The following is a 121,783-nucleotide window of genomic DNA, read 5'->3' as shown; positions in this document are numbered from 1 at the left end:
ATAATAAATCCGTTTACCACATTGGATATTTAAGCAACACTGCCTTCTAATCATAAAAATTTGTTTCCATTTATTTATTTTCTAGTGTCGAAAACGGCATGGTGAGATTCGTGCCTTCTTGTCTCGGTCAGACCAATGATGTCGTACTTGATCATTCGCGCTTGTACCATCAGGTCCTCGATGGATGCATCTGATGCTAGCGTATGTGCATTGAAAGTACAGACGATCATTTTTGTCTTCCTTCGTTGTGGCAGCCTTGAGATTTTGTCGGCCTCTCCTTTCTCATCCTTCTCAGTGCTGCCATGTCGGTGAAGCCTTCAGGGGCAGGTGAATGAGACCAGTTGTAGTTACTGGTTTTGGCATATCGAATACACAACAGATAGCTTGCCAGGCTCTTCCGGGCGGGTGGAATACTCTCGGTAGCTTGCCAGTCTTTCCGATAGGGATAGAGGCTTTTGGGGCGACCTCTAATTACCCTTGTAGGTGTTACCATATTTGAGCCCTATCAAATATGGTACGACAATTCTGGAAGATGGGTATTTAGTGTCTTATGATGTGTTGCGCGGCCGCTTTGCGGCCGCGCAGGTCCAGAAAGCATCCTGGAGTGTGGCGACGGCTGGGTAGTGGAGGTAGTGGAGGTAGGCACGAATCTCACCATGCCGTTTTCGACACTGGAGAAGAATTGTTCCTCGGAACATGCGATAAAAGAGGTGTTGGAGGCGTCGGTGTCCTTGTCAACACAAACTTGTCAAAGAGCATTGATTCATTCAAATGCCTAACAACCCGAATCGGACGTTTACATTTGAGTAGATGTGGCTCACTGCTTGCAGTTTCTATCTTCATTGTCTATGCACCAACATCCAATTATGATGAAGGAGAAATTGAGAAGTTCTACATGGAGCTGGAGAAGTTCTATAAAGAAGACCACACCTTCTACAAGATCATTGTGGGTGATTTTAATGCCAAGATAGGACCGAGAAGATCAGCTGAAGAACTTCACATCGGGACCCATGGCCTAGAATGGAACGAACAGGGTGAGAGACTGTCTGAGTTCATCATGTCGACCAAGACCATTCATGGTAACTCACAGTTCCAGAAGGCAGAATCTAAACGATGGACATGGGAGTCTCCCGGTGGACGATTCCACAACGAAATAGACCACATCATATTCAATCGATGGTTTTGCCTGACTGATGTCGCTGTTGTCCCAAAATTTCGAACGGGATCGGACCACCGTCTCCTTCGTGCAAAATTCTACTTCACAGAGCGGGGAGAAAGGGCTGCAAAGTTCAAAAAGAGAACTCCCAGAACAATCACCAACTGGGAACTCTTTGGCACTATTGCGGCAACATGGGAAGATGCCATTGTTGACAACATTGACGAGGAATACGATCGACTGGTTCAGCACCTCCATGAATGTGCGAGGAACGCCAAGAGAGAGATAGCCACAAAAAATCGCCTATCTTCGAAAACTCTTGAGCTAATTCGCCAGCGTGGTTTGGCGCATGCCGCAGACAACCACAAGCTAACGTCCGAGCTCGCAAAGCAGTGCAGAGATGTGATCAAGGAAGACCTCAAAGAGAGAAGAGCAGAAGTACTGGTAGATGCGGCAGAAGCCGGGAAAAGTATTCGTAACGCCCGCCTGTCCTTCGCCAACTACAAGACCAAGATGACTGCCCTCCGACGGCCTGATGGATCCATCACATCCTCCAGAACGGCAATGGAGAAGATTATCCATGACTTCTACTCAAATCTCTTCGATAGCCATGTCCACTTGCCGACATACCAAATTCCACAGGATGGATATGTTGTTCCCAACGTTCTCCCTTCCGAAATCCGACACGCCATTTCGTCGGTAAAGAAACAAACAGCACCCGGCCCAGACAAGGTCAGACCTGAACACCTGAAGAACCTGCCATCAGTACTCATCAATACACTGGCTCGGCTCTTCACTCGCTACCTGTCTGAATGCAAGTTCTGTCCCAGTGGAAAACCAGCAGGACTGTTCTACTGTACAAGAAGGGAGACATCCATGACATTGGCAACTATTGCCCGATCTGCCTATTGTCTGTCATCTACAAGTTGTTCACTCGAGTCATCCTAAATAGGATTGGCAGAACACTAGATGAAGGACAACCATGCGAGCAAGCCGGGTTCCGCAAAGGATTCAGCACCATCGACCATATCCACACGATAACCAAGCTCATTGAGGTTTCTCGGGAGTTCAAGATGCCGCCCTGTTTAACGTTCATTGATTTAAAGAAGGCCTTTGATTCTGTTGAGATGGAAGCGGTCATTGAAGCCCTAGCCAATCAGGGCATTCAAGCCCAATACATCAGGCTCCTCCGTGAGCTGTATTGCGGATTCACTACCAGGATCTCACCATTCTACAAAGAAGTGATCGTTGATGTCAAGAGAGGGGTGCGGCAGGGTGATACCATTTCACCGAAACTCTTCAGTGCCACCCTCGAGAACATCATGCGACGACTGAAATGGGAAGGAATGGGAGTGAAGATAGATGGTCGGCAACTACACCACCTCCGCTTTGCTGATGACATTGTTTTAAAACACCAAACATCAGCCAAGCGGCACAAATGCTGGCCAACTTTGACCGTGAGTGTGGAAAGGTAGGACTACAGCTGAATCTTACGAAGACAATGCTCATGAGAAACAGCCTCGTTCCTGACACCCCATTCGCTCTCAACGGAACGACCATCTCCGAATGCAACAGCTATGTGTACCTAGGTCGAGAAGTCAACATGACAAATGACCTGGCACCCGAGCTGCGCAGGAGGAAGAGAGCGGCTTGGAACGCCTTCAAGAACGTCGAAGAAATAGCTAAGAGGACGAAGAACCTCCGGCTCCGGGCACATCTCTTTGATTCCACTGTTCTTCCTGCATTAACATATGCCTCACAGACCTGGGCCCTACACAAACAGGATGAGAACGCTATTCAGGTCTCCCAAAGAAGAATAGAAAGAGCTATGCTTGGAATATCACGTTTCACTCAAATGAGAGAAAGAATCCGGAGTTCTGACATCCGTGGACGATCAAGAATCAGGGACACTGTCTCGTTTGCCAAGGTGTCAAAAATCAGATGGGCTGGTCACGTAATGAGATTTAAAGATGACCGCTGGACTAGAGCTGTTACTGACTGGATTCCACTGGATGTCAAAAGACCGCGTGGCCACCCACCTACCAGATGGTCAGACTTCTTCGTCAAGATCATGAACGATCGGTTTGAGGCTCTTCATGTTCCCGGAGCAAACAGATGCCATTGGGCTACACTAGCACGCGACAGGGACTAATGGAGACGTTACTGGCGCCCGCTCGAGCAAATCGATGACTAACGGGAAGTTAAGTGATTAAGTGATTTATTTTCTAAAATTTCCTTTAGGGATACTTCTTGTCTTTTTCATACAAGACTTTAACCTGCGGGGCTGGAGCGATAGCACAGCAGGTAGGGCATTTGCCTTGCTCGCGACTGACCTGGGTTCAATTCCTAGCATCCCACATGGTCCTCCGAGCACCTCTAGGGGTAATTCCTGAATGCAAAGCCAGGAGTAACCCCTGAGCATCGCTGGGTGTAACTCAAAAAAAGAAAGAAAGGAAAAAAAAAAAAGACGACTTTAACCTGCTTGGTTAAGTAAATTCCTAACAATTTTTTTATGCTAATGAAAATAGGATTGCTTTTTGTAATTTAATTTTCAGATTGTTATTTGTCCAGGCATAGAAAATGCAGTTGAAATTTTGATGTTTCTTTGTTTGTTTTTGGGCCACACGCGGCAGTGCTCAGGGCTTACTCCTGGCTCTGTACTCAGGGATCACTCCTGGCAGGCTCAGGGACCATATGTAGATCAAAAGCATCTGAGCCTGCCAGACCAAACGTGGCACACATAGTGCCACTGGGGATTGAAACGACAGGATCTGGCTCATAAGGGATCCCTATTGTTCATTTAAGCATGGAAGCCCCCTACCCCACCTCCCCAGATCAGGAATAATGCAAGGATGCTTGCTCCTACCACTTCTATTCACCCAACAAGAAAATATAAATATTTAAAAAGACATTCACAAGGAAGAAGTATAATTGACCCCCATCTTCCAGTTTCTAGCGTTTCTTCTGATAAATCTACCATTCATTGTATTAGGATCTTTTTTTTTTTCCTGGTGAGGATTTGCTTCTTCTTGATTCTCGAGGCTCTGTCTTTGCTTGGGTTTTTGAAAACTTGATTGTGTGGTCTTGCTGTGGGTGCCTGAAGTCATCCTATTTATTCATTTTGTTTATGTATTTTTTGGGTTTTTTCGGGGGTGGGTTGGGGAACCGCACGCAATGATACTTAGGAGTTACTCCTGGCTATGCACTCAGGAATGACTTCGGTGGTGCTCAGGGGACCTAATGGGTGCCAGGGATTGAACTCTGACCATGTGCAAGGAAAATGCCCTGCCCACTGTATATCTTTCTGGCACCTGAATTCATCTTATTTAAAGTTTTATGAACTTCTTCGATGTTTATATTCATGTGCTTCATCTAATTTGGGGAGATTTTAGCTTTTGTTTCTTCAAATACCTGCCCTTCCCTCTCCTCCTGTTTGCCTGTCTCTATCTGGTTCTGGTACTCCCCCAAAGCTTATGCTGGCCTGCTTGAGTCTCAGTGTCTGTCTTATGCTCTGCTGCTCTTTGTATTCTTTATTCTCAGGTCTTTTTCTTAGGTTTAGGCTAGAACATCAACCTGCAACTTGTAGAGACTTCTCACACTGTGAGACTTCTCAGTCTTAATAATGAACCCTTTGATTCTATTTATCTTATTTGTGTTTTACTTGTCTTTGGATAACCTGGTAAAACAGATAGTTATAAGGATCTAAGGATTAAGAATCTAAATATGGGTCTGCAGAGATAGTAAAACAGGCAGGGCACTTGCCTGGCATGCCACTGATCCAGGTTCTAGTCCCAGCACCCATTTGGTTCTTCAAGCCCTGCCTAAAAAGAATTCTTGAGCACAGAACCAGGAGTTAAACCCCAAGCATCACCAGGTATGGCCCCCAAAACAAAACAAAACAAGAATCTAAAATGGGTTTTGAGTGGGATCAAGTCAGAGATTGAGAATCAATTTCCTTTCTTTTTTTTTCTTACGTTTATTTATTGAATCACTGTGGGAAAAGTTACAAAGCTTTCAGGTTTAAGTCTCGGTCATACAATGATCAAACACCTTTCCCTTCACCAGTACTCATTTTTCACCACCAAGAACCCCAATATACCCCCCTCCTACCCCTCCCAATGCCTGTGAGGCAGATGATTTCTACTTAACTTTTCTCTACATTGATTACATTCATTATTTTGACTAAAGATGCACCATTATTGTTTAGAATTTCCCCACCAACAATCAGAATTGCTGAAAAGGCATTGTGAAATATTTTGTTTTCTATAGCTGGTTATGAGATTCATATAATGATTTTGGATTTCTGCAAAGAGCCAGATAATTATGAGATTGGTTTCTGTACATCTGGTGTTATGGCTGTGCGGGAGAGCCGCTTTTGGGGGGCAACTCGTGACCTTGGTAGGGTGCCAGCCGGTACCGCCCCCCTTCCCATGAGACTGCAGTTGCCCCATCACCGTCACCTCTGGCTCATACCTGGCTTTCCTATAAGCTCTGAGGCCACCTTGCTGCTGGTGGGGAAAAAGGCGGAAGGGAGCAACACCCTTTCCCTCCCAGGGAGGCATGGCGCCATAGTTTAATGCATGGTCCATTCACTTTTCTACCGCAAGCTGCCGGGCTCTGGATTAAGTCCTTTTGTCTCTGGAGCCCTGGCTGTGCCGGAGAGCCCCTTGTGCGGGGGAACTTGTGACCTCAGTAGGGCGTGAAGGACAAGCCGGTACTGCCCCCCCTTCCCATGAGACTGCAGTTGCCCCGTCACCGCTGGCTCATACCTGGCTTTCCTATAAGCTCTGAGGTGGTAGCCACCTTGTATGCGGTCCAGATGCATTTCTGCCAAAAGCCGCTGGATTTTGAGATTTGTTTCTGAGTCTCTGGGATCATGGCCATTAATCAGCTTGATCAGGAGCCAGAGGAACCATTTGTAGGTAGCAACTCGGGGTCTCGTTGGGACGGGGAGGAAAGGGCCAGTTCCACCCTCATCTGGTGAGACACCGCGTGCCTTGTCACTGCAGGCCCAAACCTGACTGTCCAGTGGCCTCTGGAGAATGGCAGTCACCGGGCAGCCAGGGGGAACAGGCCAAGGCACGAAACCTATTCCCACCTGATGTGGTCCAGTGCCAATAACCTACTGCAGGAACAGGACGCATTTCTGCCAAAAGACTTTGGGTTCCGAGATTCGTTTCTGAGTCTCTGGGACCATGGCTGTTAAGCAGTTCAATCAGGAACCAGAGAGGCCATGCTTCCAATTATATAGCTGAGCCAGAGGTGGTTTGTGGGTGTGTCTCCCACATACCTAACTTTTGGTAAACTTTGCCCCAAGTTTTTGAGGTCTGGCCAAAGATACAGCAGCAATTTTGGGGTATCTGAAAGTCTGATGGTGCCATCAGGCTGCTGATTCACTCACCTCACAGATACAGATTGACTTGCTACGGCACCACACCCCTTCAATTTCCTTTCTGACAGAGGATCTCTCATTCCTCATGGCTTTTAGGGAGACGATGAGGGGGAGAAATATCCTCACTTTGTCTGAGGCTATAGTTCCACTTGAGCATATTTCTCTGGGTGCACAGAGACAGCTCCTTATCTCACACCTCTGGAGTTCAGGATCTTCCATAAAGTAATGAAGAAAATGTTTGGGGTAGGGGGCCAGGATGAGTTCAGAGTATTCATCCTTTGGAGCAGGGCAAAATTGGTCCCTGCTCTCAAGCGACACCCCACCCAATTATTAATATCTATAAATGGGGGGTTTTGTTTGGGGATCACAGCTGGAATGCTTGGGAGGTTCTCCTAGTTCAGGGCTTGGATGTTCCTCCCAATGGTGCCAGTATCAGGTATGGAACCCAGGCCTACTGCATGCAAAGTTTGTGCTCCTCCAGTCCACTGAACTATCTGTATGGTAAATGGGATCTGTTTATCACTACAGACATATCAACCACCAGTTCCTCTGGCAGTGCTCGGAGGATCATATGGGGTGCTAAGGATGGAACCCAGGTCGGCTGTGTGCAAGATAAGTGTCCTATTCACTTTACTATGACTCCAGCCCCTGTTGAACAAACATCTGTGTGAACATCTTGAGTGCATATACTGAGGTAAAATTAGAAAATCATGACAGACGTGGCTCTAGGATAATTTCAGGTTGTCTTAGGCTTGCAAATGAGGTGTCTAAGGGCACCACCACTCAGTGAGAGAATCCTACTGGTACTTGGTCTACAATTCATTCTTTCTAAAAGTGCAACCCCTATTCTTGATGATTCTTATCAGAATCAGCAGATAAGATTTTTTTTAAAAGATTCTTTATTTAAACAGATATTTGTTGTTTGTGCTTATTTTTCAAGGCTGGGAAGTCAAACCCAGGACCTCACATGAGAGGCAAGTGGTCTGCCTTTGAGCCATATCCCAAGCCCCACAAGATGGTACTTTGGGAAGTGAGTTCTCCAGTTTTCTTTTTCATTAGCTCCTGAATAAGCATTTTCTTGTCAATTCTTGTGAACATGACCTGCAGGAAATAAACTTCCGGAAGTTGAGTTCTTTAACAGAGTTTGAAAAATCAAGCCAGAAGGGTTGTGTATCTCTGATTACTTATCCTTGCTGATTCCCTGCAGCTGGAGCTGTTGGCATGGAAACATGCCAGGACTTATATGGTCATGTAACAGGGAGTGATAACAATTGTCAGATGTGTGCAGCACCTGTCTTTCAAAAAAATTTTTGGGTCACACCTATCAGTGCTCAGGGCTCCTGATTATATGCTCAGGGATCACTTCTGGTGTGTTGGGGGCCTCTAGGGTCCTGGGATCCAACCCAAGTTAGTCCTGGGGGAGACAAGCACCTTGCCTGCTTGACTCTCTCCAGCCCCGTCCAGCTGTTTTTGGTTGACTGACTGCCTGGAGCAAACATTGGGGATAGCCTGCAGAGACCGATTTGTCTTGGGAGGGGAGTTCGTCTTTCCTTCCCTTCATCACACAAGTTGCTCTCAGGCCTACTTGGATGGAAAAACTATTGTTTTTGGTTTGGATTGAGTCCATGGGCTCAGTGAATAGCTAAGAAAGACTTTTTTTCTCCTCATTTGAGTTGTTTTTGCTAGTTGGGACCTTTGGGGCTGTTGAGAAACCTCTAAGTAAACTGATAAGGCTTTTACCTTGCCTCTGCATTTGAGGGAACTCTTTTTGTGTATCTTGTTTGTTTTGTGTTTTAGATTTGGTTTTGTTATTGCCTTTGTGTTTGGGATTTGGTTTTGCTCTTTTGTTTTACAGGGAATAAATCTCAATACCCTCTAAAGCCTCCTAGACCTGTCCTAGCAGTGGAACTACCCTTAGTTACAGGCCCAGGAGCTAAAAAGAAGATAATTTTCTATTGTAATGCAGTTTGGTCTATGTTTGTCCTAGAATTTGGAGAGAGATGGACACTAAATGTGTCTTTAAATTATTATACTACCTTACCTGAACGCAGCGCCTTAGACCGCTCGGCCATCCGGCCACTCTCTTTTAGGGCTGGAGCGATAGCACAGCGGTAGGGCGTTTGCCTTGCATGCAGCCAACATGGCCAACCCGGAGTTCGATTCCTCCGCCCCTCTCGGAGAGCCCGGCAAGCTACCGAGAGTATCTCGCCTGCACCGCAGAGCCTGGCAAGCTCCCCATGACATATTCGATATACCAAACACAGTAACAACAAAGTCTCCAATGGAGACGTTACTGGGCCCGCTCGAGCAAATCGAAGATCAACGGGAAGGCCTTTACTTACTTTACTACCTTACCATTTATCACTGGAGGGATAGCACAGTGGGTAGAGCGTTGGCTGACCAGGGTTCGATTCCTCCATCCATCTCAGAGAGCCTGGCAAGCTACTGAGAGTATCCCGCCCACACAGCAGAGCCTGGCAAGCTCCCTGTGGCATATTCGATATGCCAAAAACAGTAACAACAAGTCTCACAATGGAGATGTTACTGGTGCCTGCTCGGGAAAATTGATGAACAACGGGAGGACAGTGCTACAGTGTTACCTTACCATTTAGAATAGTTTTGTCAAAGATCTGATAAATGGAGTGAACCATAATAAGGCCTTACATCTATGCTATTTCATAACATTATAAATCCTGCTTACTGGGGCAGAGAGGAAGAAAGGGGACACCTGTTCCCTGATATCAAAACCCAAGAAGAAAAAGATGTAGAGAAGGGCCAGAGAGATAAGACAGTAGGTGAGGGCTTGCCTTGCATGTGGCTGATCTGAGTGATTCCTGACCACAAAGCCAGGAGAAAGCCCTGAACACCACTAGGTGTGATCCAATGGGGGGCAGAGGGACCAGGGAGAAAGAAAGAGAAAGAAAGAAAATGAAGGAAAGAAGGAAGGAAGAAAGAAAAAAGAGAAAGAAAGAAAGAAAGAAAGAAAGAAAGAAAGAAAGAAAGAAAGAAAGAAAGGGAGAGAAAGAGGAGGGAGGAAGAAATGAAGAAAGAAAGAGGGAAGAAAAGAAGAAAGAGGGAAGAAAAGAAGAAAATTATCTCAAAGAAGAAAACTAGGAGAATTGTAGGTCTTCATTTTTTCTATTCTTTCCTTGTGTACTTATCTGATCTTCATGAAAATATTTTTCTTAAGTTTTATCCAGAGTCTCCTGCCCCCGCGCCTGGCTGTCCTCGCCGGGGCCCCTTAGAGGGGAGTGGGTCAAGTTTTCCTCCCTGCCCTGACCAGGGCTCCGGCAGCCAAAGACCTCCAGGACCAGCCACCACCATGCTGAGACCACTCTCCGCACACATGAAGGTACTGGGAGAGGGACAAAGTTACGCGGGTTCTGGGGCCGAGATCTCCAAGCCTACTTGGATTTGGGCCGAGCATCCTCCACCCAGATGACCTGGTAAAAATATTAAATTCAACTTCCAAAAATGAAGTGTGATGCTTACATTCATGGAAGATCTTTAGTGGTAGTATTTGTTTTGCTCTATGTATATATATATATATATAGATAGATAGATAGATAGATAGATTGATTGATAGATAGATACAGATAGGTAGATAGAGATATATAACTATCAGTTCATCTGAGAATTTAGATAAATAAGCAGATAAATAGTAGTCCTCTTTCTCTTATTTTCCCCATCCCCACCTCTTTTCCCCTCATAACATTTTAGGAAACTCATTTACTTCTTAAAATTTCATTCATTAAAAATTTTTCCTGGGGCTGGAAGGAAGGCTGAGCACCAAGGAAAGATGGTGCCCACCAAGAGGAAGCGATGTGGGGGTGTCGCGGTTCAGGAGAAGAAGAAGGAGGAGGAGGAGTTACAGAAGAAGAGGAAGAAAAAGAAGAGGAGGAGGAGGAGTAGAAGTGGAGGAGGAGCAGGAGGAGGAGGAGGAGGAGGAGGAGGAGGAGCCCGTTTGCAAGGGCAAATGGAAAAATAAGAAATGTATTCTCATCTTTTCTTCCAGAGGAATAAATTTCAGAATAAGACATTTAATGTAAGACTTAAGGATGTTGATGCCTCATTCAAAAGCAGACACTAAAATGGATCACAAAAATAAATTGTGGGGCTGGAGTGATAGCACAGCGGATAGGGTGTTTGCCTTGCACGCGTCTGACCCGGGTTCGATTCCCAGCATCCCATATGGTCCCCTGAGCACTGCCAGGAGTGATTCCTGAGTGCAAAGCCAGGAGTAACCCCTGAGCTTTGCCAGGTGTGACCCCCCCCAAAAAAAAGCAAAAGATAAATTGTTTGTGAAATGAAAAACTGCAATAAATGTATATATTTTGAAGCTAAGAAGAAACAAGATCTCTATATGTGGCTTTCAAATTCACCTCATGGATCATCTGCTAAATTCCTTGTTCAAAATATTCGTACTCTAGCTGAACTAAAGATGACTGGAAACTGTTTGAAAGGTTCCCATCCCCTTCTGTCTTTTGACCCTGCTTTTGATGAATTACCACAGTATGCTTTGTTAAAAGAACTCTTAATTCAGATCTTCAGTATATCACAGTATCACCACAGAAGTCAGCCATTTGTGGACCACGTGTTTACTTTCACCATTTTGGATAATAGGATATGGTTTCGGAATTTCAGATCATAGAAGAGGATGCTGCTCTTGAAGAAATAGGACCTTGTTTCATCTTAAACCTCATAAAGATTTTCCAGGGAGGTTTTAGAGAACCAACCTGGAACCAACTTTGTATGAAAATCCTCACTACCAGTCACCAAATATGCATCGGCGTATCATAAGTTCCAACACAACTGCAAAATACAAAGAGAGATAGCAAGTGAAAGATGTGCAGAAAATGAGAAAGAAAGAACCAAAGACGGTTCATCCACATGATCCCACTGAGGATGTTTTCAGCTGAGGAAAAAACAATAGAAATCCAGTGGGTAAAACCAGAGCCCAAAGTGGCTTTGAAAGCAAGAAAAGAATTTACAAAAGGCAAAGAAAACTGCAAAAGAAGATGAACAGTGGAAATACAATATGAATCAGTGGATAACTCATTTGTTTTCGGTTATGTTATATTTATTTTGTATTCAATGTGTAAATACTTTATCTAGGATAACCACATCACACTGAATTATTATGATTACCACACTTTACTATTTTTAAGAATAATACATCGAGGTTTTTTTCATCCACACATCCAAAGAAAAAACTGTCATAAAACGTGTGTTGATTTTGCAGTAAGATGAGATACCCATTAAAATGAGTTACCCATAACTACAATTTAGTGTGACATTTCAAAAAAATTAACTTGTGGCTTTCTGATGTCTATGTTTTTCTAAATAAAATACTAGCCAAAAAAAAGATTTTTTTCCCCTCATCATTTCCCTTCCATTCTAGCTAAAATACTTCATCTTTATGTTTTGTTTTGCTTTGGGGCTACACCTGGTGGTGCTTACTCCAGGTGGGCTTGGGGAGATCATATGGGGTTTCTTGTAGGTCATGTGCAAGGTACACACCCTACCCATTGTACTATCACTCTGGCCCCACATTGAGAGTTTTTTATGTTTGTTTGTTTTGTTTTTTCAATTGTGCCGGATGTTAGATCTTGCTGAAAGCTTTTCCTGCATCAATTGATATGATTGTATAATTTTTTCTTTTGTTGATATGGCAAATTACATTAACTGATATATGCATATTGAACATTCTTTTGTGGAGGATTAATGTTCATCAAGAATATGGCCTGATTTTTACTTTCAGTATTACCCATCTGCTTTTGAAATTAGGGCAATACTGACCTTTTAGAAACTATTAGGAAGGATTCCTGTTTAAAATGTTGAAAGAACTTGAGGTAATAAGTCTTCATTGAAGGCTTGGTAGAACTCAGGAGTGAACCCTTTTGTTCTTGGTGAGATTTTTTTTTTTGGGAGGGGGCGGAATACTAGGTGAAGTTCAGGGTTTACTCCTGGCTCTGAACTCAAGAATTACTCCCGGTAGTGCTCAGGAGAAAGTTAATCTAAAAGCCATACAGAGTGGCGGGGATCGAAACCAGTATGGCCACATGCAAGGCAAACATCCTACCCACTGTGCTATCACTCTGGTCCCCATATTCTTGGTGAGTTTTTTTTTAAACTATTTTTTAATTGTTTAACAATAAGATACATAGTTACAAGGTTGTTCATGATTGGGTTTCAGTCATACAATGTTTCAACACTTGTACCTTCACCAGTGTACATTTCTAACCACCAATGTCCCCAGTTTCCCTCCCCTTCTTCCTCTCCCCACCCCCTCCCATAGTGAGATTTTAAGTGACTTTCAGTATCCTTACTCATAGTCTGTTCAGATTTCCTACATCCTCCTGACTCAGTCTTAGAGGTTATGTGACTCTAGAAAATCTCTATTTCTTCGAAGTTCTCCAGTTTAGGGACAGGAGAACTTAGTTGCTCATGATTTGGTGATTTGGTCCCTATCAGATAAACATCTACCACCACATTTTAGTCTTTATCTTTGGGTTCCCCAAGCAAAGGATCAGTGCTTACTATTTCTACCAAGTTTTGTCTGCAAATTACTGGATAGCCTTGATTACCCTGTGATGAATGTTGAGGAAGTGCTCCCCCTGCCTCTCCCCCATGATGGAAATAAAATATCTGGAATAAAGCCACCAGTCCTAAGTCTGACCCACCTTGTGGATACTGAAAGCAAGACCTAATAAAACCTTCTCCAGCAACAGACCCTGAGGAGATAGACCCCTCCCTAGGGAAAGAGCCTGAAGGAAATTACTGGAGAACCCTCAATTTCTTCCTTTAATCCAATTAACCCTCAGCTAGCCCAGACCAGAGAAGGCTGGACCCACCCTTTGAGAGTAGATCTAGCAGGACTAGATCATTTTCATTTTTTTCATTTCATCATCCTGTTATTCATCGATTGCCTCGAGCAGGCCCCAGTAACGTCTCTTTCATCCTAGCCCTGAGATTATATTCAAGGCTCTTTAGGAGAATGAGACCCATCATTGTTACTGGTATTTGGCATATTTGGTACGCCACGGGGAGTTTGCCAGACTCTGCCCTGTGGGCAGGCTACATTCAATAGCCTGCAAGTTTGTCCAGGACTAGATCAAGAAAAGGAATTTCAAAGCCGCACCCGGTTCTACCCACTTAGCAACATCCCTAGCAAGGGACTCTTATGTAGGTAGAAGCCCCACATGGGGGCTGGTTGGAGAAACCCTATAAAAGCAAAGGAAGGACGCTCATATGCTGCCCAAGCCCATGTGCTGCTTGCTCCCATGTGGTTAAACACATGTGGTACCTAAGCACATGTGTCGCCCACATCTCCCCTCTTGAGATGTGTACTTTCATGTCTAATGCTGGGATGGGGAGGAGGGAGGCCTCTCTCCGCCCTTTGAGAAGAGAGGGTTCTCCCTTGAGCACGTTTCTCTCCACTCTCTCTCACTTTCTCTTCCTCTTCCCCTTCAAAACCTCCAGATAAATCTGTTTCACTTCACTGCTTGTCTACTCATGAAATTCTTTTCTGCGAAGCGAGACAAGAATCCTGAAAACCCTGGGTAAGTCCTGGGAGTGGTTCCTCCTTTCTTGCAAAGAGCAAATCCTTGCTCCAGCCTGAATCCGTGGCTCTCCAAGAAATCGGGTGGTGGGGATCAACTCCCGTGCCTGGAAGACCAAGTGGACTTAGGTGTAGCCTAAAGGGCCACCTGGTGAGATTGGCGAGGGGGGGAGGGAGCTCAGGCTCGAGCTGAGCAGGGGCTCATCATGGACTTTACCAATCTTGGTCTTCCCAGGAGCACCCGGGTGGCAGAAGTGGATTGGGTGGATTGGATTGGGAGAAGGTGACCCTCTTTCTCTCCTCCCTGACTCACGTGAGCCACCTGTGGAGTCCACTGACATCACCTGGACCACGGATAACCCACCCAGCTTCATGTACACAGCTTGGAAAATCCCGAAGCTGCTCATGAACTCTTCCCTTGGCCTCTCAAATGTACATTTTTCAAGGTTATCTAAGAGGAGCTGCAGTCCGCGGTCAGGACTCATGAGACGTCAGTGAGCATAGGACTGGAGATTTCATCTGGACAGTTGACCGCAGTTCTTTCGAGTCAGCCACAAGAAATCCATTCATTTGTTCCAAGAAGAAAACAGGATCATTTCTCGTTAGAGTCAAATGCAGTATGAACTTTTTTTCTCATTTTTTATAATTTTATTTATTGAATCACTGTGAGGGCAGTTACAAAGCTTTTGGGTCTAAGTCTCGGTCATACAATGAAACACCCGTACCTTCACCAGTGCCCATTCTCCACCACCAAAATCCCCAGTATACCCCAATCCCACACCCTCCCCCTACCTGTGGGGCAGATGATTTCCACATTACTCTCTCTCTACTTTGATCACATTCAATATTTTGACACCAGACCCACCATTATTATTTGAGATTTTACCCCAACCCTCAGATCTGCTGAAAAGGCAACAGTAGACAACTTGTGTTCTATTGCTGGTTATGAATAACATATGATGATGCGTGGCTGCAGTAGGGCCATGTGATTTTGAAATTCTGAAATTTTAACACATAAATCTGGAGGGATTTCTGCCAAAAGCCACTGGGTTTTGAGATTTTCTCCTGAGTCTCTGGAGTCATGGCCGTTGAGCAGCTTGATCAGGAGTCAGAGAGGCCGTTCGTGGGCAATAACTTAGGATCTCATTGGGGTGGGGAGACCAAGACTGGCTCCACCCCCATCCTGTGAGGCCCAACAAGTTTCGTCACTGCGGGCCCAGACCTGACTGTCCAATGGCCTCTGGAGGATGATGGCCATCGAGCCGCCAGGGGGAAGTAGGAGGAGGGATAACACCTTCTCCCCCCTGGGGTGGCCTGGCGACAGGCTACCATCACCTACTGCGGGGTCTGGACGCATTTCTGCCAAAATCTGCTGGGCTCCGAGATTTGCTCCTGAGTCTCTGGGATCATGGCCGTTAAGCAGCTTGATCAGGAGCCAGAAAGGCCGTTTGTGGGCAATGAGTTGGGGTCTCGTTGGGGTGGGGATGAGGACAGGCCTGGCTCCACCCCCATCCCATGAGGAACAAAATGTCTCATCACTGTGGGCCCAGCCTAACTGTCCAATGGCCTCTGGAGGATGACGGCCACCGAGCCGCCAGGGGGATGCAGGCGGAGGGACAACACCCTTTCCCCCCTGGGGTGGCCCAGTGACAGTAACCTACTGTGTGATCTGGACACATTTCTGCCAAAAGCCACTGGGTTCTGAGATTTGTTTCTGAGTCTGTGGGATCATGGCCGTTGAGCAGCTTGATCAGGAGCCAGAGAGGCCATTCATGGGCAATGACTTGGGGTCTTGTTGGGGTGGGCAGGACAGGACCGGCTCCACCCCCATCCCATGAGGCCCTGTGTGTCTTGTCACTGGGGGCCCAAACCTGACTGTCCAGTGGCCTCTGAAGGATGGCGGCCACTGGGCCACGGGGGGGAACAGGCCAAGGCATGAAACCTATTCCCACCTGGGTTGGCCCAGCACCCGTAACCTACTGCAGGGATCGAACTCATTTCTGCCAAAAGCTGCTGGGTTTCGAGATTTGTTCCTGAGTCTCTGGGATCATGGCCATTAAGCAGTTCAATCAGGAACCAGAGAGGTCTTGCCTCCAATTATATAGCTGAGCCGGAGGTGGTTTGTGGGTGTGTTTCCCACATACCTAACTTTTGGCTGTTTACTTTCTTGGTAAACTTTGCCCCAAGTTTTTGGGGTCTGGCCAAAGGCACAGCAGCAATTTTGGGGTATCTGGAAGTCTGAAGGTGCCATCAGGCTGCTGATGCACTCGCTCACAGGTACAGACTGACCTACTGGCAGCACCACACCCACAAGTATGAACTTTTTAAAATGCAAAGTCTATGGACCCAGAAAGTTGATAAACTGCATTGTTACCCATCCTCCTGGGTTATCCTATTAAAGTTGCAATAAAAAAAATTGTTTTGGGGCCGCAATTGGCAGTGCTCAGGGACCACTTCTGGTGGGGGTGAGGGGACCATATGGGTTGCCAGGGATTGAACCTGGGTCAGCCATGTGTAAGGCAAGTGCCCTGCCTTCTGTACTATCTCTCTGATCCCCAAGGTACAATATTTTAAAACTTAGATACTTTTTCTTACAAAAGGTGCTGCCCTCCCTCAAGGAAAGCCAGCAGCTACCACAGACCAGTGAAGGTAGGTTTAGAAAGTGAAGGGATTAGGATTACAAACAGAAAGAACCAACTCAAAGTAGATTAAGACCTTGGTGTAACATGAGACAGGAATTGTAACAGGAGCACAGAGGCCTGGTTTAAATCAGGTATCTAGGAAATGTCTCCATACCTCATGGAATGCTTGGAGCATTTACCTTAGTCTTGAAACTATAATAACTTTAGTTTCTGGACTGGGAAATAATTCCTTAGTGCCAGGTATGTTATATAGTTATATTCTTTTTTTTTTTTTTTAGTGAAACACCATGAGGTATATTTGTAGACTTACAAACTTTCGTGCTTGGGTTTCAGTTATACAATGATTCAGTACCCATCCCTCTACCAGTGCCCATTCTCTACCACCAATGATCCTAGTAACCCTCCCACCCCCACCCCCCCATCCCTTCCACCTTACCCCACCTCTGTGGCAGGACATTTCCTTTTGCGCTCTCTCTCTCTCTCTCTCTCTCTCTCTCTCTCTCTCTCCTTTTGGGTGTTGTGGTTTGCAATAGAGTATTGAGTGGCCATCATGTTCGGTCTATAGTCTACTTTCAGCACGCATCTTGCATCCCGAGCAAGTCCTCTTATATAGTTATATTCTTTTAAAAAATTTTTTTTAACAAAACCCAGCAATGCTCAGGGCTTACTCCTGGCTCTGTGCTCAGGGATCACTCCTGGGCAGGGTCAGGGAAGCATACGGAGTGCTGAGACCAAACCTAGGTGGGCTGCATGCAAAGCAAATGCACTTACCTACTGTACTATCCCTCGGCCCCCATACAGTCACATTCTTAAGATGTGAGTACCACTTTCAAGTTCAAAAACACCTCCCTGCCTGGGGGATGTTTATCTGAGACTCTGGTTATAAGACCGGTTGTGCTAGGGGTTACTCTTGACTCTGCAGTCAGAGATCATTGGTTGCGTTCAGGGGACCATCTGTGGGTGCCGGGGATCATCTGGGGTTCTGGGGATAGAACCCAGATTGGGCTATGCACAAGGCAAGTGCTCTACCTGCTGTACATCTCTCCAGCCCCCAGGGGGTTGTTTTTGACTTGCAGAGAATGTAAGCTGGTATCTGAGGTAAAATCAAAGACTTTAGGTAAAAAAAAAAAAAAGTGTGTGGGTATTGAGCCAGAGTGAGAAGGTCAAAGGGGAACTACTAACAGCATTTCAAAGCACTCCTCTGAATGGAGCTCTCTATTTGCTCCCTGGGAAGTTAGTCCAAAGCTGCCAAGTCTTTTGATGCATCTGAGCTTACCTTCGCATCAACACAGAAACAGAGATCACTGTTATTAGCTTGTAAGGTTATACAAGTTACATTTCTTATCTAACTGCTGATCCCTGACCCAGACCTGTTACCAATATTTTTGACTTGGTTCTATTACAAACTTTCCTGAAAAATGGGTCCTTCCAGATAGTTCATTCTACTCTATCATTCAAAGTGACAGGGAGGGGCTGGAGTGATAGCACAGTGGGTAGGGTGTTTGCCTTGCATGCGGTCAATCCGGGTTCGATTCCCAGTATCCCATATGACCCCCTGAGCACTGCCAGGAGTAATTCCTGAGTGTAGAACCAGGAGTAACCCCTAAGTATCGGCGGCTGTGACCCAAAAAGCAAAACAACAACAACAACAACAAAAAACAAAACAAAATGACAGGGGAAAAAAAAACCCAATTTAACCAATTATTTGGTTTAATAGATAACTAACCATGCCTTCCTTGATGATGCTGTTTGCTATTTTTTTAAGGGTAAGGCTATCAACTAGTATGATCAGTTTTGTTATTCTGTGAAGTACAGGACAAAAATATATTATCTAGGGGTTGGAGCAATAGCACAGCAGGTAGCACATTTGCCTTGCACGCGGCCGACCCAGGTTCGATTCCCAGCATCCCATATGGTCCCCTGAGCACCGCCATGGGTAATTCCTGAGTGCAGAGCCAGGAGTAAACCCTGTGCATTGCCGGGTGTGACCCAAAAACCCGAATATATATATATATATTTTTTCCTATAAAGATACTTGTATAAATCAGAAACAATATTCCATCAAGACTGATATGTGGGAAGAAACAGAAACAGCTCATGGAATTCTGACGGGAATATCTTCTGGTTTGGGAGTGGTAGTGAGGGTACTGCTGGGGACCAGAAACCAGAATGCTGGAGACCTCCCACCTCCACCCCTCCCAGATGGAGTGCCCCCTTGGGCAAATTTCCTAGAATAATTTCCCCTGAAGGAAGTGCTTTACATCTGTTTATGTTCAACCAAATCCATGCTTACGTTTGTTCAACCAAACCCATGTTAATCCCTGTCCCCCCTCTCTTACTGAGCATGATTTCTCTTTTCCCATATAAGCTCTGTCTGATTTCAATAAAAATGTTGCCAGCCATCAGCCTGTGACCCATTCTTCCATCCATCAGCTGGGGCAATGTAGATCGGAATTCACCTCCTAAATCACCAAACTGATTCCCAGAAGAAGGTGGTTGCTCAGATCTGAATCCTGACCTAGATCTTGATGCACTTGTAGAAGAACTGATCAAACAGCGAGATGTTCAGACAAGGGCAAAGTAGTGGGTCAGAAAGTACCCGGGTCAGAGGACATAGTGGAGGCATCAGAGGAGAATCAGCCCAGCATAGCCTGGGAGGCTTTTTAAAAGTTATTGATTGAGATTCTGTGATTTACAGTACTGTTAATGATGGTTTCTTACACACATAATTCCAACACTGCACACGGAGAACCATATTTATCTCTCTTAGGAACCCCCTCTCTGCCCCTCCTTCCAACACATACACAAAGGGCCACTTGGGTAGAGGTTAGGTAAGACATTGTGGGTTTTGTTTATTTGGAGGTCACAACCGGTTATACTCAAGGCTTATTCCAGGCTCTCCGCTCAGGGACCAACTCCTTGTAGGGCTCCAGGGTTGGGGTGACAGGAATTGAACCCAAGAAAAGCACCCCATAGGCTCTGGCCCCCAGACCTACTACTGTTTTAACAGAACATAACCTGGTGAGCGAGTTGGGGAGTGAGGGATTCCGGTGGGGTCTAGGTGTGGAGAGCATGGAGCACACGGGCCCGGGAAGTGAGTGACTGCAGTGGAAGGTGCATGTTTAACTGATTGTGTCCATGAGACCTTTTATACTCAAACTGGGGCAAACACACCAGGGATTGCCTCGTGGAAACTAAGTCAGATTACACCAAACCTTACATGGCTAACAATTTAAAAAGAAAAAAAATTGCATCTACTTGAACTTGATACCTGTGTAACAGAAAATACTAAGAGAGCACTAGTTTCTAACTAGAGGGAGATAAAACATTCTTTACTATGAGAGAGACCATAGAGAGAGCAAAGAACTAAGAAAGTAGAGGGTGTTAGAGATGGTTTCCAGAGGAATGGGGGCTCCGTAGAATAAAGAGAGCTCACAGAGCCAGAGCGAAAGAACCGCGGGGAGGGTGGTTGCCTTACCCGCGGCCGAGCTGGGTTTGATCCCTGGCATCCCATATGGTCCTCCAAGCCCTGCCAGGAGTGATTCCCCAGTGCAGAACCAGGAGTAACCCCTAAACATTGCTGGGTGTGCTTCCCCCACAAACAAAAAAAGAAGAAAGAAAGCTCAAGAAGGAAGAGCAAATGCCTCAGAAAATACAATGAGCTCATAGATGACCCTTACAGCAATGCCTTCATAAACAGGGGAGGTTTACTTTATTTATTTTAAGACAGTTTTAATATATGGTTTTATTATTTTATTTATTTATTTGTTTATTTTTGGGTCACACCCGGCGATGCACAGGGGTTACTCCTGGCTCTGCACTCAGGAATTACTCCTGGCCGTGCTCAGGGGACCATATGAGAAGTTGGGAATTGAACCCTGGTTGGCCGCCTGCAAGGCAAACACCTTACCTGCTGTGCTATCGGTCCGTTCCCTATTATTATTATTTTTTAAGTTAGGCATTGTGTTGGGACTGAGAGACACTATGGTGGGTCGGGCATTTGCTTTGCATGTGGAGCAGTAGTATCCCGTATGGACCACCCCACAGCCCTGCCAGGTGGATCATGATCCCTTGAGCACTAACGGGTGTAGCCCCGAAACCAAACCAAACCAAAAGGAAAGTGACACACTGTATTTACCATTGTGTTAATGTTAATGTTTCAGGAACACCCCACACTTACCCTCCGAGTACTGGCTTTCCTCACCATTCCCTCTCCTACTGGAGGTTCAGTCCTGGAGGCAGACTCTCAGGTCCTGTTCCTACTAGCCATTCGTCATTTCCTTGTGTTTCTTTCTTCTTTCCCTTCTTTTCTTTCTTTCTTTTTTTTTTTTTTTTTTTTTTTTTTGCTCTTTGGGTCATACCCGGTGATGCATAGGGGTTACTCCTAGCTCATGTACTCAGGAATTACTCCTGGCAGTGCTCAGGGAGCTATATGGGATTCTGGGAATCGAACCCCTTGCTGCGTGCAAGGCAAACACCCTACCTGCTGTGCTATTGCTCCAGGCTCCCTTGTGTTTCTTTATGTTCCACATAGGAATGAGATCAATGATTCAAAGTCATTCCCTGCAGTTCCACTTAAGTTGCAGCAAAAATGCGGAATTTGAATTTCTTTTTTTCTCAGAGCCAAGTAGTATTCCATTGTGTATAAACACCGTAATTTCTTTATTCACTTATTGAACAGGAGATTTTTTTTTATTAGTGAAACACCATGAGGTACAGTTATAGACTTACAAATTTTTGTGCTTGGGTTTCAATTATACAATGATCAAGTACCCAACCCTCCACCAGCGCCCATCCTCCACCACCACGGGTCCCAGCATCCCTCCCAGCCCCCAGCCCCCTCATCCCACCCTGCCTCTGTGGCAGGGCATTCCCCCTTGTTCTCTCTCTCTTCTTTTGGGTCCTGTGTTTTGCAAGAGAGGCATTGAGTGGCAATCATGTTTGGCCTATAGTCTACTTTCAGCATGCTTCTCCCACCCTGGGAGGATCCTCACAATATCCTTTATTTGGTGATTTTAAAGGCACAAGCAAAGACCAGGTGGGGGCTGGAGTGATAGCAAAGCAGATAGAGCGCTTGCTTTCCATGCAGCCGATCTGGGTTTGGTGGTCCCCTGAGTAATTCATAAGTGTAGAGCCAGGAATAAGTCCTGAGCATTGCCAAGTGTGGTCCAAGAACAAAAACAAAAACAAAAACAAAAAAAGCAAAAAAGCAATGACCAGCTGTAGAAGGTACAAAGACTATGGATAAAAGTTAACTTACTAGAACAATACATGAGCTTTAGACATTTTTCAGAGATTTTCAAGATATAACAGTTCTGTGACTGTTTTGGAACTAGAGAAAGTTTCTTAGAGATGAGAAAAAAATGTATTCACTTCTACTGTGACTGATATATTACGTGTTAGTCAAATTTCAAGTTTTAGCAGTGTTGAAAATCTTGTCCCTGTAATAAGGCTATACTGCCCCCGTGTGGCTATAGGCACCCAAGCACTTAATTTTAAAGCAAAAAAACAAACCTGTAATAAATACCGGTTGACGGATACGTTAGACTTGGAGAACCATGGTTTTCGTCACAAGAATACTCTTAGCGTAGGGGCTAGCCATGGGTCTCACCAGTAGAGGTCCTGCTTTGCTTGTGTAAGATCCTGCATTCTATCCCTAGCACTACAGGGGGGAAAATTCAAAAGGAAAAGAAAATCACAAGTCAGAAAGATAGATAGTTCTGAGTTTAGCACATTCTTTGCAGGTAGGTCTAGGTTCGATCCCTGGCACTACATGGCCCCATGAACATGAAGAACTGTTGGAAGCAGAGCTAGGAATGGCCACTGAACACCACTGGGTATGACTCCCAAACAAACAAAAAAATCAAATAAACAAATAGGCACGACCTTGTTCCAATAAAATTATTTTCAAAACTGGAGACAAGTGCAATTTTTGTTTGCAGCCCTGGTTTCTTGGTCTTTGCCCTAAGTCCGTGTTGTTTAATATTAAGAATTAACATTTTAACATTGCTTATTATTTTTGGGGTATGGTGTGCCTCCCCGCCTCCCCCTTCCCCCCTCCACATACACCTGGTGGTGCTCGGGATTTACTCCTGGCTCTGCGTTCAGAGATCACTCCTGGCTGGGCTGGGGAACCATATGATGTGCTGGGAATTGAACCAAACTTCACTGTGCATGCAAGGCAAACATCCCACTACTCTGCTCTCTCTAGCCTCATACATTTTAAGAAATGGGGCTCCATCTAGCGGTGCTAAGGTTTGGGGGGTCCAGAGCCTCTGCCAGTAAGTGATGCATGGCTCTGCAGTGCTGGGGACCAGTAGGCCCACACTCAAGGAGCTGGGGTGTGTACCAAACCACAAGCTCAGAATGCCCTCTATCACTTGAGTTATCCCTCATGACCATCTTTTAATTAATTAATTAATTAATTAATCAAGTTGAGTCTCTGCTTCAGACCGAGGAAACATTTTGGCATGAGAAGGTCACTGGTAATTGATACCATTCCACAAGAAACAATATTATAGTTCACCCAAGGTAGGGTATTACGGATGCAAACCAATCCCCTTCTGTTTGTTAAGTGCAGTAATATAATAGCTAATGATTACTGAGTACCTGTTATGTACCAGACACCGAGCTCAGAGCTTTGCTATCTCTTTGAATCTTTCCAAGAACTCCTGGAGTTGCATGCAATTAACCCTATTTTATAGGTAAAGAACTGTAATTTTTGGCAAGATTAGATAATTTACTTGAGGTTAAAAGAGATCAGAACAGGTCACCCCCAAATAGTCCATTTGGATAAACACAGATTATTTTCAATTGAGACAGTTGGGGGGGAAGTCTTCTCAGAGTTTCCCTTATATGACATAAAAACTACAAAATCTGGCAAGGTGCCTACCATGAATTTTTGTCCAGGAAGATCTACTCCTAAGACAAGGTGACAACTTGATTTCTGTATCTCAGAAACACTGAGTGGCTCTATGAAGATGGAAACATCACTCTTGGAAATATCCCAAGGCCAAAAAGAGCACAAACTTCCTTATCTCCTGAAAACCCATCTATTTATGCCCAACATTTGTTTTCCTCTGCCTTTCTTTCCCCCGGGTAATATATTTAGATAGTATATAACCCCCAAACTCTAAACACCTGTTTGAATTATACATCCATCACTGAGATCTCTTGCATTCATACATGTTATACATGTAAATAAGAGATAATCCTTCTCCCAATCTACCTTTAGTCAGTTTAATTTGCAGGGATTCGGGGATTAAAATGGAAGTTAGAGAAAATTATTTTTTTCCTCATAAATAAGTCCATGTTACTCTTAAGAAGGAGAACAGGGCTCAACGCCAAGCATATATTCACTACCCATGCTCACCATTACTAAGCTACTGTTATTATTTGTGGAGGAGCCCTCAAGTAATTCTCAGGGGCTCAAAGCCACTCCTGGTGACAGCTGGCTTGCCAGCCAGATGGGTCACTGCTGTTTCACCCAGTGGTGATGCTCAGGGACTTCCAGGGCTACACTCAGAAGTTCTCGGGGATCATGTATGCAGTGTCAGGAATCAAACTAAGGGCATCATATATGCAAGGAATATGATCCATACCTTAGATTTATCCACTGTCCCGAACCACCCCATCATGTTTTAATTTTTTTTTCTGATTTTCTGAAAAGAATTTCCTTTTGAAAGTAACTATTTTACCACATTTTAAACCAGGTGTCTAAAAATATCAAACAAACGAAACACTGTCCTCCTGTTGTTCATGGATTTGCTCGAGCAGGCCCAGTAACGTCTCCATTTTGAGACTTGTTGTTACTGTGTTTGGCATATTGAATACGTCACGGGGTAGCTTGCCAGGTTTTGCCGTGTGGGTGAGATACTCTTGGTAGCTTGCTGGGCTCTCCGAGAGGGGCGGAGGAATCGAACCCAGTTCAGCTGGGCTGGCTGCGCACAAGGCAAACGCCCTACTGCTGTGCTATGGCTCCAGCCCATCTAAAAATATCATAGCACTTTAAATCTAGATTATTACACCTTTTCTTTTCTTTCTTTCACGTTCTTTTTTATTTTTTTATTTTATAAAGTAGTTCAAGGCATTTTTCATACATTAAGATACAAGGCATTTTTCATACATTAAAATAGCGATAGCACAGCGGGTAGGGCGTCTGCCTTGCACGCAGCCAACATGGCCGACCCGAGTTCGATTCCTCCGCCCCTCTCGGAGAGCCCGGCAAGCTACCGAGAGTATTCGATATGCCAGACACAGTAACAACAAAGTCTCCAATGGAGATGTTACTGGGCCCCCTCGAGCAAATTGATGATCAACGGGAGGGCCTTTACTTTACTTACTTACTTAGTTCACAATATTTGATTAAATTTAATATTCAAACACCAATCTTACCATCATTATACCATCCCACCACCAAATTTGGAATGTTTCCATCTCAAGCCCCAATCCCTGTCTTAAAGCACAACCGAAATAATATATTTTGAATTTTCTGTTATGAGGAACCACTGAGAATGCTTATAAAATGTATTCATATAGGAAACAGTGTGAAGATTGTTCTATTTTGGCAGGGGCCATTAAGGCATTCTTTAGGTTATCACTAACATGTTGTTAAAGAATGAGTGACGTGAACTTTCGTGTATACATACATGAAAATATGTATATATGCATATATATAGATTTCCCTCTATGATTTGTTGCCTCTACCTGGGTTCGATTCCTCTGCCCCTCTCAGAGAGCCTGGCAAGCTACCAAGAGTATCTCACCTGCACAACAAAGCCTGGCAAGCTCCCCATGATGTATTCGATATGCCAAAAACAGTAACAACAAGTCTCACAATTTGTTGTGAGATGATACTGGTGCCCGCTCAAGCAAATTGATGAACAACGGGAGGACAGAGTACAGATTTGTTGCCTACTATCTGAACCCCATCAGATGTGGTGTGGTACTTATGGAGAATGGGTAGGGAGTGTCTTAGTTGTGTTACGCGGCCGAGAATGTGGCCAAGCGGTCCAGGAATATGTTCACTCATGCATGAGGCTTGGCCCCGGTGTGTGGGAGCAGCCTTGAGTGTGGTGGCAGTTGGGTTCTAGAGATTTTCTGCTGCAGGGGCTGGGTCCTTTGGGGCAGGGAGAGTCTCACCCGCACTCCTCTGGGGCGCCCCGAGTGAAACAGCCTGATGCAGAGTCCAGTGGCATGTCTATGGCAGGCTTCGTGTTATGCTCCCTTCCGGGAGAAAGAGCGGTGTGATCTGGACAGTGGCCAATGGTGAGATTATCTGGCACCAGCAGGAGGAGGTGCCTTATGGGCGTGACCTCTGGGTCATTGGAGATTGGGGGAACCGGGCAGAGGATCTCCACTCCCAGTCTCCTTGAGCCCAGAGTCCAAGGTCGCAAAGTTCCGCATTACCTGAGTTTTGAATACGCCTTTTTTAAAGGCACTGACTCTTATTTTCTCTCCCCCCATCCCTTCCTTTGTGTGTGTGTGTGTGTGTGTGTATGGGGGGGGGTGTCCTTGGGTCACACCCAGCAGTGCTCAGGGATCACTGCTGTTGATGCTCTGGGGTCTATACGAAGTGCTGAAAATTGAACCCAGGTTGACTATGTGTAAGACAAGCACCCTCCCCGCTGTGCTATCTCTTCTCCCTGTTCCCCATGTTCCCTGATGATGACATTGCACTGATGACAGAGACTGCAAACATGGCTGGCTTTGTTTTGTTGGTTTTTGCTTTTTTCCTGCTGTGGTGCTTGGAGGTGGTGCTTGGCTTGACCATGGTGTTCACTGAGGTTGGCACTCCTTCAGCTGTGGTGTTTGCACACATGCACTCCAAAGCTCACATACTTAGTTGAGGAAGAAATTGTGGTTGTGGTGCTCACTAAGGGTCACTGTGGGGCCACAAAAATGCTCACCCAGGTCTACACTTTTGTGCACACTTTTATTTTCAGTTTTTTTTTTGGAGGGGGGATCACATTCAGCGATGCTCAGGGGTCCCTTCTGGCTCTGCACTCAGGAATGACAACTGGCAGTGCTTGGAGAACCATTTGGATACCAGGGATTGAACCTGGGTCAGGCGGGTGCAAGGCAAGCACCTTACTTGCTGTACTCTCTCTCCAGCCGCTCTCTGCGCATTTTTAGTTGCAGTGATCAATGGGCCGTGAAATCCCATCCCATCCCCTGGCGCCGTGAAATCCCATCAACGGCCAAGACTCAGAGACTATAAAATCCAGCTCCCGGATGAGAACAGTGCAGTCTTCTGCCCCCGCCCCTGGCTGTTCCTCGCCGAGGCCCCTTGAAGGGGAGCGGGTTGAGCTTTCCTCCCCGCCCCGACCAGGGCTCCGGCAGCCAAAGACCTCCAGGACCAGCCACCACCATGCTGAGACCACTCTCCGCACACATGAAGGTACTGGCAGAGGGACAAAGCCACGCGGGTTCCGGGGCCGAGATCTCCCAGCCTACTCGGATTGGAGTCGAGCATCCTCCACCCAGATCCTCCAAATTCCAGTAGGCGGGGGTCACACCCACCACCTGGCCCCCTGGCGCTGTGAAATCCCATCAACGGCCAAGACTCAGAGACTATAAAATCCAGCTCCCGGAAACGCGCGGCCGCATTCCTGGCCGCGTGACATCTTATCAGGACATCTTTTTATGACATCTTATTATCTCATTCCTACTTTGGACAAACTTGCAGGCTATTGAATGTAGCCTGCCCACAGGGCAGAGTCTGGCAAACTCCCCGTGGCGTACCAAATATGCCAAATACCAGTAACAATGATGGGTCTCATTCTCCTAAAGAGCCTTGAATATAATCTCAGGGCTAGGATGAAAGAGACATTACTGGGGCCTGCTCGAGGCAATCGACGAATAACAGGATGATGAAATGAAATGAAATGATCACTGGGAGGTGCACCCCTTTTTGTAGTGACTGTGGGACTACAGAGAATACCTACAAAGTTGGCCATAAATCAGCTTTACAAACATAATTGAGAGGTGAGTGACAGGGGAGGGGAGGAGACGAGGTAGAGGAAGAAAGGGGGGGGAGAGAGAGAGAGAAAGAGAACAGTGCCTGCGATAGAGACAGGTGGGGAGGGGAGGCAGGAGGGGAACTGGTGGTGGGAAATATACATTGATGTAGAGACGGGTGTTGGAGCATTATATGACTGAAACCCAATTATGAACAACTTTGGAAGAGTGTGTGTCACTGTGATTCAATTAAAAAAAACCCTACGATTTAAAAGTTTTTTTATTTCATAAAGTCACTGTTCCCACCACCATATTTTGAATGTTTCCAACCCAAACCCCTATCCCTGCCCCAAAGCAGAACCGAAATAATATATTTTGTATTGTTATGAAAAACCACTGAAAATGCTACAAAAAAGGTATCCTTAGAGGAAAGAATGTGGAAGTTGTTGTATTTTACCCAGGGGCTATTAAGCCCTTTTATAAGAGATCATTAACATGTTGTTAAAGGTTGAACCTTATGTGCTTTATATATATATCTGTAAAAATCATAGAGAGCACTGTAGCACTGTCCTCCCGTTGTTCATTGATTTGCTCGAGTGGGCCCAGTAACGTCTCCATTGTGAGACTTGTTACAGTGTTTGGCATATCGAGTACGTCACGGGTAGCTTGCCAGGCTTTGCTGTGCGGTTGAGATACTCTCGGTAGCTTGCTGGGCTCTCTGAGAAGGGCGGAGGAATCGAACTCTGGTCGGCCGGGTTGGCCGCGTGCAAACACTCTACCCACTGTGCTATTGCTCCAGCCCAGTTGGACGGTTAGCTCAGATGGTTAGAGCGTGGTGCTAATCATAGAGAGAAATATATATATATTCTAACATATATAATATATACACATATATCTCAGAGAGCCCGGCAAGCTAACGAGAATATCCCATCCACACTGGCAGAGCCTGGCAAGCTCCTCATGGCATATTCTACATGCCAAAACCAGTAACTATAGCAGCTTTCATTCCCCTTGACATTGAAAGAGCCTCCAATCATTGGGAAAGAGGAGTAAGGAGAGGCTGCTAAAATCTCAGGGCTGGGACGAATAGAGACGTTACTGATGCCCACTCGAGTAAATCAACGAACAACGGGATGACAGTGATACAGTGACATCTGTAAAAAAAAATGTATATTTCCCTCTAAGATTGGTTGCCTCCTACTTTGAGCCTTATCAATTGTGGTGAAGTAGTATTGGAGTATGAAAAATCCTATGATTTTTAACTATCACCAGTACCACAATAATAGTAGCAGCATTAATTGAGAGAATGTTATCAAATGATATATACTTTTTTTTGCTTTGTGGGTCACACTTGGTGTTCTCCGGGCTGCTGGGAATTGAGCCCGGGTTGGCCGCATGCAAAGGCAAATGCGCTACCCCTGTGCTATCACTCAAGCCCATATAGAAGTAACTTCTTTTTTTTTTTTTAATGAAGGAAAACATTTTCTAGTTTTTTTAGTTGCAACAATGTGTATATATATATACACACAATTGCAGTAATATTAGACTATGCATAAATATATATTAAAAAGTATATAAGCTAATCTATTATCCTAGCAACTGGTTAGAATATCAATTAATGTTTTGCTACATAATTTCCAAATTTAGAAGTAACTTCTAATGTGTAGACTTGTTTCAATAATCTTACAAAGTAGGTGTTACTATCTCTATAGAAAAGAAAAACAGAACCAAAACCCTTTAATCAGATTAAAACCCTTTAAAACTGATATTGAAAACCTGTTTCAATGTCATTAAGTTAGTGGCAGAGACACTTAAGAAATACATCTATGGGTCACACTTGGCAGTCCTTGGAGTCTGTGGCTACTCTTGTAGCTGAAGGGTGGGAGTTGGGAAGATGTAGTTCTGGGTCTTTTTTTGTTTTTTTGTTTTTTTTTTTGCTTTTTTGGTCACACCCGGCAATGCACAGGGGTTACTCCTGACTCTACACTTAAGAATTACTCCTGGAGGTGCTTGGGGGACCATATGGAATGCTGGGAATCAAACCCTGGTCAGCTATGTGCAAGGCAAATGCCCTACGTGCTGTGCTATTGCTCCAGCCCCCAGTTCTGGGTCTCGGCAATGCACACACATTGCACACATGTGCTCTACTGCTTGAGTTATTTCAACACTCAGACACACTTTCTTTTTTTTTTTCCCTTTATTTTATTTTATTTTTTTAAGTTGTAGATTTACAATTTTTTGTGCTTTGGTTTCAATTATACAATGATCAGATACCCATCCCTCCACCAGTGCCCATTTTCCACCACCATGGATAATATCCCTCCCACCCCCATCCCCCCATCCCCCCTGTCTCTGTGGCAGGGCAATCCCCTGTGTTCTCTCTCTCCTTTTGGGTGTTGTGGTCTGCAAAAGAGGCATTGAGTGGCAAACATGTTCAGTCCATAGTCTACTTTTGACATGCATCTCCCCTCCTGGGAGGGTCCTCCAAACATCCTTTATTTGGTGCTCCCTTCTCTATCTGAACTGCCCTTTCCTCTAGGATACCCGGCTGGCCTCTAAGTTATGGAGTAATCCTCCTGGTGCTGATCTCAGCTATTCTTGGGTATTAATCTCATACTTTGTTACTTTATATCCCCCAGATGAATGCAATCTTTCTATGTCTATCCCTCTCTTTCTGACTCATTTCGCTTAGCATGATACTTTCCATATTGTACTACTTGTATGTAAATTTCATGACTTCATCTTTTCTAAGAGCTACATAGTACTCCATTCAGACACACTTTCAAACCCAGGTTCAGAAAACAAACATATTAGTCCTAGTCTGTATTGTTTTGTTATACTATACTGCTTCCAAGAGGAAATTCCAATTATGTACTTTTTTTTTTTAAGTCCCAAAGAATAGTTTTCCAATGTCTCCAAACCAATAGTTTGTAAACTTTAGAACTGCACAGGCAACCATAATTTAAAAGAAGGTTCTGAGAAGCAGCATCAAGTTCTGCTTGAGAAAGGGCCTTAAAAAGTAAACATGGGAGGGGCTGGAGCAATAGCACAGCCGGTAGGGCGTTTGCCTTGCACATGGCCCACCCAGGTTTGATTCCCAGCATCCCATATGGTCCCTGAGCACCACCAGGAGTAATTTCTGAGTGCAGAGCCAAGAGTAACCCCTGTGCATTGCCGGGTGTGACCCAAAAAGCAAAAAAAAAAAAAAAAAAAAAAAAAAAAAAAAGGAAACATGGTAGCCAGAGCAATAGTACAGCAAGTAGGGCGTTTTCCTTGCATTCGGTCCAAACCGGAGTTTAATCTCCGGTATCCCATATGGTCCCCCGAGCACCACCAGGAGTAATTCCTGAGTCCAGAGCCAAGAGTAACCCCTGAGCATTGCTGGGTGTAATCCAGAAAAAGCAAAATAATAATAATGATAATAATAATAATAATAAAATAAACATTATCACCATTACTTATTGTTAGCACAAGAGATGATTTAATAAGCCCCCAAATATGATGAATGCAATCTAAAAAAAATGCATCCTAATGCTACATGTATTCAGTTAATGCTTAAAATGTCCATTTTGTTGAGGACAGAGATTTTTAGAAAAACATTATTTTTCCAGCCTTAATAGCTAGATGCCACCTGAATTTAAATCTAACAAACTCTTTTAGTGACTTTTACAATTTGCCTTTCTAGAAAGAATCTATTATCTTTGGTCTGGCAGAGAACTGCCATTAGTTAAAAACTTTTGCTTTTTAGTGGTCAAAGGACTTTGGAGTTTGAGAGGTCTTGCTTAAAAGCTTCTCATTTTGTTTTTAATTTTGTTTTTGTTTTCGTGCCACACCCTGTGGTGCTCAGGGCTTACTCTTGGCTCCACACTCAGAAATTACTTCTGGCCGGCTTGTGGGACCATATGCGATGTCAGGGTTTGAACCCGGATCAGCGGTGTACAAGGCAAGCACCCTACTGGCTGTACTATCACTCTGGCCAGAGCCTCTCATTCCTGACATTTTGAAAGATGAGACAGTTTGGGGGGGGGGGGGGAGGGAAACCAAAAACCTCTTTTTATGAAAAATAAAGGCATTTTTTTATACATTAAAATACTAATTATACTATTGAAAATACTATTATAGTGTTGACAACAAGAGAACATTTCAGTTAAAACCTTTAAGTTTACCATAGTGATGGCATATTAATAATGTATGTATATGTGTCCTTGAATTCTTTTAAAGTCCCAATGCTGGGTGTGTTTTCAGCAGGTGCCTACAAGCATGTAGCCCTTATCAATTTTTTTTTTTAAATATCATTTTGAGATAAACACTTAGTGCTTGACCTCAAATATGTATTATGTGTACATTGGAAAATTACTTAAAACCATTTTTAAATTTCTTAGAGCCTTGTTTTATGTAGTGACTTTGAAAATCAAATTAGAATTATCTCTAATTTTGTTTTGCCCGGGGCAATGCTCAGGAGGTCGCTCCTGATGGTGTCTGGGAGACCCATCTGAGGTAACGTGGCTCGAACCTAGGCTGCTTGCAAGGCAGGCACTCTCCTGCCCCAAATTAAATTAGATTTAGTGACAATTATACTCAGCCTCAATTATTCGAGCTCTTAGCATGACCTCTAATACTGTTGCACAATATTAGTAAAATTGTTGCCCTTGAAGAACGTGACCCCCAAGGCAATTCAATGGAAAACAGAAATCTCTCTGTAGTCGTTACAGGGGGTCCCTCTAGTTGGTCGATCCTGCGGGTTGGAAGTTTGGTCGGCTGTATACTGAAGCCGGGGGTTAACATCTTTGGAGGGCTGCAAACAAGTCAGGACAGGCTCTAACCCAGGACACCAGTCAACGTCCCGCTCCCTGGACTGGGGGAAGCTGTGACCTTCAGCGGCTCTCTTCTCTCAATACAAAGAAAGCCAGTATCCGCTCGGCCTCGTTTGGAGGACTGGGGTGGGTCCAGGGCAGTTCTAAGACCCCCTTCCGCCACGTGCGGGCTTCAGAAACGGACGTGGCTTTCGCCAAGAAGTTCTGGCGAGGCTCAGCACCGAGCCGGAACCGCAGGCTCCGCGTCGACGTGGCTCCAGGGGGTTGGCGCACTTAGGCGACACGAGACGAGCGCGTGTCCGCACCGACTCCAGACTGCACGGACGCGGCGGCGGGAAGGCCCGGGCCATCTGGCCGTGAACTCGACCTGGACGCACTCGGACTCCCAAAGGGGGTCGGCGAGGACGCACGCAGACACCGCAAGACCGCGGCTCGCGGGCGCCGGCTGATGACGTGCCTCCCCGGCTCGCGGGGCGCCGGGCGATGGCGCGTCGCCCAAGCTCGGCGCTGATTGGCTCCCGCGACCCGGAGCCCCGGGGGCGCCCGTCCTCGCGAGAGCCGCGGCCTCCCGAGCGGGATGGCCGCCGAGCCGGGCGGAGCTGGCCCGCCGCTCCCCGGGCCGGACCTCCGGCCCCAGACATGGCCCGGGGTCCCGGCCCGCTAGGCCGGCCTCGCCCCGACACGGTCGCCATGCCCAAGAGAGGGAAGCGGCTGAAGTTCCGGGCCCACGACGCCTGCTCGGGGCGAGGTGGGCTCGGGGGCGTTGGGAGCGGGGGGCCGGCGGAGGGCTGGGGCTGGACAGCGCCGGGGCCGGGAGCGGCGCGGGCGGGAGGGCGAGGGGACCGTCCGCTCGGAGGGCCGCTGCTCCCAAGGGGCCGTCTCAAGTGCCCTGCGATTGTTTGCTTTAGTGACCGTGGCGGATTATGCCAACTCGGATCCCGCCGTCGTGAGGTCCGGGCGGATCAAGAAAGCGGTGGCCAACGCGGTCCAGCAGGAAGGTAGGCGGGCGCGCGGCGGGGGTCGGCGCGGGGCCGGTGCCAGCACGACGGGCGAGGCGGGCGCGGCGCTCCCCGGGCCCTGCCGCTGTGTTTTCCTTGGCAGCCCGTTGGGTTTTTTTTTTTTTTAACTCCCTCCCCCGGGCTGGTTCCGCGAATTTCGGAGGGAGCCACAGGATGAACCCGGAGTCCGAGCAGGTTTCTGTGTCGCAGAAAAGATTTTTGTGTCTGTCTTTGAGTTACCGAGAAAGTAGCTGGTGGCAGGGAGAAGGGGAGAAGAAGCTGGGCGGCGGGTTCCCTGTTTCTAGCGCTCGCTTCTGGATTCTTAATTTGTCCTCTTTAGTTCCTACATATTCCCCCCCCACTTACTTGGCCCTTTGCTTCCTGGGAGGATTCTTTTTTGGTTCCCCGGGCTTCTCTTTCAGCCTTTTTTTACTCAAGGGCTCTTGAGACTTGGGTGTTGATGATGCCCAATGCCTTCAGCCCAGGTCAGATTGCATTGTTTCCCTCCAAGTCCGCTCTGTAGAAGTATTACAGACATAATAGTATTCCTTTTTGTTGGCTTTTATCCCGCGGATATTTGAGTGGCAGAATAATGCACTCCTTTAACTTCAGGTCCTCCTGACCTTTTCATAGAGGCCCTTTCTCAACTTTGGAGTCACTTTGCCCAATGCTTTTTAATTTCTTATATCTGGCAAAGGCAGACACATCTTTCCTTTGAGACTCTCAGCTTCAACAGACTGTCAGTCTCTACTTAATCCATTTTCCTCATTTTGACTAAACCCTTTTTAAAATTTTTTTTGGGGGGTCACACCCAGTAATGCTTAAGGGTTATTTCTGCTCTGCACTCAGTAATTACTCCTGGCACTGCTTGGGGGATCATGGGATGCCGGGGATTCAACTCGGGTAGGCCATGTGCAAGCAAATGCCCTACTCCTTCTGTACTATCTAAATTTTTTTAAATTAAATTTTATTTTTATAAAGTTGTTCACAATATTTTTTTAAATTTATTTTATGTAGGAGTACTGCTATTTATTCAGCCACTGATTAGCTGATTGAATTGGGCATGAACTCCACATTCACAATATTTGATTACATTTAATATTCGTACACCAATCCTGCCACCATTACACCTTCCCACCATCATATTTTTGATGTTTCCATCAAAACCCTTTATTTCTTGATGGGCTCCTGCCGTCTCATTCTCCCGTTATTTATTATTTTTCCTAGTAAAATCTCTTTGTGGCTTGGAAGCCTCCCAGGTTCCCGCCGTGGAATCTCTTTCTGGGGCTGGTGAGCCCTGTGACATCATTGACAGCAGTGACGAGATGGATGGCCAGGAGGACAGCCTCCGGGAGAGGACCATCTCCAGAAAAAAGAAAAGCAAGAGGCACAAAGGTACTGGGCTTGCTTCCTGGAACAGTTCTTTCTGACCAGGTTTTACTTGGAACTCTTCATAATCTCATAGTGGTTCTAAAAGGGATGCCAATGGAGAGCCACCATTTGGATCTTAGAGGGATGAGGTTTAATATGTTAGTCTTATCCTTGTTGCCTAAATTTGAGAGGAAGACTTGTTAGAGTCAGGAGGTTTCTGGAGCTGGAACCTTGATGCTGATAGTCAGTCGTTGCAGACATGTCATAAACAGGTAGAAATCCTGTGCGCAGTATGAAAGCAAAATGTCTTTCCATCTTTAGATTTCTGGATGTGTTTTCCCAAAGTATGAAATAGAGCCAGTTTCATTGCAGCTGCAGTGATTAATTTTTCATTGTGGGCTTTTAAGTGCTCTACAATAACTAGTGTCTTCTTTATGTCTAATGAAAATAGAAAAATATGTGGTATATCTAGGTGGTGAGAAAAACTTAACACATTTGGGGCCCAGAGCCATATAGTACAGTGAGTAGGCGCTTGTCTTGCATGCTGTGAAGGTGTGTTTGATCCCCAGCACTCCATATGATCCCCAAGCACAGCAGGAGTGATCCGTAAGCACAGAGCCAGGAGCCAGCCTTGAGCACTGCTGGGTGCTTATCAAAAACACAAAGAGAAACAGAGTTGCACGTATGAAGCAAGGAAGATTATACTAACAGTATATAATGTGCCAAACCATCATTCAGGGTTTGTTCTGAATGAAACAAACACTCTTGATATAAAGCTCAGAATTGTTATTGCTGTTTATTTATCCTTTTTGGATCACACCCGGCAGTGCACAGGGGTTACTCCTGGCTCTGCGCTCAGGGGACCATATGGGATGCTGGGAATCGAACCTGGGTCAGCCGCATGCAAGGCAAACACCTACCCGCTTGTGCTATTGCTCCAGCCCCAGAATTGTTATTTCTAAAGTTGACGATCAGCTAGAATTAGTGGAAAGCCATGTAATATACAATAAAAGTAAATATGTGTAATTTTGGTCTTAGATCTAGCAGAACTTTTTTTGAGAGGTGGAAATGGGGGAGAGAGCCCAACTGTCATCACTCTGCTGACCGTGTATTGTCCCTAACTCCCATATACAAAGCATGAATTCCAGCCCCACTAGTTATCTTCCTGGTCCTCCACCTAAACTTGTGATTTGTCTTTACTTGTGATTTAGATGACATGTATTTATTTGTTCAACTATTGACATAATTGATTAATGACCTGATGTCACTTTGCAATTACAAACCAGTTACAAACACTTTGCCAGAAACCCCAAACTAATAATGACTTTGCTTATGCTGCTTTGTCCTTAGTTCCTCTTTTAAAATTCCAAGTCATCATCATCATCCTGTTTATCTTGGTATGCTTTTCTGTTATTGGATGTATTCCACAGAATTACTTAAGATGAAAGTCACTCCTTTAAAGTGTGCAGTCCAGAGATTTTAGTATCCTCACACGGTTAACAAGAATTGGTTAGCCATCACCATGATCTAAATTTGGAACATTTCTATCACCCAGAAAGAAATCTTAGATCTTTATCATCATTCCTCATTTGCTCTCAGTACCACCGCTCCTCACCTCCAAACAACAACCAATTCAAACATTTGCCTATTTGAAATATTCATATAAATGGAATTATATAGTCTATGGTCTTTCTTTCTGTCTTCTTTCATTTAGCATAAGTTAAATATATTCCACAAGGTTTCAAGGCTCAGTATTGTAGCATATATCAGTACTTGATTCCTTTTTGTTTTTATTTAGCTATTAAGAATAATGCTGCTATCTACTATGGTTATAACATTCATGGACATGTTTTTGTGTGGGTTTATATTTTTATTTCTGCTGGGTAGAAGTGAAATTGCTGTATCACACGGTGATTTTTAATTTTTTGTATTTAAAATCACCCTGATTACAAAGTTATTCATGATTGGGTTTCAGGAAAACAGTGTTTCAACACTTACTCCTTTACCTAGTGTCTATTTCCCTACGCCTGTTTTGGTCCCCACCCCCTACCCCCTTTCACTTTTTTTTTTTTTTGACACTGTGGTTTTCTTTTGACATTGTTGCAATTCAGGTTTCATAATAACATTTTCTACCTTTCAGTCCCCTCTCTTCCTCCCTGGTGACTCTTCCCTCCACTATTGTGGGGTTCTTTCCTGCTGTGTCCCTGCCAAGTGGCATGCGTCCTACTGAAAACCAGTTCTTATGTTCTTTGTTTCTGTTACCTTTAGGCATTGTTATTCCACTATTAGGTTTATGTCCTGTACTGCGTATGAGAGATTATATGCGTCAGTCTATCTCCGTCTAACTTCACTCCGCATGATAATCTCCAGATCTTCCCTGTAGCGGGAAATTGTATGCTTTCATCTTTTCTTATGGCCAAATAATACTCTGTTGTGTGTATGGGCCATAGTTTTTTTTATCCAGTCATCTATCCTTTTGGACACTTGGATTGCTTCCAGATTTTCACTGTTGTGTATAGTGTGGCAAGGAATATGAGAGTCCAAATACCTTTTCTCCATAATGTTTTTGAGTCCTTGGGGTAGATGCCAAGAATCAAAATTGCTGGGTCAAATGGGAGCTTAGCTTCTGGATTTTTGAGGAATGTTTATATTGTTTTCCAGAAAGGCTGGACAAGTGAGCATTCCCACCAGCAGTGAGTGAGGGTCTCTCTGTTTCGTTCCCCTGCCCACAGCCCCCTCCAAATCCTTGCCAATACTGGCTGTTGTTCTTTTTGATGAGTGCTGCTAGTCTCTGGTTTGAAGTGATACCTCATTGTTTTGATTTGCATTCCCCTGGTGATGAGTGATATAGAGCATTTTTTTTTTCATGGCACAATTTTATTATTGAATTGCATGTAGACCTAAAAATCAGAAACTCATAGACAACACTTAGAACGAATTCAAGCATTTTTGGGTCCTTTTTTTCAATGATAGCTATCCTTTGGGGGCTGAGGTAGAGAAATACGATTATAGAGCTCTTTTTTTTTCCATGTACCTTTTGGTCATTCATGTATTTGAGAAACTTTCTGTTCATCTCCACATTTTTTGATGGGGTTGGGTTTTTTGGGGGGTGGGGTGGGATATAGTTCTGTCAGTACTTTATATATCTTTGATATTAAAGATATATACCCTTTGGTGTTTTTGTTTGTTTGTTTTTTGGGTCATACCCGGCAATGCTTAGTGGTTATGCCTGGCTCTGCACACAGTGCACACAGGAATTACTCCATTTGTGCTTCGGGGACCATATTGGATGCTGGCGATCCAACCTGAGCCGGCCATGTACAAGGCAAGCACCCTCCCTGCTGTACTGTCTATCTCTCCAGCCCCAGATAGTAACCCTTTTTTCAGATAACTGATGAGCAAATAAAATAGTCTTTCTCAGTCAGAATAGTGTCTTTGTATTTTGATCTTTGTATTTTCATCCTTGAGGTGCAGAAATTTCTTAATTTATGTGGTCCCATTTGTTTATCTTTGATTTTATTTGCTTGTCCAATAGTTGGCTCCTTAAAGGTGCCTCTAGCTTCAGTGTCTTTGTTTGTGTTTTTGAGTCACACTGGTGGTGCTCAGGGCATATTCCTGGCTCTTTGTTCAGGTTTTATTCTTGTTAGTGCTTGAGGAAACATGCGGAGTGCCCAGGAATTGAACCTGGGTCGGCCCCAGCAGACGTCCAACCTGCTGTACTATCCCTTTGGCCTTTGAACATTTTAAAAGATTTTTGTGCTTTTTTGCCATTTGTATGTCTTCCCTAGAGAAATGATCATTTAAGTTTTTTGCTTGTTTCAAAATTGGATGTTTTATCTTTTTATGACTAACTTAAGAATCTTTTGTATATTTAAGATAGCAGTCTCTTATCAGAGATAATGATTTATGACATATTGTCAACTAAAATTCATCTTTAGATCCCTTGCTCTTCTCTCACTCACTTTACTTGGACTTAGGTTTTTTTCCCTTTAAAGCATTTTTTTAATGAAACAAAAAGAAGAGAGGGTATAGTTTATTTAGCTGCACATACACGTAATTATTTTGAGTACCCTATCATTATCTCTGTAAATATTTTGGTAGTAATTTTCAGAAGATACTCTTTACAAGAAAAACCATGATCATGTTTTATAAAGTTAATAGTTCCTTTTTAAATACTATTGAAAGTAAATAATTGTGGGCCAGCACAATAGTACAGTGAGTAGAGTACTTTCCTTGTATGCAGCCAATCTGATTTTGAACCCTGGCATCCCATATGGTCCCTCAAGCACTGCCAAAAGTGTTTTCTGGGGGCTGGAGTGATAGCACAGCGGGTAGGGCGTTTGCCTTGCACGCAGCCAACCCGGGTTCAATTCCCAGCATCCCATGTGGTCCCTTGAGCACTGCTAGGAGTAATTCCTGAGTGCAGAACCAGGAGTAACCCCTGAGCATCACCGGGTGTGACCCAAAAAGCAAAAAAAAAAAAAAAAGTTTTCTGAGTGCAAAGCTAGGAGTCACCCCTGAGAATTGCTGGGTATGTCCCCTAAAGAACGACAACAAAAATCCCACAAAAAATCCTAGTGTTTAGACATTATGAGTCGTCCATACACTTTATTTTTCTAAGTGTCTGAACTTCATCCTAGTTATTTCTCTTGGAATTCTTTCCTTTTTCACTTATGCCTGTTAAAATTTTCTTAAATCATGGCTGGAATCATAGTACAGAGGGTCAGGTCTTTGCCCCGTATGCTGTCAACTGGATTTGATCCTCAGCAACCCATATGGTCCCCTGAGACCCACCAGGAATGATCCCTAAGCACAGAATCAGGAGTAACTCCTGAGCATTGCCAGATATGGCCCCCAAAACATGTCTCTGTGTCCTTCATTCTTAGCTCTTTGAAGCTTATCTTTATAGATTTTATTTAAACTTCCTGTTTTAATGTTTCCTAATAGTTATGTTTAAAAACCGTAAGTGATTAGTAAGTCTTATTCTTAAAGACAGAACATTTTAAATAACCCTGCATTGTGACAGTACTTAGGCATTTCATCAGAGTAAATATTTTGTGAGGCATTTGCCTTCTCTTCAGAGAGAGTTTGCATGGGAGAGGACTGGGCACAAACAGGGCACACACCTTGAGGGTACAGAAACCAGAGAAGAGGATGTTGTTTAAGAAGTGCTGGTCTCTGTTGTGGAGAACTGAATGTAATCCTGGTCATGACGCTGTAGGAAACGTTAGCTAGGAAAGCAGGGGCCGCATCAGGACGTGGGTTGGGGAACAAAACAAAAGCAGCAGAATAAAACTAATTTTAGGATAGTTGTGACTGGTTCTAAATTTTAAACGTTAGGGTTATGCTTATCCCAGATTTAGATTTTTATATGGCGTGTGAATTCAAGTGAAAACTGGAACCTGAAATATACAGTGAACCTTGGGGTCAAGAGAAGGATCACCTTGTGAGGTCTGAAGGGTCATTCATGGGGCTGAAGTGGGACAGGTAATATTGTCACAGTATCTTTGAATATTGACCAGGACCACTGGCCACACTGGTTGCCGAACAAGGGGGAAGGAAGAAGGGAAAAAGGTGTGTCTGCAGTTACTGAGTGTGGAAAGGACACTAACTCCTGGTTTTCTGTTCGCGTAGCTCTTTGTGGTTTCCTCAGACCGTGATTAAACTGAAGGAAATGTTTGAATAGAGACAGAAGGTAATAGATGTGCAGAGTTGGAGTCAGGAGGGCGGAATAGATGTGCAGAGTTGGAGTCAGAGTCGGAAGCCCGGCTTCTCTGTTAACCTTCACTAGGTGACAGTTCTGTTTTCTTAGCAAAATGAACACAGTATTCTCATTTCGTTCAACAAAGATTAGGGTTGAATTGGGGAATGCATGCAAAGGCGGGTTGTCTCAATGACCTGGGTTGGCAGCCCTTTAGCTTGGCTCTGGTGTGCCAGAGGTCATGCACTGCTATGGTGCCAGGAATCCTGAGTTCCTTCAGCCTCGTGCCTACAAGACTGGCACTCCTTCTGAGCCAGGTCCTGGCGGAGGTGCTTTGAAATCTTCAAAGTTTTGTGTACATAGCTATCAAAGTCCAGTTCTGACCCACAGGAAGCAAATGTTCCCAGCGGCTGGAGTGAGCAGGAAATGATGAGCTTGAGAGGTTTGCTTAGACCTGTTGAGATCTCCCCTCTTACTCCTCCTCCTGTGTAAAACAACCTCCTCCCCCTCCCCCCTCCTCCTCTTCCACCTCTATCCCCCTCCCCCTCCCCCCTCCTGTTCTTCCTCCTCCTCCTCCTCCTCCTCCGCCTTCTCCCCCTCCCCCTCCTTCCTCTGTTCCCCACATCTGCCACCTTGACAGGCACATTTCTTTTTAATTTTTTAAATTTTATAAAGTAGTTCACAATATTTGATTACATTTAATATTTAAACACCAATCCTACAACCATATTTCAGATGTTTCCATAACAAATCCCAACCCCTGCCCCAAAGCAGAACCGAAATAATACATTTTGTATTGTTTGTTATGAAAGACCACTGAAAATGTTACAAAAAAGTTTCCTTAGAGGAAAGAGTATGAAGATTTTTTTTTCTTTTTTTGGGGTCACACCCTGCGATGTTCAGGGGTTACTCCTGGCTCTGCACTCAGGAATTACCCCTGGCGGTGCTTGGGGGACCATATGGGATGCCGGGAATCGAACCCAGGTCGGCCGTGTGCAAGGCAAACGCCCTACCCACTGTGCTATTGCTCCAGCCCCGAGAGTATGAAGATCGTTGTATTTCATCCAGGGGCCATTAAGCCCGTTTATAGGAGATCACTAACATGTTGTTAAAGCTTGAGCTTTGTGTGCTTATATATTTATATCTGTAAAAAAATATTTCCCTCTAAGATTGGTTGCCTCCTAATTTGAACCCCATCAAATGTGTGTGGTACTCCTGGAGAATGGGTGGTGTGTGGTATGAAGTGTCCAGGAATAGGTTTACTCGTTGGTGAGGCTCAGCTCGAGGGTGTGGAGAGTGGCTGTGAGCATGGCAGTGGTTGGATTCTGGAAGTTTTTTGCTGCGGAGCTGGGTCCCTTGGGGTGGGGAGATGGTCTCACCCCCCCCCCCCCCCGGGGTGCTTCGAATGAAACAGGGCAGGCACATTTCAAAGTTCTGTGGTTGTAGTTTGGATCTCATGTTTCCAGTGTTGGTTGAGTCTGTGCTGTTGCTGTAGAACCATCACTGGGAGCATTGAGGTATCCTGAGGCCACTGACCTCTGTTTCTCCATTACATCCCTTTCTCTTTTTTCCTTCCCTCCTTGATTTCTTTCCTTTTTCCTCCTCCCTGTATTCTGGGGTCAAGGGTGATCTGGGCATCTTCCCTTCAGTTCACTTTATTTCCTCATCCAGTATTCTGTTCCACAGATAAGTGAGATCATCCTGTCTTTCTTCCAGCTTATTTCACTTACCATGAAATAACCTTCCAGTTCTAACCAGCAAATTGCATAATTTCATTGTTCCTTGCAGCTGCATAGTATTCCATTGTGTATATGTGCTACATCTTTGTAATCCGTCTGTTGTTGGACACCTGGGATGATTCCATATCTTAGCTATTGTGATAAGTGCTGCAATAAATAATGATGTGCATATGTCCTTTTGAATGTTTTTATGTCCTTGGGAGAGATGCTCAACAGTGTAATTGCTGAACATGAAGCAGCTCAATTCTAAGTTCACTCTCCATATGTACAATCACTTTCTTAACTGTGCAATCCTTAGTAGAACTAAAACGACAGTTTGGGGGACTCTGTATACGCATTTATTGAAGTTTAAAGATCGCAGTTCTCTTTTCTGTTTCAGAAGACCTGGATGGGGCTGGAGGAGAAGAGTATCCTATGGATATCTGGCTATTGCTGGCCTCCTACATCCGTCCTGAGGACATTGTGAATTTTTCCCTGATCTGTAAGAATGCCTGGACTGTCACCTGCACCGCTGCCTTTTGGACCAGGTTGTACCGAAGGTGCGACCGCAGAGCACTCTGCACTCTGGGTAGCTGGTTCCATTGCTGCTTGCCACCTGCAGCTCCTGCCCTGGGATGGTGACCTCTGTGCACTCCCTCTGCTCCATGCCCGGGCGTGCACGAGCCTAGCTGGGGACTCCTTGAGCCTCCGTCTAATTTAAAATCAAAATTACTGGTTCACCCAGGTAAACGTCTCTTGTCTGGTGTCTACTTTGAGCACCAAATCTTGCTTCAGGCCTCAAAAAGACGTCTTTGATTTTTCTTCAGAGGTTTATGTTAAGCGAATATTAAAAGTCTGCAGCTACCTTCTTGTCTTCCCAGCTGGATTAGTTTCATCGATGTTCAGTCACCTTCTGGTATACAGGTTTTTACGTTTATGCTCCCTGTGCATCACTGTGGTGGTGAGGAGATAGGGTATCGTGGTAAGTGAGGAGTTGATCTGGAGCCTGGGTGCAGTGAGGGAGACTTTGACGCTGGCAGCAGGGGGTTAGGATGTGCTGAGACGAGTGGCAGGTGAAGTTGGTGACTGTCCTCCTTCAGGTTCTCTGGGCAGCTGAGGCATTTGTAGTGGTGTCAGCGCACACATGGCCTGTTGTAGAGAGAGTGAGTAAGGATTGAAGTTTCAGAACTAGAGCACCCAGGATCACCAGGAGTACATGGATGAGAGTGCGCATAGCCAGGCACCAGACTTAGCCCAGAAATGGAGGAGATGGTGATTGTGCTTGGGAGAGCATGAAAGATACGCTGGTGCCCGGCCAGTGGGAGCCCAGGAAGGGACCTGCAGAGAAGTGGCGTCCGTGGAGGCTGTTGGCGAGCGGGAGAGCCCTGTCCCATATTGGTGGGAGTAATGTGTCCTGTTGCAGGCACTACACGCTGGACGCCTCTCTGCCTTTACGCCTGCGCCCAGAGTCGATGGAGAAGCTGCGCTGTCTCCGGGCCTGTGTCATTCGATCTCTGTACCACATGTATGAGCCATTTGCTGCTCGGATCTCCAAGAATCCAGCCATTCCAGAAAGTACTCCCAGCACACTAAAGAATTCCAAAGTAAGTGAGAAATGGAGTTGGGAGCGAACTAATGGACTCATGTGATGGGCCTCTTTCCCTGGCTTGGCTCCAACTTCCTTGCTGGGGAGGGCTGAGTCCCAGGTTACTAGGAGACTAATGGAAAACTTAGAGGGGTCTGGGCTCTTACTACTCCCAAGGCATTCCTGCTATGCCAGGCTGGCTTATGTGTCACCTTTACCGTAATGCCTTCTTGTGCCTTTTCCATATTCTTTATACTTTTTAACTTACTTTCATGCATTGTACATTGGGCCATTTTAGATGGTTTTTATGGGCTTGAGATGAGGAAACCACATAGCTCAGATGATAGATAATAATTCATAAAAGGTATTTGAAATTAGGATACAGAATTTCAAAACAATTCAGAATTTTTTTTTGCTTCTGGGTCATACTCGGTAGTGCTCAGAGCTTTTTCTTAAGCTCTTTTCTCAGAGATTACTCTTGGTGGGCTTCGGGGATCAAACCCAGGTTGGCTGAGTGCAAGGCAAGTGCCCGACCTGCTGTATTCAGCCCCAGGAATTTTCTCATCTTAAGGTGATTTTCTCTTTAATATAAGAGGGGCTAGAGAAATAGTACAGCAGACAGCAGATAGGGTGTTTGCTTGCACACAGACCCAGGTTTGGTCCTTGGCACTCTATATCACACCCCAAGCCCACAAGGAATGATCACAGAGCCAGGAGTAAGCCTAGAGCATTGCTGTGCGTGACCCCAAAACAAAACAAAACAAAAAACAAAAAAAGACAGCCATGACATTTGGGATTCTCCTTTGTTGATGAACTTAACTTAGAAGATCAGGATGTGGACTTAATTCTTTTCACATCTCCTAAGCGTCAGCAGTTGCCAGATTCTCAGGAGGTCATTACAGAGACTCTAGAACCTTCCTGTGTTCTAGACTTTTCTATCAATATTTCTGGAAAGAGAAACTGTCTCAGAAATACCTGAGTCTTGCTGTAGACCTGTTCCTGGCCCTCTTGTGTGAAGTTCTCAGTCTGTGGTGCACAGTCTGTGGTGCACAGTCTGTGGTGCACACTCGCATAATGAAATGTTTGGTAAATGCACCTTTGCCAAGCAAGGCTATTAATGCTTATGTGATCCCATCACCCGCCCCCCCCCCCCCCCCCCACACACACACCACATACACACGGTGGTGCTCAGTGCTCGCTCCTGGCTCTGGTGGACTCGGGATCATATGGGGTTCCAGGGATCAAACTCGGGTTGGCCACATGCAAACAGACACCCTACCCTGCTGCTGTAATCTCTCTCTGGCCCCACATATATGTTGTTTTTTTTTTTTAAGGCGGTTGATGGCTCGGCCTTTTTTCTCATTTACCTAATAATCAGTGTCTACATTTTATATCTTTGTCATTTGTGAGAAATTTTATCTGAAATCTGGTATTTTGCAGTTTCTCTTATATTGTTTTTGTGCTTTGGATGTTAGACGGTGATTCTTTCCCCTAGTTTAGCAGGACGATATCCCACCTGCTATATACTGATGAACTGGGTCCCATTGATTCCAAGATTATGGACTGCTCCCGGGGTGGGCAGGGCCATTGGCTGAGCTCAGGTAATTCCCTGCTCACTGATGGGCTTTAGGCAGGCATAGAATGTTGGCTGAGTAGAATTTCACCCAGCAGCTGCTTCTGCATGTAATGTGAGCGGAGAGCAGATCGTTTCACAGTTACAGTTTCCCTCCCCCAGAAACATTTGGTGGTGGCAGACTAATTGGTGCAGTGGCAAGTGCCCGGCAGCCAACTGTGCTGCCTGTGACTCAGTTGCTGGGAGCAGAGCAGCACTGGGCAAACTCCTCATGCTTGACACATCCTAGCGGCTCCAGTGCACAATGCAAGTGCTACTGCCTAAGTCTCAAATACTGTGTCTTCATACTCTTATCACTGAATACTAATTTTTCTTAAGAATGGACGATGAAAAACCAAGGTGGTGATAACTAAAGTCTTAATCCACAGAGGTGTCTCAGGCTCTGGCTGCTGCTTTTGTGCCTTGTGAGAGATCTTCTGCAGAGGCTCCGGGACCTGCAGTGGCAGGTGCCCCATGCATGGCCATGCCACCTGTTTAACCACAGTCGCATGGCATTCAGGGAGTTGCCAGCATGCCTGAAGGAAGTGGTCCCGTGTTCCTGGACGCCAGCTTTTCGTATTTGATTCTCCCTCTCTCTCTTTCCAGTAGCATAGCTTGTGTGGGACACTGGAGCCGTTGTGATGGCAGCAGAAGTGTTTGTCCCTTAAAGCCAAGCCCATTATTTTTGATGGAACAGCAGGACGTACAGGGCATGTGTGAAGGGCAGGACAGCTGGCACGGCGGACGACCCACCCCTTATTCCCTGGGAGGTACTTAACTTCTTGTGCTTAACCCTAGCTGTAGCCTGATGTTTGTTGAGGGGCTCACTCTTACCACTGAACTCGGCCTGATTCTAGTTTCCACACGGCTGTCTGCTCCCAGAGGCCCTGCTCGGCCTGCTCGGAGGACAGGGCTTGCTGCGGCCACTGCCTGCCTCGCGGCTGCTGGCTGCCAGGAGGCGTGGCCTGCTGAATTGGAGGCTGCCCCGCTCTCCAGAGACTCTGTTTTTGTCTTTTAAGATGAGAACCTTAGGGGCTGAGCTCAGCAGCCTCTTAGGCTGACGCATCTGGGTCCCCTTTTCTTTTGTTGGTAGCCCTGGGGTCGTCGCTTTCCCTGTTCCAACAGCATCAAATTGGGGGGTTCCTAACAGTGCCAAAGTTCTCAATAGGCTGTGGGCTGTGGCTGACCTCAGAGGTGCTCACGCACAAAGGCTTTTGCTGATTATTTTTTTTCACTTATTTGGGTTATTTTTCTATCTTTGATTTATATTATATTTTGGCTTATTATTATTTTTTTTCCACAGTGCTTACTTTTCTGGTGCAGAAAGATTGTTGGGAGCAGACAGGAACCAATGTGGGAATTCAATTTCAAGTTCAAAAAACAGGTTTGTGCTCAGATCTTTTTTGATTTTCTGGTACTGTCATTTTCTAATAAATTTCAATAAATTTCACTAGGTATAAAAATCCTAATACACAGAAGAGGGTTTTTTTTTTTTTAATATAGTAATGCCATTAAAAGAAAAGAAAGGTGCTAAAGGGACTGTTCTTTGTGAAGGACACACAGCATAATGCAGGTCAAATCTCTTGAGTGGATTCTGGGCCAGGGAATAGAAACTTATGATCAATATTTAAAGAAGCTTGAACTATTGTTAATTTTTTTAGGTGATGATAATGACACTGTGGTTATTTAAAAGTGTCCTTAGTCATGCTGAATAAGGGTGCTGTGTCACTGTTACTTTCAGAATATTTTGTGTCCCCCAAACACAGAGTGTATATGATTTTTATATTTTTCTTTATATATAAGATGAGAAGTGAGGGGCTGGAGTGATAGTATAGCGGGTAGGGCATTTGCCTTGCACGCAGCCGACCTGGGTTTGATTCCCAGCTTTCCATATGGTCCCCTGAGCACTGCCAGGAGTAATTTCTGAGTGCAGAGCCAGGAGTAACCCCTGAGCATTGCTGAGTGTGACCTAAAAAGCAAAAAAAAAAAAAAAAAAAGGGATAAGTGAGGGCAAAGAGAGCAAAGGTGGCGGCAGCAGAATACTCAATGGTAGAGTGGTATGCAGAAGTTTATTGGGCTGGAGAGATAGCACAGCGGGTCGGGCGTTTGCCTTGCACGCGGCCGACCCGGATTCGATTCCCAGCATCCCATATGGTCCCCTGAGCACCGCCAGGAGTAACCCCAGTGCATCGCCGGGTGTGACCCAAAAAGCAAAAAAAAAAAAAAAAAAAAAGAAGAAGAAGAAGAAGTTTATTACATGATGTATATGATGTCACTAACTTTTTCGTATACTTGTATACTTGAAGACCTTTTAGAGGGAAAAAGTCTTCCCTCTAAGAGAAGTTTTTAAAATTTTGTTTGAAGTATGTGGTTTAAAACAAGTGAGTTTGTAAATGACAGTAATTTACATGGTTTTATATCCATGGTGATTTGGGGAAACTGTGAAGAGACAGTGCCAAAAAGCTTTCTGAGGAGAGTAGATTGCACTGTCTTTCCTCAGTGCTGCCTTAAGCTTATACTGAAGCCTAGAAGGAGGGGCTTGTCTTTGCTTACCGTCCTGCCTTAAGCTTATTTGCTTCCTGGTGAGACAAGTTTCACACACTTGATGGTAGGTAAATTCCAGATGAGTTTGTAATGAAAGGAAATTGTTTCTTACTGATTTTTCTTTCTTTTGAAACATGGTTTTAAGAAAGAAAACCTGATATACATAGTTAGCTTTTAATAAACTCCCCATAGTCCGTGATTTCATTCTGTGTTGGTAGGGAGTCCACTAATAAGACCTTTATGGGGAGGGCATGAGGGACAGTGTTTAACAGAGACCAGAATCACTGCAGAGGAGTGAATGCTGATTGAGCCTCTCCTCCTGGGACTGGTAACTCTTATTTTATGGTCATCTATAGGTAGATGACTTTTGCTTCCATCCCTTTTGTGAAACAGTTGTGCTTTGGAGTTTGACACAAAGCATTTGTCACAAATCACAAAATGTTTGTAATCTTCTAGATACTGGAGAGCCTCTGATTTCCCATTTCTGGCTACTATGCCATTTAAATAAAGCCCCATTCACCCAAATGTGTTTCCCTTGCTTTTGAAGATGAAGTGTTCCCTGATCTGTGTAGAAACCGTATGTCTATGAAGAGACAATAGCAGAGAGGTGGATCTCAACTGATTTTAGATGAGCCTTCGGATGTTCTTTGGTAGAATCTTTCAACCAGTATTAATTCTCTAGGTCATTAGATTAATTCTCAGTGTTTTTCAGTCCCCCAGATTAAAGAGCAAATGTACGGGAGGGTTGCAGCCTCCTATTCAGTATGAAGATGTTCATACCAACCCAGACCAGGATTGCTGTCTCCTGCAGGTCACCACCCTGAATTTCATCTTTATTCCAATTGTCATGGGAATGATATTTACCCTGGTAAGTGGGGGCTGAGAATGTCACCTACAGCTAGTCCATAGACTTACTATAATTAAGGTTTGAAAGTGATTAAAAAAAAAAAACCCAAACTCAAAACATTCAAAAATAACCCAACCAGTTTGTCTGTGCTATGAGTTTGTTAAAGGGGTGTGAGTGTGTGTGTATGTTTCGGGAGAGGATGGGGTGAAGAGGGGGTGATGACAATATACACAGCTGCCAATGTCGGGCTATTTCTAACTCTGTGCTAAGTGCTCCCCTGGCAGTGCTTGTGTGACCATATGTGGTGCTGGGGTTTGCTGCATGCAAGTTAACAGTCCCTACCTCCTGTACTGGCTCTCTGGTTCCAGGGTTCAAAAGAGATTATTAAGTTTAACAGCGAAGGAAGATATGTTCAAAGAATAATTACAAAATTGCTGACAGCTTGTAAGCACAGACAGATTTGTGGACAAGTGGGTTTTGTCTGAGAATGTTTAACCTATATCCCCCTTCTCTATTCTGTGAACAGTGGTGTGTGAGACCCCTCAGCCCGGTGAAGTAGCGCTGGGGCGTACAGAGGTGCGCAGTGTGTCCGATGAGGCAGCCATCTGTGTGGGGGCCAGACAAGAGTGTTGCCTGGGAGGGGGAGCCGGCTCTGCCTTTTCTGCAGTGTTACTGATTAAATTATGCCACGGGTTTATTTCCCAGGATTTTAAATATTTCAACTGGGGACTACATGGGATTTATCTTTTTTGTGTCTTACGCTTATTTCAGAGATACATAGTGAGACATCCCCCCACATTTATTTTTATTATTATTATTATTATTGGCTTTTGGGCCATACCTGGCAATACTCAGAGGTCACTCCTTGTTCTGCATTCAGGAATTACCCTGGTGGTGCTCTGGGAACCATATGGAATGCTGAGATTGCCACAGCAAGGCAAGTGCGCTTCTTGCTGTATTGTTGCTTTAGTGCCCTCCCCCAATTTAAAGTAACCTTTTGGGGGACTGGGAAATAGCTCAGAGGGCCTTGGCCCCAAGTTTTATTGTCAGCACTGCAACTCTTCCTGGGCACATTCTACTGAGCTGTCCCCTGTAGCCCCCGGCAGTGCATTGCCAGCTATGAGCATTGAATTGTCTGCCCCAGGGCTCCTGACTATTGCTGGGCAAGCCCTCAAAAAAGAAAAATTAAGATAGAAATAAAATATCTTCAGGGGCCAGAGGGAGTACAACACATAGGGCAGCATTAGGCTAATGCGAGGGAGCAGAGCTGCAGAGGTAGCACAGCGGGGAGGGCATGGCCTTGCACGTGGCTGGACCTGGGTTCGATCCCCAGCACCACATGAGGTCCCCTGAGCACCTCCAGAAATAATTCCTGAGTGCAGAGCCAGAATAATCCCTGAGCATTGCTGGGCGGCTGACCCCCCTGGAATCCTTAAATGGTAAAATAATACTGTATATAAAGAATTTACATAATACATAAGTGCATGGAGAAAGTCAAAGTTACTTAGATTTTACTGCAACAGAATCTTTTTATTTGCTGTGTTTCGGGGGTGTGGGATTTGGACCTAGGACCTCATGTAGAGCAAGACATGCTCTAGTATTAAGCCACATCCCCAACTCCAGTAGGTAACCTTTCAGGAGTTCTTTGAATTTTGTTTTGTTGTATTTTGTTTTGGGGAGGTACCCAGTAGAACTCAGGGACTGGCAGTACAAGGATCGACCCTAAAATGTCAGCTCCAACCCATCCGTGAGCGCACTCTCACCTACATTGTCTTTCGTTGGTGCCAGGGGTTGAGCCCAGGTCGTCATTCAGGAAGAGCATATCTATCTTCTACCACATCCCCACTCTGGGAGCTCTTCTGTTCTTTCATGGATATGCCCGCTCACGATTTTCTGTAATTGAAATGAGGTCATAAATGCCTTTTATTACCGACACCTTTATCCTCCCTCTGGGGAAGCCTTATTTAACACTCTAGTTGCATGCTCAGCTATTCCGTGCAAGCCAGCACATACATATTTAGATATCTTGTGGCTCATTTTACCCCCCCCCCCAAAAAGTGATCAAATTCATTTGTCTTGTTAACTTTCTCAACTCTCAGAATCCCTTTGAGCACTAGTCTAGCACTAACCCAACTTTCAAAGATCGGCATTGATATAGTCTGTGTTCATGAGCCCTAGTGTATTCAGTCGTTGCAGCATAGATCAAATATATGAAGGTAAGAAGAATTGAAAAAAATTAAACTTGAATCTCGTAACCTTTTGCAGAGGTATTGGTCTTATAGTTTAGAGATTATCTCCTGGGGTGGCCAAGGTCCAGTGTGTCTGGGTGGTTGATGCTGAGCGAGCCATACGAAAACCAGATTTAACTTGAGTCCTGCATTTCCTTTTCCTCCCCAGTTTACTATCAATGTGAGCACAGACATGCGGCATCACCGAGTGAGGCTGGTCTTCCAGGATTCTCCCGTTCACGGAGGCCGGAAACTGCGCAGTGAACAGGGCGTGCAAGTCATCCTGGACCCCGTGCACAGTGTCCGGCTCTTTGACTGGTGGCACCCTCAGTACCCCTTCTCCCTGAGAGCCTAGTCACTGCTTCCCGCCCCCGCGGCAGCCCTGCGCTAGGACGGCCTTAGGAGTGGGATTGCAGTTGGGAAAGGGGCAGCTGGGTTGTGTGACTAGTGATGCAACTGCACCTCAGGCTCCTGGGCCCCTGTGAGGGGGAGGAGAAAGCTGGAATCAAGAGGAAAAACAGTGATTACTTACAAGCATATTTTAATGTACAAATTTGCATTTGAAGAGAAACCTGGCCCTATTTTCTGTGTTAAACCCCTTTTGGTGCTATTTGAGTTTGTTCTTTGTTCTTTTTTCCCCATGAAAATGGATGGCCTTGCTCTAGGGAAGAATTCAACTCCTGAATTTTCCAAAAAAGGAAGTTTCAGCAATCCCCTGAAATCAGAAATTCCTTAGAGGCCTCATACTGTTGCTATGTTGCGGCCAATTTAGCTGCCCCTTAAATTCAAGTGACTATCTTCTCCCTTTACCCTCCTACAGAAATTAAGCAGGTGACAGGGTTTTCACATCTTCCAAGACTGACTTCTGTATCTTTCCTTAAAAGTAATCTTTGGATATTTATTGTATAAATACTGCTTTGCCCAGTTGAATTTTAGGGTTTTATTTGTTTGCTTACTTTTTGTCTTGAGACTGATGGTGGTAATTGTGCCCTTGGTACTATCCTAGGAACTTCACAGAGTATCTTTAATGTTCCTAATCCTGCAGGGGAGGTGATACTAGTCCTGTTTTATGGTTGAAAAAAAAAAAAGAAATCAGTGACTTACCCTGGATATGATAGCTAGTAAGTGACAGAACCAGGACACCGGCCCACATCTTTTTGCTAGACCACAGTTACCAAAAAATCAGTCTCAGTTCTTTTGTGGTATCTGGCGGCAAAAGGGAGCAGGCAGAGAGTATATTGATAGCAAAGTAAAAATCATTTGATTGTGATATGTATACCTTATCCCTATTCTGCCTCAAAGGTCTGTAAGTCAGTGAAAAAATCTTCTAAATGACTTTTTTTAAGTAAAAAGTAAAAGCGAGGAAGTCACTGCAGGAAGGGTAGTGCTATTCTCATTGGATTGGCAGAAAGGCATGTATTATGTAGAAGGTCATTTTAGGAAAAATGCATCCCCATTGGAAGCCGCTTCCTGAGCTGTCAGCACGCAGTGCTCTGCCCAGTGGCTGCTGGGTGACGCGTGGCCTGCAGGAGCCTGGCCTTTCTTCCCTCCAGAATGGCCAGGCACTGCTGCTCCTCACAGGGCTGCCTTCAGCTGCTTTCCTCTCAGAAAGGAATCTGGGGCTGAGTGGGTGGGCATGGTTGTGGTTGTTAATATGATGACCCTCCTCTTGTCTCTCTGGTCCCATCCCACCCTCCAAATTAACCAGTGTGCTGCTTATTAGCCGATAATGCCAGGAGGTGGGCATTATGATAATACTCTTTAAACATGGGGACCTTGTGAGGGCAGCTATTATCATGAGCCAAACTGCTAAATTAGCATGTTTTTTCCCCCTTGCCTTCCTCTCTACCCTTTGCTATTTAAAGAATATTCTTAGGAAGCATCTGCTTAATTCTTTTGTTAACAGCAAAGTTACCCCACGCTGAGGGTGGTACCAAAGCTGTTCACAGAGAAAACAAGCCTGGGTCAGTGAAAAACAGAATTTGGGCATTTAAAGTGAAATAAACAAACAACCCAAGGACAGAAGCACCTTTCAGATCTCTACAATCCAAAGTTGCCACACTGAGTCAGGAAGAGAGAAGCTCCAAGCCCTGTACCCCGATTTCAGGGAGTAGGAGAGTTGTTCCGGTGAATTGTGTGTCTCCCATTTAGGAGTTAACTTTAGAAGGAAAGTGAAATAAATTTGATTTGTAATTTGTGTTCTGACTCAACTTTCTTAGTTTTTTTGTCAAATGCAGAGATGATAGATGTGTTAGATAGGGCTCTTCTGTCCACTTAGCATACTGTCAGACTTGGTGGGGTGGGTGACCAGTGGTCGCTCGCTACCCAGCCAACCTGCCTCCTGCACTGACCTTATCTTTCTAGGGTCACTGGTGTTTGATTAGTGTCTGGGGATTTTCTTCTGATGAGAACCCAAGTGCACCTCGAAAAGAGCTGGAAATTTCTGGACTACAATATTAAAAACACTTTGCAAAGGTCCCTTCCTTCATATAGCCTATGGTTTTGTTCAGAGCATCAGACTTCAAATGACATAAATCAGCTACAGTACTTAGACCTCCAAAATCAGAAGAATTAACTCGGGTCTTCCCTCTGTCTCCTAGAGATACAGGGAAATGAAGACAAATGGTGAATGTATTGGGAGAACAAAAAAAAAAAAAAGGTGGTATGTGCCATTAATTCCAACTACAGCATTTGTGGCTGATATAGAACGTGTGGATTCTTTCAGTGGCTTTTTTACACATCGCACGTATATAAAAATCCTCGACACGTGTAGACGTGCTTACGGGGTATGGCAAAGGAAGGAGTGGGCACCGTGGCGGGGCCAGGCGAGCCAGATGGCAGAGGCATTCCGAGCGGGGAGGCGAGACTCGGCTTGGCACGCGGCGGCCCTGGAGTGCGACACACGCCGCGCCCGCTAGTAGCGGCGCGGGCCGGGCGCGCGCCCCGAGGCAGCTCGGCGGCTGGGAGCGGGGCGCGCGCGGGGCGGGAGGGCGCGCGCCCGAGGCAGCTAGAGAGCGGGGCGCGCGCGGGGCGGGGGGGGGGCGCGCGCACGCGCCTCCCATTGGGCCGAGCCGGGCGCCCGGGCCAAGATGGCGCCAGCCCCCGCGGCGCGGCGGTCACGTGCCGGGGCGGGGCCTAGCCCCCAGGCTCCGCCCCGGGGCGTGGCCAGGCTCCCCGCGCAGGGCGGGGCTGGGCGGCCGGCGCCGGCCCAGGCTGCGGCTCCCCCGGGTCAGGTAGGGCTCCCCGGGTCGGGGGAGGACCCTGCCGCCTCGGAGCCGAGCTGCGCGGCCGCGGCGACCGCCGGCAGGTGAGCGTCCGGAGCGCGGGATGGGGGGCGCCCCGTCCTCTGCCCCCGCCTCCTGCTGCCCTCGCAGTTTGGGGAGGGGTCTCGGGCTAGCTAGCGCGCCCTGGAAATCAGCACCCTCCCGCTTGGCTCCGGACGTGGGGTCCCCGGCGGGGGTGCTGCCCCCTCGGCCGCCCCGCGCCGCCTTTGCAGTGCCCGGTGCCCTTGGAGGGGAGGGAGGGGGGCGATGCCCGGGGAGCGGGGAGGGCGTGGAGTTCGCCCTCGTCCCCGGCGGCCGCGGAGGAGGGGAGCTGAGCTGGCAGGTCTGCGGGGGGCACGGAGCGCGCGGCGCCCCGCTCTCCCCGCGGGAGACAGCTCGGCGCCCCGAGGTCCGGGGCCAGCCCGCCCCTCTGGGCGCCCGGAGGGAGGGCTGAGGTCCCGGCGCTGCAGGCTGCGACCTGCCCGGGGCCTCGCCCGCCGGCCCTCGCCGCGCCCGACTCCCCCTTACTCGCGCCGGCTCGGGCGCTCCTCGGGCTCTGCAGACGCCCCATCTCCGCAGTGCTCGGGCCTGGGGGTGGAGGAGCAGCCAATGGAAGTCTGCTGGGGGCGGGGAGGGTCGCGACCCCCCGCCCCCCCGGACTCAGGAGAGACCCCAACGCCCGCTGGAGGGCCGCTGGGGGTCCGTCTGCCTGCACAGACCCACCCCCCGCAGGCGGGTTGGGAGGGTGGGGAAAGGTGGTTGTGGGGGTTTGCGCCGAGGAGGAAGACAAGGTGTGCTAGGCTGATGTCACCTTTACCCACAGCCGTGCTGGTGGGGTCCATCTGAGGGGTGAGGGCTGCCGTCGGTCTCCTTCCACCCAGCCAGCAAGTGGTTCTGGGGGAAGCTGTTTGGCCTGGAGGGCCCCTGGAGAGGGGCCACTGCACGTTGAGGGGCCCCTGCAGTGGCCAGGTGTGCCATTCTCCTAAGGCTACCCCACAGGGGCTTGGAACTGATCCCCAGAACTTTAGGCAACAGCCAGCAAACGTTGACAGCATCTGCTATATACCACCTAGGTGCTGGGTCTTCTGAAGCCAATTTGGGGCCGAAGTACAGCAGTGCCTCCACCTTGTTCCCGGCGCCCCTGCCCCCTGATTGTGTACAGTGCTGTTGATTAAAGAGTGTTGTCTACATGCTTTCAAAGAGCCGTCTGAGCTGGTTTCCTCCCACCAGCCCCTCTCCCCCAGGTGTCATCCCTGCCAGGTCATCTCAAGGGAACCTGCCAAAGAGAGGGGTTGGGGTGACTTCCCTTGGGTATTTTCTAGGACTGGTCCCGAGACCTGAGAGGCTGCCTGAGACGTGGGGTACCTCCAAACAATGGGCTGGTGCTGGTCATCATCGTTTCGGGGTGGGGGTGTACAGTGGGAGACGCCCTCTCTAATCGTGGCAGAGTGTTGGGGATGTGGGACGTGGAGGGAAGACTCGTCCGGTGGCATCTGGGCCGGTGCTGCTGCGCGGGTCTGATGTGTGAGATCTCACAGTGCGTCGGGAGGCCAGCAGCAGCACCGGGCTGTCTGAGTGCTGTCTGTCCAAGGGCTGTCTATCCAAGGGCTATCTGTCCGATGGCTGTCTGTCCAAGGCCCATCTGTCCGAGGGCTGTCTGTCTGAGGACTGTCTGTCTGAGCAGAGAGTTGTCTGGGGTCTCTTAGGGCCAGAGCTGGGGGAGGAGGAGGAGGAGAAGGAGGAGGAGGAGGAGGAGGAGGAAGAAGAGGAGGAGCCAGACTGTGGAGGAAGAGGCAGGAGTGAAGCCCCAGAAGGGAGACTCAGGGGTGTTAGGGTTGAGGGGCGCTGGCCCTTAGTGGCCAGGGGCGCTTTACCCCAGTGTAGTGGTGGCTGAACTAACTGGTTGCTAGAGAAACAAGGTGTGTTTCTGAGCGGGTTTGTTTGCACAGTGGGGGCCAGGAAAGTCGGGGTACAGGCAGGCCGCACTCCGGGAGGAAAGTTGCCTGCGAGTCCGGCTCCCAGGTAGGGCACTGGGTGAAATGGAGGGACTGGGGTGGGGCCAGGGAGGGACAGGTGTGTATGGCGCGGCATGAAGTCACCATCTGTCCCCACGCTGGCCTGCTAGCTCCCTGACCTATAATTAGCTCTGGAGGGCATATGGCGCCAGCTCACAGGAGGGCGGCAGTGTGGCCAGTGTCCTCAGAAGTGCTCTGAGGGGCTGGTGGTGCGCAGCACACCCAGGCGGCTGCTTCCGGGGCCCCCTCAGCCTTGACTGGACAGGTCAGGAACTGAGGAAGCTGTCGGTTGGGCCTCTGAGCCTCGCAGGGGTGGGGAAGGAGCTGTGTGGCAGGGAGATGCAGGGGCCTCTCTCCACTCTCTCCTGGCTTCCCTCAGACTCTGCCCAGCGCCCTGCTCAGGTGCCAGAGTGTTGTGGGTGCACTGTGGGTGTGGCAGACCCAGCCTCCCCCATGTCTTCAGTTCCCCCCTGAAGAGGGCTGTGGTGCAGAACGGCTTCTGCCTTCCAGGCAGGGGCTGAGACGCCTTGGCCAGGCCGCTTCGTTCTGAGAGAGCAGGAGAAGCTGCTGCTCTTAAGTCAGTTGGTCAGACACAGGAGACCCCGCCGCAGACACCAGATGTGGACTCTCTATTCAATGTACTCCAACAAATACTTGGTTTTGTTTTGTTTTGTTTGAACCACACCTGGCGATGTGGGCCAGGGGCTTACTCCTGGCTCTGTGCTCAGGAATCGCTGCTGGAGGGGCTCAGGGGACCATCTGGGATGCTGAGAATTGAACCCAGGTTGGCTGTGTGCAAGGCAAACGCCCTACCCACTGTACTGTCGCTCCGGCTCTTTAACGGCTACTTGGGCATTGATGTTCTCTCAGGTAGAGTGAGCACCCTGAGGTCTGAGTTCAGATCATCCGCATCCTTGGTATCCATAAGCAATTCCCAACTCCGTGCCGGATTTGGGCGAACCTACTCGAGAAGTTAGTTGTTGGGTTGAGGAGGTTTGTCTTCTGACCCCCTGGACTCAGTGAAGTGGACCTCCTGGCAGCTAAGATATTTAACCCGGGCATAGGAGGCTCTGGGGACCCAGTTACATCTCAGTGTGGGGATTAGATCCTAGAGGTAATAAAGGGAACGTCCATAAATATTCTAGAAAGCTTGGTTAGATGGGCTGAAGAGTGAAGCTGAACTATGATATTAACGTACAGATGCGGCATAGTTTGTATATTAAATACATAAATCTAGAAAGTATGCAGTGATTTAAAAGAGCACTTAGGAACAGTGTAATTGGGTAGTTAAGTGTCAGATGAAATACCGGTTTGCATTTAGAGCCTTTATTGGCTGCTCTGCCCAGCCTGCAGAGTTGACTTGTCTTCCGTTAAGTGCATGGCTGATGTGACTTCATGGCCGTTGTCTTCAGCTGGATAATTGGGGTTGCCAACAGGAGCGAGGCTTCCACTCATCTACAACCCTTCCCCGGATCCGCGAGGGCACCCTCCCTGGGTAATGAGCTTCTTGTTCCGGGAATGATAATCAAGATGGAGAATTCAAGGAGGCTGGAATGATAGTCCAGCGGGGGGAGAGCGTTTCCCTTGGCAAGAGGCCGACCCAGGTTCCATCCCCAGCATCTCATAGGGTCTCCTGCACACCAGCAGGAGTGATCTCTGAGTGCAAAGCCAGGAGCAAGTCCTGAGCGTTGCCGGGTGTGGGCCCCAAACAAAAATAAAACAAACAAGCAAACAAACAAGCCCTCTAATTGAGAGGTCAGGAGCTGGAGGATCAGACAGCAGGTAGGGTCTTGCGCACCGCCAACTTGTGTTCGGTCCCCGGCATCCCATGTGGTCTCCTGATCCCTGCCAGGAGCCCCTGAGCGCCACCAGGTGTGGCCCCCAAACAAAAGCAAAACGGCACACCCCCCCCTCAAAAAAAAAAAAAGGAAAGAAAAAGTAAAGGGAATTCAGGATCCCTGATGTTTGTCTGACCTCGTCCCAAGCTTCCCCTAAAGCTGCTCTGAGGAGACGCCCACTTCCCCAAGCTGAGCCTTCAGGTGGAGATGGCTCATATCTGGGGGTTGCTCCCAGCTTGTAGTCCCCTGTTCCACCCTTAGGTGTCGGTCTTCTTGGGGTCTGATGGAGCAGGCGGGGGGGGGGGGGGGGGGAGGAGGGGGGCTGCGGCTTCCCTGTGCTGAGGGTACTTCCCAGGTACTCACGTCCTCTCACAGTCCTTCTTGGACTCTCCTGAGCTGTAGGCCATCTTGGGAAGAGGTGGTCCGGGCAGGCTCCGGGAGCAGCTGGTGCTCACAGGTGCCAGTCAGGGCTGCAGCGGGACAGTGCCCAGGCACCCAGCAGTGGGCAGATGCAGCCGGGGCACCCCTGTGGGTGTTGCACCGCAGACTCTGGGAACAGCCTCAGGCTGTCTCTTCCCGAGCCCCTCAGGACACCCCAGGGGACCCCTTACAGATGACCTTCCTTTTCTAGATGTGGGAGCCGCAGTCCCCAGAGAGCAAGTCTCCCTGCAGGTGCTGGGGCCCCAAGGACCGGATGCTTGTGACGGGGTCGCTGGGTAAGTAAGAGCTTCCAGCGATTCTCCCAGAAGGTTGGCCGAGAGCTCTCTGCGCGTTGCCTTCCCTCCTGCCCGTCCAGTGGGCCCCGCCTGGGGAAAGCGTTGGGAGCCTGCACAGCACCGGCTCTGCGCTGTGGTGATTCCGCTTGTGGTGGGGTGGTTGGTACCCCGCTTCACATGTTACCCCAGGGGGCCCAAGTGCCCGGGGTGGAGGGGCGCCTCCTGGGCCAGGACTGGGAACTGTCCCAGAACCTCGCTGTTCCCCTCTGTGGCCTGTCCTCTGAAGGGATGGAACTGTCCAGAAATGACCCTGTTGCCCGCTCCAGTGGTTCCTGTGCATTTGGACCCCGAGTCAGGGTGGACTGGAAAGGGGTGTGTGTGTGTGTGTGTGTGTGTGTGTGTGTGTGTGTGTGTGGCGGGGGGGTCGGGGTGGGGAGGGTTCTTCCCTGGGTTCCTCAGATCACACTAGAGGGCACTAGTCCTGTGGAGTTTCTGAAGCCTGTCCCGGGGGCCAAAAAAGGCTCCAGAGAGGAGGAGACTGAGGGCAGCTCAGAAAAGGGATGAGGCATCCGGGGAGGGAGCCGGGCAGGGGCCCCTGGGGCAGATGCCCCATGGCTTTGGGAGGACAGGGTGCATGCTGGCCAGCCCTGGGGGTAGGAGTCGGGGGCGGAGAAGCTTCTGGTCAGAGGGAAGGTGAGTTGGCCTCTGGGAGGGCATGGCCACTGGACTTCCTCACTGGGAACCTCGGGGTACTGGGGGATGAAAGCTGGGTTTCGGGGAAACGCTCCTATGCAGTGTGGAGTCAGTGGAGGCCATGTAGGTCAGGGGCCTGGAGATAGGTCACAGCCAGTGGCTGGTGGCCGTGGCGAGGGTGTGATGGTTGTCCCTGGGGTGGGATGGGGAGGGATGCAGGGAGAGGTGAGGGTGCCTGGCCACGGTCCCCTGAACGAAACTGAGAAGCCACTGCCACCTGCCCACTCCCTTCTTCCTTCCGGCAGTGTAGACTTGCTCAGGAGTCCCATGGCTCACATGAGACTCTGGACGCAATCACCTCGCTGGCAAGGCCTGGTCGGGAGGGCAGTAGGGTTGTTTCTCCACATACACACACATCTCCCACAGGAGCGGGAGTGAGACCCGCCGGAGGCCCCACAGCCTTCCAAAGTCTGTGGTTTACCTGAGGGTTTGCACGGGGTTTCACAAAGGGGCTGGAGAAATAGTACAGCGGGCGAGCGGGGTGCTTGCTTTGCATGGAGCTGACCCGGGTTCGAGTCCCAGCACCTCTTATGGTCTCTCAAGCCCAGCCAGGTATGATCTCTGAGCACAGAGCCAGGAGTGAGCACCCTCAGGTGTGGCCCCCAAAACCAAGACAAACTGCAAACATTGTATCACAGAGATTTGGGGGGACACACCTGGTGGTACTCTGGAGTTACTGCTGGCTCTGGGTTGGGGGTCATTGCCGGCCATCTCAGTGCCGGTGAGGTGCCAGGGGTCGAACCCCAGCCTTCCGCATGCAAAACATGTGCTCCGCCCCCATACAACTGTCTCTCTGGCCCTCACAGAGATTATTTTCAATGCCTTAAAATCCCCTGTGCTCCGTAATTCCATCCCTCCTCCTGCCTCTGCCAATCTTAGCAACCCCACTGGTATTTCACTGCCTCTATTGTCTGACCTTTTCCAGAATGTTCCATAGTTGGAATCCTGCAGCCCCAGCATGACTTTTCTCACTAAGCTGTGGTGTGTTAGATTCATCCATCCTCAGAGTGCCGAGAGAGGACCCCTTGACCGCGGGTGTAGACTGAGGGGATTTCCCCACTCACATCCCGGCTGCTTCCCGGGGTTGGTAATTCTGGGCGAAGCTTCTGGAAACATCAGGAAAATACTGGAAGTTCAGTTTGTAACCTGACCACACGGTGCTGACACCTGCTAACGCGGCTGACTAGCTCCTAGCTATGCTTCACTCATTCCTTTCCCACACAGTCACCCCGCTTTGTCCTTGCTCCCCTGTCCCCGCTGGGGCAGGATGCTCCCTCTGACCTCTGTCCCAGAAGGGCCCCTGTCCTAAGGCGCAGGACAGCCTGGCCCTGGCCCTGGCCCCGCACTCTGGCGTGGCATCCAAGAGCCGGAGCAGAGCCGCAGACCTGTGCTTGCGCCCTGCTTGGGCGACTCTGCCTCTCCCGTGTTCTTGGGCACAGAGGCCTAGATGTCGCCCCCCTCCCCCATCACACCTCGCCCCCGCGCTCCCCAGGCCTCTTCCGCTGCCTCACAGTCGGCCCACACTCCTCACTCCTGGCGGCAACCCCTTGCAAATGCTTGCTTTGGAGGTTGGTCGCTTTCGCCTCTGAATCAGGACTTGTGAGTGTTACTTAGAAATTGTGCGGGAGTCTGTTAGCTGAGAGGATAACTGCTATTTAAAGATGGCCCTGGAGCCAGTGGCACAGAGGGCACCGCCTCCTCCCTGCTATGCAGCATGAGTATGTGTGTGTGTGTGAGCGGGCGTGAGTGTGAGTCTCCCTGCGTGTGTGTATGAGAACCTACATGTGTCAGTGTACCTATGTGAGTGAGAGCCTATGTGTGTGTGTGTGAGTTTGTGTGCCTGTTACTGTGTGAGTATGTGTGAGTGTGAATGAGTAGGCCTGTGTGTATAAATATGTATGCAAGTGAGCCTCTCTGAATGACTGTGTTTGAGTGTATATGTGTGAGCATGTCTATGTGTGTGTCTGTGTGTGGATGTCTTTGTGTGAGTGTGAATGACTGTGCCTTTGTAATTGTGTGTGAGGGTATGAGTGAGTGAATGTGTATGTGTGTGTGTGCCTGAGTGTGCCTGTGTGTGAGTGAATCTGTTGAGTGAATGTGTGTATATGTGTGTGAGTGAGTGTGTGCATGTGTGTGAATATATGTATGTATATGTGAATGTGTGTATATATATGACTAAATGTTTGTGAAATAATGTGTGTTTGTGTGTGAGTGTTAATGTCTGTATGTGAGTGAATGTGTATATTGGTGTGTGTGAGTTAATGTATATATGTGTATATGTGTGTGACATATACATATATGTATATATGTGTGTCAGAATAAATGTGTGTCAGATTGTGTGAGTGAATATTAGAGTGAGTGTGTATATATGTGAATGTGTGTATGTGTGCATGAGAGTGAGTAAGCAAATGTGTAAATGTGTGTGTGAGTGAATGTGTAAGAGTGTGTGTAAGAGTGAATGAATGTGCATAAGAGTGTAAGAGTGTGCAGCCGGACCGATAGTACAGCAGGTAGAGCATTTGCCTTGCATGCAGCGGACCCCGATTCAATCCTCAGCATCCCATATGGTCCCCCAAGCACCTCCAGAATAACCCCTGAGCATCTCTGGGTGTGACCCAAAAAGCCAAAAAAAAGGAAGAGTGTAAGAGTGTGTGTGAATGTGTATATAAGAATGTATGAGTGACTATGTGTGTTTGAACATGTATATGGGTGAGTTTGCTGCTGTGTGTTTGTGTGATTGTGAATATCTTTGAATGGGATTGAGTGTGCCTGTGTGTATAATTATGTGAGGGTATGAATGAGTGAATGTGTATGTATGTGAGTGTGCTTGTGAGTGTGTGCTTGAGTGAGCATGCCTGTGTGTGAATGAGTCTGTGTGAGTGAATGTATATGTGTGTGAGAATGAATGTGTATATGTATGTGAATGTACCTGTGTATGTGTGTTAATGTGTGTATGTGAGTGAATGTGTATATTAGTATGTGAGTTAATGGTTATATGTGTGTCAGAGTATTTGTGAGTGAATGTATATACTTGTGTGTGTGAATTAATGTGTATGTGTGTCAGAGAGTGTGTGTGAATGGATGTGTGTGTGAATGATTGTGTATGTGTGTGCGAGTGAATATGTATATGTGTGTGAGTGTGTATGTGTATTAGAGTGTGTGTATGTGTACTAAATGAATGTGTGTATGTATGAGAGTGAATGTGTGAGTGAATGTGTGTGAATATATATGTGTGAGTGTGAGTACATTTTTGTATATATGTGTGTGAATGTGTATGTGTGAGAATGTGTATGTGAGTAGATGTGTGTGAGCAAATTGTGTGTGTGAATGTATGTGCATGTGAATGTGTGTGTTTAATGAATTTGTATATGTGTGTGAGTGAATGTGTTTGTGTATGAGTGAACTGTTTATGTGTATGATTGAATGTGGATATTTGTTAATGTACATTTATGTGTGAGTGAATTGTATGTGTGAATATGTGAAAGTGAATGTGTGTATGTGTGAGAATGTGTGTGAGTTAATGTGTGTATGTATATGTGTGAGAGTGTGTATGTGTGAGTAGATGTGTGTGAGTGAATTGTGTGTAAGTGAATATATAAGAGTGAGTGAACGTGTATAGGTTTGAGATTGTATGTGAGTGAATTGTGTATATGTGTATGTGTGTGAGTGAACATATGAATAAATGTATGTGTGTGAGAATGTGAATATGTATGTGTGCGAGTGTGTGAATGATCGTGTGTATTTGTGAGAATGTGTGTGTGAGTGAATGTATGCATATGTGTATGTGTGTGAGTGCTTGAGTGAAGATGTGTAGGTGTGTGAGTGTATGTGAGTAAATGTGTGTATGTGAGAGTGTGTGTATGTGAGTGTGAGTAAATGTGTGAGTGTATGTGAGTGAATGTGTGATCAAATATGTGTATGATTGGATGTATGCATGAGAATGTGAGTGGATGTGTGTATATGAGTGTGAGTGAATGTATGTGAGTGAATGTGCGTGAGAATGTGTGTGATGTGAGTGTATAAGAAGGTGTGAGTGAAAGTGTGTTACGTGAATGTGTGACTGAATGTGTGTGAGTGTGAGTAAATGTGTATGTGTGTGTATGAGTGTGTGATTGTCTGTGAGAATGTGTGTGTGTGAGTGTGAGTGACCGAGAATGTGAGTGAGTTTATTGTTTGTATGTGTGAGTGTGTGAGCAACCGAGAGTAAGTGACTGTGTGAGAGTGTGAGTGAATGTGTGTGAGTGTGTGCATGTGTGAATGACTGTGAGGCTGTGAGTGAATGTGCTGTGTGAGTGTGTGCATGTACACTCACACAGAGGTGCCAGGGCATCTCTGCCTCACCTTCACTTTGGAGCCTCTCTTCAGCCCGCTCTTGGTGATGCCATTTCACCAGGAAGTGGGGGTGCTACCGCCACCTGCACTGGGGGGATGTTGGGAAAGAGCTGGGGTCCCCAAAGTCAGCATTTTGGGGGGTAATCCGGACGCAGTCATGGTGCTATGTCCTCATCTGGGCTGGCGGGGGTGTGCTAGGCGCGCCCTAACCTGTACTCTCTGCCTTTGAGTCACCACAGTGACCGCGTGCATTTGGGGAGGCCAAGTTGGACGCAATGGCCAGCCCCTCTCAGAGTCCCAGAGAACCTGCCCCAGCTCCCCCTGCCCCTGCGTAGGAGTCCCACTCCCCTGCAGCAGCTGCCTCTCTGAGCCATGGGGGTGGGGTGGGCAGTGGCAGCCCGGGGTTGCCCTGTGGTCCTCCTGAGTGCCAGCTCCGCAGCTGCATGGGGTCTGCCCGGCTGAAACCCGCACCCAGCCCAACTCCAGAACCTTCCAGCCTCCTCTGCTGCGGCTTCCTCTCCTTGGGCAGGGGGTGGGCAGTGGGCACCAGGTGTTGATGTCCTGGACAGGACCAGGATGGGGGGTGCCACTGCGGCTTTCAGCCCCTCGGATTGAAGCATTGTTTCTTTTTGGGTCACACCTGGCGATGCACAGGGGTTACTCCTGGCTCTGCACCCAGGAGTTACTCCTGGCGGTGCTCAGGGGACCATATGGGATGCTGGGAATCGAACCCGGATCGGCCGCGCGCAAGGCAAACGCCCTACCTGCTGTGCTATCTCTCCAGCCCTGGAGCAATGTTTCTAAATTGGGGCCACGGTGCCCTCTGTGGGCTCTGCAGATACTCCAGGGAGCCACAGGTCAACATGGGGTATGGCGTGAGGCCTACTGCTAGGCCCGTGGGGGTCACCGGAAGGAGCTGGGTTGGCCGAGGGCCGCCGCTGGAGGAAGGTAGAGAAACTGGCCCAGGGAGGGCGCGGGGTGGGAGAGGCCTGCTCCTGCCAGCCTCAGTGGGATGCAGTTTTGGGCCTCAGCTGCTGGGTAGGGGTGGGGGTTGAGGGGGTGACTAGGCTCAGCCCGGCCCCTGCCTGGGACCGCTGCCCCCCCGGGCACAAGATGGGGCCCGCTTGAGCAGTGTCCTGATGTCTAGGTGTGAGTGGCCATGTGTGCGTGTGCAAGGCCTTCCTGCCCCTGGGCACGGCTGTGGGCACCGGCTGGCTTCTCAGGCTGAGTTTCCTTCCATCACTTCAGCCTCCCTCCTGCTGCCCCCCTGTTTCTGCACTCGGGAGATGGGGTGACAGCTGAGCTCAGCCGGGAGTGCCTGTCTCCTTTTCTATTGCCCATGGCAGGGCGGCATTGGGAGGGCATTGCCCTGGGAGGGCGGGGGTGGGGGAGCTGGGAGTGTGAGTGAATGTGTGTGAGTGTGTGCATGTGTGAATGACTGTGAGGCTGTGAGTGAATGTGCTGTGTGAGTGTGTGCTGGGGGCTGGGAGCTGCCCTGTGTCTGACCTCTCACCTGTCTGCTCTGGTCCTCCCTGCCCATATGATGCCCATGGCCCTGTGTCTCTTAGACAGAGAAAGAGGAAGAAAGGAAGGGAGGGAGGGAGGGAGGGAGGAAGGAAGGAAGGAAGGAAGGAAGGAAGGAAGAGAAGGGAAGGAAAGAGTGAAAGGAGGAAGAAAGGGAGGAAGGGAGGAAGGAAGGAAGAAAGGGAGGGGGGAGGGAGGGAGGGAGAGAAGGGTGGGAGGGAGGAAGGAGGCCAAGGGAGAGAGGGAGGGAGGAGGGGAAGGGAAGAAAAGATGGAGGGTGTGTATGCTGCCTGAGCCTATGTGCTGCTTGCACCCATGTGGCCGAGCACATGTACCCAAGCACATGTGTCGCCCGCATCTCCCCTCTTGAGATGTGGACTTTCATGCTCTCACGTCTAATGCTGGGGTGTGTGCAGGGGCTCTCTCCGCCCTTGGAGAAGCCCATGTTCTCTCTTGAGCACGTTTCTCTCTCTCTCTCTCTCTCTCTCTCTCTCTCTCTCTCTCTCTCTCTCCCCCACCCTCTCTCCCCCTCCCTCCCTCCCCCTCCACACCTTCAGAAACCCTCCAAATCAAATCTGTTTTACATCAAAAGAAAAGATGAAGGGAGGAACATAGGGAAGGAGAGAGGAAGGAGGGAGAGGGAGGGAGGGAGGAAGGGAAGGAGTAGGGAGGGGGAAGGGAGAGAGGGAGGAAGGAATGAAGAAGGAAGGAGGAAGGAAGGGAGGGAGAGAGGAAGGAAGGGAGGAGGGAGGGGGAGGGAAGGAGGGAGGAGGGAGGGTGGAGTCGAGGGGCTGGTGGTGGGCACGGAGCATCTGCGTGCCCAGCGCGATGTGGGTCCCTCATGTCCCATCTTGTGTCCCTGAGCTCTAGGACAGCCCCACTGAAGCTGAGGTGCCGGGCAGCCCTCTCTCCCTGCCACTGGGCTTCTGGGCTCCAGGTGTCCCTGGACTCATGCTGGCCCGTGCTGGACACCTCGCCGGACGGACAGTGCCAGTGGCAGGGAAGGGCCAGCTGTGGGCAGGCCTCTTACACCCCGCTGCCCTGGGAGGGCGACCCCCACCCCCAGCCCTGCGGACACCCTCCGTCCCAACTCCCCTGCAGAGGTGGGGGCGTGGATTCAGGGGGTGCCTGTGGGGCACCAGGTTGGGCTGGGGGGGACCGGCCAGAGCCTTCTCTGTCAATGGGAAGACTCTGCCCACCCTAGTGCCCAGCCCGTGCCAGTGGTCACATTCGCACCACTGCTGGCTCAGGCTGTGGGCCTGTGGGTCTCCCGTCCGAGAGCTGCTTCTCACCCCCCTCACCCCCTTCTCAGCCGCTGCGGCCTGAGGCTGCTTCCGTCTCTCCCTGCCCACGTCTCAGGAGGGCTCGGGCAGCCCGCCTGCACTCCCCTGCCGCTGACTGAATCATTTCTATATTTGGCCACTGAACCACGTGGTTGGGGGACCACTGGGGCGGCTGCACCTCTGGCGGCTGGGGGCAGGGAGCAGAGGCCGCAGCCAGCAGGAGCTTTCCTGGGTGAGCCCAGCAAGGCGCCAGCCCCAAGGCAGCTGCTGAGGACCGGCCAGCACACCCTCGTGCCCTGCCGTCCTGCCATCCTGCCATCCTGCCGTCCTGCCGATCCTCACAGCCGTCTCTTCTCCTACCCGCAGATCGTGCCTTCGCCTTCCAGAAACCCGAGTCTTTACACCCAGCCAGGACTGTGCCGGGCCCCGGTGCCACTCAGAGGAGGGCCTCAGCCAGCCCCGCGCTGCCCACCCGGCATGGCCACTCGGCACTACTGCCCGCCTGTCTGGGGACGCGGCGCCCCCAGCCCCGGCCCTGAGAGCTCCACCCAGGCGCTCCGGCTCTGTGGCCCGTGGGTGCACCGGGCTTCCCCAAGCAAGAGCCACTGAGGCCATGGGAGGGACCCCCGCCTGCCTCTCCCACGGCCTGCCCTGAGACCCACGTTGGGGTCTTCCCGCCTCCCTCACCCCCTGGGGTGCTGACCCTGCACAGCTGCCCCCCGACCCCAGCCCCCACCATGTGTGAGGTGATGCCCACAATCAACGAGGGGGACCCCCTGGGCCCCCCCCACGGCGCCGAGGCCGACGCCAATTTTGAGCAGCTGATGGTGAACATGCTGGACGAGCGCGAGAAGTTGCTGGAGTCCCTGCGGGAGAGCCAGGAGACCTTGGTGGCCACCCAGAGCCGGCTCCAGGAGGCCCTGCACGAGCGGGACCAGCTCCAGCGGCACCTGAACTCCGCCCTGCCCCAGGTGAGGCCCCCCGCGACCCCTGCCTGCACTCAGCACAGGGCCTTCGCTCTCCAGTCTCCCCGCTCTCGAACCCTGTCCCCGCAACAGAGACCTTCACCCCCAAGCCCGCCTGCCTCCAGCCGCAGTGAGCCCGGGTGGCCAGCAGGTGGCACCCTGGACCGGAAGACCCCTGTGCCTGCTGGCCCTGTTGGCTCAGGTGAAGCTGGGGCAGCCCTAGTGTCCAGAGGGAGAAAGGGATGGCGTCCCACAGAAAGTGACACTGGCTCCAGGGGCCAAATGTCTGGATGCCCTCTCCTGCCCCTCGATCCTGAGCCCACCGCCGCTGCGGCCGCCCTGCTTGTTCCATCTTTCCTAGGCACTTTCTGAGACTTGTGTGACCCACCCGCACGAGTCGGAAGCAGGCGCTGTTATCTTCATATTTCACACTGGGGAGCAGCTTGGGACCCTCAGCCTGCAGAGGGGGTTGGGGTGTGGTTGTGTGTGGGGACCAGGTTGGGGTGGGGGGAAGGAGCCCTGGGAACCTCCCAGCTCTGGCCTCAGCCGGGCCCTTTTCCCCATGAATGGGGTGGAACCTGATCCCGGCTGTAGTGCGGGCAGAATCTGGCTGCTGGGGCCCAGGTGAAGAACAGGCGTGGGCAGTGGGCCTGGGCCACCCTCCTCTACACGGAGGCCCGGGACAAATGGGAGGTGCAGGAGCTGACCTCTGCCCTGGAGAAGTTCTAGAAAGGACCAGAAGCCAAAAGAGTGGACAAGAACTACTGGAGGACAGGGGGTGCCAGAGTCAGCTTGTGGGCCAGATGCTGTCTCCACCCTGCCTCTGTTTTTGTTTTTTTTTGTTTTTGGGATCACCCCTGGCAGTGCTTAGGGCTCAGTCCTGGCTCTGCACTCAGGGATCACTCCTGACAGTGCACAAGGGCGCATAGGAGACGTTGGGGCTCGAACCTGGGTTGACTCCGTGCAGGGCAAGTGCCCTCCCTGCTGTGCTGTTTCTCTGGCTCCCCCTACCCTGCTCTGGAAAAGGACTCTGCCTCCCTACAGATGGGAGTTAGGAGGGTCAGAGGGGTTAGGTCATTTGTCTCTGAGGTCTCACAGCTCCCAGGGCAGAGCTGAGATTCGATCCCTTAGAAGCTCACTGGGAGCTTCCTAAGGCAGGGATTTTATCTGGTCACCGTGTACTCGGACACAGGCCCTCGCAGTTGTGCTTGGATTTGGATTTGTGACCCCTGCCGGTGCTCTTGGGTGCTGCACTGAGCAGTATTCCCAGGAAGGAGCCAGGGGTGCCCTGGGGAGCTGTGGGGGCCTGGGGAGCTGTATCTGGTGAAGGGGGGTTGTTCCCTGGGATGGGGTAGGTGCTCCAGGGTGGGGGCACAGGTGCAGAACCTGGAAGGCTTGTCAGTGACCGAGGGGCACCAGGTCTGAGGATAGGTGGAAAGAAGCTGGAGAGAAACTTCAAGCCCAGGATGGCACCTCTGTACCCAGCATGGGTGACGGGGCTGTGCAGGGCTGTGGATAGGCCGGAGTTACAAAGTCAGAGTCAGGCACCCTCGGGTGGGGTGCAGACAGCAGCTTAGTGTGAGCCGGGGAGCAGAGCACATTGGTCCTTGGTTCCGTGGTGTGGCCTGGGAGAGGGGATGACATCAGTCTGCTCTCTGGGCCCAAGTTTGTGTGTGTCTCTGTGTGTGTGTTTGTGTGTATGTGTGTATGGATGTGTATGGGTATGAGTGTGTGTATGGGTTTGTGTGTATAGGTGTGTAAGGGTATCTGTGTGTGGGTATGAGTGTGTATATATGGGTGTGTGTGAGTATGAGAGTGTGTATAGGTATGTACAGGGATGAGTATGTGTGTGTATGAGTGTGTGTGGGTATGAGCATGTGTGTATGGGTGTGTGCAGAATGGGTGTGTGCGTATGAGTGTGTGTCTGGGTGTGTGTGTGTGGGTATGTTTGTGTGTGGGTGTGTGTATGGGTGTGTGTGTATGGGTGTGTGTGTGGGTATGATATATGTCTATGTGTGGGTGTATGGGTGGATGGAAGTATGTGTGTTTATGTGTGTACGTGTGCTTATGGCTATATGTATATGCATGTGTGGGTGTATGTATAGTTATGGGTATGGGTGTGTGCCTGGGTATATGGGTATGGGTGTATATGAGTGTGCGTGTCTAGTTGCAGGTGTATATGTGGGTGTGTGTGTTGCCTGTGGGTACGTCTGTCAGACACGCGTATGGCTGTGTGTTGGTGTAGTATACCGTCAGCATGCTGTGTGTCAGTGCCTGTGTGTTGGTATGTACCGTCAGTATGCTGTGTGTCTGTGTGTCTGTGCCTGTGTGTCGGTAGTGTACCATCAGTACGCTGTGTGTCTGTGTATCTGTGCCTGTGTGTAGGTCTCGGCGCCCCTGGGCCTACCTTGGGTGTTGGCCATGACGGTTCTCAGGAGCTGGATCAGGCGCTGGCATTTCCGGGCCCCTCGTCTCTTTCCCACAACTTCTTGCCTGATTTGGACCAACCAAGGGGAGTCTGGGATGGGCTGCAGGTGGGGGCACAGCTGTACTTGTGCTTCAGTACCCCGAGACCAAGGTCATGTGGGGTAGACTCAGTGCGGGCCCGTGCTGGGGGCAGTTGCTGCCTCCTCTTCCTCACCCTACACCAAGAGCCAGGATAGTCTTTGAGCTGCCCGGACCTCACAGAGGCTTCGGGAAAACGGGACCATGTGCTGGGCAGCGGGTGCGGGCTGCAGCCACGGTCTGAGACCCACGTTCTGGGCGCGAGGGTCCCCAAGGTCGGAGCTGAGCACGGGGTCTGCCGTGGCTTCAGGGGCACCTGTGACTGGCTGGGGGGCGGGAGGGCCCTTCCTTCCTGTGCTGGGGCCGCCTGCTCCAGAGATGCCGTGAGTGCTGGGTGCCGGGAACACGGGACGGGAGGGCAGAGACCGACCCAAGCACAGGCTCCCCCACGCTCCGGGGGCCCGGGGGCTCTCCTGGGGAAGGCTGGGGGGGAGGAGCTGCTTCCGACAGAGGTGTGCAGCACGCCGTTTAGGGGCCACTCCCCGAGCACTGAGGGGCCCTGGGGGTTTTCAGGAATTTGCCACCTTAACCCGGGAGCTGAGCCTGTGTCGGGAGCAGCTCCTGGAGCGGGAGGAAGAGATCTCCGAGCTGAAGGCAGAGCGGAATAACACCAGGGTGAGTGTTGTTAAAAATCATAATGATAGAGAGAGCAGTAGCGGGCTACACTACTCTCGCTGCCTCGCTCCTGGGACAGTCCTGGCCCTCAAGGACCAGTGTGTGGGGGGTTCTCTCCTGGAGCTGGGGCTCGAGGAAGGCGGGGGACCCTCGGGGCAGGGGGTCCCACCCGCTGCCTGGGCCTGGGCACACACTCACGGCCTCCCTCTGCCTCGGCTGCCCCCGCAGTTGCTTCTGGAACACCTGGAGTGCCTGGTGTCCCGCCACGAGCGGTCACTGCGCATGACCGTGGTGAAGCGTCAGGCCCAGTCCCCGTCCGGGGTCTCCAGCGAGGTGGAGGTGCTGAAGGCCCTCAAGTCTCTATTTGAGCACCACAAGGCCCTGGATGAGAAGGTACCCACCCCCTCCTGGCCCCTCCAGGCCCACCTAGCTCCCCGTGGACCTCTGCACGGCTTTCTGCGGGGTCTGTCCTGTTCCGGTTTAGGGGACCTTACCTTCTTGCTCCCCATGTCTCCCGGGAGTTTCTTGGTGCCTCACCACGGAGACAGGCTCCTCCAGCCAGTGGGGTCTCCACTCCCCAACTCCCCATCTCTCCTGGGGCAGGTGCGAGAACGGCTTCGGGCAGCCCTGGAGCGAGTTGGCACCTTGGAAGAAGAGCTGGCAGGGGCCCACCAACAGGTGAGCCGCGCCCAGAGCACCCTCACCGCGTCTCTGCCGGGGAGCTGGGGGTCTCACGAGGGGCTGTCTCTCACCTCACCGCCCTGGACTGTGCCCTGCAGGTGTCTGCCTTGCAGCAGGGGGCAGGCCTGCGGGATGGAGCGGCCGAAGAGGAGGGGACCGTGGAGCTGGGCCCCAAACGCCTGTGGAAGGTGGGTCAGCGGGAGACGCTGGGCAGGGGCCACGCGGGGGAGGGCTGCCCGCCTTCGGTCAGTGAAAGAAATCGGGGCTTTCTCTACTATCTCACCTCTTTCCTTCTTCCCTTCACCGCTTGTGCAAAAAAAAAAAAACAAAGCCCAACCAGAAAGATAATAATGATGCATTTTTGTTTTTGTGCGCACCCAGTGCAGGCCCTGTGCTAGTCCCCTGGGAGGATTAGGGGCCATTTTCCTGTGTGCCTTCTCTCCCGAGGCTTTGCTGGCTGACCCCCGCCACTCCCTTCATGGTGGCATTAGCAGAAGCCCTGGTTGTTCAGGCAGTGGAAAGGACAGCAGGCTTCTGGTCACTGTGTGCAGTGGGCAAGGACAGGGCTATTTGGCAGCCTGTGATCTGCTTTGGGGGGGCTGCCCCTGTCCCCATGTCCCCGGGTAGGGGGCAGCAGCGTGGAGTGCCCGGGCCGCTGGCTGATGGGTGCTTGCTGTCCCTGGAGGAGGCCGCGGGCCGCGTGGAGGAGCTGCAGGAGCTGCTGGAGAAGCAGAACTTCGAGCTGAGCCAGACGCGGGAACGGCTGGTCGCTCTGACAGCGGCCGTGGCCGAGCTGGAGGAGGACCTGGGCACGGCCCGCCGGGACCTCATCAAGTCAGAGGAGCTGAGCAGCAAGCATCAGCGGGACCTCCGCGAGGTGACTGAGGCCTGGGCAGGAAGAATTCGGAGGAGTGTGTGCGTGTGTGCATGTGCGTGTGTGCATGTGTGTGCGTGTGTTCCACATGTGTGCACACGTGTATATGTATATGCGTACACATGCGTTTATGTGTGCACATGTGTGGACTGTGTGCAAGCGTGCACGTGCATGTGTGTATATGTGTGTGCATGTGTACATGTGTATGTGTGCGCCTTCTATTGGTGGGATGGGTGAAGTCAGGATTGACAGGTGCCGGGCAGAGAACATAGTGCCCACAGGGTCTGGGGGCAGATGCAGACAGGAGAAGCCGATGACCTGACCTCATGGGCCCCACTTTCCCGCCAGGCTCTGGCCCAGAAGGAGGACATGGAGGAGCGAATCACCACTCTGGAGAAGCGCTACCTGGCCGCCCAGAGGGAGGCCACGTCTATCCATGACCTCAATGACAAGTTGGAGAATGAGCTGGCCAATAAGGAATCCCTGCACCGCCAGGTTGCTCCTCTAGGGGGCGGGGAGGGTTTTCTTGGGCCGCCCCTGCCCTGATGCCTCCTGAGGCTCTGGAGGTGTCTTTGTGGGGCGGAAGGCAGGTGCCATGGGTGTCCCTTGGCTTCTGCTGAAGCGGGGGTGTGGGTGGGGTGCGGGCGCAGGGGGAGGCCTCGGGGCTCATCCCGCCTCTCCACTGCCAGTGCGAGGAGAAGGCTCGGCACCTGCAAGAGCTGCTGGAGGTGGCCGAGCAGAAGCTGCAGCAGACTATGCGCAAGGCGGAGACGCTGCCCGAGGTAGAGGCTGAGCTGGCGCAGAGAATCGCGGCCCTCACCAAGGCAAGCGTGCTGGGCTCTCGCCCTTCCCTGCACCCCGAGCTTTGTGGCTGGCGAGGCCCTGAGTCAAGGGAGGCACCCTGCTGCGTGCATGTCCCCAGGAGGGAACAGTCCCTTAAAGAAACGTTGCAGAAGGGCTTAGAAGAGTCGAGGAGGTGCAGATACAGAGTACTTCGTGTTCATCTGTGCGTGCTTTTCCTGGGCTCTCGAGTAGGAAATTGAGGCCATTCTTGGGACAAATGGACTGGAGAGGAGATGAATCCGTGTCTCTGCCACCTGGAAGAGAGTGTGGTGGTGTTTAGGTGGAGTGACTTGTGTCTTTTTTCAGATGGACGCCAGTATTGATGGAGGACAGTTCGGGGTGCTTGGCCACTGCAGCATTAGGCTAATGAGAGGGAGCAGGGCTGCAGAGGTGGCACAGCAGGGAGGGCACTGGCCTTGCACACGGCCGACCCGGGTTCCATCCCCGGCATCCCATATGGCCCCCTGAGCACTGTCAGGAGTGATTCCAGAGTGCAGAGCCAGGAGTAGCCCCTGAGCACTGCTAGGTGTGGTACCATTACCCCTCCACTTCCTCAAAAAAAAGAGGGAGCAAAAATCGCACCTGAAGAAGAAAAGGCTGAGTTTTCTGGAGCACTGTTCCTTAGAGGAAAAGTCCTCCAACCCAGAGGATCGGCCAGGAGAATGCAGCAGTTTTTGCAGTGGGAGGGTGGTCTCTGGGCCCCTGGGGAGCTCACCTCAGCCCCCTGAGCCCAAGGAGAGGAGCAGGGGGTGGAGCGTGGCAGGAAGCTGGGGCTCTGTGGACCCAGGGCCAGTCGGCTTCTGCCTCTAATTGCTCTGTGACCTGGGCAAGCCCTGCTGCCCTGGACAGGCCTTTGGAGTGGTCATCTCTGTGACGACTCTGGAATTGGTGGCCGGGACTGTCTAGAGTGAATGAATGGGACAGCTGTCCTTAAAGGGCAGCTGTGTGTGGGCTGTCCCCTGTGGGGTGCTGTGGGAGTCAGCTCTAGCCCATATCTGACAAGATGGGGTGCACTGAAGGTGAGTCCCACGGGAGCTGTCAGGATGGATTCCTACCCTGATGTGTGATGCTTCTAGAAAGTGCTGCCTGAGACAATAGGGTCTCCGTCCTGGAGATGGAGGAAGCAGGGGCCAACCTCCCAGGTAAAGAGCAGGTGGGCATTGCTGAGTGACTTTGCCATGAAAGAGCTCATGTGGCCCTCGCAGTGGTCCAGTAGATGGAAGTCCTGCTTTTGTCCACCTTTTATAATGGAGGAAACCAAGGCACGGAGAGTTCAGGGATTTCAGTTCCAGTTCACAGAGCCTGGCTGGGGAGTAGAGGGCAGGATTTGCCACGGCTGGGCGTGGCCTTGCTTAGAAGCAAAGGTCTGTCTGTCTGTCTGTCTCTCTGTCCAGAGGCAGTGAGGACGCAAGGTGCTCATGCTGCTGAGTGGAGGGGAGCTTCAGGTCTGGAGCTGCTGGCTCCAGAGGCAGGCAGGAGGGGACACCTCACAGGAGCTGGGGTGCTTGGGAGGGGGGATGGGAAAGGCGATTCGGCTGCAGAATGGGGGGGGCGCTTACTTGGCTCCTGAGCATGGGCCCCCAGTGTGGAGTCCCGCCACACTGCCTTCCCCCCCACCCCACCCCAGGCTGAGGAGCGGCACGGCAATATCGAGGAGCACCTGCGGCAGCTGGAGGGGCAGCTGGAGGAGAAGAACCAGGAGCTGGCCAGGGTGAGAGCAGCCCCGGGGATGCTGGGTGGGAGGCTTGTGAGGAGTCTGGCTCGGGTGGAATCACAGAGCCAGAGGTGGGAAGACAGGGGCGCCGGGTGGGAATGCTGGAGAAAGGGCATCCCAGCAGGAGAGAGGGGGTGGTGCGTGGGGCCTGGCGCGACGTGGGCTACTCTACTGTGCAGGTGCGCCAGCGGGAGAAGATGAACGAGGACCACAACAAGCGGCTGTCAGACACTGTGGACCGGCTGCTGAGCGAGTCCAATGAGCGCCTGCAGCTCCACCTCAAGGAACGCATGGCTGCCCTGGAGGAGAAGGTGCGGGGCAGGGCGGGCTCCGGTGGGCTTGGCTTCGGTGGGCGGGGGCCTAGGTGGGCGTGGTCGTGGCGGGCGGGGCCTAGGTCAGAGTAGTTCTGATGGTCATGGTTATGATGGGCGTGGCCTATGTGGGCGTGGTTCTGGTTGCGGAGCTGGGTGGGCGTGGCTTTTATGGGCGGGGCCCAGGTCGGTGTGGTTCTTATAGGTGACCCGAGTGGGCGTGGTTATGATGGGCGTGGCCTAGGTTGGCATGGCTCTAATGGATGGGGCTGTGGCTGGACTTTAAGGGCTGGCCCTGGGTGGGTCTTGGTGCGCGGAGCTCGTGCGTGGGCTTGGGCCATGGGGGAGACCTGTAGTTGGAGAGGTGGATAGAATGGAGGGAGGGGCAGGAGGGACTGGGTGAGGGAAAGGGGGTTCACCCAGGGTCTGGGTTTGAGGCTTGGGGCGGAACTAGAATAGCGCTGGATCAGGGCAGGGTCCCTGACTCACGACTCTTCTTCCACAGAATACTCTGATCCAGGAGCTGGAAAGTTCGCAGCGGCAGATCGAGGAGCAGCACCATCACAAGGTAGCTAGCTGCGGGCTGCCAGGCCCTGGAGAGTCAGATCGTGCAGGGACCCTAGCCCTAGAGTCCTTACACATACCCGAATGTCCCCTGGAAGCATGAGCTGCCCCATGTACCGAAGAACGCAGAGCCAGCGTGGGGGGCTGCTGGGCCCCTGCTTGGAGACCAGAGCCTGCCTTGATTGCGTGCATGTGCTGGGGCTCTCTGCTGCTGGCCACTATGTTTGCCACCACAAGGGTGGTGATGAGCCTTAGCAGGCCAGTTCCAGGGTCCTTCCCTGCAGCTCCTGCCCTGCTCTGCCCTACCGTGCATGGACACCCTCTCCAGGGCTCAGCGAGTGCCCGGCCTAGGCCCCAGCTTTGCTCTTGGCAGGCCCTTCTGCTCCTCCCAACGCTGCTCTTCTCTGTCCCTCTCCCCTCTGCCCTCCTCTGACACAGGGCCGCCTATCTGAAGAGATCGAGAAGCTACGCCAGGAGGTGGACCAGCTGAAGGGGCGAGGGGGACAGCTTGTGGATGGTCCCCACTCCAGGTACCGGGGAGTTTGGTGTGCTGGGACAGGGTCCTGGATGGACTCTGAGGGAGGAGACACCTCCCAGGACCCCTAGGGCCTGCTCTTCAGGCTGGGACACCGGGAGAACTTGGTCCCAGCTGGCCTAGAGTTTCCGTGCGGGGAACAGCTGTTCTTAAGCGAGGCTGACATGCAGGCAGGGAGATGGTCCCAGATCAGCCAGGGGCCGGCCTCCATGTTGTCCTTCTCCTTGACCTTGAGAACTCTCTTGAGTTGCAGTCTTGCCCCGTTCCACACAGCTCGCTCATGGACTGCAGCTTCCTTCCTTTTGAGACACTGTCTTCTGGGCTCCGGAGGGTTGCCGTTCAGAGGAGCCAAGGTTGGCAGTGGCCGAGGTGGCAGCAGGCGAGACTGAATGAGGCCTCATGCCCTGCCTGTGTGTGAGAGATGGAGACACTGTGCTCAGAGACTCGTGACTCCCTTTTCTCTGTGGCTATTTGAAGCCCTGCTGAGTGAGACTCAGCGTCTGCTGCTTAACTTTTTTTTTTGGGGGGGGGGTCACACCCGGCGATGCACAGGGGTCACTCCTGGCTCTGCACACAGGAGTTACTCCTGGCAGTGCTCAGGGCACCATATGGGATGCTGGGAATCGAACCTGGGTCGGCTGGGTGGAAGGCAGACACCCTACCCACTGTGCTATCGCTCCAGCCCCTGTCTGCTGCTTGACTTGGGCCCATCCCTTAGGACACTTGTGGATTGTCTCCACATTTTGTGGAGAAGTACTTGACATTGAACTCAAGTGTGCCCTCAGATCTCTGATCTAAACTGAGGAAGGTGGAAACGGCAGCCGCCGGAACTTCATGCCTCTGGGTTGTTTCCTCCAAAGCAGGGTCTCTCTCTCTCTCAGCGCCGAACCTGAGACACTGCCTTTGGCCAGGCACTTCCTCTGTCAGGGGGCAGCGTCCAGGAAGTGTGAAGGAAGCATGTGGGTGTCGGGGTGGCAGGAATGGAAGAAGCTCCTTCAGGTTTGTTAGGGTTGGTCATGCCAGAAGGAGGATGGGCCGAAGCAGGGGCAGAGACAGAAGACAGTCGTGCTGGGTACCCGTGCGCCTTTCTGCAGACTGTCTAGAGGAGGCCCTCTGCCGTCACCGCTTGCTTTTCTGGTGACACTTCCTCTTTGACTCGAGTACGGCAGCAGGGTGGGTGGGGGGTGGCGGACACTGCCCTCTTTTGCAGTGGGCCTGTGGACATGGCGCTGGGCTCATGCTGTTCTTTCGTTCAGGTTCCAAGCTGGGCAGGCACAGGAGTGGTGTGTCTGTCATGGGGATGTTAGTTCTGATGTTCCCGGGGATGGTCACTGGGAATTCCATCTCTGTGTTGGAGTGGACTCTTGGGGCAGCCAGAACGGTCTCCGTGGCTCCGATTCTCCTGGTGTCAGGACCTCAAAGTGTCCTGCAGACCGGAAGTAGATGGGGTGGAATTTCAGCTACACAGACACGCAGTCCTGGTTAAGGGGCCATCTGGGGACAGTGGCTGGGGAGGAGACCGAGAAATGAAGACCGTCAGAGTTAATAGAAGCTGGCGGTCCCTCGCCTCTCCCCCGGGGCCAGCCTCTGCATCACTCTTCCCTCACACTCGAACCCTCTCTGCCAAGGACACCATCTGCAGTGTCACAGCCCACTGTGGCACCCCAGTGTGAAACGGAAGCTGCTCTGGGGCCTGGAACCTGACCCCGGTTTACCTTCATGTCGTGCTTCACATATTGGCCCTACTTGTCTCTCCCCCAACTTCCGGGACCCTGTGGGTATGGCCTGGCCTCAGAGCTTGTTTTCCCCCCAACCCAGGTCCCACATGGGCAGTGCGGCAGAAGTGCGCTTCTCCCTGGGCACCCATGGGCCCCCCGGCCTGCATCGGCGCTACTCGGCACTGCGGGAAGGGTCCGCCAAGGTGAGTGGGTAGGGGATGTGGGGGGGGCTCCCTAGGGAGTGGGGGTCAGCGTGGCCGCGTGCCTGGCTCCAGTTTCACAGACGGCTGGCATGTGGCTCAAATCCTCCCCCAGCCCTGCCCCGTGTCGGCGACAGCTGCAGACCTGGGTTCGGGGCGGGGGGAGGTTGGGAGGCACCGTCAGCTGCGACAGCTGTGCCCCCCTCACCTCGGCCTCCTGCTGGGCAAGAACGGAGAGGGGGTTGCTGGCGGGCAGCCACTCCCCCACTCCGGGGGTCCAGGGAGCGTGTGCACATGTGTCTGGGCAGGCGGGTGTGTGCTGGGGGCGGGACATGATGCACTCGGGGATTTCTGGGCCAAAGAGTTGTGGGGGAGGGGCAGAGGGCAGGTTAGCTGGCCCCCCGACAGTCCCCTGGAGTTTTCAGGGAAGCATCTTTAAGTCCAGGCTGTGTCCATGAGGGTCATTTCGAGGCAGCAGAGAGATTAGGGGGCATGCCTGGACCTCCATGCTTGGGGAACTGTGATTCCTTCCTTGCCCCTACTTGTCCATCAAAAGATCTCAGTGCAGTTAAGATACGCAGAAAAGACAGATAGAGAAGGGGACCCCCTAGTCTGATGGGGGAGGAACTCTTTGCCCCCAGGAAAACCCTAGTTTGAAGGTGCGTGAGTCTGTCACCTCTTTCTGGCTCCCCATGCCCTTCCCTCCTGTTTTCTGGAGAACAGTAGCTGCCCCAGAGCTAGGTAAAAGCCAGGTGTGGGGGGAGGCTTGTGGGATTGTGGGGCGACAGAGCACATCTCTCACCTGGTCCTCCCTTGGGCTCCCCCACGTTATTTCTGTGCATTCTTCTCACTGGGCCCTCTTGTGCCCCCACGAGGTATGTGAGGACCCCCCGCTCTCAGGGTGGGCCATCCTGAAACTCGGGGACATGGGCCTTCCTATTTGCAGGTCTGGTCATCTCATGGGTGTGCATGGGTTGGGAGCCTTCCTTTGTGTAGGACGCTGTTCCCGGTGTGGTTTCTGGACCCTGGGCTGAGGGGACTGTTTGACCCCATTTTGTGGAGAAAGTTAGTGGGGCACAGAGAGGCTAAATGTCCTTCTCCAGAGAGACAGCTGGGAGTGGGAGAATGCACTCAAAGCCAGGCCATTTCTCTCTCTGGAATCTGCTCCAGCCACTCTGCCACTTAGTCCCTGGACTTACAGTTGTATTTCTTAGATGAGCAGGTTTCTTTTTTGTTGATTTCTGGGCCACTCTTGCAGTGCTTAGGGGCTACTCTCGGCTCTGTGCTCAGGGGACCATGTGGTGCTGGGGTTTGAACGTGGGACTCTTGGCGGCTAAGCACGTGCTCAGCCTGTGTGGTTACCTCTGGCCCCCTCCTCAGCTTACTGTGCTGATAAATCATGCCGGGCTCTCACTTGGCATGCAGATTCTGACCCAGTAGTTCTGAGATGGGCTTGACAATTTGCATTTCTAACGATCTGCCTAAAGTGGGGTGCTAGGGGAGGCCCCTACTTCTGGTCCCCTACTGAGTTTTATTTCTGCCTCTGTCCCTCTTCCTCTGCTAAGGACTGGGAGTCATCTCCACTGCCCGGGGTGCTGGCTGCCACAACCACCCCTGCCTTTGACAGTGACCCTGAGATCTCCGACGTAGACGAGGATGACGCGGGGGGTCTGGTGGGCTCCATGGATGCTGTCTCTCCTGGCGGCCACTCGGATGCTCAGACTCTGGCCATGATGCTCCAGGAGCAGCTGGATGCGATCAATGAGGAGATCAGGTAGGTGGGCGGGGAGCTGCCAAGGTGCCCCTGTGTGTTTGGGCACCGCAGGAGAAACCCCACAGGTATGGTGTCTGGTAGAGCTGGACCTCTTGGGAGTTTCGGCAGAGGCAGGCATGAGGAGTGCTCCCTGCTAATGTCCTTCCGACCACAGTCCATGGAGGCTGCAGGGTCTTCTTTGTACAGGCAAGAGAGGTGGAGTGGTTTGGCCAGGAGCAGAGCTAGGGATTCGTACCTTGAACCCAGTGATGCCAGCCAGGCCTTCCATCCCGAATGAGGCGTAGACCATCCCCAAGCCCAGTACTTGGCCTGCTGTGACTCAGTTTAATTCCACTCCCCGAGCCCCCCTGGGCTCAGCGGGAGAGCACCCCGACAGCACTCAGCTAGAGATGGCTTCGGGCTCAGTGGTACCCCAATTTGGATTTCACATTAAAGATAATTAAAGACCATAAAAACATTAGAGAAAATCACTATTGCTTGTAACGGCAGACTTCTACCTTCTCCAAAGGTGCTGCAAAAGAAAAGACGTTTCAGCCTCCCTGGTGGGAGAAACGCTCAAGCCAGAGAGAGCTATTGGCGTCTCCTCAGGGGCAAGTGTGAGTGTGAGAGTGTCTCACACACACACATACACTCTCATACACACTCACATTTACTCACACACTCACTGCACTCACACACACTCATATACTTACTCTCACAGTGACCCCCCCCCCACACTGACACAGATGCTCATACACACACTCAGATATACACATCCATACACTCATCTACACACTCAAACATACACACATTTGCACACATTACACCCAAACAATACACTGTCATTCATACACTTACTCTCAATAGTCACCCCCACATACTGACACACTCACACACTCACATGCATATGTACACACCCATATACTCATATACACACTCACACTTGCACACATATACAATACACTCACATATACACACACTCACACACTTACTCTCAATAGTCACCCCCACATACTGACACACACATACACTCACACACACACGCATATGTTCACACCCATATACTCATACACCCACACTCGCACACACTCATACACACATACACTTAACACAATACCCTCTCACACACACACATGCACTTAGCTCACTCATACCCGCTGATACACATCCATACGTGCAGTGCTGGAGACCAGGGTGTTCCTCTGCCTGGCTCACAGGCGTGTCCTCCCGGGGCTAGTGGTGCGCCTGGTTGTGTCCACCTTCCAGAATGATCCAGGAAGAGAAGGAGTCCACGGAGCTCCGAGCGGAGGAGATCGAGACGCGGGTGACCAGCGGCAGCATGGAGGCCCTCAACCTGCCACAGCTGCGCAAGCGCGCCTCCATCCCCACCTCCCTGACGGCCCTGTCCCTGGCCAGTGCTTCCCCGCCCCTCAGTGGGCGCTCCACCCCGAAGCTCACCTCCCGCAGTGCTGCCCAGGACCTGGACCGCATGGGGGTGATGACCCTGGTGAGAGCCGGGGAGTTACTTCCGGGTCGCACTGGGGGCATGACTGAGGCACAGGGGATGCATGCTCAGACCTGCCCCTGTGGCCGCAGGCCGCTGGCCACCGTGCTGTCCTTCCTGCCTCCCCTCCTCCTGGGTTGAGGCAGCTGTTTCAGACCCTCACCCACCCATACTCCTTCCTCTCTTCCAGCACCTTCTCTTCCAGAAGGTTCCCCTGGTTTCTCTCTCCAGGCCTGTGTGAGACACTGACCCCTGTTGTCCCACCCTAGGACTTGGGCTCCCCTGGGTGACCTCTGGGCACCTGGAAGTGGAATCCAGCCCACCCCTCACTCTCTTTTCCAGCCCAGTGACTTACGGAAGCACAGGAGGAAGCTGCTGGTGAGTGCTCCCTGGAGGCCCAGGGACTAGCGGGGTCACTGTCCCAGGCCCTGCCCGTGGGCCCCCGCCTGGCTGCCCGGATCTGAGCTCAGAGAGGCCCCCCGGCCTCCCCCGGGCCTCTCTCCAGGCCCCTCTGCCCTGTGCGGGCGCGGTAGGCAGGCCCCCGGCTCCCGCTCTACCCCTGACGGCTCCACTGTCTGTTCAGTCGCCAGTGTCTCGGGAAGAGAACCGAGAGGATAAAGCCACCATAAAATGTGAGACTTCCCCTCCTTCCTCACCCAGGACGCTGCGGCTCGAGAAGCTCGGCCACCCCGCCCTGAGCCAGGAGGAAGGCAAGAGGTGAGTGGGGCCGGTCCCTCCCCCATGTCCCCTCGGGCCCCTCTCCGGGGCTCACCCACTGGTCCCGCCGCCGCTCCCGTGGGCACTGACGGCTGTTTCTTCTTCTCGCCGCCGCGGCCCCACCAGCGCCCTGGAGGATCAGGGGAGCAACCCCAGCAGCAGCAACAGCAGCCAGGACTCCCTGCACAAAGGCGCCAAGCGCAAGGGCATCAAGTCGTCCATCGGCCGCCTGTTCGGGAAGAAGGAGAAGGGCCGCTTCATCCAGCTGAACCGCGACGGGGCCACGGGCCAAGGTCCCTGCCTTTTCCCTTGGGGTGGGCTCAGAGGGAGCCCGCAGCCCCCCCGAGGCCCCTGGCGGCGGTTTCCTGGGAGCACCCACTCATAGGGCATCTGACCTTCGGGCTCGGAGGGTGCTCTGGGGTGTGAGGGAGGCGCGACTCCCAGGGGCCTTTCCGAGGGCCACTTTCTGATCCTCAGTGCTGAGGCCCCCAGAAAAATGTTCTGGTTCTTTTTTTTTCTTACCTTTTTTTTTTCTTTTTGGGTCACACCCAGCAATGCTCTGGGTCTAACTCAGAAACCACTCCTGACAGTGCGCGGAGGACCACATGGGATGCTGGGAATTGAGCCCGGGTCGGTCGCGTGCAAGGCAAACGCCCTACCCACTGTGCTATCGTTCCAGCCCCATTCTGCGTGTTCTGTGTGGGGGGAGAAGGAGGTGGTGTGAACCCCCCCACACCCAGAGAAGTTTAGAGGTTCCCCTGAGGCAGTCAGTGGGAGCACTTGGCCGACTCCATGCTGCAGGGAGACCTAATCAACTCCTTTCTGAGAAGGAAGGAGCCGTTGAAGCTCCTTGAGTATACCTTCCTGTACCTCAGGAAGGGAAGGTGGGCGTCCAGGCTGAGCTGGAGGAGGGACAGAGGGCACTGCTGCTCGGCTGGGGGACGGGAGCAGCACCTTGGGGTGCAGGGAGTTGGGGAACTAGCTCCAGGAGCATGGCAGGGGCCGGCAGGAGAGGTGGAATGTGTGAGACTCATGCTTTCCTCCGAGGCCGTCACAGAGCGCTGACACTTGTCAGCGCCGTGGGTGTGGCGGTGATGGCACGTGGAGGGGGGGTGGGGGGTCCAGGCCGCTGTGAGGCCGTTAGGGCCACCGCTGGGCTCGCGCTCAGGACAACTTTTCTGCGAGAGGGCCGGGCAGTGCCTGTGCCCGTGTGGGGTTTGTGCAGAGTGAGCAGCAGGAAGGGTGGAGAGACATTTCTTCCTGCCCGCGGGCATCTGCTACTCTGCACCAAGGTTTGGAGTGGGCACTCATTGTTGGCTTCCTCTGTGTTGGAGTCAGGCAGCTTGGTCTGTCGGCTGGAAGGCCCACCTGGGGCTGAGCCACGTAGAGGGGAGGATGCGTGTCTGGCAGGGGCATCACTCCCAGATCACTGAATGCAGGAAGGTGGAGCAGAAATGATGGGGAGGCCCATCCCACCCCTGAGGCAGGCCCACACGGGTGCCCCGTGGGCACACTCAGCCCAGCTGTGGCCAGGTGAACAGCAGCCTGGCTGACGTGCGCGTCTGTCTGTCTGTCTGTCTAGTTCTGCTCACAGACTCCGAGCTGAGTCTGCAGGAGCCCCTGGTGCCCGCCAAGCTGGGGACCCAAGCCGAGAAGGACCGGCGGCTGAAGAAGAAGTAAGAGCCTCCACCTGGGCTCTGCCGGCTTCTCCTGGCATGGTGGGGCTGGGAGCCCAGGACTGCCATGGCCCTTCCTGAACTCAGGTGGCCCAGTTGGGGTTTGGAGGGGCTTGGAGGCTAACCCCAGGAGGTGCCGGGGGGCCCCAGGGGAGGCACCTGGCACCTGTGCGCTTTGGGGACAGACGTGTCCTGTCTGTGCTGTCGTGGTGTCACCCAGTGGCAGATGGTCCAGGTGTGGGACCGAGTTGGGGGAGTTCCCTGGGGGTTCGGCCTTGGTCCCCGAGGTCAGCGTGGTTGGGACTTAGAAGGACCAAGGAGTTTTGTTTCTCGCTGGAAGGCACCAGCTGCTTGAAGATGCCCGCAGGAAAGGGACACCCTTCGCCCAGTGGGACGGCCCCACGGTGGTCTCCTGGCTGGAGGTGAGCTTGGCCTGAAGGCCCTACCTGGGGTCGGGTCGGGAGGATGACGGGGTGGGACAAGCCATTCTGGGACAGAAGGGCAGGGTTGTCCCCAGAGCTGGCGCCCCAGCCTGAGTCTTTTCTGCCCCGTGTGTGCCAGGCTGGCACTTAGCCCCTCCTTCCCCAGTGGACACCCCCAGTGACTTGGGATGTCTCCTGGGTCACTGCATGCAGGTCAGGAAGTGAATTCTCACTCTGGTTTTGCCTGCGGGGGGGGCCTATGGTGATGAGTCTCCCCGTGATGCCGAGGAAAGTCATCTGCAAACTGGAACAGAAGGGTCCGACGCCACTGGCCTCTGCCCTACCAAGTTTCCCGAGACCCTTCCCGTTTGTCCAGATGGGGCGCCCTGACCTGGGGGAGGGGCTGACAACCCCTCCCGTGCTATGTCTGCAGCTCTGGGTGGGCATGCCTGCCTGGTACGTGGCGGCCTGCCGGGCCAATGTCAAGAGTGGTGCCATCATGTCGGCTCTGTCGGACACAGAGATCCAGCGTGAGATCGGCATCAGCAACGCCCTGCACCGGCTCAAGCTCCGGCTGGCCATCCAGGAGATGGTGTCCCTGACCAGCCCCTCTGCGCCACCCACCTCTAGGACTGTGAGTTTCTGTCCCCCGCGGGTCTGGGTCTGTGGGAAGAGTCTTGCCCTGTGCTCCCCTTCCCCACAGGCCTCCGGGAGGGGGTGACGTTGATGCGGGGAGGAGTCCGGCCTCCACGCGCCCCAGCTGGACTTTGCCCCCAGTTCCCGCACTCTGTGCAGAAGCAGCCTGTGGGCACAGGACTTCCCCTGGGCTTCTGGGGCTCTCTGTTGTGGGCCAGGGCAGGGGGAGTGGAGGAAGCAGTGAATTGGGAACAGACATTTGGGCCTTTTGTCCTGGTCCTTGGCCTCTCCACTGTGTGGGCAGTGGATAACGCCGTCACCTCCCGGGGTTGGAAGGGGGGCTCTTCCATCGTCGTCCCTCTCCATGACTGGGCCAGCTGCTCTGTCCAGAATAACGCCATATTTTGTTCATGTTCATCCCGGAAGCATGTGGGTCCACCATCCTGGTGGCACCGAGCTAAGCAGTGTGGGTGCGGTGACTTGAGAGGATGTCACTCAGAACTGGGCAGCGTCAGGAGTGGAATTCTGTTCTTGTCCTTGGGCTCCCAGAATGATGGGGAGGCTTGGGGCCTGTGTCCGGGGCCAGCTATGTTCCCCCTCTGCCCGCAGTCTTCCGGGAATGTCTGGATCACTCACGAAGAGATGGAAACTCTGGCGACATCCACGGAAACCGTGAGTGGGCCTGGGGCCGACATGGTGGGAATGTATGGGAGGCCACTGGGGGTTACGGGGGTCTTGTCCGAGCCAGAGACCTACCCTGATATGTGCTTGTGGGGAGGCGAGATAGTGGGTGGAAGGTGCGTGTGTGTGTGTGTGTGTGTGCGCGCGCGCGCGCGCGTTCGTGTGTGCATGTGAGCCCAGTCCTGGCGCTGGCCAGCTCCCCCTTGGGGGCACAGTGGCAGAGAGGAGCTGGGCGTGGGAGCAGCCCAGCTGAGTGGGGAAGCCCTGGGGTCCTTCCCTGGAGCTGGATTCTTGCTAAAGGGACAGGAAGGGTCGATAGAACCTGATCCCGGCAAGACTGGAAGCAGGAAGTGCAGTTTTGCGGCGCACACCGTCGCTCCCTGCCACTGCAAACGACACAGGTCCCATCCTTGCATGCTCTCCTCGCCGTGCAACAAGCCACCCTGGGCTCCCTCCTGACCCTGGGGCTGCCCCGTCCCTGACTGTGTGTTTTCCCCGACATGCTGCGTTGGTTGCTGCTAGGACAGTGAGGAGGGCAGCTGGGCTCAGGTAAGACCCCTTCCTGGGCCAGGACCAGCGCCCAGAGGTCAGTGTGAGACTCCCCGGCAGGCGCTGTCCTATGAGCTTCTCCGAGTCCCCACCGACTTATGTCCCCCTTCATTCAAAGCGCCTCTCCTCCCGGGACGCCCCCTCCCTCCCTTCCTCCCTCCCGCTCTCCCCTGCCTCCTGTTCTGGATTTGGGGTGGCAGGTGGGAGCGCTAGAGGATTCGGCTCTCAGCCACCCCCTTGTCCCCTCAGCTGGACTGTCTTTTCAGGGATAATGTCATTTTTTTTTTACCCACTCTCCTGGTCCCTCTCAGAAGTACCCTTAGCTTTGGGTCTTTGGGTCATTCATTGAGTGTAAATTTTTGTTTTGTTTTGTTTTGTTTTGGGGCCACACGCAGTGGTGCTCAGGGGTAAGTCTCCTGGCTCTGCACTCTGGACTCACTTCTGGGGACCGTAGTGGATGCCGGGGATGGAACCCAAGGGGGCTGTAGGCAAGGCAAGTGCCCTCCCCGCTGGACTCTCTGTCCAGTGAGTGAGAAATAGTTATTCCTCTTCCACAAAGCCCTGTAGATACAGAAGCACACACTGAGCCCTCGTGGGGTGGGGAGACACGTCGTGAAGCAAAAGAAGTGTGAGCATTGTTGAGGGGCAGGGGAAGCCCAGGGCCGGAAAACACACGGGCCACTCCTGGTTTCCTCACAGGCAGACCCTGGCCGCAGAGGAAATGCTCGTTGGAGAGTGGATAAGAAATGCAAGTCTCTGAAGGGTCATAGAATTTTCTTTTCCTTCCTTCCTTCCTTCTTTCCTTCCTTCCTTCCTTCCTTGCTTCCTTCCTTCCTTCCTTGCTTCCTTCCTTCCTTCCTTGCTTCCTTCCTTCCTTCCTTCCGTCCTCTTTCTCTTTCTCTTTCCTTTTTCTTTCTTTCCTTCTTTCTCTTTCTCTCTCTCTCCTTTTTCTCTCTCTCTTTCTCTCCTTTTTCTCTCTTTCTTGCTCTATCTCTTTTTCTCTCCTCTCTTTCTTTCTTTCTTTCTTTCTTTCTTTCTATTGTTGAGGTGGATCCAGAGGTGCTCCCACAGCCAGCAATGCTGGAGGAGGGGTTGTCACATGGTATCCGGGACAGAACCCAGGGCCCAGGCAAGACATGTGCTCTGCCACTTGAGCCATATCCCCAGGTTTAGTCATAGAATTTTATGCTGAAACTAAAAAATAAAAAAAGTGGGGAGAGTGGAACAGTACTAAAAATATATTGTACAGAGAAATATACACTAGTTAGTGTAAAATGCTGTCAAAAACATTTTAGGGGCAGTAGTACAGCAGGTAGTGCATTTGTCTTGCATGTGGCCAACCCAGGCTCAATCCATATGGTCCCCTGAGCTCCACCAGGACTGATCCCTGAGCACCGAGCCAGGAGTGAACCCTGAGCCCAGCTGTGTGTGGCTCCGGAACAAAAAAACCTGTAACAAAAAGCAGTCCAGTCATTTATTTTTATTTTTTATTTCAATAAATCATCGTGAGATACAGACTTACAAGTTTTCGTGATTACATTTCAGTCAATCTTCAAGCACCCATCCCTCCACCAATGCCTGTTCTCCACCACCAGTGTTCCCAGTGTCTCTCCCGCCACCCCCACCCAGTCCAGTGACTCTGTGGCAGGCACATTCCCTCTTACTCCCTTGCTCCTTTTGGGTGTTAATTCCAATCATTTTAAAGCAAGGGAATGAGAGGCCGGCAAGAGCCCAGAGTGTCCGTGAGTCCTGAGGTCACGCAGGGCTCAAGAGTGACTCCAGATGGCCCTACTCTCTGGCCCGACTCCCCGTGTGGCCTGTGTGAGGCCGGCTGCCCAGGCTGGGCAGGTGGGCTCGAGGCGCTTGTCCCTGGGCTCAGCAGGTAGGGGCTGGTGCAGACCCAGCCAGCCAGTGGGGGCGGGAGGGGTATCACAGACCTCCACAAACACATTCTGGACCTGCAGGAAGGGTTCCCGACGAGCTGCTCACTGGGTAGCCACTTCTGTTCATGAGTGTAGATAAGTGATGCATAAGTGGAACCGTGTCCTCTGGGACCTTGAGAAGTCCCATTTCAAGGGCCCGCCTCTCTGTGCCCGGGAGAATGAGCTCTGAGGTACGGAGGACTGTGTCTGTAGCAGGGTCGGCCTCCCCCATCACCCCCTCCCTTGTCGTTGCCCAGACCCTGGCCTACGGGGACATGAACCACGAGTGGATCGGCAACGAGTGGCTGCCCAGCCTGGGGCTCCCCCAGTACCGCAGCTACTTCATGGAGTGCCTGGTGGACGCGCGCATGCTGGATCACCTCACCAAGAAGGACCTGCGGGTCCACCTGAAGATGGTGGACAGCTTTCACCGGTGAGCCACGCCGCCCACGCCGCCTGGGCCTCCCGGGGACCCGGGCTCCGTCTGCCCGGTGGCCTTCTGGCGGGTCCCCATCTCTCCTGTCTCACCTTGAGCCCTTAAGGCACAGAATAAACCTCTTTGCTTTTGTGTTGCCCTCTTGGCTCTCTGCCCAGATGTGCGTTTGGGGACTTTTGTCTTCGTGCTTCTCAGTTGTCTGCGTTCGAGAAGCCTAATCCTGAGGGTCCTACTCGTGGATTTTCCTTCCTTCCTAGTGGAGAGGAAAGAACTTTCTGGAGCCTCCCTGCTCTGACCCTACGCCTGCAGCTTCAGGGTCCCCTCTGGTCCCCTCTGGTCCCCTCCTTCCCTCTGCAGGCATCTTCTCTTCTGAAGTCTCTTTAGCACCATCCCAAACTGACAGCCTGTGGGTGGGATTTGGCCCACAGATGTGTTGTGTTTGGCCCACACGGTATGTAAAAAAAATGATGAATTGAGTTGCCAGTGTTTAAGCACGAGGAGCTTCTCCCCCCGATTCCGGATGCCTGGAAGAGTGGCACGCTCCATTCACAGCTTCTCATAGAGACGGCCGCCGCAGCTGGCGGTGGCGTCCCACTTGGCTGGGCTGGGCCTTCCAGGCTCTGCCCGAACTCCGGGCGGCGTGCTGGTGTGGCTGCTGCACCCCAGTAGCACTTGAGGTGGAGGCTGGGCTGGAGGGTGACCATGATTCCAGGAATCCACCCTTGTGTGGACACCCTCTGTTCTGGTTGGCTTGTTTTTGGGCCACACCCGGGTGTGCTCAGGGCTTCCTCCTGGTTCTGCACTCCTGGGTCACTCCTGGCAGGTTCAGGGGACCTTATGGGATGCCGGGAATCAAACCTGGGTCGGCCACATGCGAGGCAAATGCCCTGTCTCTACTGTTCTATGACTCTGCCCCCCTTGACAGGCTCCTCTTTGCGCCTGGGGCCTCGGGGCTCTCTTAGCTCTCTGTGAAGGTCTTCGGTCTCTCTGACTACTCACGAACCCTAGAAAATTAAATCTGAGGGCCTTGAGGCCGTCTCTGCATTCCAGAGCAGTGTGGGGGGGGGGACTCAGGCCGGGCCTCTGATTGCAGCCCAGCTCTTGTGCCACATGCCCCAGAGCCCCTGTCCTCACCAAGCAGGGTGTGGGGGTGGGGGGACTCTTGTCCACTGCACCTGTCCCCTTGCCGGTGATTGATAGGGCTGAGCCAAGGGGGAGAGAGTGATGGGCTGTCGGAGACCCTTCAGCGTGGCTCCTCCTCCCTGATGGAAGGGTGCCCCGGGACCCTCTGTCCAGGCCCCGCGAGGGCCTCCCACGACGTCCAAGCTTCCCGATTCAGTCTAAATCTGGAGTGTCTGAAGCATCAGCTTTGCCCTCCCTCGGCTGTGTCTACAGCTGCTTTATTTCACACAGTGTTCCCAAGGCATGTGGTTCCAGCCTTAAGAATTATTTTAAATCATGTCTTTAGGAGAAGAAAGGACTATTTAAAAATATGTTTACCAGAGAGATTGTACGTGGGAAGGGCGCTGCCTTGCATGTGACTGACCCAGGTTTAATCCTTGGCACCCCCCTAAGGTCCCCCAAGCCCATCAGGAGTGAGCCTTAAGGACTCAGCCATGAGCACCACTGGGTGTGGCTCAGGAAACCAAAGCCAAACCCCAAATTATGATACCTGGGGGGCCAGTGAGATAGTTAAGGCACTTACCTCGCATGCCGCCAAACCCTATTGACCCCCTCGCACCATGCAGGGTCCCCGGAGCATGGGGCTGGAATGGCACTGCTGGGTGTGGTCCAGCCCCACAGCTCCTGAGAAAGGACAGAAATAAAAGCGTGTCTTTGTTGAGGTGGCAGGTCAGGGAGGCGGGTGTGCCGGGTCATCAGCCTGGGTGTCAGGAGGCTGGTACCTCCTTTCCGGGCTCCAGTGTTCTGTTGAGTGGGTCCCCTCTGCCGTGGACATGGTGGGCCCATCCTGCAGAGAGTCGGAGAGAGCCCTTCCCCCATACAGTCATTGCCGAGGGGCTGTTCCCGGGCCTGTTGACCTCCTAGTGGCCCAGCGGGCAAGGCGGGAGTTCAGTCCAGTTCACCATGCCCAGTGTCACCAGGCTGGAAAGTGGCCACTTTCTGACACAAAATGGCCTAACTCTGCCACCTGCATGTTTTCCTTTGCTACGTGACAGCTTTGAATATCTGGGAACTGGGCGGAAAGTGAGGTTGGCCTTGCAGTTAGGTGTGCCCCGCACCTCCCTATGGCCAGGGGTTAACCTATGCAGGGAGCGGGCACTTTGAGGCAGGAGAAGGTTCTTGAGCTGGGTCTCTGGGCTGTGAGGGACGGTTCTTGGTAGGACAGTAGGTGAAACCCAAGGGAGAGGAGGAAGAAGAGTCTCTTCTTGTAATTGGGGTGGGGGGAGTCATCAGCATGAGTGCCCCGAGCCATTCCAGCCATGTCTCTATGACGGTTCAGAACTCGGGCCCAGGAATGTGGGTCCACCTGGGCCATATCCAGAGTCCTGGGGCGGGGTGGGAGTGCTGGGGATGCGCACTTGGAGCGTGTGCTGTCACGAGCATCAGCTCCCTGAGCTCTGCCCCTCGCACCTCTGCTCGACTTAACCTCATGAGTTAACAGTATTGATCAGGGAGTTGAAAAATCACAGGGCGGAAGCTTCTCTCCCTGCCCATCAGAGACGATGAGACCCAGAGGGGCTGAGGGACGGGATCCCCCGCATTCAGGCTGGGCAAGAGATCCACGCAGAGGCCTGCTGCGTGCCGTGTGCGCCCAGCAGGTGGCGTTCCCTGCCCTGGGATGGGGTGGGGTGGGTGGGGGGCTCTGCTCTGGGGCCCACCTCCCCTGGGAAGGCGGCTGCAGGTGCTGGCATTAGGAGGAAGCTTGGGCTGGCGGCCTCTGGGGTCCTTTCCAATCCACACGCTCGGTGCCTCTGGTCCTGTCCTCGCTGTTGGTGACCGAGAACATACAGCACACATTGGCCATCTCCACGCTAATGCGGACCCAGTCCCGGACCCCCTCATTCCCTGGCATGTCAGGATGTGTGCCCGGTGTCTTCGGGGTCGGACGTGGTTCCAGCGGCCGAGAGCCATCCAGTGAACAGAGCAGAGCTCCTAGCCCGCGCAGGGTTTCACTGCACAGGGGCGGCTGACACAGAGCTACGCGTATTCATGTTTCTCTATCTTTTTCTCCCCACAGCCCCTTCCTGACCTTGTTCCCTTCCCGTGCCCCCCTCCCCTTACTGGTTGCTCCCCCTAGTCTTGTGCCGTGAGCTTCATTTATTCCATTTTCACCTGGGAATATCCCCCTGGGATATCTTGGGTGACTTCGTGTCGGAGAAACGATCGGTTGAGGGGTGCTGGTGTTAGAGCGTGGTCAGAGATGAGAAGTTCTAGAAAACACTGGGGTTCGGATCGGGTGTGGGGATGGGGCACGGGCTGCCAGGGTATCAGCTGCCAGACGACTGTCCAATTGAGAAGGTGACATTCGGGCTTTGTGGTCGCTTTGTGGGTGGCCACGTGGAGACGTGGGTTTTTGGGCAGAGGTTGCTGCAGCGCAGAGGCCAGGAGGTGGGTGGGCCATGCTGCTGGATGGGGGACCCCTGAGGCAGGCGGGGGTCAGACCTCAGGAGGTTGCTCTCAGAGAGACCTTGGTCAGGACTGAGTGAAGCGGGTACTAAGGAAGAGCTGAGGTTTGCATTTCCTTTGCCTGCGGGCGGTAGGGATCTTGACTTGCTTTTTTTGTGGTGGGGAGGGAGGGACCACAACCAGTGATGCTCAGGGGTTACTCCTGATTCTGACAGTGCTCAGGGAACCCTATAGAATGCCAGGGATCGAACCCGGGTTGGCCGTGCGCAAGGCCAGAACCTTCCCCGCTGTGCTGTGGCTCCAGCCCGGGAATCTCAGCTTCTAAGACCCTTCCAAGAAGCTTCCCTTCACCTGTCAGCTCCACGGCCCTGCTGAGGAAGGACACGAGCAGGCGGGGCCTGAGAGGGGGGTGTGCAGTCCAGGGGGTGCTGGGGCTAGAGGGGTGCCCCTCGTCCTGGGGGTGCTGGGGAAGATGCAGTGGCTGTGGGCATGGAGGTTCCGGCTCAGGCAGCCCATGTGCCCACAGCGCCAGTCTCCAGTATGGCATCATGTGTCTGAAGAGGCTGAACTATGACCGGAAGGAGCTGGAGAAGAGGCGGGAGGAAAGTCAGCACGAGATCAAGGGTGAGTTTGTGGGGTGCAGCGGAGCCTCCTCAGTAAGCACGGGGGGCTGCCTGGGGTGGAAACAGACTCGTCCCCAGGACAGGGGTGGGCCCTGCCCAAAGGCCAGTGCCAGCTGGTGGGGCAGAAGGAAGAGCCCTCTGAGCCCTCTCGGCGCTGACGCCCCCACCCCGCCACCAGACACGCTGCCCACGGGGCGAGGCACTGAATGTCCGGGGTGCGGCCTGCCTGGGCGAGGCTCCGGGCTGAGCGTCTGGCTGGGAGTGGGTGGAAAAGTGAGACCTCTGGGCGGAAGGAGTCAGGGGGCCTTTGCAGGCGGGGGCAGGGAGGGGACCTGAGCGCGTGGCTCGGTTGGAGTGAGAGGCATGCATGGGGCCCTCCAGGGGCCAGGGGTCGGGACAAAGACGGAGGATGTGGAGAGTTGGGAGCCAAGGAGCGACTGGGCGGGGGCTCTGGGCGTGGGGAGCGTTGGCCCCTGCAGAGCCCCAACCCATCGCCCTGCCTCCTTGCTGCCTCTGCCCTGCAGATGTGCTGGTCTGGACCAACGACCAGGTGGTGCACTGGGTGCAGTCCATCGGGCTCCGGGACTACGCGGGGAACCTGCACGAGAGTGGGGTGCACGGGGCCCTGCTGGCCCTGGATGAGAACTTCGATCACAACACGCTAGCCCTGGTCCTCCAGATCCCCACGCAGAACACGCAGGTGGGCATCCCTCTCCCCGTCCCCCGTCATCTCCCCACTACCCACAGACACAAGGCATTGGGGGGGACTTTCGGGGGCCTGTTCCAGGAGCAACCCCCTCCAGTGGCCCCTGTACCTGACCAAATGCCTGAAAGCACGGGAGTCCTCCCCATGTGGAACATTCTAGAAGGTCAGAATGCCTTGGTACTACCCACTCTGCTACCCAGGGTGCCCCATCTCCTCTCCACCTCATCTTTGCATGGGACCCCATGCCCCCCTTCTCCTCCACCTCTGTGTCTGACCTGCCCTGCCCTCAAGGGACACAGGTCCCCTTTTACTCCAACCCCCCAGGAAGCTGCCCCTGGGCCTCCAGGCTGAGGAAAGCGAAAGAAATGCAGTGACCAGCCCATACTTTCTCCGTGGCAGGAGACTTTCTCTCCCTGTCAGCAGCTCAAAAGACCAGATGTCTCCTTGAAGTCCAGCGCGCAATTCTTACAGAGCGCTCTTCCAGAGGCATATCTGAATTCCCTTGAACCTATTTCTGGGCTTGGCTTCCCTCACTTCCTGTGGGTAATGGACTCCGAGCCCTACCTGCTGTGTAAAAGACTTCCTAATTCTATTTGCCGTCAGTGTGCCCGCCAGGCCCCCTGTGGGCCCAGGAGCTGCCTGGTCTTAATCTTCTCGCTCTGGGGAGGATGTCAGCCTGCCGGTTCGCACCTTGGTGATTTCATAAACTCAGTTGCATTGCCTCTGGGCCCGAGCCTTTGTCTCTCTAATTCCTTTAGCCTTTCTTCATCTCGAGCTCCCAGCCTTGATCACTTTAGCAGCTCTGTCTGGACTGTTTGCAGCTGTCAGGTTTCTTGAAATCCAGCCACCGGAGCTATTCCGGGAGCACATGCGGTTTGGGCTTACGTGACGGGGGGCTGTGTTGTCTCATCATTCTGGGTGTCGGGGGGCCTGTTGGGGGTGGCGGCAGCACCCAGGGCCAGTGTTTCCTCCAGCTCTCCGCCCTGGGCCCCACATCCCTTTTGGCCGAGGAGGGCACAGTTCTCCGTCTCCCGGTTCCCGCTATCCGGTCTAATTTTTCTAGACATGACCACTTCCGACCTCCTCTGCCTGCTGTCACAGCCTTGTAAGTGTCATCGTCACCTTTCAGGGGCCGGAGAAGCAGAGCCATCTGGATCGGGGACAGCTTCCGGGGCTTCTCCTTCCCCGTTATATCTAAACACTGCGTTTGCTGTCCTGACCAGGATGTGCTCCCGGAATACTTTCCACTCAGAAATGGGCTTGTTTTGCTCTCGTGTATCTCCCATCTCTCAGCACACCCAGCACACTTGGGGGCTAGTGAGTAGATCAAGCAGACAGACCCCTCTCTGCTGCTTCCTAACCGTCCCATTTGTTCAGTTTGACTTTGCACTGAACCTTGCATTATACCAATACAGGGTAGGTGGTATCTGTTCCTGATATGGGAGATCCTTCACTGAAATGGTTACCAGTGTTGGGTGACAGTCTTGAACCCTATATTGTTTCTGGTCTTTCTCTCTTCCTTCTCCTCCTTCTCCTTCTCCTTCTCCTTCTCCTTCTCCTTCCCCTTCTACTCCTCCTCCTCCCTCTTCCTCCTCCTCTTCTTCCTCCTCCTCTTCTTCCTCCTCCTCCTCCTCCTCTTCTTCTTCTTCTTCTTCTTCTTCTTCTTCTTCTTCTTCTTCTTCTTCTTCTTCTTCTTCTCCTCCTCCTCCTCCCTCTTCCTCCTCTTTTTCCTCCTCCTCTTCTTCCTCCTCCTCCTTTTCCTCCTCTTCCTCCTCCTCCTCCTCCTCTTCTTCTTCTTCTTCTTCTTCTTCTTCTTCTTCTTCTTCCTCTTCTTCCTCTTCTTCTTCTTCTTCTTCTTCTTCTTCTTCTTCTTCTTCTTCTTCCTCTTCTTCCTTCTTCTTCTTCTTCTTCTTCTTCTTCTTCTTCTTCTTCTTCTTCTTCTTCTTCTTCTTCTTCTTCTTCTTCTTCTTCTCCTCCTACTCCTACTCCTTCTTCTCCACCTCCTTCTCTTCCTCCTCCTCCTCCTCATTCTCCTCTCCCTCCTCCCCCTCCTCCTTATTCTTCCTATTCTTCCTTCTTCCATACCCAGTGATGCTCAGGGATTACTCCTGGCTCTGCACTCAGGAATCACTCCTGGTGGTGCTTGGGGGACCATATAAGATGCTGGGAATTCAACCCGGGTCGGTCATGTACAAGGCAAACTCCCTACCCGCTGTACTATCACTCCGGCCCCTTCTCACATCTTCCCAAGACCTCGAAGAGGCTTCCCTAGCCCCGTGCACCATGGGCCTTCATGTCTGGAACTCAGCGTCTTTCTAGGTTAAGTTTTTAGATGGAACCTTATGAAAACCATGTATTTTTTTAAAGGAAATTTAACTCATATTACCTGTGGTTGATGTGAATATGTGCATAGTTTACTCTCCAAAAGGGTGGCAGACATGATTTTTCCTTCAGGCAGACTCTCACCCCTGCCTTTGAGGCGGTGCTCATTCCCTGGGCCCTTTCTTCATTTGTCTCCTGTGAAAGAATCCTAAGGTTTGCGGTTCACTTCTAGGAGCACCCTGAGATTTTCTTGGAGCAATGGCCTCAGGGTTAAGGGTTGTGTGAGGAGAACCCCAGCTCTGTCCAGCACTGTGGCACTTTTTAATAATAGCCCCCTGGCCTCTGGCTCTCTTTGTCTTTGTCTCTTACTCACTCACTCTCTCTCTCTCCCCACCCCCGTGGCTCCAGGCTCGCCAGGTGATGGAAAGAGAGTTCAACAACCTGCTGGCCTTGGGTACTGACCGGAAGTTGGATGATGTGAGTATGGGGCTGTGATTTAGAGACTTAGGAGCTCATGGTTGGTTGGATTAAAGGTCGTGACTTTTGTTTTCCCTGGGCTGGTTGATGCTTTGGAGAAGAGAGGAGAGGCTTATGGGCTGGGACTGATGCTGATGGGGCCGGGCCCTAGCATCCCTCCGAGAGAAGCCTCTGGGACGTCCTCCCCAAACACAGCCCAAGGGTGCTCCCTCCGACGTCTTCCCACTGCTCCTCTCTGGCATCTTCTCCTCTGCGCCTCTCCCCTGAGCAGAGGTGTCCTCACAAAGGCTGCGCCTTGCATCAGGCTTCTCCCTCTGTGGGGGTTATCCACACAGATTCCCCCTCTCGTGCCCCCCACCCCAGCTGCTCACATCCCCCCGCCCATCAGAGAAGGATGCTTGTTTGGAGGCAGATGTCGTGATGCTGAAGGCCTGCTGCGATGCTGCGTCTGTGCTGCTGTTCCTTGCTGCAGTAGGACGCGGCCACACAGGGGCTTGGGCTTCTAGCTGCTGGCAGCTTCTCCATGTCTCTGTCTGTCTTTGTGCCAGGGAAGATACCTTCACTCCGTCTCCGTAGACACAGCCTCCCCTCTGGGGAGTCTTCTCAGAGTCCAGGCTGGCCCTGAGAGCTGCCTCCCTGTGCTTCCCACTTCCCGGAGGACACAGTCCCCTCCTGGTCCCTTCCTTCTATCTGTACCTCACTTTCCTCTCTTCACTCCCCACTCCTGCCCTGGCCTCTCGGGTCTGCCTCTGGTCTCCATGCAGGTTAAAGATTGTTTATTTTCAGCTTCTCCAGCATCAGTCGTTGAAACAGTCAGATGGTTGTCTCTGGCGCTCTTTTCCGAGCAGCTGCCCTTTCTCCATACCTGCCCATGCCTCTGCGTCCCCACTCTGGGCCTGTTAGACCAGGGTGGGGGGTTCAGCAGTGTCTCCTACTAATCAGCTAGCCCTTAGTTGGGTTTGGGGGCTCAACCCCACCTTAATAGAACTAGAGCCGTCATCAGTAGTTTGGGACCCACTGGGAGAAGGTATGCTGTGGCAGGCCTGTCTGCAATTCCCCAAACGCCTGAGGTACAAGGTGTGTTTTCTGGCTAAGCTGCCCGCACCCCCTCCCCACCCAGCTCTCCCTCACCGAGGAGCTTCATTTTCTCACGGCCTGATGCACCTGGAGTCTGAGCTTTTCTGGTGGTTCCAGGGAAGCGATTGATCCCATCCATCTTGGAGCGGCGCTTCCTCATGGAGAAAACTCTTCCGTCCTTCTGTCCCCACGCAGAATTTGCTGGATGCCTGCTCTGAGCCAGGCGTGGTGGCAGAGTGACACAGCTTTTGAACCCTCTTAAGGATGGGGTGCTGGAGCCCCAAGGGGTGACCATGCCTGGCCAGTTTTGGCGTCTTCCTTTGACCTCCTGCTCCTGGGGACCTGTGGAGCATGGTGGCCCCTCAGACTTTAGCCATCTGGGTAGGGGGAATTTTAAGTCGATGGTATTCGCTTGCCTCGAATGCGGCTGGCCCAGTTTCAGTTCCCGCACTTCGTCTGGTCTCCCTGAGCTCTGCCAGGAGTCACCCCGGAGCGCAGAGCCAGGAGCGCAGAGCCAGGAGCAAGTCCTGAGCACCACTGGGTGTGTCCCCAAAATCAAAATAATCACATAAAGTAGAAGCTAGTTCCAGGACCAAGTATGGCAGCCGAGAGGATGGGAGTCAGGGGTCTGAGGAGATGCCCTTGTCCGCTTCTCTGACTGTTGACGCGTCACCCTTGACCCCACTTGTCTCTCGCAGCAGTTGCCTTGGCCTGTGCTGCCTCAGTTTCCCCTCACAAGCTTCAACCCACTTCTTCCCCCCTGTGGAGACAGAAACTCCTGGGAAAGGAGAGGAGGCTGGCAGGAAAAACAGCTCTTAAGGGAAAGGAGACAAATCCTTAGCATTGACTGGGGGTGGGTGGTGCCAGGCGAGGACTGGGGGCTGGAGTGAGTCTCAAGGGACAGTGCAGGTAAGCGCAGGCTGGCAGCTCGTGTAGGGAGTTAGCTGTCCCCGTCTGGCCTCAAGTACCTCCAGGCACCACTCAAGGGCTGGGGGCTGGGGGAGCCCATGAACTAGCACAGAAGGACTAGGGTCTCTCTCCCAGGGAGCCTGGTACTTGGAAGAGGGAGGGCAAGACAGGGCCCTGTAACCTCATCAGGACACACAGAAATGCCCCAAAGATGGTGCTAGGATGGGCCTTGGGAGCTAAGAACTGTTGGAAGCATCGGCCTGCTGGATCCCCGTGGCAAGCCAGAGATGGCACTCTGCTCCTGGAGTCCCCAGAACCCGGGGTGGTGGGAGTTTAGGCACAGATGCCAAGCAGGGGTGCGTGGGCCCTGGGGGTGCGGGCAGGCCCGTGCAGACAGTCATCCTGTGGGCATCTGCCCCGTGTGTCCTTTGACAGAGGTCGTTGTTTGGAGTCTTTGCTGGCAGGTGGCCTCTGTTACATCCTTGGGAAGAGCCCATTTCCATGGTCATCCACCCACCCCACAGTCACTTGGACGGCCAATGCCCTTGGCACAGGCAGGGCCGCAGCTGAGGGGGACATGGAAGCCTGAGAGAGGCCAGTGGACTTGCCCAGGCTCGCCTGGTCAAATGGCAGCAGGGCCTGCTGACTCTGGGCTGGTGCAGGCCTGGCTCTGCGGCCACATGTGGCCGCAGAGCGCCGGGGGTGGGGGTGGGGGGTGGGGGGTGCTGGGAGGTGTCCACTTTTCACAGATGAGACCGGCCTGAAGGACACCCCCAGGCCAGGCTTGAGAGGACCAGGGATGGTTGGCCGAGACCCCAGAGCCCAACTCACTCCCCCTTACCGACCCAGAGGCTGCCCAGGCAGGGCGAGGGGGTGGCCCTCCCAACCCGCCCGTGGCCTCTGCCTGTCCCCCGGTGCAGGGGGAGGACAAGGTGTTCCGCCGCGCGCCCTCCTGGAGGAAACGCTTCAGGCCGCGGGAGCAGCACGGTGGCCTGCTCAGCGCCTCGGCCGACACGCTCCCCGCCGGCTTCCGCGTGGCCCCGCTGGGCACCCTGGCGCCCGCGGCCGCCGCGCCCAAGAAGCTGCTGCCCGAAGGTGAGCGCGCACAGGCCGGGCGCGGGCGGGCAGGCGCGGGGCAGGGCGCACGCTGCACTAACGGGCCGGGGCCGCGGGCGCGCACTAACCGCCGTCTGTGATCCCCCAGCCGGGACGGCGGGGCCGCAGAGACTCGAGCCCTCCACGGTCCGGACCTACTCCTGCTGACCCCGCCTCCCGCCCCGCGCGCGGCTCGGGGTAAGTGGCCGGGCCGGGGCCGCCCGGCGTCCCCGCGCACCCGCCGCGCCCGTAGCAGCATCTCCAGCCCGCCTCTGCCCGGCTCCCCCCGCCCCTGCTCGCTGCTCTGCTTGGCCTGGGCGCTTTGCACGGCCGGCCCCGCCGCTGCCCACCCTGGCCCCGGGGACTCGGCCCCGGAGCCCGCCCCTCACTGCCCCACGCCTCTCTCTGTCTCTGTCTCTCCTTCTCTCTGTCTCTCTCAGCTCACTCCCACTATCTCTACGGACACATGCTCTCTGCCTTCCGCGACTAGCCGCAGGGCCCAGGGCCGAGTCCGCGTCCTGGCCTCACCCTCCTGCTCGGTCCCCTTCCTCCCGTGGCCCCCAGTCTCCACGTTGACTGTCCAGTAGGCCTGGATCCCCACATATACTTGCCCTGCCCCGACTCCCAACACCCCAGTCCCACCGTGTGTGCTTTGTAAGTTTTCCATGGACAGGCGGGGGCTCCTGGCCCGAGGCCCCTCCACAGTTGTCCCTGTCTGGGATTCAGGGGCCAGGAGAGGAGGGAGCCCCAGGGCGGGTGTGACGCCCCTCTCCTTCTCTGGACCCCGCCTGGTCTGGACTGTGACCTCCACCAGAGACCAGGACATCACGCCAAGGGCTGGGATCGCCCTTCCCCAAATGGGCAACTTCGACTCTACCTTGCCGGGGCTGTGTGGCCTTCTGGGTCCCAGCCACATCCTGGCCCTTCCAGAGGGGGGCGAGAGCTGGTGGGGTCACGCCTCCCTCATGGCTCCAGGACCCCTGCGGGGCTACCTGGGGGGGACCCGAGGAAGTGAGGCTGGGAAGGAGGGAGGCCGAGGTGGCAGGGCCAGGCACAGGCTTAAGCCGAACCCCACACAGGAGTTTGGGAAGGACCTGAGAGAAATGGCCCCTGGGCGTGGGCCTCAGGTAAGACCGAGGCGCTAGCCCTCGTGCACAGTGAGAGATGTAGGAGCCCAGACACCAGATGGGCTGATACTGGAGGGGTCGCCGATGGCCTGTGCAGCCTTAAGTGGGCCCGGGCATGCTGCCTGCAGGCCCCTTCAGCAGGGTCACTGCTGGGCAGAGGCGGGACGGCTCCTCTCTTGGGGGGTGGAACAGAGCCAGCACCCCTCCCCTGCTGTCTGTTCCCCGACAGTCTCTAGAAATCTCTGCCTCGGAAGAACATACTTTACACAACCAGGTTCACCATCCTGGGACCTTAACATCAGATGGGGTTGGGGGCAGTTTCTCTGCCTTCAGGGGGAGGTGAGCAGGCACAGAGAGGCCCCGATGCCAGTAACAGTGGTTCCGACACACAGCCCCAATGCTGGTGACAGTGGTTCTGGTTCTGCGTGTTCCCGTTCCACACCACGAAGGCTCAGGGCTCATGGGTGTGAGAGTTCTGTACCAGGGTCCTGGCTGGATAGAAACATCCTTCCCAACAGGTCTCCGCTCCCTGCTTCTGTAACCCGGCTCAGGCTGCGAGGGGGACCTGGTTCAGGCTGAGCTGATGTGACCCACGCCCAGCTAAGCGGGAGGAGGCCTGTCTGGTGCGTGTCCCCTGGGAAGGACCATGCTTTCCTGTAGGAGAAGCAGCCGCACCATCCCAGCTCTGAGCCAGGCTGGGTGGTAGGTGGGCCCCAACATCAGAGCACCCTGACTGGGCAGTGCCAGGCTCAGCCTTCGGTGGCTGTTCAGTGGAGAGAGGGCCAGCGGGGTGGGCAGAGGGAGCAGCCACCAGCCCTGTTCCAGTTCTGCCCTCCTGCCCTGGCTGGGTCTGACATTAATTATCAGGACAGAAAGTGGGTGCAAGGATATGGAGACTCCCCAGACTCCTGAGGTGGGTGACATTGAGGGCTAACTCAGGGGGAAATCCCACCGGTTCTGGGTCACGTGGTCACAGGCAGCAGCCCCAGGGCCCTGGGCAGTATCGCAGGGGCCGATGGGAGAAGATGCCTGCACGCACGACTTTGGAAGGCGGGTCTGGATGTAGCCTCAGCCAGTTTTTGGTTTTGTTTTGTTTTTTAACTTGGATCTCATGGCCCAAGCCTCCCTTGCCCCCCACCCCCAGCCCTCTTGTACCTGTCAGGCCCCTTCCTAGTACTGTGCAGGCTCAGTGCACTGGGAGTGTGTGTGTGTATGTGTGTGTGTGTATGCCTGTGTGAGTGTGAGTGTGGGTGTGCGTGTGGGTGTGGAAGTACCAATAAACAGCCTGGTTTTAAGACAACCTACCAATGCCTCTGGTCTTTTTCTTGGCGCCCACCTGACACGTGTATCTTCTTCCCCAGCCCTAAGGACTGTTGGCACTGCAGAAGTGAATATCGGTGTTCAAAGCTAGTAACAGGCCCGAGAGATTGCATGGTGGGGAGGGCTTGTGGCTTTGCATGAAGCTGACCCGGGTTCCATCCCCAGCACCACCTATGGCTCCATCCTCTATCCTGTGTGTCCTGAGCACAGAACCAGGAGTAAGCCCTGAGCACTGCCAGATGTGGGCTTCCCACAGAAAAACTGTAATAAAACCATTTGTGTTAGGCCTGACCTGGGGGTGACGTGTGGCAGGAAGTGGAGGGAGAGGAGGAATGAGGCGTCCCTGGTGCTGGGCTTGGTTTCCTTCTCTTTTTTAACTTTTATGTATTAATTTTTGATTTAATCAAACCAGGAATCCAAACCCGAGATGGCCTTGTGCAAGGCAAGTGCCCTACCCACTGTGCAATCTCTCTGGGCCTTCCTTTCTCTTCTTCCTCTGTTCCAGGGGGCCATGCTTCTTGCTTTGATTCTTCTGGGCCTGAGCGAGGGCTCCCAAGTGCCCTCTGGTCAGTGCACGCCCTGGTTCCACTTGGATCAGCTCCCTCCGCTCTTGACCAGAGGCCCTTCTCCTTGGCATCACAGCAGGAGCCCTAGGTCCTGGTTTCTGTGTCCCCCTGGCTTTGCCCTGTCCCACTGGGTTCAAGTCCTCTGGGCAGTGATGGGGCCAGGTGACCCCGTCACTGAGAGGAAGCCCTCAGGACTGTTGTCCTTGCCTTGCCATTGCAGCCACCCAAGGGGCCTGCCCTTCTCCTTCCTCCCCCTACAGAACTGGATCCCCCTTCCCCCAGCATGCTGGCCCAGGGTGGGGTCAGTGCTCGCTCCTGTCTGCTTCGGGGGCGGGGGGGTGGCTATGTATATGGAAGATTCCCCACTAGAGTCTTTGTTCCACACCCCTACTGGAACATGACTGAACACATAATGACTCGAGCTTATCTCACAGGATTTCCATAAGTGTTATTATTAAATAAAGCCAGTACTCATTAGAGATCTATTGTTAAGTAAAGTACAGTGAGAACGAGTGTGCCAGGCCCAGTCCTAAGCAGGCTCAGTGTAGCTCTCTGGATCCTCGTAATCCTGGGATTACCATGCTCATCACTGAAACCAGTAAAGCCAAGATCTCTCAGCTGGAAGGAGAGACTCAAACCTGGGTCTTCCTGGCCTTGCCCTTCCCCACATCAGGTACGTTAAAACTTCTGAGAAGTGTCAGGCGTGCTTAACCAATGCTGCTTCTCCTGGGCTAGAGACAGTATGGTGGGTAGGGCTCTTGCCTTGCACAAAAATGTCCTGGGTTCAATTCTTGGCACCCCACATGGTCTCGTTAGCACATTCAGGGGTGAGCCCTAAGCGCAGAGTCAAGAGTAAGCCCCTGAAGGACTTGAGGACTTGAGGACTAAGAGGACTTGAACACTGTTGGGTGTGACGCCCCCCCCCAAAAAAAAAATCCCACATGCTGCTTTTCCTTCAAATGACCTCCAGTCCTTGACCCCCTCAACTCCTTTCCAAACTGCACATGTCCTGCTTCTACAGCTCTTGGCTTCTGTGATCTTTGGGTAGACATGTACATAATGCATGCATGAGAGAGAGGGTAATGCCCCATGGACTCTCAGATCGTGTCCAAGATAACAGTGTCCTCAGATCTATGAACCAAAAATGGCAGAGCCTCGGAGAAGTCAGGATTTAGGCCAGAGAGGGCACATGGACCGTGTTGTCCCGACCTGTGTACCTGCAGAGCCGCCATGGGCAGCAGGCTACAGGAATGAGCATGAAGGTGCCCAGAAAAACTTCAGTTTCCCCATGCTGCTGACAGGGGGGACATAGAATGGACAGGCTGATGGGAAAGAAAACCCCACAAGTAAACTTTGGTGGAAAAGTGCCTTTGATTTTGCACATGCTGAGCTGGAGAGGAGACCCCATCATTAGGTTCTTGTGAACATTTATAGAAAAGAAAGAAGAATCGGGGGTTCTTCCCTTGAGTGTTCCCAGCAGGGTGAGGCCGTGTTATAGTGGGGCGGCAACATGGGGTGTTGATCTGGACCTTGGGTGGGTCCCCTCGCACCCTAGTTCGTCTGGAGCCTCCATTCCTCTTCCTGACACTAGCTCATCACCATCTCTGCTCCCACCTGGAGCCCAGAAACTGGGAACCTAGACAAATCCAAGGGCTGGGACGGGAAGGATATTCTATTCATAAAACATGCCAGAGCCGAAGGGCACCTGAGTTCTCACCTCCAGTGCTCCCAGCACCACCTTCTGTAAGCTGGTCCAACCAACTCTTGTACCTGCTCCTCTTGAAAAGGGTCTCCAGGGATCTGGAGAGATGACCCAGGGGCTGGCACCCATGATTTACATGCCGGAGCCCTGGGTTTGATCCCGAGCACCACCCAGCACCTAAGCACTTCCCGGAGAGGGTCTCCAGGCTGTGCCAAATAGATTACTGTGAGAAATAAGATGCCTAAGAATGTGGGAGGGAGATAAGTAGCTCTTCAAGCATCCCAGCATCCACACTAATTGTCTAAACACACTAGCGTGCTGATTACGAGTAATTCTCATGCTTTCATTCTAGCCAATTCCCTGAAGTCCATTATTAGGCAAGAGTTGATTAACCGGGTTAGATTTAGTGTAGGGACTGCCACAGGAGACCCACTCTAAGCTAATTTCCTGTCGAACTACCATTAATTGGAATCTTTTCTAATGCAGTTGTCCAAGCTAAGCCTTTGTTTGTTGAAGGAAGGCCCCATGATGCTTTGAAGACAATTGCTTATTTTGTGAAGATAGTGGATCAGGCTTTTGCAAAACTTGCCATTTACACATATGAGCTCCCAGCAACTATCTAGTTTCTCTCTGGTGGGAGTCGTCAGGACTGTGTAAGGAGGGGGACAGTGATGGCCCCTGACAGTGCTAGAAGCAACTGCTTCTACAGTGATGGCTGACGGCTCTTTGTTCTCAGCAGATGACAAAAATGAACCCATTTTCCATAGTTGTAACTGGTGGGCTTAAGAATACATATCAGGGGGCTGGAGCAATAGCACAGCGGGTAGGGCGTTTGCGTTGCACGTGGCCAACCCAGGTTCGATTCCCAACATCCCATATGGTCCCCTGAGCACCTTCAGGAGTAATTCCTGAATGCGACCCAGGAATAACCCCTGTGCATCGCCAGGTGTGACCCAAAAATAATAATAAAAAATACACATCAGGGGGTCAGAGCTATAATATAGGTGCAGGGTATTTGCATTGCACACGACTGACCCAGGTTCCATCCCCAGGACTCCATATAGTTCCCTGAGCACTGCCAGGAGTAATTCCTGAGTGCAGAGGCAAGAGTAAGCCCTGAACACCATCGAGGTGTACCTCCGCCTCCCCCCGCCATGAATATACATCAACTCTTCAAGAGAGATGAGTCCCCTACTTGGCCAGCCCAAGTCCCCAGTAAGAAGCAGGACCCCTGAAGGGTCAGGTCTGCCCTTGAGTGGACAGACACTCCTTGGAAGGTGTAACTTGGGGTTCTTGTTGGGAATAAAGGTGGAACGACAGTGTCCCCACAACACTCTGACAGTGAGACAAGGAGCTAAAAGCCATGCACTGGCCTAGGGTTCCCTCCCCTCCCTTTCAAGACTCAAAATGACACAAACTCGCGGGAGAGTTAGTACAGCGGGTAGGGCACCTGCTTGCCCACAGCACGCCTGGGTCCAATCCCAAGCCCTGCCAGGAGTGATTCCTGAGCACAGAGCCAGGAGTAAGCCCTGAGCACTGCTACGTATGATCCAGAAAAACAAAACAAAAATTTGGGAGTGGGGAGGAAACCTGGGAACCCCGGGGGAGGGACGCTGACGCTGGGGGAGTGGGGGACAGGTGCAGAAAGACTGCATGTCTAAAAATCAACTGTCAATAACCTTGCCAATTATGGCGATTTAATCAAATACAGATTTTTTTTTGCCCTTTGGGTCACACCTGGCGATGCACAGAGGTCACTCCTGGCTCATGCACTCAGGAATTATTCCTGGCGGAGTTCAAGGAACCATATGGGATGCTGGGAATCAAACTCAGGTCGGCCGCATGCAAGGCAAACGCCCTACCCTCTGTACTATCACTCCAGCCCCAAAATACAGATATTTAAAAAAAAAAAGATTTCCTCTAGCAATGACATTTTAAAAAAATAACACAAACTCAAGGAGAAAATCCTACAAAGGGGACAGCCGAGACCCAGGAGGCGCCCCACTGGCGGTGGCTGGGGTGTGCAGATGGGGGAGGGCCCTCCACAGGGAGTTGGGGCTGGGGAGACACATCTTAAGGGGCCGTGTATGGAAGCCCCTCTTCAGGAGAAAGTCGGGTGTGTAGGTGGAGGAAGCCCCGGTTGAGCCTGGAGCCAGTGCAGAAAAGGCCTTGGACCCTGGGCTCCAGCTCCCATCTGAGTCCACTGGTAAGAACCCGGAGGGTTGGAAGCACTGGCGTTGTCCCTTCTTCTGAACCCCCAGACTCCCAAAACTTTGGGGGAGGGCGTTGGGCCATGCCTGGCTGTGCTCAGGGCTTACTCCTGGCCATGAACTCAGGGACCACTCCTGGTCGACACGTGCTCGGGGGACCGTGTGTGCTGGGGATTCAACCGAGGCAAGCCAAGTGCCTTAACCCCTGGACTATCTCTTTGACCCATTATTCCAATACTTAAATTTTGCAATAAATTAGAGCTTTGTGGCCCATAGCAATTGGGATAAATAGAACTTTTAGTAAATGATTATGGTAGATCCAGACAGATTCTAGCTCCTGACTCAACCCCACCTTAATCCTTATTGAATTTCTTTTCTTTTTTGGGGTGCAGGGGGGGAGAGATATACCTGGCGGTACTCAGGGCTGACTCCTGGCTCTGTTTCAGGAATCACTCCTGGTAGGGCTCAGGGGACCATGTGGGGCGAACCCAGGTCAGACACAGGCAAGGCCAGTGTCCGGACGCCACAGCATGCCTGTCTCTGGAGAATGGTATCCCATATAAATGAACCCAGCTTCTCTTCCTTGGATCAACCATTGGGAGCACCCACTAGTGAAGGGTCTTCCTCCTCTGAGGGCCAGAATCCCCTACCTCCTGGAGGAATGGACAGGCTGGCTTACAACTGACAGTGTCTGCCCAGGGTCTCTGATTTAATCCCCCCAATTACTTTCAGGACTCCTGGTCATCTCACACCAGAGAGGAGGACGAGATGGGGGAGAGGGTTGGGGTGGGGGGCTCCAAGGAGCAACACCAGTGACTTCTCTGAACTTCAGACAATGGGAGTCTTGGCGACTTTCCCCTATGCCTAAGAGGCTGTCTCCAACCTGCTGCCATCCTTTATAGCGATCCAAAAAGCAGAGTTCCGGTGTCCAGTGGCCCAAACAATGAGTTGTCCTCCTATTTTTAACCCCTCGCCATCAATCCTTGGAAGCCCCTCCCCTCGGGCGTGTCTAAGCACCCGAGACTGGAACGACAGGACCCCCCCCCCATTCCCTCCCTCTACACCATCACCACACTCCTTAGCAACCAGTCTTTATTCATTTTTTTAAAAAAGAAATCCAAATAAGTTAGCAAAAACAAAATATTACAAAAACAATGGCAAAACCACACTATGCTTAGTTAACAACAACAAAAAAAAATCACCCTAGAGCCCCCCCCCCCCCGTCCCACCCCTCCTGCCTGTCTCCAGAACACATCATGAGCACTGGAGACCTTGGTCAGATGGCAGCTTTACAAACAACACACATGACAGAACAGAACAGGAAAAGTCTGGAAGGTTCCCAAAATTCACTGCAAAAGCTTGGCCCCCCGGGACTTGGGAACAGAAACTTCTTCCTCTCCTTCTCTTCTCTCTGGATTCAGGGCAGGTCCAGCCCAGCCACTGGGACGGGGAGAGACGAGGAGAGGTGTTTGCTGCTCTGTCTCATCTCTCACACGGTTTCTTTTGAGAGGGTGGGGTTGGAGGAGGCGTTGGGATTCAAGGGAGGCACCTGAGTTTGCCCTGAGCTGGGGGGGGGGCATACACAAGGGGTACCCTGCCCCCTCCGCTTTATTCCCTGGGAACGGGGCTCCCCCTGCGCTAAGGAGTCAGGTAATTGAGAGTGCCCCTCCCCTCTCTGGGTGAGGAGGGGTCGGGCTGGCATCTCACAGCCCAGGGCGGTCTTCCTGGCCTCAAGACAGCCTGGCTTAGGAGGCCCCTGCTGCGAAGGGGTGGCAACCGTGGCCAGCTCCGGGGGCCCTCGGGGAGGGCTGGCCTGGCAGACAATCTCAGTTGGGCATGGCTTCCTCTGGGAAGGCTGCCGAGATGTCCTGCACGGCCATGCTGTCCACGATGGAGGTGAGCGAGTGCAGGCTGTGCGCGTCCGTGGGGTCGGCTGAGAGCAGGTGATCTGTCGGGAGAAGGGGGACGCGTGAGCTGGGGGGACGAGGGGGGTTGAGACCAGCAGCGGGGAGGGGCAAGGAGCCCTTTGTGGGGGGGATACGGTGGGGGTGCACATTTTCCAGATGAGCAAAACTCAGGAATCCGACTCCACTGCCCAAGTGTCTCCCGATGCCACGGGAAACGGGCCTCGGCTCTGGGCTGCCCTCGAAGCCTCAGAGTTTGAGCGCTGCTATTCCTGCCGCAGCCAGGACGGCGAATCCTCCTGTTGGCCCCACTTATAGCCCTGACTCATTCCCAGGGACCCTTGGGGCAGCAGGGACAATCAGTCTCCTCCAGGAGGAGAAGGTCAGCCACCGGCCATCAGCCTAGGAACCGCGGGAAACCCCTACTGCTCCTTAGCGGGGCTCCAGGGAGACATGGGGGCTCGCTGTTTGGCCCCGGGCTTATGCAGTTCCCCGAAGGGGCTGAAGGCTGAGGACTGGAGCGAGGAGCCAGGTAAGAGCAGAGACTGGGAGGAAGGACGGAGGGGACCGAGGGGACCGCGGGGTCTGAGCCCCCCTTACCTGCTGGGTTAGGGCCGAACTCCAGTGCACTGCCCCACTCCGGACTGCAGGAGGCACTGTGAGAGCCACACTCACTGGGCACCTGCAAGACAGGGCCAAGGCCCAAGGTCAGGGCAGAGCCGTTCCTGGTGGGGTCTGTGTGTCCAGTCCCAGTGGGCAGAAGCACCTGTGGGGGAATTGGGGAGGGGGTGTGCCGGCTGTCGGTCGTCCTGGCCCCAGCGCCTCCCCTAGCCCCGCCTGACTCCGGAGCCCCCGAATTCCCGGCTTTTCCTGGTCTCCTCCTGGGGTGGCGATTCTGCCCTCCCAGGACTCCCGGTTCCAAGGCACCTGTGTTTGGGTGAAGGACGCAGCGTGCCTGGCCACCCAGCTGATGTCTCTCGAATTCGTGAGAGCCAGTGGAGCTTCTCTCTGCCTGGCCACCCCCAGGATGGGGTGAGGCGGTGCAGAGGGAGCCCCGAGGGGCACAACGCCTTTATCCTTGCTCTCCAGGCCCTCTCCCCAGGCCTGGGAGTCATCCTCACCACCACCCAGCTGTCTCCGGGCTTGCTCTTGCCTCCGGGGAAGGCAGCGCCCTGGCTCACCACTTTGATCTTGTCTGGAAGGGACCTGGGACCCAGGAAGTCAAAGAGGGGGTCCTGGCAGCTCCCCGCACCCCCTGCCTGGCACAGCCCCCCCCGCTGGGGCACTCACCCCTGGCTGCGGTCCGCCACCCCGGTAGCGGAGGTCGCGCTCGTCCTGGTTGAGGGAGCTGAGCAGCGCCTGCAGCCGCTCGATGTACTGGATGGCGCTGCGCAGGATCTCGACCTTGGGCAGCCGCTGGTTGGGGTTCAGCAGGGTGCTGCGCTTGAGGGCCTCGAAGGCCTCGTTCACCTTCTTCAGCCGCCGCTTCTCGCGCAGCGTGGCCGCCCGCCGCCGGTCCACCGACACCGACTTCCTCTTGCACGCCTTGCACGCCCACGGCAGGCACTGGCCCGGGCAGTGCTCGGGGGTGCCCAGGCCCTTGTCTTCCAGGGGCCCGCGGGCCTCGGGGCTCAGGCTGAGCTCCGTCCGCTCGTAGCCGGGCGGCTCGAAGCCCTGGAGGTGGACGGGCAGGTAGTTCTCCCCGTCGTAGAAGTGGGGCTCCTGGTAGAAGTAGGAGGGGGTCTCGTACAGCTCCATGGGGTCGGGAAAGGCGCACTGCTGCCACCGGTCCCCACACTCCTGGAGCCCCTCACGCCAACTGCTGGGTGCCATTTAAACCCTCCCGCCTGGCATGGAACCAGAGATAAATATAGCCAACACCGCGGAAACCTGAGCTTCTCTAAGCTGTTGCTACACATCAAGATGGTTCCAGTGGATTAGATGCGATTCCCGTCCCTCTGCCCCCCTCTGCCCCCCCCCCCGCCCCACCCCGCCCAGCCCGCTGCTGCCCCAGGCCCCGGGCAGCTCGTGTGCTCGGGGAGGGGAGGCCGGTGGGTGTAATTTGATTAGTTTTCATTTCTCCGCAGCCCCCGTGGGGCGGCAGAGGTGGGGGAGCGAACACACGCTCTGCTCATCTGCTCCTTTCAATTACCCCGGCCAGGCGCGCCTGCTGCTCCGGCGAGGGCTGGGAAGGGGACACGGCGCGTTCCGGCTCGGCTAGAGGGGGATTAAGAAGCCCTTTCTCCAGGCCGCCTGCTTCCTGGCAGCATCTTCGCAGCTCCTCACCAGGGGGTCCCGGTAGTCCCCAGGGACCCGGGGAGAAAGGGACTCAGCTCAGGGTTGGAGCACCACCTCAACGCCCCATGCCCTCTCAGAGCCCACGTGGCCAGGGTGCGTTGAGACCACAGCGATGGTATTTCGGTCCTTCCTTCCGGGCCAGGGAAAGGTTTGTGGAAACTTCCTCTTGGCCAGAGCCAAGCTCAGTAGTGCCCAGCACCACTCCCCATGGTGCCGAGGTGCAGAAGGTGGTCCTGACCCAGCCTGGGTCATAGCCTGCCCTCCGCGTCGCTGCTCCTCTGCTCTGGGCCCTGTCTGATGGGGACGCCAGAACTTCCGTGCCTTCTCATCCTCCGTGGAAATCGGGCTGCCTGGCCATACGACCCTGGGCCTCATGCCCGAGTCCTTGAGACGCTCACGGTCACCTCTCAGCTGGGGTCTGGGGAGAGTGGTGGGGTCCATCGTCCCAAAGCAGAGGGCAGGCCTGGGAGCCAGCGGGGACCTCAGCTGGGCCTGGCGCTGAAGGGGTCCAGTTTGTGAGTCCATCTGGGAGGTCATGGTGGCTCCCTAGTTCTGCCCAGTCTGATGCCCAGGCAGCCCTGCCTTTGTGCAGCTTGTCTGGACCTCCCAGCCTGCCTGTTCCCAGGGACCTCTGGGCTTTGAACCCCAAATCACCTCCACTGCTGTTTTCGCCTTTGGCCCCAGCTTATTTCCTCGAGGGCCTTTGAACTGTGTCTGATTCTGCTCGGCTGACAGATGAGCATCTGTGTTAAGTTCCTGGCAGGAGTGGAGGAGCCGCGGGCACTCAGGGAGGACCTGGCAGGGCCCTCCAAGGCCCACACAGTGCTGCCATTTCATCCCTCCTGCTGCTCTGCTGTCCCCACGAGGAGCCAGGAGGACCGTAGGGTCCTTTCAGGGACCGAACGGACAAGGAGGGAGAAAAGTGGATTTAGCAAGACCCACCTGGGATCAGTGAGCACCCAGGGGGCTCTTGAGCTTCCTGTGGAGACGGGAAATGGTGGTATGGGCTGTGAGTCCTTGCCTTGCTGGGGGCCTCTGTTTCAACACACACTGCACCAGGCAAAAGGGAGACCAAACCCAACTGGCCGTACTTTAATCTGTGACCTCAAAAAAGGGAATGAAGTTGGGATTCAAAAAAAAAAAAACCAAGAAACTGGCATCTCTTTGTACTTAGGGGATCCAGTTTGCCTGACCCCTGCCACAGGCCCACTCTCTCTGACAACGGGAGCAGAAAGTGTTCTGGGACGAATTCCTGGAGCCTGTTAGAGGGAGCACGTGGAAAGGGAGTGAGGTTCCGTAATGCTATGCCAGGGGGTTTTCTCTGAGCTGTCCCTGGGGCCTGGATCCTGAGCGAGTGTGTGTGTGTGTGTGTGTGTGTGTGTGTGTGTGTGTGTGTGTGTGTGTGTGAATGGCTTCCACAAACAGGTGTTTCAGGAGTTTGGAAAAGTCAGAAACATGGATGTCTGGAAGTCCGAGCGGCTGTGGGTTTCAGAGACAGGCGATTTGCAAGAGGAGACAGGGAAGGGGAGAGGGAAGTGGGTTTATGTGGTACAAGGGGGTTTGGCAGGTTTCTGATAAAGGGCCGGGTGGGGAGGCCCAGCAGGGCATGGAGTGATTGGAACTCGGAGGCAAGGAGCCCACAGGGAAGGCATGAGAGGAACATGGAGTGAGATGCTGAGAGTCTAACCCCCTCAGAGCAGGAGGCTGGATCCAACTGGGAGAGCAAAGGCTTCAGCGGGTGGAAAGATGGGGGGAGGCGGGGGGCTGTGTGTGTGTATGTGTATACGAGTGTTGTGTGAGTTTGTGTATGCTAGTGAGTGTATGAGTGTCTGTGTGAATGTGTGTGTGTTTATGTGTGTGTGTGTGTGGGTGAGAATGCGTGTGTGAGTGTGAGTATATAAGCGTGTGTGAATGTTTATGAGTGTGTGTGAGAATGTGTGTGTGTGTGAAAGTGTATATGTGTGTGAAAGTGTATTTGTGTGTAAGAGAGTGTCTGTGTAAGTGTGTGTGAGAGTGTGCGTGAGTGTGAGAGAGTGTGTGTGAGAGTGTGTATATGAGAGTGTGAATGACAGGAGAATGACTGATACATTCATGAGAGGGTTGTGACACATTGACAAACCCAATAAAAATTAGCTGTCATCCTCACCTGCTTTTCCCCTCACCCCTGGCTCTCCTCAGGCTCTTTCCCTGGGGGTCCTCACCGGCCCCAGAGACCAGAGAGTGAGGAGAAAAGCCTGGCTTCATCTGCAGGTGCCTGCTGTGATTTCCTCCTCCTCAGAGCAGAGACACGGAGGCGCACCCGGGGCTGGGTGAGGCCTTTCTGCCTTTCTGCTGGCCGTGTCCTTGCCCAGCACAAGGAGGGTGAGAACACAGGTAGAAAGTGTGAGGTGAGGGAGTCGGAGCGATATTACAACAGGCAGGGCGTTTGCCTTGCACGCAGCTGACCCAGATTCCATTCCCAGCATCCCATATGGTCCCCCAAGCGCCTCAAGTAGTAATTCCTGAGTGCAGAACCAGGAGTAACCCCTGAGCATTGCCGGAGGTGACCCAAAAATTAAAAAAAAAAATGGGAGGGAAAGTGTGAGGTGAGCGCTGACAAGTGCTCCTTTGTCCAGAGGCGGGCTTCTTGCACTCCAGCCTTCATCTGCTCAACTCAACTCAGAGTTGGTATCAGGGTGGACACAGCTCCTGTTCTTCCTGTGTCCGTGAGGGTATTCTGTGCAGTTGGGGGACCCTGTGTGTTTGGGCCCCAGCCTCCCTGCAGCATGGTGTTGTCTGTGTAAGTGGCCACTGGTTAGGCACAGACGCTCCCAGCATGGAGAGACCAGGCAGCCCAGGTGTCCTGACCTTCCTGAGCCCTGATGGGGGACCATGGCTCCCCCTCATCACCCCTCCCTCAGAGCGGAGCAGTCGACTCCCTCTGCGTGTTCTCCACCTCTGATGGATGGGAACACATTGGTGTCGGGCACAGAACCGGCTTTGTGCTCGGCCACCAGCGGCCATCCATCAGCTCTGCCCTGACAGCAGGGCGTCCGGCCCTAATCCCCACCCCTGCTGGCTCGGGCCCACTGGGCCCCCTGCCCCAAGGTAGCCTCCTTCCCCCGCTGTCCTGCTCCCTCCAGAGGAAGCCCTTGTCCCCAGCTGCCGCCCTGCCCCCAGTATCAAAACTTGATTTTATTTGCATCCTAGGCTGATGTGATTTGCATGGTAGTGGGTGGATTTCAGATTACTCAGAAATCCCCTTTACCCGATCCTGCCTCTTCCCTTCCCTTCCCTCTCCTCCTCTCCTGCTCCTCCCACCCCCCCTCCAGGTCTCTAACACCCACCAGCACTTGCAGGTGGATTGAGCTGGCCACTGGGTGGTTTGGCTAGACTGGTCAGAGCCGGTTTCCCAGGAGCATCTCCCATCTCCAAGAACAGAGAAACAAGAAGGGTCTGCGGGGCGGAGGGGGTAGCTTCTGGCTTCTCCAAGCCTTGATCCCCTGGGCTGGATGAAGACCAGGTAGGCAAGGGTCCTGGGAGCATGTGTCATGCACAGCTTTGCAGCAGGAGCGGACAGATCACAGAGTCAGAGAATGTCAGAGAATCCCTGGAAGGGGTCGGGTCCAGGGAGTGGGCGTCGGGGGCCATGATTGGACACAGAGGGCAGATCTGTTTTTAAAATAGCCAGGCCTGGGCTCAGCCACGTGCCATCAGCCTTAGCACCCGCTGGTCCACCTTCTGCTACACACTGGGAAACTGAGGCCCAGAGATGGGAACTGACTTGCCCAAGGCTACAGAATGCCAGCATCTGATGGACAGAGGGTGCTGGCTCTCGGACTGCCTGAGTTGATCTAGGCACCTCCTTGACTCCCCAAGGGAAGCTACCAGCCAGTCCATGCTTCCTGGGAGCGCCTGGGACCACAGGTCAGAGCAAGTGAGAGCCTGGAGGTGGCCTGGCCTTAGAAGGGTAAACTCGGACACGCGGGTAGAAACCATGGCGGAGAGATCCAAGGCACGAGATAGGAAAGGTGGGCAGCATGGCTGAGCAGACCCAGGGGGCCCGTGGGCTGTGGCTGGGGGTTGGTGGTGCCTCCCTGGCGGTGCTCACACTGGCAGCCAGGAGGGACGAGTCAGTGCTGGGGTCTGAGATGCAGACCTGCCAGGGCCCCCCTGGGGTTGGAATGTGGGGTTGGAACTTGGGCACCGGCACATGCTTTGCTCTCTCCCCAGCCCAGGAGAGCCTCCCCCCCCCCATGCAGATGGGTGCTGGGGGCTGAGGAGGGAGGAGCAGGGAGGGCCTCTGGAAGCCACACATTGTTTCCATTGAGGCCCGAGCACCAGATGACCACTGGGAAATCCGTCCCGCCTCATTCATCAAGAATCTCTGGTGTCGGGGTGGTGCCCGGCGTGGGCCTGGAGGCGGAAGGGGTCGGGTCCAGGGAGTGGGCGTCGGGGGCCATGATTGGACACAGAGGGCAGATCTGTTTTTAAAATAGCCAGGCCTGGGCTCAGCCACGTGCCCGGCATTGTGAACCCGGGGCCTTTGGAACTCGGGGTGAGGCTTTCTGAGGAATAGTCCAAGTTCCTAGCGAGCTGTGCCCTCACTCCTGGGGCCGCGGGAAGATGAATAGTGGCCCCCGTCTCCCACCCCGAGCCCCTCTACTGCCCACCCCGGCTCAGCAGCCATGAGACGGCCCTGCCCCTGGGTGAAATGATCCAGAAGCCCCATTGAGAGGTGGCTTCTCCTGCTGGGTCCTGAGAGGTGGGGTCCGGGCCTGAGTGTTATGAGAGGGGCCGAGTCTGGCCTCTCTGGGAGAGCCTACCGAGAGGGCGATGGGAGCTCAGGGTTCATGGGCTAGCTGGTACCTTTCACTCCCCACCCAAGGGTGGGGGTGGCCTGCACCTAGAACCTGCCTCGCCTGCAGCTGTCGGCTCACCTCTGGACTGACCCCACCTGTCCCCGGTCCCTTGCGGCCTCCCCATTCTCTCATCCCTGTGGGTAGAGAAGCCCTCGCATGCCACCCCACCCCCTTCCACTCCCGGACAGCTTCTATTTCTGCCTCTTTGACAAGTTGTGACATATTTGGGAGCAGCTGCTCCCGGGTGGAGAGGCCCCCTCTTTGCTCCTGCTGTGTCTTCTCCTCCCCAGCCCCTTCCCAGCAGCCACCGCTGTCCAGAATGTCCTGGAGACCCTCCCTGCATCCCCCTTCCCCCGACCCGGAATGCAGGCACCCAGTTTCTCCCAGCTTCCTGCAGGGTGGCTGAGGTCTAGCTGACACCAAGGAGAGTGCGGGATAGAGAGTCAGTGGCCACAGTTGGGGACGGTCTCTTGAGCCAAGACCCAGGCTGTGTTGTTTGAGTCTGCCACGTTCCCCTCTGAGCTTCATTTTCCATCTTAAAAGTGGACACGGCAAGGGGTCAGAGTGATAGCACACTGAGTAAGGCATTTCCTTGCACACGGCTGACCGGGGTTCAATCGCCGGCATCCCATATGGTTTCCCAAGCACTGCCAGGAATAACTCCTGAGTGCAGAGCCAGGAGAAATTCCTGAGCATCACTGGGTGTGGGCCTCCCCCCTCAAAAAATATTTAAAAAGTGAAAATGGAAAATAATGTCTTCTTTGTTAATGAGTTTTGCACCCCCTTATCTGCAGGGACTTATGAACTCCCTACGGGACTGTTACTCATTCTAAGGTCTACACCCCAGAGTCCCTCCTGCTCCCAAGGATTTGATCATCTCTCCACTGTTGTATTGATCTTTCCTCTGAACCTGAAAACATGCTAATGTCTCCCCCATAGTTTAAACGCCCTTCCCCCACAGGCCTATCTGCAATGCCTCTGTCATTACTTCTGTCCCAAGTTTCTAAAAAGAGACATTCTCACATGCTCTCCTCATTCACGTTCATGTATGTACTCACTGGCTTCCACTGTCCCTGAGCAACAATGCTGAGCTCCCCAGACCTGACCCTCAGCAGAAGTCAACTCCAGGCACAGTGCTCACTTTCAATCTTGATTGGTCTGTGTTACGAGACTGTGCTCTTCACCTGGTCTGTAAGCAACCATGAGCCCACTATCAGCTGGTTTTCCCCTTTACTCATGGCCCTCTTCCTCCTCCTCCATTTCCTCATCATTTACCTCCTCCTCCTCCTCCTCCTCTTCCTCCTCCTCCTCCTTCTTCTTCTCCTCCTTCTTCTCTCCTTTTCAAAATTAAGACACCATGATTTACAATGTTACTCACAATTGAATTTTAGGCATATTATGTTCCAACACCAGTATCAACTTCCCTCCACCAGTGTCCTCTGGTTCCCTTCCATCTTCCTCTTCCTCTTCTTAAGCGTCTCTTCTTGCCCTTTAAGAGGGATTTTCTATTCTTGCTGATTTTCTTCCATAATATTCCCTGATAATCACATTCTCCCACCTAGTTTTCAACTTGCGTGTGTATAAATTCTCGGTAAATGTTCTTAGCTATTTTGTACTGATGACAGCCAAGTCTATTTCAGCCTCAGACTGTACTCCGAGTTGCCCATCACACATCCAAGGTTTGGGAGATAGCTCTACTTATATGTCCTGCAGACTCCTGAAGTTAAATATGTCTGATAGGAGACTGGAGCGATAGCATGGTGGGGAGGGTGTTTGCCTTGCACGCGGCCAACTCAGGTTCAATTCCCAGCATCCCATTCGGTCCCCCAAGCACCACCACTAGTAATTCCTGAGTGCAGAGCCAGGAGTAAGCCCTGTGCATCGCTAGGTGTGACCCGAGAAGCAAAAAATAAAATAAAATAAAATAAAAAATCTGTCTTATATGAAACCCACACACTCTTTGACTTTCTAACGTTCCCCTTATTTGTGAGTAAAATTGCCATTTACCACAGAAACTCCTCTCCACCTCTTATTCTTTCACTTCCAACCATCCAGAGAGTTTCATAATCTTTGTTCGTCTCTCTTGCTTCACAATTCCTGGACTCACATAGAGGTTGTATTTATTGAACCTTCTCCTAACAGAGTAGTAGCCCTTATTGAAGGCTTGAGATTCTTAGCATGGCTGACAATAGAGTCACATCTATTTGTTTATTGTTTTGGGGACACACCTCACAGTACTTTCTCCTGGCAGGGCTTTCTCCTGGCTCTGCACTCAAAGATCTTTTCTGGAAGGGGTTGGGGGACCATATGGGATGCTAGATCCCGTCCCAAGAGTCATGTCTTAATAGTAAAATGAAATAAAAAAGATATTCTAGATCTGCTTTAAAAACAAGCCCCAAAAGAACTAAACAATTTAACTGACTGCCAGAACAAAGTCTAACACTCTTAAAGGATTATGATAAATTTCAACACTCAATCATAAAAAATTCACAAAGTTATCTATCAAATAAAAAATTAATGCCAAAGAAGCCTTAAAAAGTGTCCTATAATAAGAACAAAAACAAATCAGTTGAAAAAAAAATCCCAGAAATGATAGAGATAATATAATTTACAGACAAGACTATTAAGAACTACTATAAATATATTCAGTATGCTTAAGAGTAAAAAAGTCATCACAATGAAGACATAATGGAAGATATTAAAAATAATAAGAATTTCACTGGATAGGATTATGCATTAGTCTGTTTTAGCTACCATAACAGAATATCGCTGGCTCAAACAATAAGAATTTATTATCTCCCAATTCTGGAGGCTGAAAGTCTAAGGTCAGGTCCAACATGATTGAATTCTGGTGAGAGCTATCTTCCCGGTTTATAAATGGTTTATCTTGGTGTACTCATGTGACTTATCCTCACTGCATGTGCCAGAGATAGAGAGTATATAGACTCTCTTTAGTATGAAGGACACTAATCCCACAAGAACAGGTCCTCGCCTCCCAAAGACCCATCTCCAAATGCCATGACATTGAGGCTCCGGGTTTAATGTATTACTTTTGGAGGGATACAGTGTCCAGTTCATAACAAATTAGACAATGAAAGAAAAAAGTTCAGTGAATTTAAAGCCAAGTACATATATACACACACAGTTAAATGAGCCTTGACCATGCAGATAGCCAAATTTGCAGAACACCTGCAATGCATATGCAAGACCTTGAGTTTGATCCTTGATTGCACACGAGCCTTCCTAAGCACCACTGTGGTGCCGCTGATGGCCTTTGGGCATCTCTGGGTCCCAGGATTAAATCATTAGACCTGCATCCCTGAGCCCATCACCGCTGAGTGTGGGCACTATAAATACTGAAAGTAGTTATAATAAAGGTTAAACCTCAATGACTAGGAGACAGTAGTAAGTGGATCAACACTTCTTTGTTACTGAAGTCCCAAAAGTTAAAGAAAGATATTAGATGAAACAAAGGCTACAAACCTTCCAGTTCTATAAAAACAGATCTAGGTCATTAATAAACCTCAAAACGGATAAATAAACAGAAAAGACACGTCAAATTTCTGATAGCCATTGATAAAGAGGAAAAGTTTAAAGCACCAAGAGAAAAGGCTTTATGTAGAGAACCAAAGAGAAGAATAATTACTGATGTCATCAGAAACGATGGAGGTCAGAAGATGATAATGCATCCTTAAAACGCAGAAAGAAAGAAAGAATATGTCAGTCAATAGTCCTATACCCAATAAAAATATCTTTCAAGAGTTAAAGATGAGGAGTCAGAGAGATAATACCGCGGGTAGGGTATGTGGGCCTTGCATGTGGCTGACCTGGATTTGATTGCTGGCATCTCATATGGTATCCTGAGCCTGCCAGGAGTGATTCTTGAATGCTGAACCAGGAGTAATCCATGAGTATCACCAGGTGTGGCCCCAAAGCAAAAAACAAGCGAACAACAACAAAATAAAAATTAAAGATTAAATAAAGACTTTTTCAGACAAAGGAAATTTTACAGAACTTATCACTGAGAGACAGTGACAATAAATTTTTTAGGGCAGAAGGAAACTGATATGGAATAGAAACTTGGATCTACATAAAAGACGGAAGAGCCTCAGAAATAGCAAAAGTGTGCAAATATGAAAGACTTGTCCCCTCATTAAAATTTTTCTTTTAAAAAGTGTTTCTTGGGGCTGGAGCGATAGCACAGCAGGTAGGGCGTTTGCCTTGCATGCAGCCGACCCAGGTTCGATTCCCAGCACCCCATATGGTCCCCTGAGCACCGCCAGGGGTAATTCCTGAGTGCAGAGCCAGGAGTAACCCCTGTGCATCGTCGGGTGTGACCCCAAAAGCAAAATAAATAAATAAATAAATAAATAAAATAAAAAGTGTTTCTTACTTAAAGCAAAAGAAAAGTAATGTTATAGAAATTATAACACAAAAACAAAATGTTTGAGAGCAATAGCAGTAGTGTAGGAGGAGAGGAAATTAGAAACAGGATAAAAAAAATGAAGCCATAACTCAGCGGTAGAGCACTTGCCTTATATGATGAAACCCTAGTTTTAATCCCAGTGTGGCAAGTAAGAGGAAAAGAAATATATTATTGTAAATTTTTTTTGTAGGGGAACTTTTGGGCCACACTTGGCACTACTTGGTGTCTACTCTTGGCTCTGTGTCCAGAAATGCTTAGGGGATCATGTTTTACTTGAATATTAAATCCACCCTCCAGCATGCAAAACATGTGCCCCAACCCACTAATGCTCTCCAGTACTATTGTTGTCGAATTCTTAACAGCATAAGTGAAAAACACTAGAAAAATCACTAAATCATATAACAGAGCTATAAGCCAATATTATAGGTAAGGTAAGGTAAAGGCCCTCCCGTTGATCGTCGATTTGCTCGAGCGGGCCCAGTAACGTCTCCATTGGAGACTTTGTTGTTACTGTGTCTGGCATATCGAATACTCTCGGTAGCTTGCCGGGCTCAACAAACCAAAATGTTAGGAAGTATTGAGAAGACAGAAGAAGAAAAATCTAGAAGACAGAAGAGAAAGAAAAATATTTTTAAAATTCCAGAACCAAATGGGAAAATTAAAAGCAATTAGCAAGATGATAAATTTGCACTCACCTATGCATATCACTGCATAAAATATAAGCAGACTGGACTAAAAAAATAGATCGAATTACATGCTCAATAAAAAATTAACTTGAACACAAAGGTATACTGAGTGAGTAAAATAATAGAAAAGTATATGCATGATGACAACACTAGTCATACCTGGAACAGTCATATTAATATTAGAAAAATGGGTTTTTACAATAAGATGGATTACTATGACTAAAGAGGCATTAGTTAATGATAAAGAGATCAGATCATCGGGGCTGGAGAGATAGCACAGCGGGTAGGGCATTTGCCTTGCACGCGGCCGGCCCGGGTTCGATTCCCAGCATCCCATATGGTCCCCTGAGCACCGCCAGGAGTAATTCCTGAGTGCAGAGCCAGGAGTAACCCCTGTGCATCGCCAGGTGTGACCCAAAAAGCAAAAAAAAAAAAAAAGAGATCAGATCATCAACAAAACATAATCATCTTAAAACATAAGTGCACCTAATATAGATCTTCCAAATATGTGAAGCAAAAACTGAAGACAAAAAAACCTGGAAAAAAATTTAGCTACATATTTTAAAACTCCTCTCAGCAATTCACAGAATAAGTAGATATAAACAATATGGAAATAGAAAAACAACTCTAAGAATTACCAACTGATATTTTCATTTTTCCCCAAAACAAGTGCATGTAGAATATTCATCAAATTAGATCATATACTGGGCTGCAAAAATGAATCTTAATACATTTTTAAAGTATTGATAATGAAGAGTTCCAATATACTCCAGAAACAATGAATTAAATTAAAAATCTGTAACAGAAATTTCAAAAAAGTCCCACGACCTTTGGAAATCTTCCAGATAATTGATAAGCCATTACTTCCTGAGTCTTCCCCTGAAGGCCCTAGGCTAAGTGTTAAATAAACTGTAATTCACTGAATCCTCAGATTAATCTCATCAGGCAATGACTGTTATGACCATTTTCAGATGGGGAACCAGTGCCAAGAAAGGGTAAATTGTAAATCTGGATCAGTAAGTTACTCAACAATCATCTCTCTCCCTCTCCCTCTCTCTCCCTCTCCCTCTCTCTTCCTCTTCCTCTTCCTCTTCCTCTTCCTCTTCCTCTCTCTCTCTCTCTCTCCCTCTCCCTCTCTCTTCCTCTTCCTCTGCCTCTCTCTCTCTCTCTCTC

General features: G+C 51.7%; 3 protein-coding genes and 1 pseudogene across 5 annotated transcripts; 3 read left to right on the top strand and 1 right to left on the bottom strand.

The window, feature by feature from the left end:
- The first annotated feature begins 10,347 nt into the window (after positions 1-10,347).
- On the top strand, positions 10,348-11,740 carry LOC130020038 (ribosome biogenesis protein BRX1 homolog; annotated as a pseudogene).
- A 21,333-nt stretch (positions 11,741-33,073) lies between these two features.
- Positions 33,074-53,325, top strand: TMEM183A (transmembrane protein 183A). 2 transcript variants are annotated; one of them, XM_056110664.1, is made up of 8 exons: positions 33,074-33,272; positions 33,433-33,522; positions 34,750-34,917; positions 42,716-42,872; positions 43,736-43,916; positions 46,813-46,893; positions 48,766-48,921; positions 51,298-53,325. In XM_056110664.1, the coding sequence occupies exons 1-8, from the start codon at positions 33,164-33,166 to the stop codon at positions 51,481-51,483; spliced, it is 1,128 nt and encodes a 375-aa protein (XP_055966639.1). In that variant the 5' UTR covers positions 33,074-33,163; the 3' UTR covers positions 51,484-53,325. The 2 variants fall into 2 exon arrangements, with proteins under 2 accessions (XP_055966639.1, XP_055966638.1); XM_056110663.1 differs by having other exon boundaries at positions 33,075-33,272; positions 42,713-42,872.
- Positions 53,326-67,561: 14,236 nt separating this feature from the next.
- PPFIA4 (PTPRF interacting protein alpha 4) lies at positions 67,562-100,461 on the top strand. 2 transcript variants are annotated; one of them, XM_056110660.1, is made up of 30 exons: positions 67,562-67,823; positions 70,896-70,997; positions 71,226-71,390; positions 71,601-71,675; positions 71,777-71,866; positions 72,364-72,555; positions 72,901-73,047; positions 73,242-73,376; positions 75,023-75,106; positions 75,289-75,420; positions 75,926-75,988; positions 76,423-76,514; positions 78,338-78,440; positions 80,003-80,211; positions 81,457-81,697; positions 82,037-82,072; positions 82,278-82,411; positions 82,538-82,704; positions 83,994-84,087; positions 84,428-84,509; positions 84,943-85,143; positions 85,755-85,817; positions 86,349-86,375; positions 88,555-88,730; positions 92,848-92,945; positions 93,469-93,644; positions 96,381-96,449; positions 99,356-99,530; positions 99,640-99,728; positions 99,971-100,461. In XM_056110660.1, the coding sequence occupies exons 1-29, from the start codon at positions 67,590-67,592 to the stop codon at positions 99,696-99,698; spliced, it is 3,621 nt and encodes a 1,206-aa protein (XP_055966635.1). In that variant the 5' UTR covers positions 67,562-67,589; the 3' UTR covers positions 99,699-99,728; positions 99,971-100,461. The 2 variants fall into 2 exon arrangements, with proteins under 2 accessions (XP_055966635.1, XP_055966636.1); XM_056110661.1 differs by lacking the exon at positions 99,640-99,728.
- Positions 100,462-108,281: 7,820 nt separating this feature from the next.
- MYOG (myogenin) lies at positions 108,282-110,117 on the bottom strand. The gene is made up of 3 exons (XM_056110667.1): positions 109,650-110,117; positions 108,960-109,041; positions 108,282-108,403 (listed from the first exon to the last, which is right to left on the bottom strand). The coding sequence occupies exons 1-3, from the start codon at positions 110,115-110,117 to the stop codon at positions 108,282-108,284; spliced, it is 672 nt and encodes a 223-aa protein (XP_055966642.1).
- Positions 110,118-121,783: the final 11,666 nt, after the last annotated feature.

The sequence above is a fragment of the Sorex fumeus genome, unplaced genomic scaffold, assembly GCF_029834395.1.
Source record: "Sorex fumeus unplaced genomic scaffold, SorFum_2.1 ptg000010l, whole genome shotgun sequence".
NCBI classification, from domain to species: Eukaryota; Metazoa; Chordata; class Mammalia; order Eulipotyphla; family Soricidae; genus Sorex; species Sorex fumeus.
Note: the sequence above shows the minus strand (reverse complement) of the source record. Positions and strands in the feature narration are given on the sequence as shown.

What these genes read in the sequence shown, in the direction of transcription:
- TMEM183A (XM_056110663.1), top strand. Translation starts at nt 33,164, where the DNA reads ATGGCCCGGGGTCCCGGCCCGCTAGGCCGGCCTCGCCCCGACACGGTC. An exon ending in CAACGCGGTCCAGCAGGAAG is followed by an intron (nt 33,523 to 34,749) that starts GTAGGCGGGCGC and finishes TATTTTTCCTAG; the next exon opens with TAAAATCTCTTTGTGGCTTG. An exon ending in GAAAAGCAAGAGGCACAAAG is followed by an intron (nt 34,918 to 42,712) that starts GTACTGGGCTTG and finishes TTTCTGTTTCAG; the next exon opens with AAGACCTGGATGGGGCTGGA.
- PPFIA4 (XM_056110660.1), top strand. Translation starts at nt 67,590, where the DNA reads ATGTGTGAGGTGATGCCCACAATCAACGAGGGGGACCCCCTGGGCCCC. An exon ending in GCATGGGGGTGATGACCCTG is followed by an intron (nt 81,698 to 82,036) that starts GTGAGAGCCGGG and finishes TCTCTTTTCCAG; the next exon opens with CCCAGTGACTTACGGAAGCA. An exon ending in AAGTCAGCACGAGATCAAGG is followed by an intron (nt 92,946 to 93,468) that starts GTGAGTTTGTGG and finishes TCTGCCCTGCAG; the next exon opens with ATGTGCTGGTCTGGACCAAC.
- MYOG (XM_056110667.1), bottom strand. Translation starts at nt 110,117, where the DNA reads ATGGAGCTGTACGAGACCCCCTCCTACTTCTACCAGGAGCCCCACTTC. An exon ending in GTGGCGGACCGCAGCCAGGG is followed by an intron (nt 109,042 to 109,649) that starts GTGAGTGCCCCA and finishes CCTGTCTTGCAG; the next exon opens with GTGCCCAGTGAGTGTGGCTC. An exon ending in GTTCGGCCCTAACCCAGCAG is followed by an intron (nt 108,404 to 108,959) that starts GTAAGGGGGGCT and finishes TTCTCCCGACAG; the next exon opens with ATCACCTGCTCTCAGCCGAC.